This window comes from Marmota monax, unplaced genomic scaffold (assembly GCF_021218885.2).
Source record: "Marmota monax isolate L192 unplaced genomic scaffold, Marmota_monax_Labrador192_F-V1.1 WCK01_AAM20220418_F8-fsc00066, whole genome shotgun sequence".
Taxonomy (NCBI): domain Eukaryota; kingdom Metazoa; phylum Chordata; class Mammalia; order Rodentia; family Sciuridae; genus Marmota; species Marmota monax.
The window spans coordinates 9,825,979-9,970,157 of NW_026692805.1; the positions used below are offsets into that span (position 1 = coordinate 9,825,979).

General features: G+C 38.9%; 6 pseudogenes; 3 read left to right on the forward strand and 3 right to left on the reverse strand.

The window, feature by feature from the left end:
• Positions 1-18,490: 18,490 nt before the first annotated feature.
• LOC124095164 (thymidylate synthase-like) lies at positions 18,491-93,063 on the forward strand (annotated as a pseudogene).
• LOC124095193 (cGMP-inhibited 3',5'-cyclic phosphodiesterase 3B-like) lies at positions 63,864-69,702 on the reverse strand (annotated as a pseudogene).
• LOC124095194 (nuclear factor 1 B-type-like) lies at positions 70,256-71,598 on the reverse strand (annotated as a pseudogene).
• Positions 71,355-88,614, forward strand: LOC131424318 (glucose-induced degradation protein 8 homolog; annotated as a pseudogene).
• Positions 93,064-110,903: 17,840 nt separating the features above from the next.
• Positions 110,904-115,715, reverse strand: LOC124095195 (TRAF3-interacting protein 1-like; annotated as a pseudogene).
• Positions 115,716-124,582: 8,867 nt separating this feature from the next.
• On the forward strand, positions 124,583-126,420 carry LOC124095218 (phospholipid phosphatase 2-like; annotated as a pseudogene).
• Positions 126,421-144,179: the final 17,759 nt, after the last annotated feature.

Sequence of the window (144,179 nt, forward strand, 5' to 3'; positions counted from 1 at the left end):
CCTGTCATTCCTGGAATTGAACCCTCATCTACACACAGTATCATGTTATCAATAAACATGGATAATTTAATTTCTCTTTTTCTATTTGTATCCCTTTAATTTTCTTCTCTTGCCTGGTTGTTCTGGCTAGAGTTTCAAGAGAAGGTTTGTTAAGAGTGGCCATCCTTGTCTTGTTCCTAATTTCAGAGGAATCGCTTTTAGTTTTTCACTGTTCAGTGTGATATTTGTGAAGTTATTTTCATATATATCCTTTATAATGTTAAGGTAAATTCTTTGTATCTCTAATTCTTCATGATTTTTAGCATAAATTGGTGCTGGATTTTGGCAAAGGATTTTTGTACATCTGTTGAGACAATCATGTGATTCTTGTCCTTAATTATGTTTATGTGGTGAATTCAATCTATCAATTTGCACATATTGAACCAAACTTGCTTTCCATATATTTAATTCACTTATTCATGGTGTGCTATATTCTTGGTGTGTTTTTGAATGCAGTTGGCTAATATTTTATTAAGGATTTTTTAATTTACATAAATCCAGGATATTGTTTTCTTTCCTGGATGTATCTTTATCTTGTTTTGGTATCAGGGTGATCCTGGATTCATACAATGAATTTGGTAATGTTTTCTCCCTTGCTATTTCATGGACAATTTGAGGAGTATGGGCATTCGTTCTTCTTTAAAGTTCACGTAGAACTCAGTTGAAAGCCTATCTGGCACTGGGATTTTCTCTGTTGAAAGATTTTTAATAGCTGCTTAATCTCATTGTTGGGTATTGGTCAGATTAGGTATTCTATATTCTCATCATTCAATCTGTGTAAGAAATATGTATCCAAAAGATTTTCATCATGTTCTAGATTTTCCAGTTAAAGTTTTCATTATTAAGTTTCAAAATAGTTTTTAATAATCCTCTGAATATAAAATTACCTGGTGATATCTCCTTTCTATCTCTAATTTTGTTTATTTGGGACGTCTGTCTATTTTGTTGTTGTTGTTAGTTTGCCTAAGAATTTATAAATTTTGTGCTCTCTACTCTCTGCTCTCTGCTCTCTTCCTCTGCTCTCTGATCTCTGCTCTCTCCCTCTCCTTTCTGCATCTCTCTTCCTCTACTTTTCTTCCCCTTTGGGCAGCCCCCGCCCCAATAAAATCTCTGAGTTGGAAAAAAAAATTCTCAATTTTGCTTTTTGTTTATAAAGGACCACTTTTGATGTCTAGATAATTTTCAATGATATTTCATTCTCCATTTCATTAATTTTGGCTCTGATCTTAATTATTTCCTGACTTCTCTTGGTTTGGTAATTAGTTTGTTCTTCCCTTGGTAGGGCATTAAGGTATAACATAAGATTATTTATTTGGGATTTTTCTATTGTTTAATGAAGGCACTCAGTTCTATAAACTTTCCTCTTTAGAACTGCATTAATAATTTCCCAGAGATTTTGATATGTTGTACCTCTGTTCTCATTTGTTCCTAAGCAATTATTTTCTTTTTCCCATGATATTTTCTATGATACATCTCTCATTCAAAGGGTATTATTTGATCTCCATGTGTTAAAAAGTTTTTTTTTTCTTTTTTACATTATTATTGATTCTAATGTCATTCAAATATGATCTAATATGAGTCAATGAATTATTTCTGATTTTAGTATTTGCCAATTCTTGTTTGTGTCCTAAAATATGATCAATATGCCTCTGAAGAGAAAATTAACTCAGTTGTCAATGGATGAAAGATACTATATATGTCTGTTAGGTCCATTTAATTAATGGTACTTTTAGATTTAAAACAACATTTAGTTTGTTTCTGGATAATTTGTGTATTCATGAGAGATGTATTGAATTTACCCAATGTTATTCTATTGGGTCTATTTAATTTATTATATTGAGTAATTTTTTATACACACAGGTACACCAAAATTTGGGGTATAATTATTACATCCTGTTGTTGGGTGATTATCTTAACCAGTAGAAAATGTCTTCTTTGTCTCTACTGACTAATTTTGTTTTAAAATCTACTTCATCAATATGTGAGTACCTACTCCCACTTGTTTGGGGGGGGGTCTTTGTTTTCATGGTATATTGTTTTTCATCCTTGACTTTCAGCCTGTGGATTTATTTGCCTGTATGATGAGCCTCTTGTAAACAAAATATTGGTGAGTCTTGTTTTTTAATCCCTTGTGTCACTCTTTTTTATTTTTATTGAAGACTTTGGACCATTTATTTTCAGTGTTATTATAGATAAACTATTTTTATTTGCTGCTATTTGATTTATTTCTAATGCTTAATTCAGACTTGATTCTCCTTTAATTCACTATTCTTCTAATAAGATTTATCCTTAAACTCGTTCTGATATTTATTTTCATTTTTGTGCATAAAATATTTAATTAATTATGTTTCATAATGCAGGCTTAATGGTTACACATTTCTTTTAGTTTCTGTTTATCATGTAAGGTTTTTATTTCATCATCAATTCTGAAGGATAGTTTTACTGAATATATCAATCTGTGTTGGCACCTCTATCTCACTCCTACTCCCAGGGATTTTATTTCAAGCACCCTAGCTTTTAGGGACTTTGCTGAGAAATGAGTGGGAATTCTAAATTCTACTGTGCCTTCCTCCAAAGATGACCCGCTATTTTTCTCTTGCAGCTTTTAAAATTCTCTCTTTCTGTATATTAAGCAATTTAATTATAATATGACTTAGAGAGGATTTTCTTTTATCTTGATTATTTCAAGTTCTAAATGCATCTTTTATTTGTATAGATTTTCATTTCATTCCTAATGTTTCTAAGTTTTTCTGATGTTATTTCACTAAAAAGTTATTTGTTCTTTAGTTTGTATTTTGGTAACTTCTTTTATACCAATGAATTTTAGATTTGATCACTTAATATTATCCCAGATTTCTTGGATGTTCTGATAATATTCCTCTAACATCTTTTCATTCCCAGAATTTCCATTATGTTTTTTTCCCAGAATAACTATATTTTTCTTGAACTGATCTTTGACTTCCTGTATTTTCTCCCATAGTTTATTACTTATATCTTCTTTTGCTTATTGATATATTTTACCTGTGAACTTTCTAAATTTTAATAACTAATTTCTCAACTTATTCATGAGCATTATAACAAGTTTATACCTGGATGAGAGGAATCTTGGAGAAGCCTTTTAAAATGCTTTTTTATTCTAAAATGTTTTTTATCCTAAAATGTATTAATCCTCCACTAACCAAATTCCAATTTTTGTCCTAAAAATTACTGAAGTGATTTCCGATAATAGGGTTTAGTATCTTCTCTCAAGTGGAACTGACACTGGGCATGGCAACATATTGAGTAGGAGTATCAATACTTGGATATTTTCCCAGCCTAGGCTACTTAAGAGAAAAAAATGAAGTAAATTGTCTCTTGTATCAAACCAGAAGAGATAATCAGTCTAACAGATAGGTAGGCATTAAAAACAATATGAAAAAGCAAGGGAAGAAAACCAACCCAAGTGACCAACAACATTTTCATAATTGATCCAATTGACACCAGAGTGGAGAAAATATCAGATAAAAATATATATTAAAATTATATTAAATATTTTGATATTGAAAAAAGAGAAGATTGGGTAGAGAGAAAAAACAGGAGGAGGAAAGTAAGAATCAAAGTAATACAAGAAAAAGAAGAAGAAAATTGGGGGTGGGGCAAATTTGAGGCAGAGGCAGGTAATGCAAGAGGAAAAAAAAGTGACTGAGAGAAGAAAGTATAAACCTAAGCTAGGATTACAAAGATTGATTCCAGTTAATGTTAAAACATTAGAAGAAATACAGTCAAATGGATTAAGAGCTGTAATATTGAATAAAGAAATATCTATCAGTTTAGCACAAGAAGTAATATTTTTAAGATCAAAATTGACATTAGAGCTGTTTTTGATAATCTTCCAAGGTGGGGTGATTTCTTACTGAGTGTTCCTGATTTGGATTTCATAAGGATTTAGTCTCATTAGAAGATGCCCATTACTCTTTGGCTTTATTTCTATGTTTCCTTGGGCGTGGAGTTACCAGCTCACCAATGATAAAATTCTAAAAGGCCCCTCTGATCTTTGGCATGTCCATATAGCTATTAGATTTTGTTGGTCCAGACGAGATGGTCCCTGTCTGTGACTTATCAGTGATGCTATTTCTTATAGGGGATACAATTTTGGGTGCCCTCCTGAAGAAAAGCTCCATGTATCCAGAATGGTAAAATCCAGTGTGGGCTCAGATGGAAATACAGTGTGTGCTCCTCTGTGTACATTTCAGAGTGCACAGGTGTGGTGGTTTAAGATAGGGGTATTCTAGTCTGTATGATGTGGCACTGGGTGTATGGTTGCTGCCCCTTTGTAGTGTACAAATGAGTGGGCTTATATCTGGGCACACTTGATGGTAGCTGGTGTCTGGAATACTCCTCTGTAAATTCATTTATGGAATATACTGCTATTATGTCTGCATGAGGTTCTCTGCTCTATGCTTGGGAATTGCCTTATGTGGGTCCATATGTCTGAATGAGAATTAACTCACAACTCTGGTAGATCTGAAAGATCTACTGATCTTCCTCAAAGTACCAAAGAATAGGAGCAACTTAATCTAATTGCTATGGTTTCCTTGCCAGCCAGTGCTTTTAGCTGAAAGGCCTGAGTACTGCATGCTTAGAGGATACAGTGTCTGCTAGCTGTTTCTGTTGAGGGTGGGGGTCTAAGGTATAGGAATCAGGGCTGTTGCTGACTGCCGTGGGATGCTAAGCACCCATTCCCTTCTGCAAGGGTTTCCTTATACTGGTATAGAGTTTGGTGGCTGTATGCAACTGTGGGGCCTGTGAACATAGGCAATCTTTGGGCAATCTGTGACACAAAAGCCTTTCCCCTGACTGAAATATATTGTCAGGAGACTGTGTCATGACTGGGGTAGATTGTCAATTTGCCCACCTTTCATCTGAGCTTCTGTGGCTGGCAGCAGGGAATTGCTGATTGCCTGCTCCCCTCTCTGGGGTTTCTTTGTAGAGGTGATATCTAAACACTTAGTGATTGACTGCAATTGGGGGTATAGGTTCTCCATGTGTAGTTTGTGGCATGGAAGCCTCTTTCCTGGGTGTTTCAGATCCCTGAGGTTTTACCCATCACTATTTACAGGGGTAGGATGTCAGCTGTCAGCCTGTCTTACTGTAGTTTAACTTGAGCTCCTGTAGAAGCTGTTTAGAGTGCAGGATTAGTGTTAGAACACCCAGGTGTGACTCTTCAGCTGCACTTTGCTACACTTCCCTTGTTCAGGTGAGGAGAGGGGGCTTTGGCTACTTTTGGCTAGCAGCAATCCCTCTACAGTTTTCTTTCAGATGGAGACAACTCAGTCAAGAAGCCTTCCCTGTGATGTTATTTGTTATTATGTGTGGGTAGGGAGAAGCTGTATTGATTGAATTTTTTTTTCTAAAGAGGCCAGCTTACTAGCGACTCTACAAAATGGCTGTCCTGCCCAGCACGGTCTTCAACCCATTATCTGGGCTACACTGTGTGTTCTACTTCACTGTCTTTGCTATTCCTATTCCACTTTAAATAAGTTGGCTTTTCTTTACAAGTTCTGTTAAGCAGGTAAACTTGCAGGTGTTTCCTTTCCCTTTTTCTCTCTTTGCTACTGTTCGCCCCATCCCGTCCTGATCAGAGTTCAGAATCAAGGAATAATTTTCTTATTTTCTCCTCCACTAACCAAATTCCAAGTCCCTCCAAGTCTCAAGCTGTCCAATATTGAGTTTCAGAGTGTTTATTCTGTCACCTACTTCTCTCATCAGATGTTCTTTCACTACTTTATTTCTGGGCTGTCAAGGAATTAAGTATTTCTGCCTGTAAAATCTGCTCTACCATCTACTTAATAAATACAATAGATAACTTAATATTTCTGAAGACACCATTTATATTTTTAAAAATATATGCAAGAAAACTAGATTGGAGTCAAGAAATTCAGGTTATAGAAGCATGTCTGACACTAAGCTGTTTTATTTGTAGTTTAACATAATCACCTTTCTAAACTTCAGTTTTGATATCAGTAAAATTTTAGCTTACACCTTGAAACCTGAATCTTCTGGGTTTTTATCATACTAATTATAAGCCAAGAAATTAGATTACAAAATTATTTTGAGAAAGTATGGTATTCCTATTGCTATAATAAAGTCTATGGTCTCCTTGCTTTCCACAACTGCCAATTTTTTTAATGACTGAAATTCACATTTAAATTCTCTTTAATAAAGTTTCCATTGTTAGAGTTGGGGGCTGGGATTGGGGTGCTAGGAGTTCATAGGTAGAGCATTTTGAAAATGATGATGCCAATAGAAAATTTCCTTCTCTTCTCTGGGTTTGAAGTTTTCTTTTTTTAATATTTATTTTTTAGTTGTAGTTGGGCATAATAGCTTTATTCCACCTATTTAACTTTATGTGGTGCTGAGGATCAAACCCAGGGCCTCACACGTGCTATGTGAGTGTTCTACCACTGAGCCACAACCAGAGCCCCTGGGTTTGAAGTTTTCTGAGTCATAATTCCATGTACTAGTTTTCTTTCAGAGTTCATTGGAGCCCTTGGCCATGTATCTTGTGAGGAATTGTGATTCAAAGTTTTTATATGTAAACTTCTTTTGAGTATTACAATTTCGATTCTATACATGTATAATATAATGGTGGCTAACTCAGAGGTGCCCCTTAAAATATACACAGGTCTCCATGCCAAGACAATACTCAAATTAGGAATGCTTAAATTATAAATGCATTCTTTGTTTTTTTAGGAGTTAGGGTGTTTTTAAACTTAACCCTGCTATAAAAAAAAATCAACAATATCTGAGATGCACTTGACCTACAATAGTGTCACTTTCTGAGACAAGGATTTTTTTCTAAGATATATGAATCCCTCCCCAGTCTCATCAGGGGAGGTTTAACTTCCAGTAAGTTCTAGCTTGGCAGCCTGATCTCAGGCCAGGAATTTTCTCTTGTAATTACCTGGGAAGTGATTACAACATAAGTGATTCATGGAGCAAATTTTGAAAATTGTCACTTGTCAGTTTAATCAGGCTTAATACTGCCCATTACTGGGAAACTATATGCTAAGATTTATATTGAAAACAGGTATGACCGAAAAGATTTTAATTTGAAAGAAACTGTTCTCTCTTTAAAATAGTTAATTCAAATGCAAAAATTTGTATTGTCACTCATTTCTCAGCAAATGATTACCTATATACCTTCCTTTTCTATTCTTTGGACACTTATTTGCTGACCATATTGGGGTAAAATTTAAAGGATGTATTTCTTTTATTTTGGTTATTTACCTTTCAGTGAATCTTGCATTCATCGGTGAATCATTTCCTTTTAATATAGTGATCATTTCCTTTTAATATAGGTCTACTTCAGAGCTGAGCAATAATGCAAACATTAAAGGTAAACAAGTACCAAAGTAAAGGTGGCAGGAAAGAAGAAGAAAAAATGTTTTATTTTATTGTGTTTACTGGTACAGTTTATCTTAGATTATAACATATAGGTATGCAACCATTAATAAAGGCAATAGAGCAAAAATATGGTTTTAAAAGTGATAAATTACTGCATTAGTTATTCCTTTATGGCACAAGGCAGAGGATATTGATCTAGGTCCTGTGTTCAAATTCTGACCAGAAAATGCATTATTTCTGTGACCTGTTCAAAACAATCATCCTCCAGAGCCTAAGGGTTTTCCTGTGCCTTAAATGCTTTTCTGTGTACAGAATAACAAAATAAAATTGTGAAATTTGCAAAACACAGACACAGTTGTACTTAAAAAAATAAATAAATAAAGCGAACCACTTGATGAAGTTTAAAATCAGAGAGGGAAAGAATGAAGAATGTTCCTTATCCAGGGGTTTTAGACTTATATAATCAGAAAGTTTTACCAGTTGGATGATGTCAATATATTCTATTATGAATAGCATATCTTGGTGCTCATTCTGTCCCTTTTAAACAGATACCACATTTTACCACTTGGCTTCAATGAATTGAAACACATTTGCAATGCTTGCAGTTTTATATAGGTTGTTTGTATTTTTGTTTCTCTATTTCTGAGAATCCAGAAATGACTTCTGGCAGAGGAAATGTGAAAGATTTCTTATAGATCTGTCCAGGTAGGAGAGGTGAGATCAAGAAGGTAAGACACTCACAGGGATCAAGTGGAAACTATTAAATTTTTGTAGTGAAATTTCAAGTTGATTTACCAAAATCCCATAGAAAATAAAAGGTTTCTTTTCTATATCCTTTTTGTAAATATTTTCAGTCTTCCCTTGCATTTCTAATGACCTGGCTCAAACTAAAATACCAAAATAAACAAGAAACATATGTAAAGACTCCATATTTCCCAGGTCAAAAACAACTACTTCAGCAAAGGTCAACAAATGTGGACTGCAAAGCAGGCCAGAACTAAATCTGTGTAGGTGCCATTTTTAGAATCATGATTCTATAGTTACCAGTTTGTCTCTGATGTGCTGCTGGGTTTGGGGTTTGTTTATTCCCATTGTTCTTCAAGAAACAAAACCTGAACTAAAAGATTAACAATACTTAGTTTTGATAAAAGTTTAAGATACAGCCTAAAGAGTGATTTAAATTATTTATCCTATAATCTAACAATACAGTAAGTGAATAAGAAAAAGTGATATATATCTTCTGCTTTCCTGCCACCTTTACTTTGTTACTTGTTTACCTTTAGTGTATGCATTATTGCTCAGTCTCTGAAGTACAGCTATATTAAAAGGAAATGATCACTGTCACTGATGAATGAGAGATTCGATTCACTGAAAGGTAAATGAACAAAATAAAAGAAATACATCCTTTAAATTTTACCCCAATATGGTCAGCAAGTATATATATATATATATATATATATACATATATATATATATATACACATATATGCATATATATGTGTATGTATATATAGATAGAGAGAGAGAGAGAGAGGAGAGTCAAAGGCTTAGAAGTATCAATAATGTTGATGAGCATGGATCAGATAATGATGACAGCAAAATTGATTGAGAATATGTAGGCGCACAGGATGTTTACTTTCATTTACTTTAATGTTTCCAAGGTAGTCGTGTTCTAGTATCCACAAAGTCCAGGGTGAGGTAAGGCAACAAATGATCAATATGGCTTGGAGGTGAAGATCATTGGTGATAACTGGTTAAGAATGTTAAGAAACAAGGGTGTAACATGGAGATCCTGACTACAGCTAGAATAATGGATGGTCATGAAGAAATTATGTTGTTTATTATTCCAAGAAAATTGTTTTTTTTTTTTTCCGGAAAAGGAACCAGAAGATGAGAAAGTATAAAATTTGCAAACATGATTCTGATCTTTTATTTCTCTCTGCATCCATGTATTTGACAGTTATAATTCTTAAAAGTTCCAGAGGGGAAACTGTCCCAGGGCCAGATGTATAGCTTTCCCTCTACTCCTGCTTCACAATGATTGTCCCAGGGATCTCTAATGTTGAGGTTGTCCTACCTCTAGATGGCATATAGGAATTGGGTTTGGGTAGTCTCTCTGAGGTATGCATATTGCAGGAGGTGTGAGGGCATCTTCCATAAATATCTGGTCGGGACTTTCAGTTCCTCTTGGTTTGGTCATAGAGGAAGCAGAGGAGGGGTGCTTAGCCAGAAAGACTGAGGCTGGTTACTAGAATAGAGATAGTTGTTTGGCAAACAACAGGTTGGCTATTGCTGGTCCCTAATGTCCAGGTCTTCCCATCCCAGGTCCCCTGTACATAGAAATGGCAGCAGTAGTAATTAGGTGGCATCCTTTGGGTCATGGGCACCTGTAGGAACAAACTCAAGAGAAAAAGAAGTGGGAGGCCCACAGGTAGGTGATCTTGAGTTTAGTGGGTCCCACCAGTTGGGATGACCAGGACTTAGGATCTGGGGCAGGCTAGAGGCAAGAAACATGATACCAAGAGGGGTGGCCTGATAGTTTTGCTGATGTAGGGAGTGGTGAGAATCACTATATGGGGTCCCATCCAGCACAGTTGGAGTGATCGAAGATGGAGTTCCTTTAAGAGGACAGTGTCTCCTGGTTAAAGTGAACCCTCAGAAGGCACTAGTTCTACTGGGGCAGAAAGGTGGTGATTTGAGTGTTCCCAGAGGAGAATGTTGAGCAAAATGAGATAGGTAAATATGAGGCCAGAAGTGGGAGTTAGATGGGAAGATTATGATTAATCAGGAATGGGTAGCCATAGAGCAGTTTTAAGGGGTTGATTCCTGTGGGAGCTCTAGCGGCAGCTCAGATTTGGGTAAGCACAAGGGGAAGCAGTTCAGGCCAGAATATTTGAAGCTCAGTTGAGAGTTTTGTAAGGTAGTTTTTGAGGATTTTGTGTACCCTTTCAATCTTACCCCAAGACTGTGGACTATAAGGAATGTGAAGCTATCAGGAGATGTTGAGGCTTTCTGAGACCTGTTGAGTTATTTGAGAAGTGAAGGCAGGGCCATTGTCTGACTGAATGGATGTTGGAAGGCTGAACCTGGGGATGATCTGCTCAATGAGGACTGAGGCCACAGTGTCTGCTATCTCTTGAGAGGTCAGGAAAGTCTCAATCAATTCTGAAAATGTATCAATTATGGTGAGTAGGTATTGGAACTTTTTGTGTCTGGGCATGTGAGTAAAATCTACCTGCCAATCTTTGCCTGGTTGGTGTCCTCGCATCTGATAAGTGGGGACCTTGGGTCATAGGCCCCCCTGAAGTGTGACAGAGTAACATATTGAGCATGTGGAATGGACCTGTTGAATTAAGGCACACGTACCGGGTAGGTAAAAGAAAGTTTGGAGGAATTGAAAGAGTGTTTGGAAACCAATGTGAAATGACTTGTTGATGTCAGAGAGGAGATCTTGGGCTTGGAGTTGAGGAAGGGCAATTTTGTCCCCCAGGAAAGTCCAGCCCTTGTCTCTGATATGGCCCTCTCATGCCAGGAGGTCAGTCTGTTCTTGCTGGGTTAGGCCAGTTTGGTGGGCATAGAAAGAAAGATAATGGGAGCCATGGGTGGTTCACTGGTTAAGCTTCTAGCAACCACATCAGCCTTGTTTGTTCTCTCAGTTATGGGGTCAGAAGTAGTTTGATGACCCTGGCAATGTATAATAGCAACTTGGGAAGGGAGGTGGAGTGCCTCAAGGAGTTTAGAGATGAGAGAGGAATTGACTATAGGGGAGTCTTTGGTAGGTAGGTATCCTCTCTCCTTCCAGATGGCTGAGTGAGACTGTGCAATAAGAAAGGCATATTTGGAGTCAGAATAGACGTTAACTGACTTGCATTTTGAAAGGTGGAGAGCTCAGATGAGGGCAAAGAGCTCTGCCCTCTGAGAGGTTGTACCTTCAGAGAGGTGGCTGGCCTCCAGGACCCCCAAAGCAGTAACCACAGCATAGGTTGCTCTGTGGTGATTGTCTGGCCAAACAATTGAGCTGCCATCTACAAAAATTGTCAAGTCTGGTGCCAGCAAGGGGTGGTCTAAGAATTCATCCTGAGATGTGCAGAACACCTCAAGTACTTGAGGACAAGAATAGGTAGTTGGATGGGTAGATCCATACATTGGGAAAAGAGAAGCTGGGTTAAGGGGTGGAGAGGCACAGAGGGAAATGGTGGGGTTTTCCATGAAAAGAAAATGAAACTCCTGAATTTGGAAGGGGCCATGGAGGGAGTGAGATTTATGTGCGAGGAGGTCATGAAGCCTATGTGTGGAAAAGACAGTCAAAGGTTGAAGGAGAGTTAACTTTAGAGATTCTTTGGTAAGTTCAGCTGCCATGGTGAGGTTCTGGAGGCAGGGCAGCCATCCCCACACTGTAGAGTAAAGCTGTTCAGAGAGATATGTTACAGGAGAGTAAGACAGTCCAATGGGCTGGGCAAGAAGACCAGTGACAATTCCTTGTTTTTCATCTGTAAAGAAGTGGAAGGGACAGTTGGAGTTGGGTAGGGAGAGTGAAGGTGAAAAAAATCAAAACATCTTTGAGTTTTAGGAAAGATCCAGAGACCCAAGCCAGTGATGTCAACTGTCCAATGGGAGTGCCTTTAGCTGCCTGGTAAAGGGGTTTGAGAAGAAGGACAAAGTTGGGAAACCAATGTCAGAAGAATCCACTGAGCCACCCAAAATGAGAGGATATGGTCTGCTGACTCCTAAGAGCTTGGATTCTGTCTACAGTGAGGCTTTTGGAGGTATGGGTTAGAAGAATGCCCAGGTAGGTAACTGAGAGGACCAAGAGTCAAGCTTTGGCTGGGTGAAATTGGCATCCTCAGGAACCTAAAAAGTTGAGAAAACAGTGAAATGAGAGGTTGAGAGCGGTATGTGAGAGGAGGGTATAATGGTTAGGGACCACTGGATGAAGGGGAATAACTGCTTTGTTGACTAAATGGAGATCTTGTACCAAGAAGTATGCTTTTGATGGTTTGGGGACAGGTAGGATAGGAGTGTTGCAGGGAGAGTCTATGGGAATAAGAAGGCCTTGATATGGTGATCATTCAATGATGGGTGAGTCCCCTGTGGTGAGGAAGAGAGATGGGAAATTGAGGTCTAGAGGGGAACTTATACTCGGGCTTTAGCTGAATCTGCTCCAGTTGATGGTGTGTTGTTATTACTGGTTTGGAGGTGTTGCAGACTTGGGGGTCTATTAGGCCTGATGGGAGGGGATAATTGGTGGTTGGGGAGGGTGTGTGTATAGTAGATTGAATAAAGGGGAAGAGGAGCTGGTTATACAGGCATGGGGTGAGAGCTAGATGGTAGCCCCTAAGAGCTGGAGAACATCTTATCCTAGGAGGGGAACTGGACAGAAAGGGATAACTAAAAAGGAGTGGTAAAAGGATGTCCCTTTAGGGAGCACATCAGACTGGCCATTTTCTTTGGTAATGACAGTGTTCCATCTATCCCCATGACTGAGATTTGGGACAGATGTAAAGGATCAGAGTGGGCAGGCAAGACAGAATAGGTAGTCCCTGTGTCCCCAAAAGGAAGGTAATAGACTTACCTGCTACCTGGAGCATTACCCTGGGCTTGGCAAGGGTTATGGGGGTCAAGGCTTCTTCAGTTGTCAGCCAGTCCCAGATGCTCAAGAGAAGGGATTGCCTGTCTGGCCATACCCCCACGTTGAGGTGCTAGGAGGGACCAGTCAGGGGACAGTCTCTCTTCCAATGTAGCTGGGGCAAGGCTGAGAGGTAGGCAATTGGTTAGAGCACTAGTGGGCCCAGTGGCCTTCCTGTCTGATTTGAAGCAGGCTCTGGTGGTTCAGACTTCTGAGAACCCCTGGGAGTCTCAGCAGGAGCCAGGGCTGGCTGCAAAGCTGCTACCAAGGATTTGTCTGGAATGCCACCTTTTTCTGAAAGCAGGCCTGCTGGCTGAGTTCAGCTTTTCCTCATGGGCATTGTAAACTTTAAAGGCCATTCTCACCAGATTTTGGATGGGGATTTGGAGACCATCCTCAGCCAGCTTTAGCTTTTTTTTTAATATCAGGGGCTGACTGAATGATGAAATGAGTGTCCAGAATGGTCACCCCAAAGGGCAATTCAGGGTCTAATTTAGAGAATGAGGGCCTTCGTTAAGCAGTTAAGGAACATTGCAGGATTCTCATCAAGCCCCTAAGTGACTTCTATTAGTGTATCAAAATTAACAACCTTATTAGAAACTGCCTGCATGCCTGCCAACAGACATTGTATCATCTGGGCACAGTGGCATTGGCTCTGTCCATTTTGATAGTTCCAATCAGGATTGAGGCATGGTGTCTTCAGTCAAATGAACCTGGTCCCATGCAGCTACCTGGATTCATTAGAGGTAAGGGTGGAGGCAAGGATGACATGAACGTCATGCCAAGTAAGGTCATAGGCTTGGGAAAGGTATTTAAATTCTTTGATATATGTAGTGGGGTCAGCAGAAAAGGAGCCTAAGCATTTTTTTTTATTTGGGAGAGATTTTGTAGAGAAAAAAGGACATGAACTCGAATGATGCCCTCAGATCCTGTCACCTCAAGGACAGGACAGAGTAGTTCAGGATTTTGGGTCATTTGGTGAGACCCGGTATGGGCATTTACTGGGGAAGAGACAGGGGAAGGAGGGTGGTCTAACTCAGGTGGAGCTGGTTCCAGATAACAATGAGGATCAAGATGGGAGGGTCTGGGGGGTTGAGAGGAGAATGTCTTAGGAAGTTCAGTAAGCAGAAAGGGTCAGAGTCAGGAGCAGAGAGGGATGTGGAAGTTTCTTTAGCAAGAAGGACTTGGAAAGTGAAACAGGTGGAGCAGAAAGAGGAATGGGAGCGTAAATCCCCAAAGGCCTGAATATAAGGAACCTAACCACATTTTTTTTCTGTCTGTTGGCAGAAATTGTCCAAATCAGTGAGGATTTAAAAAATTAAAAGTCCCCTCAGGAGGCTATTTAGAGCCATTATTTAAAGTTTATTATGGCCAGGCCACAGAGAAATAGAAAAAGAGCCATTTACAGTGTAAGTCCTGAGTGAGTCTCAATTTGGAAAAATTTATGTTTCGACACCTTTCAAGGGGCTTTTGGGGTCCAGAGTGGAATCTGTGTTTCCCATGATCTTTTGACACGAGGGGGTGAGCAGGAAGGAAAAACACATCCCAATTACCTACTCTCCTCACCAGAGAATGGAGTGGCCTGGCCAGGGATTGAGACTTGAGAGAGAGAAAATATATACCCCCAAATCATGCCCCCAATGACCACATCTTACAGCCACACCCTACCTGCTTTCAGTTATTGCTTAGTTTATCCTATCAAGGGATTGATTTGCTGATTGTATTAAGGCTCTCATAACCCAATTATTTCTGCTCTAGACCTTCTTACACTGTCTCACACATGAGCCTTTGGGGGACACTTAATATCCAAACCATAAAAATCTGCACAGAAATATATTCATTGGGGAAAAAACAAAAAATAGAATAGAAATCAAGGACATCTTACACAGATTGTAGTAGCCTCTGGTTTGCTCAAAAACAACAACCAAGTTTGGAATTTTATTGAGAAAGTAAAAAATTATATAACATATCATTATAAAAACCTCATTGACACTTATAGCATTATGTGAGAGTTGGAAAATTCTGAATGGCAAGTGGCTGCAGTTAACAGGAAAAACTACTCTTAAAATCATAGCAGGTAATCGTGCTGGATTGGGTTTGTAAGGTAGTTCCTGGAAAAGATGTTTGTAACCTTAGTGTTTTCTCATGGCCTCTAGACTCTCTTTAGTTGAGTGTGACAGGAATGACTGAATTATATAATCAATTCTCAGATTTCCTTCTTTTAATAAAGATCTTTTTCTGAAAGCACCATGAAAAAAAATCATCTTTGAAGTTAGGTTTTCTTGTCTTTCAGTGTCTTGATAGACATTCTTCTTGTCTTTGGTTCCATGTTGGAGGGAAAGTCCAGGAGTCAATGTAAATGAACTGGGACCATTTGAGCATCAAAGAGTACAGAAGGAAAAACAAAATCTCTCTCAAAGCAGGGTCATCTGGAGTGTAGCATTGAATTCTCTTTATTAGTTTTATAAGCATGAGTATAATCTTGAAGAATTGAGCCAATATTACCCTATTTGGAAAGATAACTTTATAAAGATTAGATAAGCAAAAAAAGAAAAACATAAATTTCAAAATATAAGAAAAAACAGTCACAATATATGTGATTTGAATAAGTGTTCTAAATTATAATCCTTAGAATTACTAGAAGAATTATTATAATTAGTAAGTTAGAGAAATTTGGTTGCTTATGACATGCAATATTTTAACATTATAACTAGAATTGTGCATGATTTTATATATATATTATATATATATATATATATATATATATATATATATATATTTTATACTATTTATACTATTTTATAGTAGACATCTGAGTCATCATTTGGGAAATTTTTATAAAAATTTGGAACATATTATAAACATACTTATATAATTTTATAAAGTTTAAACATTTTTTAAAAATTTTTAACCAAGTTTTTTAATATATAAAATTTTAAAATATTAAGTAAGTCTAATTAGTTTAATACCATCCTTTTATCAGGGATAAATACATCTTTTAAGGCTCCAAAGTATCAAGTGTAAATTCCCAAGGTTAATTTGACATAAAAAGAAGTAATTTAGAATTTTGATCCTGCTGAAGCCTAGGACAAAAGGTTTAAATACTTGATCAAAATAGAATTATGGGTCACTAAGTAATAATAGTATTTTATTCAGATTAATAATTTAAAAACTATAGGAAACCAAATATATGATAGTTTTTAGTTATATTTCCCTGATTGCTAATAATGTTGAACATTTTTTTCACATACATGTTGGTTATTTCTTTTTCTTTGAGAAATGTATTTTGTTCATTTATTGATTGGGGTTTTTATTTGGGGTGTATTAAGTTTTTGAGTTTTTTATATATTCTAGAATATATAAAAATATATTTTTATATATTCATCTGTGAAAAAATAACCAGCAACTATTTTCTCCCATTCTGTAGACTTTTTTTTTCATTCTCTTACTTGTTTCCTTTGCTGTGGAGAAATTTTTTAAATTGATGCTCTCCTACTTATTCTTTCTTGATTTTATTTCTTAAGTTTTAGTTTATTATTAAGGAAGTCAATGTCTGTATTTTTATGTTGGAGTGTTGTTGCGATGGTTTCTTCTACTAGTTTCAGAGATTCTGGTCTAGTTTATAGGTTTAGATCCATTGTAAGTTGAGTTATTTTTTCCTGTTAAGTGATAGCTAAGGACCTAGTTTTATCTTCCACAAATGGCTATTCAGTGTTTCCAACACCATTTTTTAAGACCTTTGCTTCTACCTTATGATTTTTGGCATGTTTGTCAAAAAAAATGCACTAACCATATCTGTGTGGATTTGTCTCTATGTCTTATATTCTATTCTATTGGTCTTCTTGTCTGCTTTTGTTGTGACATCTCTGTAATATAACTTGAAATTGAGTTTTTGATATCTTCACTTTTATTCTTATTACTCAGGATTGCCTTGGCTGTTCTGGGTCATTTTTTTCCATTTGAATTTTAGGACTTTTTTTTCTAGTTCTATGAAGAAAATTATTGATATTTTGATAGGGATTGCATTCAATCTGTAGATTAATTTTAATAATATGGCCATTTTAATAAGGTTAATTCTGCTGTCCAAGAACATGGGACTTTTTTTCTTTTAAAGTCTTCTCCAGTTTCATTCTTCAGTAGTGTATAATTTTTATTGTTGAGGTCTTTTACTTCCTGGGTTAGATTAATTTGCAGGTATTTTCTTTTTTTCTTTTTTCTTTCTTTCTTTTTTTCTTTCTTTCTTTCTTTCTTTCATACTATTGTAAAAGAAATTTTTTCCTGACTTCTTTTTCATTGGGTTCATTATTGGTGTATAGAAAAGCAGTTGATTTTTGTTCAACATCATTAGCATCTGGAAAATACAAATCGAAACTACACTAAAATTTCATCTTACCCTGTTAATAGTGGCAACCATCAGAATATAAATAATAATAAACACTGGCAAGGATGTGGGAAGAAAAAAAAAGTTATACATTGTCAGTGGGACTGCAAATTAGTAGAACCACTTTGCAAAGTGGTATGGAGATTCCTCGAAAAATTAGAAATGTAACCACTATATACCCCAGCTATTCAGCTCTTCAATATGTATCCAAAAGAATTAAAATCAGTATGTCATGGCAATATATGCATTTCAATATTCACAGCCATGCAATTTATGATAGCCAGGTTATAGAATGATATTAGATGCTTAAAACACAAAAAGGAGGAAAAAATGTGGTATGCATAAACAATAGCATTCTGCTCAGCCATAAAGGAAAATAAAATTATGGCTTTTTTGTAGTAAATGAATAGAACTGGAGAATATCATGAGAAGTAGAATAAATCAGGCTCGAAAGTCCACATTCAAATATTTTCTCACAAGTGGTTGCTAAAGAGAGAAAAAAAAAGAATTTAAAAGGGCCAATATCACAGAAATATAAGGATGAACTACAGAGTAGAGATAAGGGACCAAGGGGGAGTGAGGAAGTAATGGAAAGGGGAAGAACAAGAATAAAATTGACATAATAATGTGATATTTATGAATGAATATAGTATTCTGATTTTCACTCTTCTTATATGATCATAATGTACCAGTGGAAAAATACATATGCAAATAAATTGGCAACTCAGCAAAATATATCATATATTTTGTGAGAGGGAGGATGGGGTAGTACTAGGAATTGAAGAAAATTATTTTGTATGCATGTAGAATCCAACTATGATATAAGGTTATATTGCACTAATAAAAGCATCAAAAACCAAGGTAACACATAACTATGAAAAATAATACAGCAATAGAGAAAGTTTGTATAAACGTAAAACCCTTAACTCATTTCAGGCTTTTTTTCTAAGAAATTTTTAAAAATCACAAAGTGGCTTGCACGGGAAGGGCAGAGACCCAGCCTGGCTGTCCACTTCCCGGGATTCTCCAGGGTTCCCACTGTCACGTGTCCAGAGACACTAGCCACAGCCAGATTCCATGAGCTCCCAACATGAACCAAAAGAAATTGTAGAAGTTGACGGACAACTTAACTAAAATTTGCAAGCATTCCAAGTAATATTCCATTGTAAGAATACATCATATTTGACTTTCTCTGAGTCTAGCTTTGAAACTGCGATCTTCCATCATGGCGGCCGGCGCTGAGGGATCAATTCTATGACCTCTTCAGCTGCGCAGGCAAAGGGAGTCTTAAACTGACTGAATACTGTTTGCTCAGGATCACTTGGCAATGCTGGGCTGAAGTGGACCTAGGGCAAGCAGTTTGTGCCCCTCAGAGCCCACACTGAGCCCAGAGCGGGTGAATTCAGGCTGCCCAAGAGCAGTCTCTGGCTGATTGTCTGCGCCTTCCCGCCAAACCACCGCGACTCAGTGCTGCAGACATTCTGGCGGAATAGAGAAACAACTCCTCGGTTCCTCCATTAACCTTTTGAGGTGATGCCAACCAAGCCTTCATAGGCAGTGGGCCCAGAATTGAGAAGGGACCTGGGAGAGTCAGACTGGACCCACCCAGCAAAGAGAACAAACATCTGCCCTTCGCATTGGACACCACCATGGCAGAGAACTGACGTCACCAGAATTCAGTGGAGGGGATAGCTTCATCGAAACCGGAGACTGCAGGTGTGTGACCCCCGGGCCCATCATCCCCAAACAGCGGGGAAATCTCAAAGGCCTCCCCCCTAAGCTCTCCCGTGAGCGCGATTGTCAGACCAAGGGAGTCAGGAACAGTGCCTGACCCCCCGGCTACTGCTCCCACCAGCGCTGACAAACGAGGTCTCTAGCGCCAGCTCCTGGGGGCGTGGCTACCAAAGGGCAGGCAGAATAAGCTGACGGTTACCAGCCCCATGCTCACTCAGTTACCTTTAGGGCCAGTCTGTGTGTTTTTTTCCCCTGTTGATGTATCCCTAAGTAGAAGCCGTTCTCAGCAAGGACAAGAACATTTTAGCATCTTGCAGAAAAGTACAAATTTGCTGGATTCTCTGCCCAAAATTTTTCTGCAGATTTTGTGATACTGGGCAGGATGGATTTTCAACAGTTGCACCTTGTTCTGAAAGTTTGGCCCTCCTAAATTCAAGTGTTCACTGGCAGGGATGCTTTAAATTTTCAGGTTTCTGTTCACTTTGGCATTTAGGGATGAAGGAAATTGGAACTAGAAATGAAACATGGTTTGTGCCAGCAGCTTAAAACTTCACATAATCAGTTCCTTCTCAGGGCACACTCTCTGTTTCATTCTCTGTTGAAGTAGCCCTAAGCAAAAGCATTTCTTAGCACAAGCAGGAAAACTTTCTTTTGGGAGCATTTCAGCAGCTTGCAGGAAAGTACAAATTACTGGAATCTCTGCCCAAAGTTTTCCTTCAGATTTTGTTGATACTGGGAAGCATAGATCCTCTCACCTTTCCCACTTTGCTTCGCATGTTTGGTACACATTGGTTCAAGAGGTCATTGGCAGGAACACTTTGAATTTTTAGGGTTCACTTCATGCTGCCTTATAGGGATGAATGCAATTGGAACTGGAAATCCAAAACGGTTTGTACCAGCTTCTTGAAGCATCCCAGACTCATTTAATTCTCAGTGAGCACTCCTTACATTGTACCCTGTTGAAATAACCCTAAGTAGAAGCATATCTCATCACGTGCAGGAACATTTTATTTTGAGATTGTTTTAGCAGCTTGCAGGAATATTCGGATTTAATGGGATGTCTGCCTTAATTTTTTCTGAGGATTTCATTCATACTTGGCAGGATAGATCCATTCACCTATCCTATCTGGCTCCTCAAGTTTGGTCCTCCTAAGTTCAAAAGTTGGCTGGAAGGAATGCTTTGAATTTTTAAGTTTTATTGCATTTTGCTTTATAGAGGTGAAGGCAATTTGAACTGGAAATCAACCATGATTTGTGCCAGCTGCATGAATCTTCACACACTCAGTTAGTTCTCAGGGCACCATCCCTGTATTGTTCCCTGTTTAATTAGCCCTAAGCAAAAGTGTTTATCAGCACATGCAAGAACACCTTTTTTGGAATTGTTTTAAGAGCTTGCATGAAAGTATGAATACTGAAATATCTGCCATAATGTTCCCTGTGGATTTCCTTGATACAAGGAAGCATAGATCTTGTCACCTGTCTCAACTTGCTACCAAAGTGTGCTTCTTCTAGGTTCAATGAGTCACTGGCCTGAACCCTTTGAATTTTCAGGTTTAACTTTGTTTTTCCCTCTAGGGATGAATGCAATTGGAACTGGAAACAAAACATCTTTGTGTTAGCTGCTTGAAACTTCACACATTCAGGTGGTTCTCTGGGTGCACTCCTTGATTTATTCCCTGTTGAAATAGCCTTATTTCTCACAACGTGCAGGAAACTTTCTTTTGAAAGTATTTTAGCAGCTTGTAGGAAAGTATGAATTTAATAGAATCTCTGTCCAGATTTTTCCTGCAGATTTTGCTGATACTGGGTAGGATTCATCAGCTCACCAGTCCCACCTGGGTTCCCATGCTTAAATCTCCTAGGTTCAAGGAGTCACTGGCAGGAACACTTTTAATTTTTAGAATTCACTTTTTTTTTTGGCCTGATAGGAATGAATGCAATAGAAACTAAAAATCAAGTGCCAGCTACTTGAAACTTTACTCACTCAGTTAATTCTCAGTATGCACTCCTTATATTGGACCCTGTTGAAATAGCCCTAAGCAGAAGCATTTCACCGCATGTGCAAGAACACGTACTTTTGTGATCATTTTAGCAGCTTGCTGAAAAATACAAAGTTAATGAAATGTCTTTCCAAATTTTTTCCGTGGATTTTTTTGATACTGGGCAAAACATATCCTTTCACCAGTCCCACCAGGCTCCCCAAGTTTGGAACTACTAGGTTCAAATAGTCACTGACAAGAATTATTTGAATTTTTAGGGTTCACTTCATGTTGCCCTATAGGGATGAATGCAATTGGAATTGAGAATCAAACATGGTTTGTATCAGCTGTTTGAAATTTCACACACTCAGTAAATTATCAGTGTGCACTTCTTAGTTTGTACCCTTTTGAAATATACCTAAGCAGAATCTTTTCTCAGCATGTGCAAGAACACCTTCTTTTGAGATTGTTTTAGCAGCTTGCAGGAAAGTACAAAATTTAATAGAATGTCTCCCAAATTTCTCCTGTGGATTTTGTTGATAATAGGCAGGATAGATACTTTCACCAGTCCCACTTGGATCCCCAAGATTTGTCCACCTATTTTCAAGGGGTCGCTGATCTGAATGCAATGAATTTGGGGGTTTCACTTTGTTTTGCAGTATAGGAATGAATGCGGGTGGAACTGGAAACCAAACACGGTTTGTGTTAGCTAGTTGAAATTTGACACTTTCAGTTGGATCTCAGGGCACACTCCCTGATTTTTTACCTGCTGAAATAGCTTTAAGCATAAGCATTTCTCAGCATGTGGAGAAACACCTGTTTTTGTGAGTGCTTTAGCACCTTGCAGAAAAGTATGAATTTCTGCCTAAATTTTACCTGCAAATTTTCTTGTTACTCAGGAGAATTGATGTGTTCACCTGTCAAATCTTCTCACCAATTTTTGTTCTACTAGGACCAAATGATCAGTGGCAGGAATTATTTGAATTTTTAGGCTTTACTTCACTTTGCCCTATAAGGATGAATGCAATTGGAACTGTGCAATCATTCTGGTCTCTGGTGTGGTCAATTAGCCACTTGGCTACCTCAATTGTGGGGGTAAGAGACACGGAGTCAACATACAGATGCTGGGGGCTGGTGAGAAGTTGGCTGGTGAGAATGGCAGGCAATCAATGTCCAGCAGCCCATTTATTTTTTGAATGCATACAACTGTTATAGGGTTCAGATGGGTTGTGCCTGTCAATCATATATAAGCAAGATAATATCCATAAGCCAATCATCTTATGCCTAATGTAACCTCGCTAATGAGGAAGCTCTAAATATTGCTATCATCTTGAAGGGTCTTTGTCCCTAGGAGAGGGGGCCTTCTGAGTCAGGGGTTTCATGTCCTGAAGCTCCTAATTATCAGTTTCCTGGACTAGTAGCTTGGCAATGCTAACCACAAGTGCTGAGGATGTGGTTTCACTAGGCTTGCTAGAGCAAAGCATCCCATCCTGCAGGCATTTCTGTCAGGCCTGAACAAGCATAGATTCTTCAAGCACTCTGAGCTGCTCACAGCTGCTAGCTGCAAACTAAATGTTATTCCAACATTTCCTCCCTTTTTATTAAATTTTTTTCTGAAGGAGAATCATGATGAGAGAAGAAAGGAAAAGGGAAAAGCATAGAAAAAGAGGAAAGAACCAAGAAATAGAAAAGGGGAAACATCCAGACAAGGCTCTTTCCTGTAACCACAGTCACTGTTGACTAGGTCTCTGTCTGTCATTTGGGTCCTGATCTGAGCTGGGCATGGGAAGCAAAGCATCCAAGGGGGCAGGAGACCTTTCTCAGAAGGGGTGAAGACAAGCCTTTGCACAGTTGGGGGGACTGAGGTTCTGTGCCTCACCTCTGTTGCCCCCCAAGTTTTCTCCTGATGGCTTCTCTGTGGCTGTGCCTGTCTTAGGTTGTTCCTTGAGGAATCTTACCCATCTTTGACTAACCAGCCATCCTCTGGGGCCAAACAGGGTGATGCAGAGTGTGTAAGGTCTTGCCCCCGAGAGGGTTCTCTGTCTCCTTGAATAGATAATGCCCTTGTGGTCTCCACACCAGTATTTATCTTAAGATCAGAAAACTCAGGTTTCTTCTCCATGGAGGGCCCAGCTCACAGCACTGGGCTGTTCAGAAAGGAAGGAGAAAGGCCATAGATAAACATTAATATTGTGGCAGAGTTGAGAGACACAGATAGATGAAAAAGAGAGCAGTGCTAAGACTCAGGGCATGATCCCTCATAGAAAACTGGCCCTTAGTTGATACTACTTAGATCTAATCCATAGCCACCATCCATACAGATGTGGGAAAATCATTATTTTCCTTTTGACTTTCCTTACATACATTAATTATTGTAGCTTGTTTTGTTGCTACTTTGTTGAGCCTTTTTTGGAAGTATCTTAAAAGAACATATCCTAAAACAAGAAAAACTATGCCAATACCAGCAAGAATCCAATTAGCAGGGTCAATTAAAGCTGACAATTTATCCCATAGCAGCTGTAATATTGAGGAGTTAAGGATTAGCTCTGCTCTGGTTTCATTTAGGCTGAGAATCTGAACATGAAGCATCATAGTGAAATTTCTAAAAATCATATCCCAAAGTCCCTTAAGTTTATTTGCTAATTCAAGCTGAGCTTCTGTTACATTTTTTTACTGAGACAGGGGTTTGACAACCATGTAGAAACTGAGAATTGCAGGGTACTCTAACATTCAATTGAAGCATATCAATTTTTTTTATCAATAAGGTCAATCTGTTGTTGTAACATTAAGATACCTCCTTGCAAGTAAAAGTTTAGTCACTCCTGGGTGGTCAGGGCTTTAGTGAAGTGATGCACTACCTGATTATTGGTTGCAGCATTTGCTGTGGACTGGGTCAAAACTACACCAGCTGCAGTAGCTGCTGTGACCACAGTGAGGAAGGCAGCTATAATGGCAGCAGTAATCCCCAAATCTCACTTAACTCTGGGAAGGGAAATATCTTTTGTAAAGTGAATCTCTTGAATGGAAGAGTCATCCTCTGTTGGGAACCATAACAGGGGGAGTGTTCTCATTAGCACTACTGTCTTAAGAGAGGAATTCCAGGAAATTGTCTAATTCACATTGGAAATCATCACAATTAAGACGACCATTTTTTGTGATTTTGAGTGGAAGTTATAAAAAAGAAGGGTGGCTTAACATATACATGACCTCTAGTAGCACGAGTAGCTTAGGGTTTTTCAAAAAAGCTATTAAACCAAATGGCATTCATGGTGACAGTAGGACTAGTATCTATACATTTGTAAGCACCACATAACAATTGCTTGCCTAACTGCAAAAAGTCTCCTGACTTTCTTTTGTATTTTGAGCATTTGTTATCCAATCTGTATCATACTTAAATATTAATGTACTTGTTTCTATTTAAAATTCCATTCTCCATCCACCTTTTTTATAGGGTCTGGACCAACTCATAAGCTCATTAGAAATGAAATAGGTTCTGTAAAGGGAGAGACAGTCTCTCAAAGATATAGCTATTACAGGTATACCTTCACTGATATCTTTAAATTTTTTCATGCACATAGCTGCAGAAAGAGTTGGGGCCAATAATGTGAGTCTTTAGCATGAGGGGGCATGGTCATGCCACTAGGCAGATCACTGACAGAGACTAATTTTGCATCTCCTTCTAAGGAGATTGGCCAAAAACCTATAATGCCTCCTATTCCAGGCTCCCAAAGAGTATCATTGTGAAGGCAATTTGTAGACTGACATAACCTCTGTGCCCTAGACACATTCCTTAATATAGTAAAGACCCATGAATAATTAAGTGAGAGTAAAATATTCCAAGGTTGCCTTGCTATTGGGTCAGATATAACAGGGCATCATAAGGAAACATTAATAGCAAACAAGAATGGTAATACAGTATCATCCACACCAACAGGTAAAAGCATCCCAGAAGATGGAGCCCCAACCCCCAAGTATGTACTTGTGGGCTGAATGACAGATTGATGCACAACCGCATAAAGGGGTCCTTTTCTGCATTGATGCAAAATAAGGGGTAAAGTCCAATTAAAGTCCCAGCAATAACATAAGTTGTTTCCGATAGGTTGGGTGTGGTCATTCTGGTCAGGTGCAGGAGAGTGGTGAGAGCAGCAGTTGCAATTGTGGCTGTGAGGACTTCGAGCCTCATGATGATGTTGATCCAGGGGGCTCCTGCTGTCCTCCTGAGTTTTGTCCTTGGGATGCATTTTGCAAGATTTTAGAGAGAAGTATGTCCAACATTCTGATCATGATTAGTTGAGCATGGATTGCTCTCATGTTTTTTTTAATTACAGTGGCATGAGTATTTTTCTCACTGAAGTGTTATTGCTTCTAGGTGGTGCTAGAGGCTTTCCACTAGAGGAAAACTGTCCCACAGACAGAGGCTTATGAGTGATAGCTGCCTGCAAAGCAATTTTTTCTCTCATGGGCCATAATTTAAAGTGTGTCCGTTTTGCTTAGACAGGCCAGCATAGAGCCTTGAGTTATCAGGCTGTTAGGCAGAGACCTTTCTTTCTCCTGTTGTGCATTTACCTGTGAGTTTCAGGTTATAGTTGCACACATAAGCAAGAAGAGAGTACCAGGGCTCTGGTCTCTGGCAGGTGACATGGTCTGGGCTTGATCTGATACGGTTTTGATATCACCCCAGGTTATCTTGTAAGCCCTCAAGTGGGAAGGTCATGATGATTTCTTCTTCTCCTTTTGGCTTGGTTTCTGAAGCCTGGCTGTCAATGGCTGGTCTGACATTTTTTGCTGGTACCCAAGAGATGTGAGAGGCATCCTCTGGAAAAACACAGGTGAAGCTTCTACCTTAGGTAATCAAAGGGTGTGGCCCTTTCCATGCATTGGTGAGTGGATCTTTCCAATGTACTAGAGGGACTGGAGCCAGGGAGGGAAAGGAGCTCCAGTGCTTGTATTCAGGGCTTATCCCATTTGAGTCAAAGTTAAGAAACTTGAGGGCAAAAAGAGCATGCATCAATACAAGATGAGGATCTGGGCATATATGAGCATTCTTTTGTTCCTGTAATGTTTCCTTAAGTGTCTGGTTAGTCCTTTACACTATACCTTGTCCTTGTGGGTTATAAGGAATGCCTGTTGTGTGAGTAATCTTCCAGGACACCAGGAAATTTTGAAACTCCTGTGATGTATATGCTTGTCCATTGTCTGTTTTTAGAGACCAAGTCACTCCAATATTAACATTGCTGCTTTCATTGCCTTTATCGCATTTGAAGCCTTCTCTCCTAACTGTGCCATAGCATGTATACATTTGGAGTAAGTGTCCATAATAACAAGGAATACTTGAGCTTACCAAAAGAGAAGATGTAAATGACATCCATTTGCCAAAGTTTATTAGTGGAGAGGCCTCGAGGGTTTACTCCCTGTGGTTACAGTGGTCCAAGCAGCACCAGAGGGGCACAATTCTTTCAACCCTGAACTAGATGCTTGCATTGTGTTATAGTAAAGTCAGGAAACAAGGCTATCAAATTATTTGCAGACATGTGAAACTTAGTGTGCAGGATACGGGCTTACTCCATCAAGTCCAATGACACAGGAAAGCAGGAAATAAATGTGTCCTTCTCCCCCAGTATGGTGTCATTAGACCCGTTGGAGATGAGTTTGTTCACCAGAGAGTTGCCTGTAGCAATGAATCCAGGCAATCCAGTATGGGGTCTCACATGTGAGATGAACCATGGAGGTTTCCTGTTTTCTGTAAGATCCTTAAGAGTCTGGAGAGCTTGATCATTAGGCTTACCTGTGGGTCTAAAAGTTGCACAGGGAATTGCTTTTGCCACCTAGACAGAGAATTTACTGTCTGAAAAAAATATTGAAGAATGACTGTATTTTTACCCTAAGTTCTCCCAGTTGCACTGAGCCTGAGTGGTGCTCCACATGGGAGATGTCCTGTTTATTGGGAATTTTCGGGATAACAACAAAGGTGTGTTTGTTTGCATTGGTAAATGCACATGGTGCTAAAGGTATGGGCTGAGATGCAGGGAATGTGTGTTTAGGAGTATTTGTAATCTCCAGAGTTTGGAGCAACTCATCAGGGGGGAAGTGATTGTCAATCTGTCCAGGGAAAACAGTAAAGTCTGAAATAGAGTATTATTCTGTAGGAGAGTTGAGACCTTCGTGTGTGTTAAAGGTAACACCAAGGTGTTTGGCTCCATTTGAAAAATCTTGTTACAGTAATATCTCACTTTTAACCCCACAAGAATTATACTTTCTATCCTACTTGTGATTTTATGACATTCACTCCAGGCCAGATATACCCAATTTAGAGGTGCCTGGGCTTGCCATATAATGCCAAGTGGTGCTCCAGAAGTCATTAGTATTACTCCTAACAGGGGTTTTGACTGGTCGTATCTATGGGTCTCTAACCTTGAGAGACTGTCATTGATTATTTGAACAGTTTCTCTGCTTGACAAGTGAGCTTTATCTTGAGGAAATATCCTCCCCTTTTTTAACCAAGTCAAACAGAGGCCTGAATGCATCTGGAAGCAAACAAAGAAAAGGCTTGAGCCAATTAATTTGACCACATAACTATTGCAACTCATTAAGTGAGTATTGGAGTCTAATAGTCAGAGTAGTTCTAAGGGGTTGTATTCTTGCAGCAACTTATATGGGGCAGAATGTTGCACTTTATCAGTGGCTATGTGAAGGTCCAAAGTGTCAAGGTTAGACATCAACTTCCTAAGGCAGACTTTCAATTTATCAGAATCTGCATGAGCAAGTGAAATGTAATTCATATAATGTATGACCAGGCAATGCTGTGTAAGAGACCTGGTCACATGAGAAACAAAGACCTGACATATTGGAGGGCTATTTTTCATCCCTTGTGGGAGGACTGTTCAGTGATATCTCCAGGCAGGTATCATGGTGTTAGATTCACACATCATAAATGAAAAAAACTGTCTGTCCTGATGTGCTATAGGTATAGAAAAGAAGCAATCCTTGAGATCTATCACTAAAATAAAATAGTTGCTTGGGATGCTGGCTGGATGAGGAATACCTGATTAAAATAAACCTATCTTTTTCATATGTTTATTTATTGGCCTTAAATCTTGAAGTAACCCATATTTCCCATTTTTCTTGGGGATTACAAAAATAGGCATGTTGTGAGGGCTGTGGAGGATGGGATCTGGCTTAATAGGCAGTGGAACAGTTACCCTTAGAATTGGGGGAGCAGTGGTCTCTCCGACAGTCCTATTTGTCATGTATCATAATTTCATCATAAAGGGCTTTATCATCAATTGTTATGACAGCATCCATCTCCTCCAAAATGTTTCTTTCCCATAAGGTGTTAGGGACTTCTGCAATCAAAGGATAAAAGGCACCTTTCTCTCCATTGGTGTCCTACCAGATAACAGGGGAAATGACTCTCCTGGTGGTTTGTAACCCACCAACACCCTGAATTGGGGGACCTTGTACTGTCTTCCACTTCATCATCTTGGATGCTGAGTTGGATGTTTCTATTATAGAAACATCAGTCCCTGTGCCCACTATGCCCTTAACAGGGACATCATCAAGCCTAAGAGTTTTTCTGGGCTTGGTGTCCAAAATCGGTAGCATCCAGTGGATTTGAGGACGTTTCTTCCCTCCTTCTGGTGGGGCTGAGGGTTGGCCCAATGGGAGTGTAAAAGCCTGGTTCTGCAATCTTTTGCCCAGTGACAACCCTTTTTACATCTAGAACAAAGAGTCTTGGGATGCAGGGGGTCTGGGGGACTATCATTTTTGGGACAGAATCTTCTGATGTGAACTGGTTGATTGCAGCCAAAGCAAATGAGATCAGACCTTTGCTGTGAAGGCTCATCATTTTTGTTAGCTGCTAGTGTGCAAATTGCAGCTGTCAATGCCTGGATGGGTCCCAAAGAGGGGGCTAATGCCTTTGTAGCAATGATCCATTTAGAGAGGGATTCACTGCATGGTGGGGAAAATTGCAGCCCTAGTTTCAGCATTGGCTCCTTCCCATGCCAATTGCTTCACCATCAAATCTTGGATGGGGCCAGGCTGGATATGCTTCCCAACTGCCTCAGTAATCTGGAACAAAAAGTCAGGAAACCATTCCTGGGGACTTTAGATCAGGTTTCTGAAGAGTTCATCATATTTTGGAGGTGTAATATTTTTAAGATTCTACATGTCAATGTCTCTAACTTGGCCAAAGTAAATGAGATTGCCAATCTTTGTTCCTGCAGGCTCACATAGGCACCATGACCCAGAAACATATCTAAAGTGATGGCAATGCCATAGGAGAGATTATTCCTTGCCATTTTCTCTGCTTCCCCCTCGAAGAAAGCTTTCCATTGGAAAAATTGTGGGTGAGTTAAGCATGCCTTGAGAAGGTTCGTCCATCATAAGAGATTTGTAATTGGCCTGACCATTGTCTTAATATCTCTTCAAAGTAAGGAGAGTCAGGTCTGGACTCCTGAGAAGCCTTCCTCAGTAATGCCATATCTGGTAAGTGAGTAGGTACCCAGGTCTACTTTCTTCACCAGAAGCAAAATTCACCAGAAAGGTGAGAAAAGTGTTTCATGGAGCATATGGGTATTGACAAGGAGCAGAGAGCCTTACAGGTTGTACCTCCCCAGTGAAGGGGTGGTAAGGGGCTGAGGGTCTTACAGGGTGTGCCTCCTGAGCATAAGAGCATAAGTCTGCCAATGAATATTTAGGAGGAGGGTAATCAGACAAGGGAGCAGAGAGAGCTGCAGGACACTGTGAAGCATCATTCTCATCCTCATTCAAATTATTGTCCTCATCTGAATCAGTGACACTTGAGGCAGAGGCCTGCAGAGTCATTCCTTTGTCCTCCAAAGAGTCAAAATGCTTTTCAATGACCTCTTCTGTGGAAGAGCCATAAAGGCTGGCAATGATGGCAAGAAGGATCGGGATGAAAGAGGCAGGGGGAGAGAGTCCCTCATGGACCTCCTTTTTCCTTGCAGAGTATGACTCTCGTTCAAATTTTTGGATCCCATATGTTTTCATGGCCAATCCAGGGTGCTAAAAGGATAGAGTCCTGCTAGAATTTATCAATTTCTTTATGTTTCACTTTGGGTCCACACTGAAAAAGTGGTGCTTTCACTGCAGCTAATTGTGGGATTCATTGAACACGGGGAAGGTTGCCCATGACTGATTGGTGGACCTATCAGAGGCCTACTAAAGTCTCTCAAGGACAAACAAAGACAACCAGCAACAAGGATCAAGAGACCAAAAACAGGGGCCCAACACACATGCAGTGGTGACAGATCAGACATGGAAGTCCCTAGGTAGGACAAAGAAGAGTGTGTTTAGGATCCAGTGTCTTGTGCTAAGTGGGGGACTTCCTTGACTTGTTAAATCAAGGCTGTAAGCCCACATGGTGTCTCCAGAGAAGAGTTCTCTTTAACAGAGAAAACCGAGGTCCCAAATTCTGGGAGAACCTGTCCTTTATGTGAATTCACTGGGTCAACTAGGGAGGAGGAGGAGGGGTCATAAACTGATGCCAAGTCTTATGACGATGTGTGCCTCAACTCGGGGTACCAATGGTATGACAGGGACAAGGAAAGAAGGTAAATAAGAGGGTTTCTTGCTCACCTTCAAGGAATAGTCAGCACAGAGAACACAGATGGGGTCTACTACCTGAAATCAATGGGATGGCCAGTTTCGAGGTATGAGGGTGTGGGCAAACAGGCTGGGGTGCAAATTTGCAGTTGTTCTGGTCACTGATGTGGTCAATTAGTCCCTTGGCTACCTCAGTCATAGGGGGTAGAGATGCAGAGTCAACACACAGACACTGGGGGCTGGTGAGAAGCTGGCTGGTGACAATGGCAGGCAGTTGACGTTCAGCAGCCCATTTAATTTTGGAATGCATACAACTGTTATAGGGTTCAGGTGGGGAATGCCTGTCAATCATACATAAACAAGATAATATCCATAAGCCAATCATCTTATGCCTAATAACCTCACTATGAGGAAGCTCTAAATATTGCTTTCATCTGGAAGGGTCTTTGTCCCTAGGGGAGGGGCCCTTCTGAGTCAGGAGTTTTCATGCCTTGAAGCTCCTGACTATCGGTTTACTGGCCTGGTAGCTTGGCAATGTTAACCACAAGTGCTGATGATGTGGTTTCACTAACAGGTCCCTAGAGCAGAGCACCTCATCCTGCAGCATTCCTGTCAGGCCTGAATGAGTGTAGATTCATCAAGCATTCTGAGCTGCTCACAGCTACTAGTTGAAAACTGAAAGTTATTCCAACAGAACTGAAAATCAAAACCGGTTGATGAAAGCTGTTCTAAATTTTACACACTCCATTCTCAAGGCACACTCATTGTTTTGTATCTTGTTGAAACAGCCCTAAGCAGAAGCATTTCTCAGCATGTGCAAGAAAACCTTCTTTAGGGAGCATTTCAGCAGCTTGCAGAAAAATACAAATGTACTGAGATGTATGCCAAAATTATTCATACAGATTTTGTTGATACCATGAAGCATTGAAAGATTGATTCTTTCTCTGCTTTCCCCTTGCTCCCCATTTTTGGTCCATCTTACATTCAAGGGGTTGTTTGCAAGAATGCTTTGAATTTTTAGGTTTCACTTCAATTTGCCCTATAGGGATGAATGCAATTAGAACTGGAAATCAAACATGGTTTGTGCTTGAAACTTAACACACTCAGTTAATTCCCAGTGGGCACTCTTTATGTTGTACCCTGTTGAAATAGCCAGAAGCAGAAGCATTTCCCATCATTTACAGGAACACCTTATTTTGAGAGTGTTTTAGTAGCTTGTAGGAAAGTGCAAATTTAATGGAAGGTATGCTCAAATCTTTCTTGCAGATTTTATTGATACTGGGCAGTATAAACCCTTTCAAAAGTACCATCTGGCTTCCCAAGTTTATTATCCCAAGGTTCAAAAATTTGCTGGAAAGCATGCCTTGAATTTTTAGGTGTTACTTCATTTTGCTCTATAGGGATTAATGGAATTTAAACTGGAAATCAAACATGATTCGTGTCAGCTGCATGAACTTCACACAGTCAGTTAGTTCTCACGTCACACTCCCTGTTTTGTTCCTTGTTTAAGTAGCCCTAAGCAGAACTGTTTATCAGCATGTGCAAGAACACCTTCTTTTGGGATTGTTTTAGCAGCTTGTAAGAAAGTACAAATTTATTGGAATCTCTGTACAAAATTTTTCTTGCAGATTTCATCAATATTGGGCAGGAAAGATGCTTTCACCAGTCCCACCTGGCTCCCCAAGTTTGTTCCTACTTTGCTCAAAAGGTAGATGACAGGAATGCTTTGAATTTTTAGGTTTCAATTCCTTTTTCCATATAGGGATGAATGCAAGTGGAACTGGACACAGTTTGTGTTAGCTGCTTGAAATTTCACACATTCAGTCAGTTCTCAGGGTGCACTCCCCTTTTTATTACGTGTTGAATACCCTTAAGCATAAGCATTTCTCGGTACATGAGGGAACACCTGCTTTGGGGCGTGTTTTGGAGATTGCATGAAAGTGTGAATTTACAGAAATCTCTGCCAAATTTTTTTTCTGTGGATTTTGTTATTACTGGGAAGTATTAATGTGTTCACCAGTGGAATCTGGTTCTCCAAGTTTGGTTATCCTAGGTTCAAGTGTTCACATGCAGGGATGCTTTGAATTTTTGTTTCTGTTTGCTTTGCCCTATAGAAATGAATTTAATTGCAACTGGAAATCAAGCATGGTTTCTGCTGGCTGCTTGAAACATCACACAGTGAGTTAGTTCACAGGGCACATTTTCTGTTTTGTTCCTGTTGAAGTTAACCTAAACAGAAGCATTTCTCAGCATGTGCAAAAACACCTTTTGGGGGAAGCATTTCAGCAGCTTGAAGAAATATACAAATTTTCTGAAATCTCTGCTCATATTTTTCCTTCGGATTCTGTTAATACTGGGAAGCATTGATCAATTATTAACTCCCACTTGCTCCTGATGTATGGTCCACCTAGGTTTAAGGGTTCATTGGCAGGAACACTTTGAATTATTAGGGTTCACTTCATGTTGCTCTAGAGGGATGAATGGAATTAGAACTGAAAATAAAACACAATTTTTGCCACCTGCTTGAAACTTCACACACTCTGTTAATACTCAGTGTGCACTCCTTAAATTGTACCCTATTGAAATAACCCTAAGCAGAAGCATTTCTCAGCACATGCAGGAAAACTTCTCTTAAGATCATTTTAGCAGCTTGCAGGAAAGTACAAATTTAATTTAATGTTTGCCCAAATTTTTCTGCATATTTTGTTGATTCTGGGAAAGATAGATCCTTTCATCAGTCCCAATTGGCTTCCCAAATTTGTTACTCCCAGGTTCAAAAGATTGTGGAAGGTACATTTTGAATTTTTAGGTTGTACTTTGTTTTACCCTATAAAAATAAATGTCATTGGAATTGGAAATCAAACATGGTTTGTGCTACCTACTTAAACTTCACACACTCAGTTATTTCAAGGACACACTTCCTGTTTTGTTTCCTGTTGAAGTAGCCCTAAGCAGAAGCATTTCTCAGAAAGTGAAGGAAGTGCTTCTTTTGGGATTGTTTCAGCTCTTTGCATTAAAGTACAAATTTACTGGAATATCTGCTGAAATTTTTTGTGCAGATTTCCTTCACACAGGGCAGCATGGATTCTGTCACCTGTCCCACCTTGCTCCCCAAGTTTGGTCCACTTAAGTTCAAGGGGTCACTGGCTTGAACAATTTGGATTTTTAGGTTTCACTTTTTTGCCCTCTATTGATGAATGCAATTGGAACTGAAAACCAAACACTTTTTGAAACATCACCCATTCCATTGGTTATCAGATCACACTCCCTGTTTCTTTGGTCCCTGTTGAAATTGTCTTAAGCATAAGCATTTTTCAGCTCATGCAGAAACACCTTCTTTTGGAAGTGTTTTTTAAGATTGCAGAAAAATACAAAATAATGTAATATCTTCCCAATTTTTTTTTTCTGCAGACTGCATTGATACTGGGCAAAATGCTTCAAATCACTAGTCCCACCTGACTCCCCAAGTTTGGATCTCTTAGATTCAAGGGGTTGCTGGAAGGAACACTTTTAATTTTTAGTATTCACATCATTTTGCCATATACGAATAAATGCAAATAGAATGAAAACCAAATACAGTTTTTGTTACCTCTTTGAATCTTCACAAATTCAGTTAGTTGTCAAGGCATACTCCATGTTTTGTTCCCTGTTGTTGTTGCCCTAAGCAAAATCATTTTTCATCACATACAGAAACACCTTCTTTAGAGAGCATTTACCAACTTGCATGAAAGTTTCAATTTACTGGAATCTCTGCCTAAATTTTCTTGCAGAATTTGTTGATACTGTGCAGGACACATTTTTCACCAGTTTCACTTGGCTCCCAAAGTTTGGTTCTACTAGTTTCAAATGGTTGCTTGCAGAAACACTTTGAATTTTTCAGTTTCACTTCGTTATTCCCTATAGGAATGAATGCAATTGGAACTGGAAACACAACACGGTTTATGCTAGCTGCTTGAAACTTCACACAGTCACTTACTTCTCAGTGTGAATTCCCTGATTTGTTCCCTGTTGAAGTAGCCCTAAGCTGATGCATTTTTCAGCACCTACAGCAATACCTATTCTGTGCATTTTGACACCTAGCAGGAAACTCTGAATTAACTGAAATCTATGCCAAAAGTTATTTTGAAGATTACATTGATTCTAGTCAGGATTGATCAGTTCCCCATTCCCAACCTGCTCCCCAAATTTTGTCCTCCTAAGTTCAAGGTTTCGCTTGCAAGAACACTTTCAATTTTTAGATTTCACTTCGTTTTGCCCTTTAGGGATGAATGCAGTTAGAACTGGAAATGTAACACGTTTTGTGCTAGCTAAATGACACTTCATGCAGTCAGCTAGTTCTCAGTATGCACTCTCTCTTTTGTTCCCTGTTGAAGTAGCTTGAAGCAGAAGCATTTCTCAGCACATGAAGAAAAATCTTCTATTGGAAAGTTTTGGCACCTTGCAGAAAAGTCGAATTTACTGGAATCTCTGCCCAAATTCCTCTTGCAGATGTCGTTGCTACTGGGAAGGATTGATCTGTTCACCAGTCCCACGTTGCTCCCCAAATTTGGTATTCCTATGTTCAAGGGTTTGCAGAAAGGAAGGCTTTAAATTTTCATGTTTCATTTTGTTGTGTCCTACAAGGATGAATGCATTTGCAACTTGAAATCCAACATGGTTTGTGGTAGCAGCTTGAAATTTCATGTACTCAGTTAGTTCTCAGTGTGCTCTCTTTGCTTTATTCCCTTTTGAGGTAGCCCTGAGCAGAAGCATTTCTCAGCACATTCAGGAAACCTTCTTTGGGGAGCTGTTCCACAATTTGCAAAAATGTCATGATTTACTGGAATCTTTACCCAAATTTTTTTCTGAACATTTTGTTGATAATGGGGAGTATTTAACCATACACTAGGCTAACCTTAACCCCCAAATTTGATCTTCCTGGGTTCAATGGTTTGCTGAGAGGAACACTTTGAATTTTCAAGTTTCACTTCATTTTTCCCTATAGGGATGAAGGCAATTGGAACTTGAAATCCAACACGGTTTGTGCTAGCTGCTTGAAACTCAACACACTGTTAAGTGTGCACTTCCAGCTTTATTCTCTGTTGAAGTGTACATAAGAAGAAGCATTTCTCAGTGCATGCAAGAACACCTTATTTTGGGAGCATTTTTCAGCTTACAGGAAATTCTGAATTGACTGGAAACTCTGCCCAAATTTCTCCTGTGGTATTTGTCGATACTGGGCAGATTTGATCTTTTACCAGTCTCACCTTGCTTCACATGTTTGCTCCTTTTAGATTCAAGGGGTCCTGGAAGGAACACTGTCAATTTCCATGTTTCACTTCATTTATCTTATCAGTTGAATGCAACTGGAAGAGTAAATCTAAAATGGTGTAGGCTAGCTACTTGAAACATCAAATTCTCAGTTTTTTCCACAGTGTGCACTCCCTGCATTGTTACCTGTTGCAGAAACACTAAGTAGAAGCATTTATCAGCAGATGCATACCTTCATTGTTAAATGTTTTAGCAGCTTGCAGGAGCACCCAAATTTACTGGAATTTCTGCCCATTACTTTCTGCATATTTCATTGATTCTATGCATATTTTATTATCTCACCAGCCCCATATTGTTGCAAAAATTTTGTTTCCTAATTTCAAGTGTTCACTGGTAGGAATGTTTTGAATTTTCAGGTTTCATTTAGTTTTGTCCTATAGGGATGAATGCAATTGGAATTGGATATTCGAAATGCTTTGTGCTCCCTGCTTGCTACTTCACACACTCAATTAGTTCTCAGTGTGCATTCCCTACTTTGAAATCTGCTGAAGTAATTCTAAGCTGAAGCATTTCTTAGCATGTGCAGGAATACCTCCTATTCAGTTTGTTTTGGCACATAGCAGTAAACTTTGTATTTACTGAAATATATGTTAAATTTTAATCTGTGGATTTCGTTAGTTTTTGGAAGTATTTATCCTGTCACTTGTCCCATCGTGCTCCCAAAATTACATGACCTTAGGTTCAAGGATTGCTGCCACAAATGGATTGTATTTTAGGTTACACTTTATTCAGACCTATAAGGATGAATATAGTTAAAACTAGAAGCACAACACAATTTGTGACACCTGCTGGACACTTCACAAAGTCAGTTAATTCTCAGTGTACACTCCCTACTTTGTTCCCTGTTGAAGTAGCCCTAAGAAGAAGCATTTCTCAGCAAGTGCAAGAACACCTTCTTTTGGGATCATTTTGGAAACTTGCAGGAGAGTTAAAAATTACAAGAATTTCTGTGCAAATTTTTCCTGAAAATTTTATTGATATTGTGTCAGATTGATACTTTTAGCAGTCCTACCTTGGTCCCCAAATATGGTACTCCTAGGTTTAAGAGATTCCTGGAAAGAAGGCTTTGAATTTTCAGATTTCACTTTGTTTTGCACTATAGATATGGATGTAATTAGAAATGGATCTCAAAAATTGTTTGTTCTAGGTTCTTGAAACTTTACAAACTTGGTTACTTCTTAATGTGCACTCCCTGCTTCAATCCCTGTTGATGTATCCCTAGGCAGAAGCATTTCTTAACATGAGATAGAACACCTTCTATTGGGTGTAATTTGTCACCAAGCAGGAAGGTGTGAATTTACTTGAATTTCTGCATAAAATTTTCCTGTAGATTTTGTTGATGTTGGGGAAGATGATCATTCACCAGTCTTACATTGCCAAACAATATGTGGTCTTCCAAGGTTCAAGGATTCTCTGGCAGGAATGCTTTGAATTTTCTGGATTCATTTTTTACCCTACAAGGATGAATGCATTTTCAATCAGGAATCCAAAAAAAATGGTTTTTGTTAGCTGTTTGAAACATCACAGACACAGTTAGTTCCTAGTGTGCACTCCCAGCTTTGTCCCCTATCGACGTATGCAATGTGAGTAGTAATACTTTCTTTTGAGAGTGTTTTGGCAGCTTGTATTAATGTTTGAACTGACTGGAAGTCTGACCAATTATTCAGCAGATTTTTTTTAAACTGGGCTAAGATTGATCCTTGCACCAGTCCCACCTTTTCCCTCAAATTTTGTTCTCCCTGGTTCAATGGTTTGCCTGAAACAAGGCATTGAATATTCAGGTTTTACTTCGTTTTTTCCTGTAGAGACGAATGCATTTAGAACTGGAATATAAACAGTTTGGGCTAGGTGCTTGAAACTTCACACACTCAGTTAATTTTCAGTGTGCACTCACTGCTCTGTTCCTGTTGGCTTAGCATTAAGCAGAAGCATTTCCAACAGGTAAAAGAACACCTCCTTTTGGAAGAGATTAAGCAGCATGAAGAAAAGTCTGAATTTACTGAAAACAGTAAACAAATTAAACAAAATTTTTCTACAGATTTCATTGACATTAGATGGGATGAATCCATTTACCAATCTCATTTAGCTCCCTGCCCAAATTTAGTTTTCCTAGGTTCAGGGTTCCTTGCGAGGAACACTTTAAATTTTCAGGTTTCACTGTGTTTAGACCTATATGGATGAATGTAACTGGAATTAGAATCCAACAAAATTTGTGTGTGCTGCTGGAAACTACATAAACTCACTTAGTTTTCAGTGTGCACTCTGACTTTGTCCCTTGTTGCAGCATTCATCACATGCTATAACAACTTCTTTTGTGAGGATTTTGGTAGCTTGCATTAATGTTTGATTTGACTGGAATTATGACCAAGTTTTTCAATGGAGGTTTTGGATACTGGGCAAGATTCATCCTTGCACCAGTTCCACCTTGCCTTCCAAACTTGATTCTTTTATGTGCAAGAATGTGCTGAGGGGAAGACTTTGAATTTTCAGATTACACTTAGTTTTGCACTATAGGGATGAAAGCAATTGTAAATGAAAATCAAACATGATTTGTGCTACTTGCTTGAGGCTGCACACAGTTATTTTTCAGTGTACATTCTGTGCTCTTTTCTGTGTTGAAAAAGCTCTAAGCAGTTGCATTTCTCAGCTAGTGCAAGAACACCTCCTTTTGCAGGAATATCTGAACTTACTGGAATTTCTGCCCCAATTTTGACTAAGGAGTTCATTGATAATGGGCAAGATGGACCCATTCAAGAGATTCATTAGCCCCCACAATTTTGTCACTCTAGGTTCAGGGGTTCACTGGCAGGAATGCTTTCAATTTGCAAGTTTCACTTCATTTTGAACTATAGTGATGAATGCAATTGAAACTGGAAATCCAACATGTTTTGTGATAGTTTCTTCAAAGATGACACACTCAGTTAGTTCATAGTGTGCATTCTGTGCTCTGTTTCCTGTTGAAGTAGCCCTAACTAGAAGCATTTCTCAACACATGCAGAAACACCTTTTGGGGGGAGCGTTCCAGAACCTTGCAAGAAAGTCCCAATTTACTGAAATCTCTAGCCAAAGTTTTCTTAAGGATTTCATTGGTACTGGGAAGGATGGATTTTTTCACCATTCCTATCTTGCAGCCCACATTTGGTCTTCCTTGGTTCAAGGGTTTGCTGCCAAGTAGGCTTCAAATTTGAAGGTTTCACTTCAATTTTCCTTGTAGGAATCAATGCAATTGGAATTCGAAATCCAAAATGGTTGGTGCTAGTGATATGAAAGTTCACACAATCAGTTAGTCTTCAGTTTTCACTTCATGCTCTGTTCCCTGTTTAAGTAGCCCTAAGCACAAGCATTTCTCAGCAAGTGCAGGAACACCTTCTATTGGGAGCATTTTGGAAACTTGCAGGAGAGTTCACATTTACTAGAATATCTGCTCAAATTTTTCTTGCGAATGTTGTTGATACTGGGCCACATTGATACTTCCTGCAATCTCACATTGGCCCCCAAATATGGTCCTCCTAGGTTCAAGAATTTCCTGGAAAGAAGGCTTTGAATTTTCAGGTTTCACTTTGTTTAACACTATATTGATTAATGTAATTGGAAATATAAATGGAGCTGAGTTTGAGCAAGGTTCTCTCAACTTCACAGACTCAGTTAGTTCTTAATTTCCACACACTGTTTTGATCCCTATTGAAGTATTGCTAGGCAGAAGCATTTCTCAGCACATCTAAGAACACCTTCTGTTGGGTGGTATTTGGCCCTGGCAGGAAAGTGTGAATTTACTGGAATTTCTGCATGAACATTTCCCATAGATTTTGTTGATACTGGGCAAGTTGGTCATTCACCAGTCTTATCTTGCCCTTCAATATTTGATCTTCCTATGTTCATGTATCCTCTGGCAGGAATGCTTTTAATTTTAAGTTTCACTTCTTTTTGCCCTACAATGATGAATGTATTTTGAACTGAAAATCCAAAACAGTTTAGGCTAACTGCTTAAAACTTTGAAGAATCAGTTCTCAGGGTGCACTCTGGCTTTGATTCTTATTGCAGTATTCAGCACATGCAGTAATACATGTTATGGGGAGCATTTTAGCAGCTAACATTAATGTTAAAACTTACTGGAATTCTGATTAAGGTTTTCAGTGGATGTTTTGGATACTGGGCAAGATTGAATATTGCACCAGTCTTACCTTGCCCTCCAAATTTGTGTCTTTTACGATCAAGGATTCGGTGAGAGAAATGCTTTGAATTTTCAGATTACACATAGTTTTGCCCAATATGGATGAAAGCAATTGCAAACAAAAATCAAACATGGATTGTGCTACTTGATTGAGACTTCACAAACTCAGTTATCTTCTTATATCTGTTGAAGTAACTCTAAGCAGTTGTATTTCTCAGTGAGAGCAGGAACTCCTTCTTTGGGGAGCCTTTGAGCAGCTTCCAAATTTACTGGAATCTCTGACCAAATTTTTCCTGAGAAGTTCATTGATAATGAGCATCATGAATCCATTCATAAGTTTAATTAGCCCTGCAAATTTGGTCATTCTAATTTCATGGGTTTGCTGGCAGGGATGCTTTTAATTTGCAGGTTTCACTTCATTTTGACCTATAGTGATGAATGCAATTCAAAGTGGAAATCCAACACGTTTTGTGCTACTTTCTCCAAATGTGACACCCACAGTTTATTCTCAGTGTCCACTCTATGCTATGTTCCCTGTTGAAGTAGCCCTAATCAGAAGCATTTCTCAACATGTGCAGGAACACTCTTTTGGGGGAGTGTTTCAGAACCTTGAAAGAAAGTCCCAATTTACTAGATCTCTACACAAAATTTTCTTATGCATTACATTGGTACTGGGAAGGATGGACCTTTTTACCATTCCCATCTTGCATGCCAAATTTGGTATTCCTTGGTTCAAGGAGGCTTCAAATTTTAAGGTTTCACTGGGATTTTTCCTGTAGGAATCAATGCAATTGGAATTCGAAATCCAAAATGATTGGTGCTAGTGACTTGAAACTTCACACACTCTATTAGTCTTCAGGGTTCACTTCCTGCTCTGTTCGCTATTTATGTAGGCCTAAGAAGAAGCATTCCTCAGCAAGTGTAGGAACACTTTCAATTGGGAACATTTTGAAACCTTGAAAGAGAGTTCTTATTCACTGGAATATCTGCTCAAATTTTTCCTGCGAATGTTGTGGAACTGGGCCACATTGATACTTTCTGCAGTCTCACCTTGGCCCCTAAATATGGTTCCCCTAGGTTCAAGAGTTTCCTGGAAAGAAGGCATTGAATTTTCAGGTTTCACTTTGTTTTACACTATACCAATTAATGCAATTGGAAATGGAAATAGAACAGAGTTTGTGCAAGGTTTTCTCAACTTCACAGACTAAGTTACTTCTAAGTGTGCACTCCCTGCTTTCATCCCTGTTGAAGTATCCCCAAGCAAAAGCTTTTCTCAGCACATAAAAGAACACCTTTGATTGAGTGGGATTTGGCCCTGGCAGGAAAGTGTGAATTTACTGGAATTTCTGCATGAATTTTTCCCCAGATTTTGTTGATACTGGGCAAGTTGTTCATTCACCAGTCTTACCTTGCCCTTCAATATTAGGTCTTCCCAGGTTCCAGGATTCTCTGGCAGGAATGCTTTGAATGTTCAGTTTCACTTCTTTTTGCCCTACAAGGATGAATGCATTTTGAACTGGAAATCCAGAGTGGTTTAGGCTAACTGCTTGAAACTTCAAAGACTTAGTTCTCGGTGTGCACTCTGGCTATGTTTCTTGTTGCAGTATTCATCACATGAAGTAATACCTTTTATCGGAGCATTTTAGCAGCTAGCATTAAGGTTCAAATTTACTGGAATTCTGACCATGTTTTTCAGTGAATGCTCTGGATACTGGGCAAGATTGATTCTTGCACCAGTCCCACCTTGCCCTCTTAATTGTTTCTTGTACGTTCAAGGATTTGCTGAGAGGAACGCTTTGTATTTTCAGATTGTCTTTAGTTTGGCTCTATAGGAATGAAAGCAATTGCAAATGAAAATCAAACACAGTTTGTGCTTCTTGCTTGAGACTTCATACACTGTTATTTTTCAATGTGCACTCCATGCTCTTTTCTCTGTTGTAGTAGCTCTAAGCAGTTGCATTTCTCAGCGAGTGCAAGAACACCTTTTGTAGGGAGCCTTTGAGCAGCTTGCAGGAACTTGGGAATTTACTAAAATCTCTGCCCCAATTTTTCCTGAGAAGTTCATTGATCATGGGCAGGATGGAACCATTCACTAATTTTATTAGCCAACAAATTTGTTCACTGTAGGTTCAAAGTTTTTCTGGCAGTACCCCTTTCAAATTGCAGGTTTCACTTCATTTTGAACTATAGTGATGAATGCAATTGAAAGTGGCAATCCAACACACTTTGTGCTAAGTTCTCCAATTGTGACACCCTAAGTTTGCTCTCAGTGTTCACTGTATGTTCTGTTTCCTGTTAAAATAGCCCTAATCAGAAGCATTTTGAAATATGTGCAGGAGCACCTTTTAGGGGGAGCACTTAAGAAACTTGCAAGAAAATCCCAATTTTCTGTAATCTCTAGACAAAGTTTTCTTATGTATTTCATTGATCCTGAAAAGGATGGATCTTTTCACATTTCCATCTTGCACCCCCACATTTGGTCTTCCTCAGTTAAAGGGTTCGCTGGCAACAAGGCTTCAAATTTTCATATTTCTCTTCCATTTTCCCTTTGGGATCAATTCAATTGGAATTCAAAATGTGAAATGGTTGGTGCTAGTGACTTGAAGCTTCACACCCTCAGTTAGTATTCAGGGTTCATTCCCTGCTCTGTTCCCTATTTATGTAGCCCCAAGCAGAAGCATTTCTCAGCAAGTGCAGGAACACCTTCTATTGGTAGTATTTTGGAACCTTGCAAGAGAGTTCTAATTCACTAGAATATCTGCTCAAATTTTTCCTGCGAATGTTGTGGATACTGAGCCACATTGATACTTTCTGCAGTCTCACCTTAGTCCCCAAATATGGTCCTCCTAGGTTCAAGAGTTTCCTGGAAAGAAGCCTTTGAATTTCAGGTTTCACTTCGTTTTACACTATACCAATGAATGCAATTGGAAATGGAAATCGAAGAGAGTTTGTGCAAGGTTCTCTCAACTTCACAGACTCAGTTAGTTCTTAATGTGCACTCCCTACTTTGATCCCTGTTGAAGTATCCCTAGGCAGAAGAACTTCTCAGCACATACAAGAACCCAATATTGGGTGGGATTTCACCCTAGAAGAAAGTGTGAATTTACTGGAATTTCTGCATAAATTTTTCCCTAGATTTTGTGGATACTGGGCAAATTGGTCATTCACCAGTCTTACCTTTCCCTTCAATTATTGGTCTTCCTAGATTCAAGGATTCTACTGCAGGAATGCTTTGAATTTTCAGTTTCACTTCTTTTTGCCCTACAAGAATGAATGCATTTTGAACTGGAAATCCAGAATGGTTTAGGCTAACTGCTTGAAACTTCAAAGACTCAGTTCTCAGTGTGTACTCTGGATTTGTCCCTTGTTGCAGTACTCAGCCCATGCAGTAACACCAGGTTGGGGGAGCATTTTGGCAGCTTGCATTAATGTTCAATGTGATGGAATTCTGACCAAGTTTTTCAGCGGATGTTTTGGATACTGGACAAGATTCATGCTTGCACCAGTCCCACATTGCCTTGCAAAATTGTTTCTTGTATGTTTAAGGATTTTCTGAGAGAAACGATTTGAATTTTCAAATTGTGTTTAGTTTGGTTCTATAGGGATGAAAGCTATTGCAAACAAAAATCAAACATGTTTTGTGCTACTTGCTTGAGACTTCACACACTCAGTTATTTTTCAGTGTGCACTGTGTGCTCTTTTCTCTGTTGAAGTAGCTGTAGGCAGTTGCATTTCTCAGCGAGTGAAGGAACACCTTTTGTAGGGAGCCTTTGATCAGCTTGTAGAAACTTTCGATATTACTGCAATCTCTGCCTTAATTTTTCCTGAGGAGTTCATTGATCACAACAAAGATGGATCCATTCACAAGTTTCATTAGCCCAGCAAATTTGGTCATTCCAGTTTCAAAGATTCACTGGCAGGGACGCTTTCAATTTGCAGGTTTCACTTCATTTTGAACTGTAGTGAAGAATACAATTGAAACTGGAAATCCAACATGTTTCGTGCTAGTTTCTTCAAAGGTGACACACTCAGTTAGTTCACAGTGTGCACTCTGTGCTCTGTTTCCTATTGAAGTAGCCCAAATCAGAAACATTTCTCAGAAGTGCAGGAACAGCTTTTTTGAGGAGCATTCCAGAACCTTGCAAGAAAGACCCTATTTAATGGAATCTCTAGGCAAAGTTTTCTTATGGATTTCATCAGTACAGTGAAGGATGGATCTTTCACCATTCCCATCTTGCACCCCACATTTGGTATTCCTAGGTTCAAGGATTCACTGGCAAGTAGGCTTCAAATTTTCAGGATTCACTTCGATTTTCCCTGTATGGATCAATGTTTTTGGAATTAGAAATCCAAAGCGGTTGGTGCTACTGACTTGAAACTCCACACACACAGTAGTCTTCTGTTCCCTATTTATGTAGCCCTAAGCAGAAGCATTTCTCAGCAAGTGCAGGAGCACCTTCTATTGGGAGCATTTTGGAATCTTGTAGGAGAGTTCAAATTTACTGGAATATCTGCTCAATTTTTTCCTGCAAATGTTGTTGATGCTGGGCCAGAGATACTTTCTCCAGTCTCATCTAGGTCCCCAAATATGGTCCTTCTAGGTTCAAGATTTTCCTACAAAGAAGGCTTTGAATTTTCTGGTTTCACTTTGTTTTACACTATACCAATGAATGCAATTGGAAATGGAAATCGAAGAGAGTTTGTGCAAGGTCTTCTAAACTTCCCAGACTCGGGTAGTTTTTAGTGTGCACTCCATGCTTTGATCCCTGTTGAAGTATCCCTACGCAGAATCATTTCTCAGCACATGCAAGAACACCTTCTATTGGGTAGGATTTGGCCCTAGCAGGAAATTGTGAATTTACTGCAATTTCTGCATAAATTTTTCCCATAGATTTTGTTGATATTCGGAAAGTTTGTCATTCACCAGTCTTACCTTGCCCTTCAATATTTGGTCTTCCTAAGTTCAAGGGTTCTCTGGCAGAAATGCTTTGAATTTTCAGTTTCACTTCTTTTTGCCCTGCAAGGACGAATACATTTTGAACTGGAGATCCAAAATGATTTAGGCTAACTGCTTGAAACTTCAAAGACTCAGTTCTCAGTGTGCACTCTGGCTTTGTTTCTTGTTACAGTATTCAGCACATGCAGTAATATCTGTTATGGAGAGCATTTTAGCAGCTAGCATTTATCTTCAAATTTACTGGATTTTTGAACAAGTTTTTCAGCAGATGTTTTGGATACTGGGCAAGATGGATTCTTGCACCAGTCTCACTTTGCCTTCCAAATTTGTCTCTTTTATGTTCAATGATTTGCTGAGAGGAATGCTTTAAATTTTCAGATTACAATTAGTTTTGCCCTATAGGAATGAAAGCTATTGCAAATGAAAATCAAACACAGTTTGTGCTACTTCTTGAGACTCCACACACTCAGTTATTTTTCAGGGTGCACTCTATCCTCTATTCTCTGTTGAAGTAGCTCTAAGCAGTTGCATTTCTCAGCGAGTGAAGAAACACCTACTTTAGGGAGCCTATGAGCAACTTGCAGTAACTTTCAAATTTATTGGTATTTCTGCCCATTTTTTCCTGAGTAAGTTCATTAAAAATGTGCAGAATAGATCAATTCACAAGATTTCTTAGCCCTGCAAATTTGGTAATTCTATGTTCAGTGTTTCTTGGCAGGGATGCTTTCAATTTGCAGGTTTCACTTAATTTTGAACTTTAGTGATGAATGCAATTGAAACTGGAAATCCAACACTTTTTATGCTAGCTACTTCCAAAGTGACACACTCAATTAGTTCACAGTGTGCACTCTGTGCTCTGCTTACTCTTGAATTAGCCCAAATCAGAAGCACTTCTCAACACGTACAGGAGCACCTTATGGGGGGAGTGTTCCAGAAGCTTGCAAGAAAGTCCCAATTTACTGGAATGTCCAGACAAAGTTTTCTTATGGATTTCATTGGTACTGGGAGGATGTATATTTTTAACATTCCCATCTTGCACCCCACATTTGGTCTTCCTTGGTTCAAGGGTTCACTGGCAAGTAGGCTTCAAATTTTGAGGTTTCACTTCAATTTTCCCTTAAGGGACAAATGCAATTGGAATTCAAAATCCAAAATGCTTGGTGCTAGGGAATTGAAACTTCACACACTCAGTCTTCAGGTTTCACTTCCTGCTCTGTCCCCTATTTATGTAGCCCTAAGCAGAACCATTTCTCAGCAAGTGCAGGAATACCTTCAATTGGGAGCATTTTGGAAACTTGCAAGAGAGTTCTAATTCACTGGAATATCTGCTCAAATTTTCCCTCGAATTTTGTTGATACTTGGCCAAGGTGATACTTTCTGCAGTCTCAACTTGGTCCCAAAATATGGTCCTCCTGGGTTCAAGAGTTTCCTGGAAAGAAGGCTTTGAATTTTCAGGTTTTGCTTTGTTTTACACTATACCAATGAATGCTATTGGAAATGGAAATAGAACAGAGTTTGTGCAAGGTTCTCTCAACTTCACAGACTCAGTTAGTTCTTAGTGTGTACTCCCTGCTTTCATCCCTGTTGAAGTATCCCCAGGCAGAAACTTTTCTCAGCACATGAAAGAACACCTTTGATTGGGTGGGATTTGGCCCTGGCAGAAAAGTGTGAATTTACTGGAATTTCTGCATGAATTTTTCCCCAGATTTTGTTGGTACTGGGCAAGTTGTTCATTCACCAGTCTTACCATGCCCTTCAACATTTGGTCTTCTAGGTTCAATGATTCTCTGGTAGGCACGCTTTGAATGTTCAGTTTCACTTATTTTTGCCCTACAAGGATGAATGCATTTCGAACTGGAAATCCAGAATGGTTTAGGCTAACTGCTTGAAACTTCAAAGACTCAGTTTTCAATGTGCACTCTGGCTTTGGCCCTTCTTGCAGTATTCAGGATATGCAGTAACACCTGTTTTGGCGAGCATTTTGGCAGCTTGCATTAATGTTCAAATTTACTGGAATTCTGACCATGTTTTTCAGTGGATGTTTTGGATCCTGGGAAAGATTGATTCTTGCACCAGTCCCACCTTGCCCTTTTAATTGTTTATTGTATGTTCAAGGATTTGCTGAAAGGAATGCTTTGAATTTTTAGATTGTCTTTAGTTTGTCTCTATAGTGATGAAAGCAATTTTTTTAAAAAAATCAAACACTATTTGTGCTACTTGCTTGAGACTCCACACACTCAGTTATTTTTCACTGTGCACTCTGTGCTCTTTTCTCTGTTGAAGCAGCTCTAAGCAGTTGTATTTCTCAGAAAGTGCAGGAACACCTTTTGTAGGGAGCCTTTGAGCAGCTTGCAGGAACTTTTAAATTTCCTAAAATCTCCGCCCCAATTTTTCCTGAGGAGTTCATTGATCATGGGCAGGATGGAACGATCCACGAGTTTTATTATCCTGCAAGTTTGGTCACTGTAGGTTCAAAGTTTCACTGGCAGGAACCCTTTCAATTTGCAGGTTTCACTTCATTTTGAACTATGGTGATGAATGCAATTGAAAGTGGCAATCCAACACATTTTGTGCTACTTTCTCCAATTGTGACACCATAAGTTAGTTCTCAGTGTGCACTGTATGCTCTATTTCCTGTTGAAGTAGTCCTAATCAGAAGCATTTTGAAATACGTGCAGGAGCACCTTTTGGGGGGAACACTTAAGAACCTTGCAAGAAAATCCCAATTTACTGAAATCTCTAGACAAAAATTTCTTATGTATTTCATTAATCCTGAAAAGGATGGATCTTTTCACCTTTCCCATCTTGCACCCCACATTTGGTTTTCCTTGGTTCAAGGGTTTGCTGGCAAGTAGGCTTCAAATTTTCATGTTTCACTTCCATTTTCCTTTTCGGGATCAATGCAATTGGAATTCGAAATCTGAAATGGTTGCTGCTAGTGACTTGAAACTTCACACACTCAGTTAATCAGGTTTCACTTCCTGCTCTGTACCCTGTTTAACTAGCCCTAAGAAGAAGCATTTCTCAGCAAGCGCAAGAACACCTTATATTGGGAGCATTTTGGAACCTTGCAAGAGAGTTCAAATTTACTGGAATATCTGCTCAATTTTTTCCTGCAAATGTTGTGGATCCTGGGCCAGGTTGATGTTTTCTGCAGTCTCACCTTGGTCCCCAAATATGGTCCTCCTAGGTTCAGAGTTTCATGAAATGAAGGCTTTGAAGTTTCAGGTTTCACTTTGTTTTATACTATATCAATGAATGTAATTGGAAATGGGAAACAAACAGAGTCTGTGCAAGGTTCTCCCCACTTCACAGACTCAGTTAGTCCTTTGTGTGCACTCCGTGCATTGATCCCTGTAGAAGTATCCCAAGGCAGAAGCATTTCTCAGCACATGCAAGAACACCTTCAATTGACTGGGTTTTGGACCGAAGAGGATAGTGTGAATTTACTGGAATTTCTGCATGAATTTTTCCTGTAGATTTTGTTGATATGGGGCAAGCTGGTCATTCACCAGTCTTACCTTGCCCTTTAATATTTGATCTTCCAAGGTTCAAGGATTCTCCAGCAGGGACGCTTTGAATTTCCAGTTTGCCCTACAAGGATGAATGCATTTTGAACTGGAAATCCAGAACAGTTTAGGCTAACTGCTTGAAACTTCAAAGACTCAGTTCTCAGTGTGCACTCTGGTTTTGTCCCTCATTGCAGTATTCAGCACATGGAGTAACACCTGTTTGGGGGAGTACTTTTGCAGCCTGCATTAATGTTTGAATTGACTGGAATTCTGACCAAGTTTTTAAGTGGATGTTTTGAATACTGGGCAAGATGGATTCTTGCACCAGTCCCACCTTGCCCTCCAAATTGTTTCTTTACATTCAAGGATTTGCTGAGAGGAATACTTTGAATATTCAGATTGCCTGTTGTTTTGCTCTGTAGGAATGAAAGCAATTGCAAAACAAAATCAAACATGGTTTGTCCTACTTGCTTGAGACTTCACAAACTCAAATTATTTTACAGTGTGCAATCTGTACTCTTTTCTTTGTTGAAGTAGCTCTAAACAGTTGCATTTCTCAGTGAGTGCAAGAACACCTTCTGTAGGAAGCTTTTGAGCAGCTTGCAGGAACTTCCAAATTTACTGGAATCTGTGGCCCAATTTTTCTTGAAGAGTTCATTGATCATGGGCAGGAAGGATCCATTCACAAGTTTCTTCATACCCACAAATTTAATTTTTTAGGTACAGGGTTTCAGTGGCAGGAACTCTTTCCATTTGCAGATTTCACTTAATTTTGACCTATAGTGATGGATGCATTTAAAAGTGGCAATCCAATTCATTTTGTGCTATTTTCTTTAAATGTGACACCCTCAGTTAGTTCTCAGTGTGCACTCTGTGCTCTGTTTTTTGTTGAAGTAGCCATATCAGAAGTGTTTCTCAACATGCAGGAACATCTTTTGGGGGAAGCATTTCAGAACCTTGCAAGAAAATCCCAATTTACTGAAATCTCTAGACAAAGTTTTCTTATGGATTTCATTGATCCTAAGAAAAATGGGTCTTTTCATCATTCCCACTTTCACCCCACATTTGATATTCCTCGTTTCAAGGGTTTGATGGCAAGTAGGCTTCAAATTTTAAGGTTTCACTTTGATTTTCCCTGTAGGGATCAATGCAATTATAATTCAAAATCAAAAATTGTTGGTGCTAGAGACTTTAAAGTTCACACACTCAGTTAGTCTTCAGGATTCACTTTCTGCTCTGTTCCTTGTTTAAGTACCCTAAGCAGAAGCATTTCTCAGCAAGTGCAGGAACACCTTCTATTGGAAGCATTTTGGAACCTTGAAGGAGAGTTCAAATTTGCTGGAATATCTGCTCAATTTTTTCTCAAATGTTGTTGACACTGGGCCAGATTTATACTTTCTGAAATCTCAACTTGGTCCCCAAATATGGTTCTCCTAGGTTCGAGAGATTACTGGAATGTAGGCTTTAAAGTTTCAGGTTTCACTTTGTTTTACACTACACTGATGAATGTAATTGGAAATGGAAATAAAACAGAGTTTGTGCAAGGTTCTCTCAACTTCTCAGGTTCTGTTCGTTCTTAGTGTCCACTCCCTGCATTGATCCCTATTGAAGTATCCCTAGGTAGAAGCATTTCTCAGCACATGAAAGAACACCCTCTATTGGGTGGGTTTCCTCCCTAACAGGAAAGTATTAATTTACTGGAATTTCTGTATAAATTTTTCGGTAGACTTTGTTGATACTGGGCAAGTTGGTCATTCACCAGTCTTACCTTGCTCTTCAATATTTGGTCTTCCTAGCTTCAAGGATCCTCTGACAGAAACATTATGAATTTTCAGTTTGAAAATTTGAATACATTTTGCACTGGAAATCCTGAATGGTTATGCTAACTGCTTGAAACTTCAAAGACTCAGTTCTCAGTGGGCACTCTGGCTTTGTCCCTTGTTGCAATATTCAGCACATGCAGTAACACCTGTTTGGGGGAGCATTTTGGCAGCTTGCATTAATGTTCAAATTTACTGGAATTCTGACCATGTTTTTCAGTGGATGCTTTGGATACTGGGCAAGATTGATGGTTGCACCAGTCCCATCTTGCCCTCTAAATTGTTTATTGTGCATTCAAGGATGTGCTGAGAGGAACGCTTTGTGAATTTTCTGATTGTCTTTAGTTTGGCTCTATAGGGATGAAAGCAATTGCAAAAAAAATCAAACATAGTTTATGCTACTTGCTTGAGACTTCACACACTCAGTTATTTTTCAGTGTGCACTCTGTGCTCTTTTCTTTGCTGAAGTAGCTCTAAGCAGTTGCTTTTCTCAGCAAGTGCAGGAACACCTTCTTTAGGGAGCCTGTGAGCAGCTTGAAGGAGCTTCCCAATTCACTGGAATCTGCCCCAATTTTTCCTGAGGAGTTCTTTGAAGTAGCTCTTAGCAGTTGCATTTCTCAATGAGTGCAGGAACACCTTTTTTGGGGAGACTTTGAGCAGCTTGCAGGAGCTTGGGAATTTACAGGAATCTGTGCCCCAGTTTTTTCCTGAGGAGTTCATTGATCATGGGCAGGATGGATGCATTCATGAATTTCATTAGCCCTCAAATTTGGTCACTGTAGGTTCAAAGGTTCGCTGGCAGGAACACTTTCAATTTGCAGGTTTCACTTCAATTTTGAACTATAGTGATGAATGCAATTGAAAGTGGCAATCCAACACGTTTTTGTGCTAGTTTCTCCAAATATGACACACTCAGTTAGTTCTCAGTGTGCATTCTGTGCTCTGATCCCTGTTTAATTAGCCCTAATCAGAAGCATTTCTCAACACATGCAGAAACATCTTTTGGGGGGAGCATTTCAGAACCTTGAAGAAAATATCAATTTACTGAACTCTCTAGACAAAGTTTTCTTATGGATTTCATTGATGCTAAGAAGGATGGATCTTTTCACCATTCTCACTGGCAACCCACATTTTGTCTTCCTGGGTTCAAGGGTTCGCTGACAAGTAGACTTCAAATTTTCAGGTTCCACTTCAATTTTCCCTGTAGGGATTAATGCAATTGGAATTCGAAATCCAAATTGTTGGTGCTAGTAACTTGAAAATTCCCATGCTCATTTAGTCTTCAGGGTTCACTTCTTGCTCTGTTCCCTGTTTAAGTAGCCCTAAGTAGAAGCATTTCTCGGCAAGTGCAGGAACACCTTCTATTGGGAGTATTTTGGAGCCTTGCAGGAGAGTTCAAATTTACTGGAATATCTGCTTAAATTTTTCCCAAAAATGTTGTTGATCCTGGGCCAGGTTGATACTTTCTGCAGTCTCGTCTTTGTCCCCAAATGTGGTCCTCCTAGGTTCAAGAGTTTCCTGGAAAGAAGTATTTGAATTTTCAGGTTTCACTTTGTTTTACACTATACCAATGAATGTCATTGGAAATAGAAATTGAACAGAGTTTTTGCAAGGTTCTCTCAACTTCAAAGACTCAGATAGTTCTTAGTGCGCACTTGCTGCTTTGATCTCTGTTGAAGTATCCCTCGGCAGAAGCCTTTCTTAGCACATGCAAGAACACATTCTATTGTGTGGGTTTGGCCTTAGGAGGAAAGTGTGAATTTACTGGAATTTCTGCATAAATTTTTCTCATAGATTTTGTTGATACTGGGCAAGTTGGTCATTCACCAGTTCAATATTTGTTCTTCCTAGATTCAAGTATTCTTTGGCAGGAATGCTTTGAATTTTCATTTTCACTTCTTTTTGTCCTATAAGGATGAATGCATTTTGTCCTGGAAATCCAAAATGGTTTAGGCTAACTGCTTGAAACTTCAAAGACTCAGTTCTCAGTGTGCACTCTGGCTTTGGCCCTTGTTGCAGTATTCAGCACATGCAGTAACACCTGTTTGGAGGAGCATTTTGGTAGCTTGCATTAATGTTCGCATTGACTGAAATTCTGACCAAGTTTTTCAGTGGATGTTTTGGATACTGGGCAAGATTGATTCTTGCACCAGTTCCACCTTGCCCTCCAAATTTGTTTCTTTTACCTTCAAGGGTTTGCTAGGAGAAATGCTTTGAATTTTCAGATTACATTTAGTTTTGCCCTATAGGGATTAAAGCAATTGCAAAGAAAAACCAAACACAGTTTCTGCTACTTGCTTGAGACTTCACACACTCAGTTATTATTCATTGTGCACTCTATGCTCTTTTCTCTGTTGTAGTAGCTCTAAGCAGTTGCATTTCTCAGCGAGTGCAGGAACACCTTCTGTAGGGAGCCTTTGAGCAGCTTGCAGGAACTTTCGAATTTACTGGGTCTGTGCCCCAATTTTTCCTGAGGAGTTCATCTTAATATCTGTAAGTATCTTAAGTATCTGTAAGATATTACTTTTCATATTTAATTGACAGATATGCTCCTATTATTCAACACTGCAGCCCTCAATGAATATATTGCTTCTGATGTCTTAAAGTGTTAACTGGAATTATTATTATTATTATTATTATTATTATTATTATTATTATTATTATTAATCTCAGGTTTATACTTGTTCTTCATAGTCTCTCTTTCCCATCTTACATTACCTGCTTCTGCCTAAAACCCCACTCCATTTGTTCTTTTTTAAAATCTTTGTATTTTTCTATTTTTTTACCCCCTTGTCCATTGTTCTCTTCTCCCCTTTTTAACCCCTACATAGTGTAATAGTAACTTTGCTATCTTTACTAGATAATTTCTCAACCACTTCAAGAACATCACTATACTTTTTACACTTATTAGAGGAACTTGGAAGAACATTTTCACTATGTTTTATTTTTCCCCTAAGATTTATGAGTACATAGCTTTGCTGTAAAGTGATTGCAGCTAATCAGGCTTAGTAGTTTCTCTCATTGCTACTGATTCTGGGAACAGTAGAGGATACTTGTTGAATGGAAGTATCAATACCTGAATATTAACCCAGACTGAACCACTTAATAGAAAGAAGTTCACTAAATACTCCCTTGCTTAAAAGTAGAAAAGTAAGCATCCCAGCCAGAAACAAGCTCCCCAAAGCATACAACACTCCAACTGATTCCATTGACATAACAATGAGAAAATGTCAGAGAAATAATTTAGGAAGTTCAAGTTAAAATGTTCAATGAAATAAAGAAGATGTAAGGAATAAATTAAGAGAAAAATATAGTAAGTGAAAGATAATTTCAATATAAAGAGATTATAAGAAAGAATGAAACAGAAATTCTAGAAATAAAAGACTCAATAAATCAAGTTAAAAACTCAGTTGAAAGCATCACCAATAGATTACATGACAAAGAAGACATATTCCTAGGCCTCAGAGACAAATTACATAATCTTGAAAATGAAATCAACAGTAAAGAAAAGATGGTAAGGCACAATGATGAGATTGTTCAGCAAATATGGAATAAAATTAAGAGAGCAAATCTAAGAATCACTGAAGTAGAAGAAAGTACCAAAATACAATCTAAAGGAATGAACAAACTTTTCAATGAAATAATATCGGAAAATTTTCCACACATTAGGAATGAGATGGAAATTCTAATATGAGAGGCATTAAGACCCCCAACAGGCAAGATAAAAAGAATGATTCTCTTGAAGAAACATAAAAAATGTGAAACATACAGCATAAGGATAGAATTTTAAAATCCACAAAAGGAAAAAGAAAGTCACATTTAAAGATAAACTAATTAGAATTTCTACTGATTTCTCTATCTATACCCTAAAATCCAGAAGGGCTTGGAGTAATATTTACTAAACCTTGAAAGATAATAGGACCCAATCAAGATTGCTTTATTTAGCAAAACTATACTTCAGAATTGAAGATGAAATAAAAAACCTTCCATAATAAGCAGAAGTTAAAAGAATTCATAACCACTAAGCCAGCACTACAAAACAAACTCAAGAAAATATTACATGCAGAAGAAATTAAAAATAAATATCAGAGCCAGCATATGGAAGGAATCTTCTAGAAAAATAGTTAATTAAAGAGAATCAAGTCTGAATTACCATTAGAAATAAATCAAAATGGCAGGAAACAAAAGCCACCTCCCTATAACAACAATGAATGAAAAGGGTCTAAACCCTCCAATTAAATGACATAGATTGGCAAAATAGATTGAAAACCAAGACCCAATCATATGTTGATTGCAAGAGACTCATCTTACAGGTAAAGACATCTACAGGCTGAAGGTGAAAGGATGGAAAAAGATATGCCATGCAAATAAAGAATAAAAGCAAGTATGAGTAGTTACTTTTTATCTGACAAAGTAGACTTCAATTCAAAATTAACTGGTAGAGACAAAAAAGTCACTACATGCAGCTTATGGGAATCATCCAACAACAAGATAGAATGATTACAAATATTTATGCTTCAGATTTTGGTGCAGCTAGGAACATAATACAAACTCCACTCAATATGAAGATTCAAATGACTCAAATGCAATATTTCTGGATGACTTCAGTGGTATACTTCTCTCACCAATAAATAGGACATCCATACATAAACTAAGACCCTTCAAAAAATAATATTAATCCAATGGACCTAACAGATATCTATAGAATATTTTATCAATCAACAAGTTTATTCACTTTCTTCTCAGCAGCACATGAAAACTTTTCTAAAATAAAACAGATATTTTATATAATATATACATAATTCCTTTCATTCTATCAGATGATAATAGAATCAAATTGTTGTGGTGTGAACTGATAAATACAATCAATAAGAGTTAAGTTATAGGTTGTAGATTAGTAAAACATATAGATTATAGATATAATCTTTTGATAAGTGAGGTAAGATAATTATAAAGCAAGAACTATCATAGACAGGCCTAAGACTCCATTTTGCTGCCTTCTATTAAAAAAAAAAAAAAAAACTGTTACAAGAGCTGTTTCTGAGAAACTAAAACAGAAGCTGTTTTCCTATAATATATTGTTTTCTGTACTTTGTACCCCACAAAATGTACTCAACCCAGGATATGGTGGTCTTGGTGGCCCAAGACTTTAAAGTAGATTCTTGCTCCCAATCATCTCCTTGAATTCAGGATACGATTGTCTAACACCTGCTCAGACCCAAGATGTGAGTTGCAAAGCTGACCGCTTTTTTCTAGCTTCTGTGATTGGCTTACTTGCATGATGCTAAGGAAAGCCCCTGAGTTGTGGTTTTCATCTTTAAGTTCCCAGGATACAGGCCAGGAAGCTGCTGTCCTCTCACAGAACTTGAGTCTCTATGGTGGGTGACAGTCCCTGGCCAGGTAAGTAAAGCTCTCATTGATTTGAATTCAGACTTAGATGTTTTTCTAAGCAGCTCCCTCTAAGAAAATTAGAAACTATCAACAAGATAAAAAACAGAAACCACTTACACACCTGGAGATTAAATAATACATTTTTGAGTGAGAAATGTATCATAGAAGAAATCAGGGGAGAAATAACAAACTATTAGAAACAAAGGAAAACAGAGATATAACATATCAAAAACAGAGGTATAACAATCAAAATATGAAAGCAGTTCTAAGGGAAAAATTTATAGCATTGAATTCTTATACTTTAAAAATCCTGGTTAAACAATCTAATGTTATATGCCAAGGCCTAGAAAGGAAGATCAAATTCCAAAGTCAGAAGACAGGAAAAAATTAAGAGATGAAATTAGATCAGAGATGAAATTAATGAAACTGAGAATTAAAAAATAATAATACAAAGAATCAATGCAACAGTTTATCCTTTGAAAATATCAACAAGATTCATTGATTCTTTAGAAAAACTAATGAAAAGAAAGAGAAGACCCAAATCAACAAAATTAGGGATGAAAAAAATTATCACCACAGACAATTCTGAAATTCAGAGGATCATTACAGTTTTGAAATTTTATACTCCAATAAACTGGAAAATCTAGAAGACACTGACACATTTCTAGACATATATGTCCTACCCAAATTAGACCACAACTGTAAATAGACTAATATCAAATGATGAAACTGAAATAACAATTAAAAGCTTCTCAACAAAGAAAAACCCAAGACCAGCCAGATTCTCAACTGAGTTCTACCAGACTTTTAAAAACACCAGTTCTCCTCAAATTTTTCCATGAAACAAAAATGGAGAGAACACTCCCAAATTCATCTTGAACCTGATATCACCTTGATACCAAAACCAAAGATACATCAAGGAAAAAAATTAAGACCAACATCCATAATGAGCACAGATGCAAAACTCCTTAATAAAATATTGGGAAATGACACTCAAAAACACATCGAGAAGGTAGTACAGCATGATCGAGTGAGTTTCATTCCACTTTATGCAGGGTTGTTTCAACACATACAAATCAATAAATGTACTTCAGCACTTACACAGAATTAAGGACAAGAATCACATGATCATCTCAATAGATGCAGAGAAAGCCTTTGATAAAATCCAGCATCCATTCATGTTAAAAATGCTGGAGAAACTAGGGGTAAAAGGAACTTGTCTCAATGTTACAAGGCCCATACTTGACAAGTCCAGGGCCAGCATCATAGGAAATGGAGGAAAATGGAAAACATTTCCTCTAAAATTAGGAATTAGACAAGTATCTCCATTCTCACCACTTCTGTTTAATATTGTTATTTGAAATCTGGTCAGAGCAATCAGATAAGAGAAGAAAATTTAAAGGGATACAAAAGGATACAAACAGAAACACAAGAAGTCAAACAGTCTCAGTTTAATGATGACATGATCCTATATCTAAAAGACCCAAAGATCTCCCACCAGAAGATGTCTAGGGTTGATAAATGAATTCAGAAATGTAACAGGATACAAGATCAACATTCATAAATCAATAGTTTTCCTATACACCAACAGTGATTCTTCTGAGAAAGAAATCAGGAAGACCACCCCATTCACAATAAACTCAAAAAATAATAATTAAAAAAAACATAGGGAATTAATCTAACCAAGGAGATGAAAGTTTTCTACAATAAAAAGTATAGAACACTGAAAATAAACTAACAGATAACTCAGAAGATGGGAAGAGACCTCCCGTGTCATTGGACAGGCAGAATTAATATTGCCAAAATAGTCATAGTACCAAAAGCATTATGCAGATTAAATACAAGCCCATCAAAATACCAGTTATATTATTCACAGAATTAGAAAAATCAGTCCTAAAATTCATATGGAAGAACAAAATACCCAGAATAACCAAAGAAATTCTGAGAAAGAAGAGCAATGCTGGAGGTCTCACTATACATAATATCAAAATTATACTACAGGGGTTGGGGTTGTGGCTCAGTAGTACAGCACTTGTGTACATGTGTGAGGCACTGGGTTTGATCCTCAGCACCTCATTAAAATACATAAGTAAAGGTATTATGTCAGTCTACAAAACATATTATACTACAGATCTATTGTAAAAGAATCAGCATGGTATTGGCATCAAAATAAACATGAAGATGAATGGAATAGAATAGAAAACATAGAGATAAACCCACACACAGACAGTCATCTGAGCTCAACAAAGATACCAAAAACTTTATTTTATATTGGAGAAAATATAGCCTTTTTAATAAATGGTGCTGAGAAAACTGGTTATCCATTTGTAGAAGAATAAAACCATCTTTTATCCTGCACAAAAATCTACTCAAAGTGGGTAAAAACCTAGAAATTGGGCCAGAAACTTTGCAACTGCTAGAAGAAAACACAGTCTTAACACTTCAACCTGTGGGCAGAGGCACTGACTTCCTTTACCAGACTCCTAAATCTCAAGAAATAAAACCAAGAATCAATAAATGAGATGGCACAGCAAAGGAAACAATTAAGAGCATGAATAGCGAGCCTGCTACTCATCCAACAGGGGACTAATATACAGAATATAGAAAGAACTTTAAAAACTTAACACCAAAAAAATTTATCAATAAATAGGTAAAAGTACCAAACAGAGATTTTGCAAAGGAAGAATTACAAATGGCCAACAAATATATAAAAAAATAAAGACCAACATCCTTAGCAATCAGGGACATACAAATCAAAACTACATTGAAGACTGAGGTTGTAGCTCAGTGGTAGAGTGCTTGCCTCACACATGTGAGGCACTGGGTTCGATCCTCAGTACCACATAAAAATGAATAAACAAAATAAAGATATTGTGTCCGTGTATAACTAAAAAAGTATTAAAAATATAGTGATGAAAAACAAAATTATCAGAAATAATGTATTTTTTTAAAAAAACTACATTAAGATTTCATCTCACTCCAGTTAGAATGACAATCATCAAGATTAATAATAAATGCTGGTGTGGATGTGGAGAAAAAGATACACTCATATATTGTTGGTGGGACTACAAATTAATACAAGTTTGGAAGGCAGTATACAGATTCCTCAAATGAGAAGAAATAGGACCACCATCCCAGCTATACAACTTCTTGATATTTACCCAAAATAACTAAAATTAGTATACTAATAGCAATACAGGAACATCAATATTTATCGCTGTGTGATTCACAATCACCAAGTTATGAAAATAGTCCAGATGCTCATCAACAGAGGAATGTATAAAGAAAATGTGGTATACAAACACAATGGAGTTTTACTCAGTCATAAAAAAAAGAATGAAATTAGGGGCTGGGATTGTGGCTCAGCAGTAGAGCGCTCGCTAGCATGTGCAAGGCCCTGGGTTCAATCCTCCGTGCCACATAAAAATAAATAAACAAAAAAAGGTATTGTGTCCAACTACAACTAAAACAAAATAAATATTTTTATATTTATTTTCTGATATACAGTAGAACTAAATAACTTCATGCTAAGTGAAATAAGCCAGACTCCGAAAGTCAATGGTCAAATGTTTTCACTCTTTTGTGGAAGCTAGATCAAAATAAGGCAAAAATTGATAATAATAAGGTGGGAGAGTGTCCCATCAAAATAGAAGGGAGATCAGTGGAATAGAAGAAGGAGTTAGGGGAGGAATGATTAATGGAAATCAATCAAATTTTGTATGTACATATATGATGTACCACAGTGAATTTCACCTTTCTATATATCTATAAATCACAAATAACATAACATATTTATTCATAAACAATAAATAAATAGAAGGAAAACTAGAATATTAGAGGAAGGGAAAAGGGGACGGAGGAGAGAATGAAAAGGGGAAGTATAGGGGACTGAATTGGAACCAACTATATTCCATGTATGTATGATTATGTCAAATGGGCTCCATTTCTATCTATAACTATAGTGCACTGATAAAACATAAAATCTCTTCTGGTTAAACCCCGTATCTTCTTCACACCTGTGCCTGTAGATGAAAATAATCCATACAAGCCTGTTGACTAACAAACCTCCTTAGAGCCCCTCAACACTGCCTAGCAATCCTACTCACTGCCCTGGCTTGTATATTCCCTTTTTGCTGAAGTTATTACTTCACAATATCCATCTTCAATTTTTTTCTCTCCTCAAATTGTTTCCTTTTACTGTCTGCCTCCTCCCAAAAACTTCACAAGCAGTGTCCTCAATTCACTATTGATTGAAAAAAAAAATGGAAACAGTAATAAATTCCTAAATTGTTCCACCTAAAAAAAATGTCCTACATTTTTTTGTTTCCACCTACAAACAAATATCCATGAAACATATTGAGTTTATTCCCATCCTCAATAATGATTTGTCCTCAATTAGTCTTTTTCTTTGGTTCTATTCATCCTTTTATTTTCAGCTCAAATATGACTTTCTTAGGAAGGCCTTTTTTTACCCAAAACTTTTTATTTTATTTATTTATTTTAAATTTTTTATTGTTGGTTGTTCAAAACATTACATAGTTCTTGACATATCATATTTCACACTTTGATTCAAGTGGGTTATGAACTCCCATTTTTACCCCATATACAGATTGCAGAATCACATCAGTTACACATCCATTGATTTACATATTGCCATACTAGTGTCTGTTGTGTTCTGCTGCCTTTCCTATCCTCTACTATCCCCCCTCCCCTCCCCTCCCCTCTTCTCTCTCTACCCCCTCTACTGTCATTCATTTCTCCCCCTTGTATTATTTTTCCCTTTCCCCTCACTTCCTCTTGTATGTACTTTTGTATAACCCTGAGGGTCTCCTTCCATTTCCATGCAAATTCCCTTCTCTCTCCCTTTCCCTCCCACTCTCATCCCTGTTTAATGTTAATCTTCTTCTCCTGCTCTTTGTCCTTACTCTGTTCTTAGTTACTCTCCTTATATCAAAGAAGACATTTGGCATTTGTTTTTTAGGGATTGGCTAGCTTCACTTAGCATAATCTGCTCTAATGCCATCCATTTCCCTGCAAATTCTATGATTTTGTCATTTTTTAATGCAGAGTAATACTCCATTGTGTATAAATGCCACATTTTTTTATCCATTCATCTATTGAAGGGCATCTAGGTTGGTTCCACAGTCTTGCTATTGTGAATTGAGCTGCTATGAACATCGATGTAGCAGTGTCCCTGTAGCATGCTCTTTTTAGGTCTTTAGGGAATAGACCGAGAAGGGGAATAGCTGGGTCAAATGGTGGCTCCATTCCCAGCTTTCCAAGAAATCTCCATACTGCTTTCCAAATTGGCTGCGCCAATTTGCAGTCCCACCAGCAATGTACAAGTGTACCCTTTTCCCCACATCCTCGCCAGCACTTGTTGTTGTTTGACTTCATAATGGCTGCCAATCTTACTGGAGTGAGATGGTATCTTAGGGTGGTTTTGATTTGCATTTCTCTGACTGCTAGAGATGGTGAGCATTTTTTCATGTACTTGTTGACTGACTGTATGTCCTCCTCTGAGAAGTGTCTGTTCAGGTCCTTGGCCCATTTGTTGATTGGGTTGTTTGTTCTCTTATTATCTAATTTTTTGAGTTCTTTGTATACTCTGGATATTAGGGCTCTATCTGAAGTGTGAGGAGTAAAGATTTGTTCCCAGGATGTAGGCTCCCTATTTACCTCTCTTATTGTTTCTTTTGCTGAGAAAAAACTTTTTAGTTTGAGTAAGTCCCATTTGTTGATTCTAGTTATTAACTTTTGTGCTATGGGTGTCCTATTGAGGAATTTGGAGCCCGACCCCACCGAATGTAGATCATAGCCAACTTTTTCTTCTATCAGATGGCGTGTCTCTGATTTGATATCAAGCTCCTTGATCCATTTTGAATTAACTTTTGTGCATGGCGAGAGAAAGGGATTCAGTTTCATTTTGATGCATATGGATTTCCAGTTTTCCCAGCACCATTTGTTGAAGATGCTATCCTTCCTCCATTGCATGCTTTTAGCCCCTTTATCAAATATAAGATAGTTGTAGTTTTGTGGATTGGTTTCTGTGTCCTCTATTCTGTACCATTGGTCCACCTGCCTGTTTTGGTACCAGTACCATGCTGTTTTTGTTACTATTGCTCTGTAGTATAGTTTGAAGTCTGGTATCGCTATACCGCCTGATTCACACTTCCTGCTTAACATTGTTTTTGCTATTCTGGGTCGTTTATTTTTCCATATGAATTTCATGATTGCTTTCTCTATTTCTACAAGAAATGCCATTGGGATTTTGATTGGCATTGCATTAAACCTATAGAGAACTTTTGGTAATATCGCCATTTTTGATGATGTTAGTTCTGCCTATCCATGAACAGGGTATATTTTTCCATCTTCTAAGATCTTCTTCTATTTCTCTCTTTAGGGTTCTGTAGTTTTCATTGTATAAGTCTTTCACCTCTTTTGTTAGGTTGATTCCCAAGTATTTTATTTTTTTTGAAGATATTGTGAATGGAGTGGTTGTCCTCATTTCCATTTCAGAGGATTTGTCACTGATATACAGGAATGCCTTTGATTTATGCGTGTTGATTTTATATCCTGAGGAAGGCCTTTTTTGACTGACCTTCATAGTTAAATCTTACCTCCTTACTCTGGTATTCTTCCATTAGAATGTAACCTACATGGGGACATAGACTTTGTTATTTTTACTAATTTATCCACAAATTCCACAATAATGGCTACCACATAATAGGCAACCAGTAAATATTAGCTAAATAAGTAATGTTTATCTATTAATTCTAAAAATAGAGTTTTTATGTATCATGTTCACTTTCAAGTCTGAAAATGGCTACCTCTGTGCCTGATAGAGAGTTGATATTAAATTTATAGTGCTGAATAAATGAATAAATATGGTTCTTCAAAAAAGCATTTTTTAAAATAAGGGAGAAAAAATAAGGATTAGGGAGAACTGAAAAGAATATAAAAATTCAAAATAAAATAAAGATCATATTGTATGCAGGCCAGGCTGCTGTGAGGGTGACAAATTGACTTGCCCCAGCTCACCTTGACACTGGCCCAAGGCACCTCAGTCCTGCCACATCTGAATGGTAGGATCCACCTGCTTGCCACCAGTGCTGGAACCTACCAGGTCTGCCACTTGGCCACTCCACTGCTCCACTGCTGCTTCTCTGGAGGTACCAAGAGACCTGGCTGTGAGGCTGCAGGAGCCATGTCAGTATTTCAGCACCTTGTAGGGATACAAAGATAGGCAACTTATAGACAGGCTAGAAATTATGTAGCTAAAGCATATAATGAAAGGTGATCATGGAAATATGCATAAAGTGCCATGGTAGACCAGATGAAGAAGCAATCAGTTCTTGGACTGTGTCTGTAGCTCAATGGCAGAACGCTTGCCTTACACATGTGAGAAGATGGATATGATACTCAGCACCATATAAAAAATAAATAAATAAAATAAAAGTGTTTAAAAAAAGAAATAATTAACTCTAAAGTGATCAGAAAAAAATATACAAATCTGGACACTTATAATTATAAAGTGTGTCTAAAATGTGATTTTCTCTACAATGTTCAATCACACAAATACTCAAAGCAGTGTGTCTCTATATTATAAAACAATGGTCATACAGTGACAAAAAACACAGGCATTTTGGGAACAGAATACACCTAGTCAAATACCATTTAAAACAACTCACAACAAGTAGGTTAAATGAAGCCATTTGAAATGATTTCTTCCAAATTATATGTTAAAAAAATTCTAACTACTGAATTTCTTCAATTTAGAAGTCTTCAATTTAGAAATTACACACTTCTAAATATCAGTTAGTGAACAACTAGTTGCTTAAATACTATAGTAAATTGCATTCTACATAACAATTGAATGTTCATATATTTTGTCTAGTCATTTAGCATTCATGGAATAAAAAACAATTATCTGGCCCATAAAATTAAAAACATAATTAAGTTACTAATTATATGATCATGTAGGCCAAAGGATTATTTTAACATATATTTAATATACTTTGATGTATGTATTTGCCATATTTTTGAAAAGCTACTTACAAAGCTACATTTTAAAAATGAAGACTCATCTTTTTAAATTTATTACATGTGAAGCTGTTGGGCTTTTTCCCAAGATAGAAAAAAAGACCATAAAACAACAAATAAAAGTATCTTATTACAGAATTCTAACATTCATCTTGACAACTATTATACTTGCATTCATAAACCTGCACTTAAATCTTTGGAAGAACCAAAGTGCCTTCCTACTTGTTCTAAAATGAAGCCAAGCTGATCCCCCATTGGGTTGTTTGTTTCCTCTGCTTGGAATGCTCTTTCTCCAGATATCCACAGTTTGCTCTTTCAACTCCTTCAAGTCTAATACCAGTTATCACCTTCTCAGTAAGTCTTACCCTGGCCATCCTATCTACAATCTCAACCTGCCCTTCTCCTCTACCCTGTCCTGCCTCCCATCTCCTGGTCATCCTTATGCTGCTTTATTTTTTTATTTATTCTTAACACACAACATAACTTCCTGTTATTATGTTTTATTTACTATTTTTCTTCACTACTGGAATGTAGGCACCATGAATGGAGGAACTTTTGTCCAGTTTGTTCACTAAAATACCAAAGACTTTAAAACTATGCCTAATACAAAGTACATGCTCCAAAAAAATATTTGTTGGATAGTGAATAGATCAATATAAAAAAGTAAATATGAAAATTTCAAATAGTTTTGACAATAAATTCCATAAAATATTTAAGAAAGAAATAATATAATCTTTTTCCCACTTTTTAAAACTTTAATTCCAGCCTTAATTTTCACAACACAGTTACAATGCATTTATAGTCAATCCAACACATATATACAGCCTGCCTTAAAAAATGTTACCTCCTAGACAGCTGTCAATCAAATTAAGTGTCATGTGTTAATGAGATTTTATTTTGATGAAAATATATTTTCCCCAAACCATCATTATTAAGACTTTAGTTCTTAAATGCATGGAAATTGTAAATGCAATACTGTATTTTTAAAGAAAACATAATATTTCCAAATGAGTGATATCCAATACTATTATTTAAAATCAGACTAAATGACATCTAAATATCTAAACATATTTCCTAAAATTATATCAAGAAAATATCAGGGCAAAAAGAACTTAGTAAACACCTAGATTTTTGAGTCAAAAGAGTAATTTTATATTTTACTTTTTTAAATGATAATAATGGACCCAGCAATATATTAAAACCTGCATTTATGTAACACCATCATATAACTGTCTGCCACCTGGCTATCTGCAGGCCATTTTCCCTCCCACCAGGCCAAATTCGGAAATGACCCACCATCTGTGGCAGCTCAAATTTCAGGCCACTTTTGGTATGCTGCTTTTTTAAATGACATTTTACTATGAACTATTGTTAATGCAAAGGCATCTATATTTTAACACACTGTTTTGAAGAAAATAAATTCTCACCTACTTAAGGAAAATGTCTTTAAAAATAAAAATAATAAGGAAACATATTTCATTAACCTCCAAAATACACAGAAACAATATCACCTCTTTGGAATTGTGCAGGCAACATTTATAACTCTTAATCGAGATTTTAAAAACATAGGTGTGGTACGCGGTTTCTACATTCTTTTGGGGATTTATTTTTTATTTTAAACTACTATAGCCAGTCCACTTTCTTTTTTTTTTTCTTGCATTTATACATCCTGCTTAATTATTGTGTTTAAAATGTTTCCAGTATACCAATAAATTTTTCTACATAGAAAACATAGTAACAAACATAATACTGCTATAATATGATTTTTTTTTACTTTAAATGTTCGTACCCTCTATTTATTTATTTGTTTGTTGTAGATTGACACAATCCCTTTATTTATGTATATATTTATTTATTTATTTATGATGCTGAGGATCAAACCCTGTGCCTCATACATTCTAGGCAGACACTCTACCACTGAGTCACAACCCCAGCCTTATAATATGATTTTTATGATTAAGGTTTTTAAAGAATTACTTTTAAAAGTACTATCAGGAGCAACAAATTTCAATAGAAAATGCAAAGAAAGAGCAACACAATAATGCAAAGACTAACTCAAGAATACATTAATGAATTATTTTATTGATTGCTATCCATTTTAGATGTTGTGATTAACCTTTTTCTTATGAGGTAGAATGCTAAATAAATAAATAAAGTCACATAATTGTCACTATTAAGAGTTAGAGTCTGTAAACAAGTCTGGATGGCGCCTGGCAAAATGCCAGAGGGAGTGGTTTGTGAAGTAAGGCCAGGGAGCCATTAAGTGTGGAGATTTCTTATTGATTGACTGATGTATCTAGTTTATGTTAATTAAGATAAGCTGTGTGGAATGTATAAATACCTCTGTTGTCCTACAATAAACGGCTCCCACTCCTGCTGTATCAATGTACACAAGTTGTTCGTCACCCACCCCCCCCCCACGTTAGTTTGCTGCAGCCGGACTGCGGCAATTAAGAGAGTTTTGACTAATGCAAGCACAACTATATGAACTTAAGAAATAAAAGAATCAGCTGGGAACAGTGGTGCACGCCTACAATTCTAGCAGCTTCAGAGGCTGAGTAAAGAGGATTGCAAGTTCAAAGCCAGCCTCAGTAACTCTGTGAGGCCCTAAAGAATTTATCCCTAAGCAACTTAGGGAGACCCTATCTCAAAATTAAAAACTTTCAAGAAGGGCTGTTGGGGCTGGTGTTGGGGCTCAGCGGTAAGGAGGCCTTGTGTTCAATCCTCAGCACCACATAAATTTATAAACAAACAAAATAAAGGTATTGTGTACAAATAAAAAATAAATATTAAAAAAAAGGGCAGGGGATGTGGCACAGTGGTTAACAGCTCCTGGATTCAATCTCTGGTACCTAAATAAATAAATAAAAGAATCACATAATTACTCATGATCCAGAGAGTGATCAATAATTTTCAAATCCTTTTGCTCTAATTCTGCTCACTAAACCTTTCAACATTTCTAACCCTAATGCTGAGATACGGACAAAGTGAAATTATCTTACCAAAATTGTTCCAAAAGCTATGTTTACGTTTTTCTAAGTTCTATTCCAATATTCCAATATTAGAATTGACAAAATTAACCAATTTTAAGTTTATCCTCTCTGAATTTTCTTACCTATAGGGTAAATTAGCTGAAGTAAGATAATCCCTAAATGTTTTGTGGTTTTAGATAATGGTGAAGATACCAATAATAATCAAATAAAACAAATAAAAGCACAATGAAAAAGCATGACATATACCTATTTAGAATAGTAATATTATTTCCTAAAGGAAAAAAATCCTATTTTGTAGTACTGATAGAGAGAAATTAATTCCAAATCTAATACTGAAAAAATCAGTGCCTCTTGGTTTATCACAATCTCCAGTGGGTTAAATGGGTGAGGGACAAACAGGGTTCATAAAAATTATTTTTAAGTAACACTGTATAATTCATAAAATGAATATTGGAATTATGTATGGTTTGGGGTTCAATAAGAACAATTTCTGGATTCTAAAGAGTACAACAAAGTAATGCTAGTTTGTTATACAAGCCTAGAACTAAATGTTTTTATTGTTCATACTTCTTAACAATAGCAATAATAATATAAAGTTGTTACCATACAAGCTCTAACTCCTAATTAAAGCAATATTATTTTTTTAAAGACCTAAATATTCATCTAGAATTTATTTGAGTTTATAAAACCTCATATAAGGTCCCATGCAGGTCAATAAAAGGTAAAAGATTTCAAAAAGAAATTGTATGTAATATAACTTTAAAAGAAGGAGTTTTAGCCAGGTGCAATGACATGCACCTATAATCCCAATGGGTCAGGAGGCTGAGTGAGACTGGAGGATCAGGAGTTCAAAGCTACTCTCAGCAATAGAGAGTCACTAAGCACCTCTTTGAGACCCTATCTCTAAATAAAGCACAAAATAAGGCTGGGGATATGGCTCAGTGGTTGAGTGCCCCTGAGTTCAATCCCCCCCCCCCCGCGCAAAAAATGAAGGAATTTTAATCTGAAAATATCATTAAATGTTATCAATAGGGATAAAATTGTATTTTAACCTTGTGAAGTTTTCGATCTCCTTTCTCGGTTGGATTCTCTATTTCAGAGTAGGGATAAAATCCAGGAAATGGTGTGAGAGGATTAATCTTCGGCCTACAAGACCCAGAGAATGCACCCATCAAGCTACTCATACTTCGTAGGGAAGAAATGACTTGCAGAGGAAGGCTTGGGTCACTCAGAAGATCTGACACCATATTGCAAGCCTCATTTAGCAATGAAAGATCAACTCCATTTCCACCTCCGGAATTCTGGTAATGAGGCTTACACCACTGCTTCAAGTCCCAATACCAGCGAATCATCTGTTCTCCTGAAATACAACGCAACGAAGGTCTCCTGAACATTTTGCCACTGCCATAGTGACCGGCTGCCATTTCTCCTAGCGACGCGCATCTGGACCTCCTCCCTGGTCTGATCACGGGCACTTTTTCTTCCGTGGTACTGGACAACCAGGGATGATGAGCGGCTTCCCCGAGGTGAAATAAGTGATCCAACCCAGGGCCAGCAGGCACCCGACGGCCCGGACCAGGCAGGAGAGCAGCGGCCTGAAGGCAGAGGGCAGCGCCCAGAGGCTGGCAAAGGAGACCCACCAGACCAAGCTGGCGAAGAGCAGCACCAGGATGCTGTGCCCAAGCCGCACCGGGTGAGCAAGCGTCAGCAGCCACATGCAGCTCAGCACCAACAACCTGCCTCCGCCGGGGGCGTGTGCGGGGCAGCAGCCGCTTCCCCCTGAGGCCAAGACCACCACTGCCACACCAAGAAGTCCCCAGGCAGCAGCAGGCGGGCAGCGCCAGTTGCCACCAGGAGCAGCCGCTCCGGCCAGGGCCAGGCCCCGCTAGGTCCGCGTCACAAAGCAGATGAGGAAGAAGAAGACACAGGCGACGCTGAAGAGAGGGCTAAGGCTGTGCGAGCACACACTCAGCAGCGTCCGCAGCCTGGCGGACCCTGCAGCCCAACTCCCGGGCTCCACGCCAAGCAGCAGGGCGAAGACAAAGGCGGCCAGGGCGCCCCGCGAGAGGCGCGCCTGGGAGAAGGGGGAGCCGCGCCGCGGCTGCGGGAGGTAAGCCAGCGGTGGCTCCACGTTGCAGAGGTGAAAGAAGAAGCCTCGCGGAGTGTCCTGCCGCAACGGGCCCACGCAGCTCTTCTCATAGTCGTTCCTCAGACTCTCAAGTGGCGAGCCGGCTCCGACTGGCGACTGTGGGTACCTCATGGCCTTGGCGTCTCCCTTGTCCCTCCTTATGGCCAAGACTGCAGGGAGCCTGGGCTCAGCGCACTCCGCTCGGACTGCAGCGGCCACTCGCGCTCCAGGACCCCTGTTTCCTGGTTCGGGGCGGGTCAGGGCAGCGCCCGCTGCTGCCACTCTGGGTCTCCGCCGCGCGGGCTGTTGTCGCTCAGCCAGGACACTCTGGCTGAGCAGAGGTGCATCAGGAGCTTCTCCCCAGACCCCTACAGCCGCTGCCTCCTTTTCCTTCGGGCACCTCTCGGGACTGGAGACTGGGTGTCACCTCCCAGCTCCTGCTGGCTGCAACAGTTACCTCACAGCCCTAACCTGGTCCACTGGGCGTGGAGCCCACTTTCTGTTTTTGTCTATAATGTTCCGTAAGGAAAGCTTCAACTCTCTCCTTGGTAAGTTTTATGAATTTAAATTCAAGTAAACTAACACTATAAAGGGTTCTAAAGTCACTCTGGGAAAATATTATACACGTACACAAAAAATATTATTCCATTACATCCATAGCGCATATTGCACAATTAAAAGTAGGTGTTGATAGAAATATTAAAATCAAATAAATCTAGTTCTACCTAAGATTATGCTTTGATAGTGGCTATCTTATACATTTTACAATAGTAAATGTTAATTCTATTTTTGGTTCCAATAGCACTAGATTCCTGAAAAAAGTTCACTAAGCTTGTTAGTTATGAGGTTAACACAAAGATTACTAAATAGAAGTTTCACTATTCATAAATAAAGTTATATTCCAAATTGGGAAAAGATGACTAGATACAAGAGACATAGCCTAGCACAGAAAGTAAAGTGTGATGAACTAGATGTTGTAGACTACTCTGTGTGTATTCATGAGGGGAAAAAAAAAAGCAGTCTTTGTGGTCTTTCTTTAAATACCCAAGTCTAGCCAGGTGTGAAAGCTCCGTGTCTATTTACATGACTGACATATGACAGTGGACATGTGAATGGAAGAGGGCACAACACTGTACCCAGAGAGGGCAAAGGACATCTAAGGGCCTCGAGGACCATCTAACTCAAGCCAGATATTCCCTAAGCCAGGTTTGTGGACTGTCATGCTAGAAGAAAGAATGATCTGCTTCTACTTTGCTCCTGCACGTAGTATGCCAAAAATAAATCAAGCTTCTTAACTGATACTGTGATATGATGTGGCTGGACACAAAGTGCTGGGTTTGTGCAATGTGGGGATTTCATGAGCCGCTCTCCATTAGTACTTTCCAAAGGGATGACTTTGAACAGGATCACCATGTCTGGAGCCAGATGCCAGACTTTGTCTGCCTGTCCCAGGATGTGGATTCTTCTAATCTTACCCTTTCTAGTCAGGGATTGGATAAAACACAGCATGGTGCTTCTTGCCAATCAAGGTGAGTACAGAGTCCTCCTGGTACTCCTGGCAGATATCTTTGAGTAGTTTGGCTGGGAGCCTGGATGCCCACTTCTGCTGATTTCAGGCGTTTCACTGAGAAGCTCATCTTTGTCTGCTCTTTCTTCATCCTTTGACATTTGCTTCTCATGCTTTCTAAAGCACTTGGGTTTTCCAACCTTCAGGTTGAACCAAGTATAGGCGATTGCGTGGATATGTGGAAGAAGTGCCTCGATGAATGAGTGAAATTCATCCTGAGACGGATTGGAGAATTCATCATGACTTCGCCTTCACTCTTTCCCAGCGATGACCAAGAAAATCTTCGAGAAGGTAGAATTTCATCTATTCATTTTACAGTCATCTGAGCCCCGAGATGCGATTGATCAGGACCATACTCTGCGCTGGATTACCACGACTTCACAACAAACCCAGTCCTCCTTAAATAGGGAAAGATTCAAATTCGCGTGTGGGTTGGATTGGGGTGGTGGTTGATGATGAAATACTTAAAAAAATAAAAAAAGGAGGGGAGGGGGACGCAGGAGGGCGAGCGGCAGGGAAAAAGAGAATGTGTCACCGCATTGGGAAAGTTCAAGGTTACAGTCCTCGGAACACTGCCGCAGGAGTGGCGATCGCAGGATAAATTTTGCAGGGAGATGACCGTGTGTGCGCAAGGGGGACCGTGACTGAGTGAGGGGGGGGGGGGCGTGAGCGTGTAAGCGGGGTGGCGGGGCGCGCCACGGGAGAGGGCCGGATGGGGGCGGGGTGGGTAGGGGAGAAAGGAGAGCCTGGGTTGAGGGAGAAGGCAAGAGAGCAGATCTCCTGGGCGGAAGAGTTAAGTGCCCCGTGGTTCCAGGCTGCAGCCGCCGTGGGCCCGCGCAGGGCCTTAAGTGCCTGCCTGCCCGCCCTGCCCCAAGCTTGACCCGGCGGAGCGAAGAGGCGGCGGCGGCAGCTGCTGCAGCTGTTGCCGCTGCTGGCACCGCAGTTGCCCACAGCCCAGGGGAATCAAAAGGATCTCCAGAAAAATCCCAAACATAAATCCTGCTCTCCCGCTTGGCTTCAAACTCCTCTCTTTTCTGCTCTGGGCTCTCTTTTTTCCCCCTCCCTCTCTTGCTTCTATTGTTGCAAAACTTGAAAAATTCAAAAGTTGAAAAATTCACCGGTTCCACCCTCTGGACCCCGCTACAGCTAAAGAAATATTATAATCTTAATGCACTTTTTCAGGATGAGAGTAATAAAATATCCAAACTGAAATTTTCATTGGGTTTGACAGCAAATTTGAGCAGGCAGAAAAATCAATGAACTTAAAGACAAGTCATTTGATATTATATTCTTAGAAGCAAAAAGAAAAAGGAATGAAAAAAAAAAACGAACAGAGAGCATAAAGGACTTATGAAACACCATCAAGCAGGTCACTAGATGCAGTATAAGCATTCAAGAAGAAGGAGGGACAGAGAAAGGAAGAAATATTGGCTAAAACCTTCACAAATTTAAGAAAAGGCATGGCCCTGTAAATCCAAGGGCTCAGTGAAGTGCATGTTAAACCCTAAGAAACTCATATACCAAGACACATTATTATCAAAGCGTCAAAAGACAAAGAGGAAATCCAAAAGTAGCAAAAGAAAAGCAACTCATTACATACAAAGGACTCCTAATAAGTTTATCAGTGGATTTCTCCAATAGTCAGAAGAAATCTTGCAAGCCAGAGACAATGGGACAATGTATTTGATGTGCTGGAAGAAAAACTGTCAACTGAGAATTCTGTACCTGGCAAAACTGTCTTTCAAAAATGAGGAAGAAATTAAAACATTGTCAGATATACAAAAGTGGAGGGAGTTCATGACCATTTTATCTTTCCTATAAGAAATTATAAAGGAAACCTGTTAGGTAGAAATATGACAGGGTGCTAGGCAGTAACATGAAATAAAAATGTAAAGTTGTCCAGTAAAAGTAATAATTATATGGACAAATATAAAAATCAGCCTTTTTGTTATTTTAGTTTGTGACTTTTTAAAATTTTATTTTAGTTTGTGACTTTTTAAAATTTTGTATAGGATTTGAAACATAAAATGCATACATATACTTATAAATCTATGTTAATAAATACACAATATATAAAGATGTAATTTGTGACACCCATAACTTGAAGTTTGGGGGAAAAGCTAGAAAATGGAAGTGTTATGTGTAATTAAGTTAGTACCAGTTTAAAATGATTTTCTGCAATTTTAGGATGTTATATTTAACCTCCATGATAATAGCAAAGAAAATATCTATAAAACACACACACACACACACACACACACACACACATACACACACAAATGAAACCCAAACATGTCACTGCAAAAACACTAAACATAAAAGATGATGGAACTGGAAGAAAAGAGTGATAAAAAAGCTATAATAGATACAGAAAACATTTTTTAAAGGCAATAGTAAGTCCTTTCCTATCAATATTTCAATTGTAAATGGATTAAATTCTCCAAATAAAGTCAGAGATTGGCAGAATGGGAAAAATCTTGATCCAACTATATGCTGTCTACAAGAGACATATTTTAGATTGAAGGACAAGAATAGGTTGAAAGAGAAAAGACAGAAAAAGATATTCCATATAAATAGCAACAAAAATGGAATAGGGATAGCTATACTAATATCGGACAAAATAGACTGTAATCCAAAAACTATTAATAAGATACAAAGGACATCATATGATTAAATTGTGAATTTGCCAAAAGATATAACAATTGTAAACATATATGCATCAAACATTAGTGCTCCAACATATATAAACATTAACTAAACTAAAAGGAGAAATTGACTGTTCTGCAATAACATCCAAACAAACAAACAAACAGAATATACATTTTTCTCAATTGCATAAGGAACATTCTTTAGGACAAACCATATGTGAGGCTGCAAAACATGCCCTAAAACTTTTTTTTTAAGACTGAAAATATGGAAAGTATCTTTTCTGATCAAAATGGAGTGCAACTAGGAGTTGACATTAGAAATACTGGAAATCTACAAAAATGTTGAAATTAAATAGTACATGATAAAACAAACAATAAGTCATAGGGAAAAAATCAGAGAAGTTAGAAAATGTATTGAGGCAATGAAAATACAACATAGAAAAACTTACAGGATGAGGAGAAAACAGTTTTGAGAGAAACTTGTAACTATCAACAGTAAATTTTTGAAAGGAGGAAAAATAGCAAATCAGTAACATAGCTTTACAACTTAAGGAATTGTAAGAAGAGAAACATAAGCCCAAAGGCAGCAAAAGGAAAAAAATAAAGATGAACGTGGAAATAAATAAAATATAGAACAAGAAAGAAAGGAGAAATCAATAACCAAGAGTAAATTCTTGAAAAAGATAAATTAAAAAAATTATTAACAAGTCTTTAGGTAAATTTACTGAGAGAAATATAGAAGACATAAATAACTAAACCTGGAAATACAAAGAAGAAATTATTACTGATTTCAGAGAAATAAGAAAGATCACAAGAGAGTATTATAAACAATCATACACCAAAAATTGGATAAACTAGATGAAATGGACAAATACATAGAAATGTAAAAACTAACAAGACTGAAACATGAAGAAGCAGAAAGGTCTGAGTAGACCTAAAACAGTAAGGACATGAATCAGAAAATCTCTCAAAAACAACAACAACAACAAAAACCTTCTAGACTAGATCACTTCACTGGTGAATTACTACCAGGTGTTTAAATAATTAACACCGATCTTTCACAAATACTTTCAAAATTTTTAACAATAGAGAACATTTACTAACTCATTTGTGAAGCCTGCATTACCATTACCATGACACCAAAGCCAAATACATACACATAAAAAAAAAAAAGAAAAAGAAAGAAGAAAGAAAAGGAAGAAAACTGCAAATCAATATCTCAATGGACACTGATGCAAAAATCCTCAATGAAACAGTAGGAACCTGATTTTTAAGAGCATAGTGAAATTACCATATGCCATAGGTGATATGCTCCTGATATACAAGGATAGTTCAACATATGAAAATCAACCAATGAAAAACATCATATTAACAGAATGAAGAAAAAATCACATGGTCATTTAAATTGATACAATAAAAAAAAGAATTAAATTGAATCATTTGCTGGTAGATGGATGGAACAGAGAATATCACGCTAAGTGAAATAAGCCAGACTCAGAAAGCCAAGGGTCAAATGTATTTTCTCCTATATGCAGAAGCTAAAGAGATATAAGGAACTAAAAAAAGGGGAGAGGGGAGATCTCATGAAAACAAAAGGAAGAACGCTAGAATAAAGGTAGGGAATCCAGGCGGAGGAAGGACGGATGGGAAAGGGGAGGAACTGTAGAATAAAATTGATCAAACTATGCTATAGGCATGTGTGAATGTATCAAAATAAATTCCATTTTATGTATGTCTATACTGCAACAATTGAAAATAATAAATTAATGGAAGAAATATCAATAGAAGAGAGGAAGGGGTTGGTGGAGGGAGGAGGGAAAGGAAAGGGAAATGCAAGGAATTGAAATGGAGTAAATTATGTTGTATACATGTACGGATGTCAAAATGAACCCATTATTACATACAACTAATATTTTAAAAATTGATACAGAAAAAGCATTTGGCAAAGTTCAGTGCTGTCTCAAAATAAAAAAATAAAACACTCTACAGACTACACACAGATGAAACTTACCTCAACATAATAAAGGCATATGTGAAAAGCCCATAACTTTCATCATACTCGGTGGAAATACTGAAGACGTCTCCCCTGATAGGAGGAGGACGACAACGATGCCCACTTTCACTTCTGCTTAATATATTACTGGACACAGCAATCAGGCAAAATAAATAAATAAAAGAAATAAAAGGCTGGAAAGAAGTAAAATTACCATGGTTTGTGCACAACTTTTTTTATATGTAGAAAACCCTGAGGCGCGCATACACACACCACACACACACACACACACACACACACACCACGCGCGCATGCATGTCCGAGCTATTCCATCCCCAGCAGCAAAATGTGGGAGGAAAAAAAAAAAAATTGTCAGAATGAGTAGAGCAAAGTTTCAGGAAATAAAACCAGCATGCAAAAATCAGTCGCATTTGTTCCCTGCCTGGCCTCCGCCTCCGCCCCCGCCTTGGCCTCCACTTCCCTCTGCTGGGCGATGGCCGCAATTGCCCCTCCCTGGTTGGGTTAGCCGCTGCAGAGGCGCTGTGGCCACCGCCCAGCGCGGGAGACGGGATCCGAAAGAAATAAACCAGAATGAGTTATGTAGAAGAGCCTGATGAAATCAGGAAAGATGAGTGGATGGAAAAGCTCAACAACTGACACATCCAGCGGGCCGACATGAATCGCCTCATCATTAACTACTTGGTCACAGATGGCTTTAAGGAAGCAGCAGAGAACTGTCGCCTAGAATCTGGGATTGAACCCAGTGTGGATCCGGATACTCTTGATGAGAGAATCAGTATTCAGGAGTTGATTCCGGAGGCCACCGCATTGATTAACAGTCCCTGTCCGGAGCTCTTGGACACAAACCGTTAACAGCAACAGCGTGTAATTGAGCTGTTCCGCTAGCGACAGATCTAGGCGAGCTAGAGGAGAGAGCAGGGGGCAAGGAGAGCAGTGTGCCTTAGGAAGATGGAGCGCATGCTGACCCTGCTGGCCTTCTATAGCCCTGAGGAGGAGTCAAGCTTCGGAGAACTCCTTCAAAAGCAAAAGGTTTGGAGTGAGGTTAAACAAGCTTTTCTAGATTATGAAAATCGCAGGTCAACACCCAAGATGGCAAAATTACAGAAACTGTTATTTTGGGCTCAGAATGTGCTGGGCCAGAAGAAAATAAAATATCCCAAAATTATAGACCTTAGCAAAGGTGTGATCCAGGAGCCCAAGGAGAGCCTTGCAAGCCAACCCCGCACTGTCCCACGCACCGAACCCACCTTCCTTCCACGGAAACCAAAGACTTCCACTGCAGCAGGAACATTTTTCCCCTCTTGTAGATTTCTTTGTTTGTTTGTTTGTTTGACTCAGCATCTTTCTTAAAAGGAAAATGGCCCTTTTAAATGCTGGAAGCTCCACGGTGAAGGGAGCCTTCTGGGAAGGCTGTCTGTCCCTGCACTTGGTGTGTCCTGAGGACCTCCACACCTTGGGTCACAGTCTGGGAGCTCCTGTGTCTGGCTGCCATAGGGGCTGGGTTCCTAGGGCTGCTGTTATAACCAGGCCTCCCTGGAGGGACAAAAAAAGCACCCATCACTTACTTTCTGCTGGCTTGTAGGCAGACAATCCCTTTGTTAATTTTCCTAAGTCTTCCTTCAACTTCCAGTTTTTCCTCACACCATGTTTTTCATTTGTTTTCGTTTTGTTTTTTTCTTCTCTAGGAAAAAAAAAAAAACATATAAATTTATAAATCCTAAAAAAAAAAAAAACAGTTGCATTTCATACACTAACAATGAACAATCTAAAAAGAAACAAGAAATTAAGAAAATGATTCTATTTATAGTAACAACAAAGAGAATAAAATACTTGGGTATAAACTAAATTGAGGATGTGAGAGACTTATACACTGAAAACTATAAAAGATTATTGAAATTAAAGAACACACAAATAAATGGAAAAACATCACATGTTCATAAATTGAAGGATTTAATACTGGTAAGATTTCAATATTGCCCAAAGTGATCTACAAATTCAATGCAATTGCTATCAAAACCTCAAACATTTTTTTATTAGTTATAGTTATACATAATATGGGGATCCATATTGTTATAATTATATGAGACTGGAATATAATTTGCTCCAATTCCATGCCCCATACTTCCCCTTGCCCTCCCCTCCTACCATCCCCATTCATTACCCTTTATTGGCCTTTAACTTATTTACAGTTCTGTTTAAATTAATGATTTATAGATTACACATAAGGGTGAAATTCACTGTGGTGTATTCACATATACACATAGCACAGTTTGGTCAATTCCATTCCACCATTCCTCCCTATTCCCATCCCTCCTCCCTCCACTCCAGTGCCTTCCTGTACTCCCTCCCTGCACTCTACTGATCTCTTTTCTATTTTCATGGGATTCCCCTTCCCTCTTTTTTTTTTCCTTATTTTGGTCTAGCTTCTGCATATGAGAGAAAATATTTAACCCTTGATTTACTGAATTGGAATTATTTTAAGTTCCATCCATTTTCCAGCAAATGCCATAATTTCTTTTTTCTTAATGGCTGAGTAAAATTCCATTGTGTATATGCTACATTTTCTGTATCCATTGCTCTGTCAATGGGCACCTGGGCTATTTCCATAACTCGGCTACTATGAGTTGTGTTGCTGTAAACATTGATGTGGCTGTATCAATATAGTATGCTGATTTAATTCTTATCATAAATACTCAGGATTGGGATAGCTGGGTTACATGTGGAAAATAGTATGGTTTTCCTTAAACAATTGAACAGAACTATCTATCATATGACCCAGCAATTCTGTTTCTCCAAAATACCTCTAAAGAATTAAAAACATGAGCTCAAACAGATGCTTGTACCTCCATGTTTACAGCAGTGAAATGATATACATGTCCACTGATGGATAAAGAGATAAACAAAATGTGTTATATCTGTATAGTGAAATATTCTTCAACCTTAAAAAGGAAAGAAATTTCAATGCATACTACAACATGGATGAGCCTATGAAAAATGCTAAGTGAAATAATCCAGTAACAAAAGAGAAATGAGGTGTCTAGAATAGTCAAATGCAAAGATAGAAAGTAGAATTGTAGGGGGAAGGGGAATGGGATTATTGTTGTATGGGTTCAATGAACTTAATTATCAGTGAATTGCACACAAAAATGGCTAGAAGGATATGTTTTATTCAGTATTTGTTTTACCAAAACAAAAAATTACCCAGAATACAATACAGGGGGACAAGACAATAGAAAATATAAAAAGCCAAGTTAAAAGATATGGAGAGAATTAAATGACTAGCTTGCTCACAGAATAATTCATGATTATTTGTGACCTGAATCTTTGAGGATGACATCTCGAAACTATATTCTCCATACTTGTTGCCCTACTGGCTTCAGAAACTAGAGGATAGGAGAAAGGGAGATGCCAGGATATTTCTCCTCTCTCTTCTCTGAGTTTTGTGGCAGTGTCTCCATCAATGACTGTGTGTCCTCTATCATACCTCTTCTTATAGAACAGAAACATAGTGTTTTTAGATACCCTACACTTCTAAGTTCTGGTAAAGGTATTTTCTCCTTGTATCCCTATAGTCTTAGGAAAGCCAATAGTTTTTTGCTATTTAGAAATAGCAAAAAAAACTTTAGAAAGTTTAACTTGTCTCATTATCTCCTATTTGGCTTTTAGATGCACCAAAACATTTGTAACTAGTTCCCTGTATTGAATTCCTTTTGTCAAATTGTCTGGCTTTAACTCTCTTTTCCTGACTGCTTAAGTCAAGCACACATCTCATCTAAGTTTGAGAGGAGAGAGAATAGAGAATGGAAAAAAAAAAGCTATCAGTGATGGCTGAGTTTTCCCAAATAAGTTCAAGGTGTAAAAACTCAAATTTAGGAAACTCAAATAGTATTATTAAAAGGAAATCCGGGGGGGGGGACCATCAGAATGAAACACGAGGAAGAGGAGCTCTTAACACCAACTCACCAATGGAAAACAAAAAGAAATTAGTAGCCATAGGTGATTTATGAGAGATCCACATAAAACCTACAGACAAAGAAATATTGGAAATAAAATAATGGCACCATAGAAATACTAGTGAAAGAAAGTGGTGTGTCTCGATTAATATTGGACAAGATATGTTTTAAGACAGAAATATTTATTAGCAGTAAAAAGGGTCACTATATGTAATGAAGACTTAATCCACCAAAAAATGTAAAAGTCCAAAACTGTTGCAAAATACATAAGATATATAAAATTAAAAATGAAAGAAAAGGTAAAATGGAGAAATTCAGTTTTATTGGAAATGTTTAGTGTACTTCCTCTGTGGTGTCATTCAGGTGGTGGCATGGATACTGCAGGCCAAGTTTGTTGTGATAATCAGGAGCAGAAAGTAGGCAGAAAGATCTGAAAAACCTGCAGTATGGCCAGAAAATTGGGAGAAAAACTGGGACTAAGAAGGTGTGGTTGTTAAAAGGAATATAGTTGTTAAAGTGAATATACACTAAAAAATTGCTAATTACTTCACCCAGAAACAATTGGAAAGATGGCTTGAGGGCATCTCATGCTTAAGGAGTAAAAGTAAAAATTTCATTGAGAAGACACCATAGGGGAACCTGGCTTACACAGGGGGGACCTAGGAAGTTGTTATGCCTTGCTTAGCCATCCATGCACTCAAAGACTGTTGCAGCCATGGTCCCAGGAGGCTTGACTACTGCTTCAGATGGTGGCAGACCTTGGTGTCAATCATGTGGTACTGGTTCTGCAGTAATGTAGGATGCTGGAATTAGGGGGTCATGGAGGCTTTCACTGAGATTTCAAAGACCTTAGAGGCCAAGCAAAGTACAGCAAGGACAGAGTTTTATGGGCCACCCCTGCAAGGGCAATGTGTGAAGATGTGAGAAGGAAAACAAAGCTGCAGTAGAGACTCCCAAGATTAAGAGATGCCAGTAACATGGAACATCTGCCTAGGAAAGTTGAGAAAATCCAGCAGACACAAGCCAAGTGAGAGGCCATGTGGGCTGCAACCAGCAAAGCCATAAGGGAAGAGCTACGTAAGCCATTTGGAGAGAACATGTGCTCCAGATGCAGGACTGGAGCTACAGGACTTGAACTAGTGATCCTCCGATCTCAGGAGTTTATCATTTCAGAGAAATTTTCTCCATCTTTAAAAAGTAGCATTATAGAAAATTTGAAAATTGAAAGAAACCTTTTAAATCATTAGATCAATATTTTAAGTGCTAGTATAAAAGTAGGAGTAAATGTTATAGCTGTAAAATGGAATAATAATGCATGACCAGGGTTGGAGTTGTGGCTCAGCAGTAGAGCACTCGCCTAGCATGTGCAAGGGCCTGAGTTTGTTCCCCAGCACCACATAAAAATAAACAAATAAAATAAAGTTATTGTGCTCAATTACAACTAAGAAATAAATATTTTTAAAAAATAATGCATGACCAAGCAAATTTTTAGAGTTGATATAAGTATCACCTAAGTTTTATGAGGAAATGTTTTGTAAATTGTAATACAGGATCATTTACCTCCACATTTTAAAGGATGAAAGTTGGCTTATAGTTTGGACCACCTAATTAACTGTTTAATTTAGTAAGGGATATTTCCAGAGTTAAACAAAAAATACAAATGCAGATGTCTGAAGGAACAAGGGAGGTTCACACATGAATGAAACAGGTCTTGATGAAATAATTCAGGGAGTGGCAGCCTTGTGGCAAAGTGGAGGGTGTATGCCCCATTAAAAGTGGGCAACCCATTCTAGGTTTTTCAAGAAAAGCTTGGACTCTGGGAATTTATGCAAATTTCACTGATTTGAAAATGTTGATAAGTAAACCGATGCCCACGTAAACATGTTTTAAGTTCAAATTCAGCTTTTAAACTAAAAACCTATAATTTTTACATGAGGCTTTGTATCCTTATCAAATAATGTCCAAAAAACAAACTTATCTATGTTTAATTACCCTCAGATATAGGAACAATGGATAAAGACAATAGCCAGCATTGTTCTATTGACTTACTGTATTCCAGGAACCCAGTGTGCTTACAGTTCTATATTCATTTTGTCAGTTGATTCTTATAAGAAAATTTTAAGAAAAATTATTATTGTAACCCCCAATTTCAGAAAGAAGACAGAGGATTGGAAAGTACTTAAGATTGTAATACTGTAAATGAATCAAGACACAAACGAGGTCAAAGTCCACAGTAAATATTAGGTGTTCAGTAACAGATGATTGCAGTTTAGTTTAAAAGAGCAATGCTTCCCATTCTGAGGTTCCTGATTCCCTGTCTGTCCCCTAGTTTAAAAGACTAATAGAAAACTATTTCCTATTAGCAGGGAAAGGGAGTTTGCTAGAATCATCTTTCAAATTATCAAATCATATAAACTAATTAGGGATAATTGTAAGAAGAAAAGTTGTAAAATACAATGCAGAAATTATTTTTTATATTTATTTTTAGTTGTGGTTGGACACAATATCTTTATTTTATTTATTTATTTTTATGTGGTGCTGAGGATTGAACCCAGAGCCTCGCATGTGCTAGGTAAGCTACTGCTGAGTCACAATCCCAGCTCCAATGCAGAAATTATTAAAGTGACAAATATTTTACATCAAACCTTTATATGTTACATAAAGAACTACATATCCGAAAGTATATTTAAGCTTTAAAATATTTGTTTGACAAAACTATTAGTAGCAATTTATGGACCTTCAAATATTTTAGATTTAATAGATAAAACATATTTTTCAAAGAATGTAAGCACCAAAATATTATGCTGAAAAGACTGTTGAAAAAAGGAAGTGCAGGATGATATTACATTTTGCAATGTGACCAAAATCTCTTCCAATAGATACATGTACTAAGGACATATTAAAGGTCATCAAATTGAATCTCTTACTTTGCATTTTTGTTCCCAAGAATAATAATAAAAAGGAACCAAGAAAGATGATAGTAATTTTTCACAAGCTAGACATCACATCAATATATTCATAAAGAATATACATTGAAAGCTTATACATTACTAAATCTTCTCATTTTAAAACAACTATCTTTAATAATGTATTAAAAATCGATATAGCATGAACAACATACACCCTCATACATCTGTCAAAACTTAGCACCTAAGCTCTGCCAAATCCAGAAAACACGTCAACTTTATCAACCTACCTTTAGCAAAGCTTGAAAATATAATGTTCAGATACCAAGACACAGAATACACATCTAAGGCTGCAGCTGGGGTCCTGGGCCTCTAACACACAAAAACCACAAAAAAAATACGCCATTATAAGGATAAATATTCAGAATCTGAACTTAAACACTTGAGGCAAGAACAGCAAGACTGTAACTCATTCCTCAGGCTTAGCACTTTTACACAAGAAACACAAAGCTCCTAATTCGCCTAAAATAACTCTAAAGCCACTAGACTAATATGAGTTACAAAAATTCTTGAGAGTTTGGACTCCTGGACAATCACCAAACTACAGAAACCACAAGAAAAACCCATGAAGATACATTGGATTTTCACACACACACCCTTTTTTAAAGTTAGTCTCATTACATCAGCTATGTCAAGGTTTACAGGCCCATTTCCATCCTAACAATTAACAACTGCTTTAAAAAAATTCTCAAAGGGGGATTTTAGCAAGGTGCTAATACAAAGCACTGGAGAAGAGAATAGGGAGCTGGTGAGCAAGCTGAGATGGGATCCTTTTCAGGCAAGATTTCTCTGTTTCTTTATAAGGATCGCACTTCTCTGCTTTCTCAGGAAAACTCCTTTATAGATGCTTTGGTGGGACAGGGACCTCAGCTCCTAGAGAAATCACCCTTCAATACAATTTGGGGACTCTGGATGAGCTGTAGGGGGCTGCGCATGCCACAGGACCTCACCAAGTGGACCAGGCCAGGGGAGCATTAGCTCTCCAGTTCACCCTCCAGTCCCGCTCAATTGCTCCCTCTTATTCTCTCCTTAAAGTCAGCTCTCATAGCCCTCTGTATCCTAAAATCATTCTTGGCGTCTATGTTAGCGGCTAGGCGGCCTCGTGCTCTCCCAGCCAGGATGCATGCCACACATCCCCAGAGGTTCAGCGCCACTTCCCTGCCACTGTCCCTCGCCAGTCACAGACACTGCCCCAACCCTTACCTGGGCATGAAGCTGGGCGCTCCTTAGTCCCTACTGCCTGCTGGCGGCAGGAGCTTCTTGGAGGTAGGCGGTGGGGTGGCCCTAAGGGCGGTTGCCTAAAGTAAGAAATTATACCCCATTTGATTCAAATGTATGAATTGTCAAGATCATTGTACTGTCATGTGTAACTAATAAAAAAATTATTAAAAAAAAAAGAAAGAAAGAAAGAAAGAAAGAAAGAAAGAAAGAAAGAGGACCTGGCCGCCTGCCAGGGGCGGGACAGAGGTGGGCAGGAAGAGCAGATAGGAGTCACCTATACGAAAGGCACCTGGTAGGTCCCTGGACCACCGCCCTATCCCGTGGGGGTTCTGCTCTTCCCCGCGCAGCGCGTGCCACCACCTCTGGTTAACAGCCTCCAGCAGCGGCTACTCGCAGGACCTGGGCTGGATAACTAGGGCTTCGCCGCCCCTCTGACTTGGCGTTGGAAGCGAAGGGAACCCTGCATCAACTCTGGAGAGCCCTGGTTTGCAGGATCGCCCTTAGACAAGGCAGATGCCTCAAGGAAAGTCTCTTCCCTGCTCTGAATAATGTCCACACCCCAAAGAACTTCTCCCAAATACGTGAGTGCTGGGACCACGAGGATGCAGTCTTCTGGCAGTTAAGCTCCTACCCTGGTAAAGAACCTTGACTTCATTCCTGAGAGAGCAAGTGGCAAATAAGATCGCCCTAGGCATCAGTTCACTTTGACAGCCTGCTAAGGTAGTTAGGGCTGTTAATCACCAACCCTCTCTGGCCTGCTGAAGTCCAGTGGGCTGGACAAACTGGGATACCTGGTGGGAGAGGGATGCAGGGATGAGGTCCAAGGGGCCAAATCCCTTGAAAAGCCTCAAGGAACATTTTGGGGTATGCATTTTTCCCTTCAAAAGGCAAAGATAACAATCAAAATGTTCTTTGATTTTGTTAATAATCTAAATGGGTCTGTGGATTATATCAAAGGAGAATTATAAAGGAGACCAAAAGAGATCATCTAGCCAGAGTCTGCATCTGTCTTAAATGGGGCAGGGGAATATATATAGTTTCTTAGTGTTCATATAATTTATCAATATATAACATATATATACATTTTATATACATATAAAATTTCTCAATAATCCTGCATTTTCTTATTTTTCTCACATTTCTGCTACATTTTTCATTTTTAAAATCATTCCTGGCTATTTTATATTCTTTCTTACAATTGAGAATGAGATCAATTTTTTTCTATTGTATTTTGAGTATTGTTTGCCTATATTTAAACTGTTGCTTTACTGTGTATGTGCATATGGATGTGTGTATTATATAAATGGAATTATTTGCCTGGGTGTCAAAAAGACTTTTGGCATACTCACAACCCTTTCTTGTAAAATAACTTAAAATTTAGATACTAAACAGTGGATTTTTAATACAGAGTATATTAAATCAATGGCCTAATGTATAAACAGCTTCAAAATTGCAAATTGTTTTTTTTAAAGATCACCACAAATATATTTTTAAACTTTTCTGTTTGAGATGTATCTGAGAAAAAATAAGAATTAACTAGAAAACAGCCATACACACAATAGTGTCCATACACACAATAAAGCAGCAGTCTTAACAGGCAAACAATATTCAAAATACAATTAGAAAAAATTGATTCAATTCACAATGAAATAACCAAGAAAGATAAAAAAAAAATTAAAATGTAGGAGAAACATAGGGAAAATAAGAACAATGCAAGACTGTTGAGAAATTATTTATAAGATTTTACTAATTGGAAAGATATAAGCTGCCTAAGTAAGAACACAAGATTTTAAATGTGCAAACTTCAAGCATACTATTCCTCTCTAATGAAAATATCTATAATGTAGATATCTCTACTAATAAGGAAACTGAAGCAAAGTAAAATGAATTCTCAAAGGTCATAATCTTTATAATGTATTTAAGATAATAAACCCCAATAAAGCTCTGTAAATGCTGATTACAGTTTGATCGTCAAAGAAGTACCAGAATGAAATTGTGCTGCTTCAAATAATCTAGACATCATTTACTAGTTTCCCAAGCACAGGAAGAATAGGATTAGGCTTTGCTGTGCTGGGGAAAAGCTTTTCTGGGACCTTTTTCTCCCTTCTTCTTCTATACTGAATACACATCTCTTCTCTACTTAACCAAACTGTTATAATCTCTGTTATGATACACTTGTTAGTTCCTTTCCTAGGGAAAAGCATTTGCTAGAATGAGGATGGTTGAATATATTAGTCACTTTTAGTGAAATCCCATCTCTTCATTTCTTATTCATCATGTAATAAATATTTACAGAGTATTTTAGTGTTCCCTGCATTGAATTTGAGGTCCATCTTTGCCATACATGGCTGGAAAATGCATATTTGCCTTCTTGATATGAGCTGGTACTCCAAGGTGAAAATTATCAATATAAATGATACTCAAATAGTTGGGACCAACCACTAATCCTTTCTAAATCATCTAATTATTGTCTGGATTTTCAACTCCTTAGAACAGGTGGCCCAAGTGTTTTCTTGATCATTATTTTGGGCAATTTGCTCTGTTGCTTTCTTATTGTCAGTTTTCCAGGCCTACAAACCTGTAAACATTTATATCAAGGTTCAAGTACACCAAAACTATTTTTTAAATTATACTTATTGAGACTGAAGGAGTCCAAGAGTTGACTTACATAGTTATTTGTAAAATAATCTACATTTAAAACCTCACTGGTGTTATCCACTTGATGTTTCTCTATGAATTTTGAACTTCTGTTATCCTTTGCCTTTATATTGTATAGGAAAGAGGAGCTGTCCAAATTTGTTCTGTAGTTTTGCATACACTTTCTGTAAAGTGTATATAAACAGTCTTATATAGCACTTGCAATATAGGCTTTTATAGGCCTTTTGTTCTTTGTGTTTAAGGAAGTAATAGAATGAGTAGAAAGGAAAATTATGTTTCATTTGTTGCATGGTGATTTTTATCAACTACTTATTTCTTACCTGAATCTAAAATTCACTTAATATCAGATACTTCCACTAAGTCTCATAACTGGAAAATAATATTTCAAATAATCACTATCAGGATAAGAATGTTTGGTTTGGAATATTTTTTGAAGTAAAACTATAACACAAAGTTTCAGTTTTTTAAAAGAGAGAGTGTGTGTGAGAGAGAGAGAGAGAGAGAGAGAATTTTTTAATATTTATTTTTTAGTTTTCGGCAGACACCACATCTTTGTATGTGGTACTAAGGATCGAACCCGGGCCGCCCGCATGCCAGGCTAGCGCGCTACCGCTTGAGCCACATTCCCAGCCCCAAAAGTTTCATTTTAATTGCTATGTTTTCTAAGAAATTTATTAGAGCCAATCAATAATGATAAGTTTAACCAACAATAAAAAATTTAAAAAATAAATAAATAAAATAATGATAAGTTTAAATATACATGATTTAGGAACAGAGAGAAGGGATGAGAACTGAAAATATGCAGTAGTTTGTAAAACCTCTTCAGAAAGTAGGGGAAGGGATTTGATACCTTTCCTTCAAAATATTTACAGCTAACATGGCTCTTTTAAAATTTGAAATGTATTGTGAGGTTTTCTTATTCTCATTTGCTTTAAAGCCTTCCCTGTATTGTATCACAGTCTACATTTATAATTGTACATTTTCCTTAGTGGGACACATTGGATTGGAGGATGAAAGGTGTGATAGGAGCAAAGGGTATTTAAACATCATTGATTCCAATCCATGTTCCTTGGAGTAGGACATCTGGAGTTAATTCACTTGCCTGGGGCCATATATCAAGTCTGTAGCAGCCAGGGGTAGAACACTGTCTTTCTTTGTGTCTATGTTCTTGCCAGGATATTCTACTCACTGCATGTTTGATTTTAGGGTAAGTTTTAGGCTGCTGGGAACTCAGTTAGAAAGTTACCCATGGCACTATATAGATGGATACAGATTGTTCTAGTCTTTCTTTTTAAGCTTATATCCATGGACTCCCAACTCAATTTCCTTAGAAAACAAGGTCCAGACTGTTAAATATTCTTATGCTGATGGTATGAAATCCGATTGGTAAAATATCAGTTTGTAGAAAATTAATTAATAAAATAACTCATTTCTTATTTCACATGGATCAGAACCTTCGTGTGTGCCAGGAGATGTTATAAGTGTAGTGGATAGCAACAACCCAAGAAATGGCCCCAAATCCCTGCCCTTATGGAGACAGGGTTCTAGTTGTGAAGATGAAGTTAGGGTCTATGAGGAATAGAAAAGAAGTATATGAGATTACTACATTCAAGAGCTTAATGTCTGTCAAATTCAACAGCACAATGGAAAAATGTAATAGCTGCTGTTATTGTGACTTATAGATAACTGGTTTTTAAAACATTTTCTTATCTTTTCTCTTCTAATAATCCTGTGGAGAATTCCTGGTGGAACCAGGGCTCAAATGCAGTTGATTAGATTCTAAATCCTTTAATCTTTTGGTATAGCATTTGGTTTTTTTTAATAAATGACAGAAGAATGCATTATAATTTTTATAACAAATATACAGCACGATTTTTCATATCTCTGGTTGTATATAAAGTATGTTGACACCAATTTGTATCTTCAAACATGTACTTTGGATAATGATGTCTCTTGATACAATTTCAAGACCCAGCTTCTCCTCTGAATTTAACACTGACTGGCTTGAACATAACACAACAATCTAGTTTCTTTATCTATAAAACAAAAACAGTAAGCCTAGCCCTAACTTGTTTTGTTTTGCAGGAGATTTTTGAAAATTCAATAAATGGCTTTTATGAAACTAGTCTCTAAACCACTATATAAATGTGAAACATTGTTATACACCATAATTTTCTTGTTTTTTGTCCAGGGAAAACTGAAGATTTTTTTTTAGAACCAAGAAATAAAATAAAAACTTAAAGAATCTTCCCCCGCCCCGCCGCCATTTTTTATAGCCTGTGAGTTGGAAATAGTTTTAGTGTTGTCAATAATCTGATCTTTTATGGGCTATTCTTTGTAAATCCTAAGAATACCTGTAAACCACAGTTAAAAAATATTCTCCTACATGTTCTAAAGATTTTCTAATTTTATAATCAACATTTAGTATTGTTTATTATGTATGACTTGGGGAGGGTTTTTTCAATTTCTGTGTTGCCCAGGTCAACTTTTGTAAATAGTCCATCCTTTTGTCACTGGTATAAAATGTCATAAATAAAGTTTGCAAATGTATAGGTTTGTTTCTGGGCTTGCTATTGTGTTCCATTAGTTTATTCTTTGTCCGTGTGCCAATGTGATATCTACATGGGCATAAATCCTGGCTGCTCTCTTTACCATTTGTCTGGCCTTGACTACTCAGCCTCAGTCATTGCTTAATAATGGTGTGCACTTCACCATACAGCTGTTGCCGAGCTATCCCTCAATACTGACCTTAAAGTTTTAGGACTTTCTTATCTTCTAAGTAATTCCCATGCCTCACTTGAGTTCACAGTGCTGCCTCTCTTGACCCTGGGGCATGGAAGATTTCTAAGCAGTTGTCAAATAGTCCTTGTTCTTCCTAGATGCCATCTATCCAGGACAGAAGGGTAAAAGTTTGTCTGAGTTCCCAAACCTATGTGGGATTTCTGTTATCCATGCTTGGCTGACCAGGTTCCTCATTTTCTCTATGAGAAAGAGTACTGAACACTTTAGCTAATGCCTTAGTTGAGGAAATATCACCAGGTAAAAGAAATTAGAGAAGTAAATCATTTTTAAATATAATTACAAGTATATTATAATGCTATAAAATTAATAACACATGTTCAGAGACCTTTAAAATTTTTAAACTATCATTCTACTACATCAGTCTACATTTACATAAAAATAGCCAATGTGATTAATTTTCCATCTATTCTCAAGAAATAGGAGTTTTTATATGTCTTACTTATGCTATTTATTAAGAACCAAGTTTTCAAGATATTTTATAAGGACCCCATCCCACTATTAGCTTACCAAATGGTAACTTGAACTCTTAAATGAGAGGTACATTTTTAACTATCAGCAAAAATGTTTTCATCTGAAAATACAAGTCCTCATTAATTATTCTATAAAATTTTCATTGATATAAATAGTTTATAATTAGGTTATGCTTATAGAGCACTTAGATTTTCTTTCAGGCGGAGAGTGTAACGATTTGACCTACAATAATTGCTGAGAATATCTTTATCAATTAAGACTTACTAAGAGTCTTTATCAGATGACACACATATGTTAGAGCACTAATCTCCAGGATACATAAAGAACTCAAAAAACTTAACACCAAAAAACCACTAACAACCCAATCAATAAATGGGCTAAGAAGCTGAACAGACACTTCTCAGAAGAAGATATACATTAAATCAACAAATATAGAAAAAAAATGTTCAACATCTCTAGTAATTAGAGAAATGCAACAAAACTATGCTAAGATTTCTTCTCACACCAGTAATAATGGCAGTTATCAAGAATACAGGCAACAATAAATATTGGTGAGGATGTGGGGAAAAGGTACACTTACACATTGCTGGTGGGACTGCAAATTGGTGCAACCAATCTGGAAAGCAGTATGGAGATTGCTTAGAAAACTTGGAATGGAACCACCATTTGACCCAACTATCCTACTTCTTGATCTATACCCAAGAGACTTAAAATAAGCTATAGTAATGCAGCCACATCAGCGTTCATAGCGGCTCAATTCACAGTAACTAAACTGTGGAAGCAACCTAGATGCCCTTCAATGGATGAATGGATAAAGAAACTGTGGTATATATACACAGAGTGGAATATTATTCAGCATTGAAAGAGAATAAAATTATGGCTTTTGCAGGTAAATGGATGGAGTTGGAGATATTATACTAAGCAAAGTAAGCCAATCCCAGAAAACGAAAGGCCAAATGTTCTCCCTGGTAAGTGGATGCTGATCCATAATGGGGAGAGGAGAGGCATGGGAAAAATGGAGAAACGTTTAACTGGGCAAAGGGGAAGGAAGGTAGGGAGGGTATATGGGGGCAGGGAGGATGGTGTAATGAGATGGACATCATTACCCTAGGTACATGTATGACTGCACATATGGTGTGATGCTACATCGTGTACAACCATAGAAATGTACATTTGTGCTGCAGTTGTGTATAATGAATAAAAATGCATTCTGCTCTTATATATACCTAATTATAATGAATCAATTAGTTTAAAAAAAAAGACTACCGAGAGAGAGAGAGAGAGAGAGAGAGAGAGAGAGAGAGAGAGAGAGAGAGACTTCATTGTACCTGCCACCAGCTCTGAGTTGCAGTGCATCCTGTTACCAGCCTTGCAGGAACCGGTTACAGAACAGCGGCTGCAGCCCAGGGAGCTGCAGTACCAGTGGCAGATCAAGCCCATCCTATATTGTGGCTTCAGAAAGGAAGGCTGAATAGACACTGACACCCTGTCTTTCTTTTCTTTTCATGAAAGCATGCTATAGCCTGAGAGATGAATTCCTCTGCTGATAACCAAATGTGTATTCTGGAATGGTGTTTTGGAGGAATTGGTGTGATTTATCAAGGGATCCACAAAGCTAAGAACTATCTTCCAGGCAAGAAACATCTGGAATACCAATGCATCTCAAGCCTTTTGGGATGGCCTGGGATTCTCCACCAGAAAAGAAAGGGTCCTGGGCCCAGTTGGAGACATTTTTGGGCAGAACACAAAGATATGGATTCAGATTATTCTGATCAAGGAGTAGGCCAACTTCAAAAAGTGATCAACACCATCAAAACCAACCCTGAAGACAGAAGAATCATCATGTGTGTTTGGAAACCAAAAGATTTTCCTCTGATGGTGCTGCCTCCATGCCATGCCTTCTGCCAGTTCTACAGTGAATGGGGAGCTGTCCTGTTGGCTGTACCAAAGGTCAGGAGTCATGGGCTTGGGCGTGCCTTTCAACATCGAGTGCTATGCCCTGCTTACCTTACATGATTACACACATCACGGACCTGCAGTCAGGTAACTTTATGCATTCTTTGGGAATGCACATTTTTACCTGAATCACATTGAGCCACTGAAAATTCAGCTTCTACAAGAACCAAGAGCTTTCCCAAAGCTCAAAATCCTTCAAAATGTTGAGAAAATTGACAACTTCAAACTTGAAGACTTTCAGATTGAAGAGTACAATCTACATCCAACTATTAAAGTGGAGATGGTTGTTTAGAGTGCTTTTAAAGGAGTTGGAAAGGTCTTGTCCCTGTAGGGGTTGGGCCTGATACCCAGGTGAAAGTTTTTTCCTAAAGAAAAAGGAACTAGGTCAAAAATCTGTTCATGACTTACCAATTATTCTTCATTAGCTTTTAAATATGTTACCATTGGCAGACATAACTGCTATTGTTTTAGTAATCATGTTTTGTTAACTGAGGGAGCATGAAAGTCCTGAGAGAAGAAAGTGGAAATTTATATACTTTTAGCAAAAATATATAGTATTTCAGTCTCTTGGCTTCATGAAGACTGGTGAATTTCATTAGTTGTATAAGCTATTCCCTTCAATTTTGAAGTAACCCATCATTAATAATATAAGAGCTTATGAATGCTTATTTTATATGTTGATGTAGTAAAGATCTATCTGAAAAAAAAGACTTATTAAATTGTATATAATAAAAATATGCCCTATAGGAAAGAAAGTAGAACAAATCAGACATAACTTTCCCGTGTTCATATATGAATACACCACCAGGTTAACTCCACACCATGTTCAACCCCAAGAATGGGATCCTAACTAGATCCCATTAAGTTATAATCCATGTATGTATAATACATCAAAAATACATTTACTGTTCCATATATCTAAAAAAATCAATTAAAAAAGAAGGATTGCCTTACCAAAATTATATGCCCTGAGAAGGAGATATGTCCATGCCTTTTCCACATTGTTAACTAAAAACTATCCTCTGTTTCTCCCCAAAGACTTTGCAATATTTCTATTCTAAGGTATTATACATTTTTATTTATGCCCTCCTATAGAGAATTCTGTGAAATTATTTGCCGCAGTCTGTCTGGCTGCAGCAAAATAATCAGGGGGGTGACGAATAACTTGTGTACGTTGATACAGCAGGAGTGGGAGCCGTTTATTGCAGGACAGGAGCAGTATTTATATATTCCACACAGCTTATCTTATTAGCATAAACTAGATACATCAGTCAACCAATAAGGAATCTCCACACTTAATAGCTCGCTTTTGTTACTTCTCAAACCACTCCCTCTGGCATTTTGCCAGGCACCATCCAGACTTGTTTACGAACTCTAACATTCCCCTGGCAAAATGCCAGGTGTTATTTTTGACTTGTTTACAGACTCTAACATTTCCCCCTTTTGTTTAATTTAAATAACGACCATAGTGGTTTTTACAGAAACACCATAAATAACCTGCTACAAACAGAAAGGGAGGATACAATGTGGTGAGCCGCTTCTGCCGTTTCTGCAGATTATGGTCGCCATTACAAGATGGCGCTGGCTCCGCTGTGGTCTGTGACAAACAATTTCTTATCTGGGAAAGTTGGCACATGATTTTTCACCACCCTGTGAGAAAGTTCCACGCGGCAGCTTTGCATTGGGGCTTGGGATGCTTTATTAAGGCTGGGAGGGGCACCCGAGAAAGAAGAAGAAATATCCAGGGACCTGAATAAACTGTTGAGAGAAGATTCTCGAGAGTTGCGTCTTCCTTGCGGGCAAGGGGGTCGCGACAAGTGGCGCCGAAACCCGGGAACCAGAACTTTCAACAGTCAGGGGTGGTGCACCGGTTAGTCCCAGGTAAGTGGGATCCGCGACCAAAGCGGGGTTAGTCCCAATAAGTGGGATCCGCGATCAAAGCGGGGTTAGTCCCTAGTAAGTGGGATCCGCGACCAAAGCGGGACAGCTCCTCTGTAATGAAAGAGAGAGCCTTATATTTTATTGCAGCTGCACTGTGTACTTTCGCTCCTACTTTCGCTTTCTTTTTTTTGTGCTTTCTTTGTTGTTGCGTCATGGGTGCCGCATCTTCAAGTCCGCTTCTCCTGGCCCTAGATGGCCTGTTACGTTCCAAGGGACTGGAAGTGAAACATAGTACTTTACAGAGATTTTTACAGAAGATAGATATCGCTGCACCGTGGTTCGCATTTTCGGGCAGCCTTACTGTGCCTAGTTGGGATAAATTAGGCAAAGATCTTGACTTTGCTTCTGAGCAGGGCATATTAGAGGGTGGGGTGATCCCCCTTTGGAAAATGGTCCGTAGTTGCCTTACAGATGATAGATGTCAGGAAGCACTTACTAAAGGACAGGAGGTTTTAGAGCGATTGCATGAGGAAAAATCGGAGATGGCAGAAAGTGAAGCGACTCGGGAGGATGGGAGTGTGCAGAGCATGAGACGGGGGAGGAAACGGTTGTATCCAGATCTCAGTACGCTGCGTACACCCCCATGCGAAAGTGGGTCAGAGGAGGAGGAGGATGAGGAGGAAGAGCTCGAGAGGCTGTCTCGTCAGCTAGGGAGTTTAGCTGTAGGAGAAGGGAACACAGATAAGCAAGGGCTCAAGAAAAGCGATCCCCCGGATCCACCGCCGGATGGCGGGGGCGTTTCGGGAAGAGCTTTCCATGCCCAAACATGGAGGGCTGTTCACGCTGAGATGGGTCTTGCTTATCCAGTTTTTCAGGATGACAACAGGGGAAGAGTCCATGAACCCTTAGATTTTAAAATTGTGAAGACCCTGGCGGAGTCTGTACGCACTTATGGGGTGGATGCCGCCTTCACGCTGACTCAGGTGGAAAATCTGTCTAGATACTGTATGACTCCCTCTGATTGGGCTAGCCTTGTTCGGGCTTGCGTTTCCCCGGGTAAATATTTGGACTGGAGAGCATTCGTGCTAGAGGGCGCAATAGAGCAGGCCGCCCAAAACCATGCAGCGGGACGCCCCCATTGGGACAAGGATATGCTCTTGGGACAGGGTAGATTTGCAAATCAACAGACAGGATTTCCTCTTGAGGCATATGATCAAATTAACAATATTTGTATTCGGGCATGGAAGTCGCTTCCAAATAGAGGAGAGGTGTCTGGCAATTTGACCAAGATTCTACAAGGCCCTACAGAACCTTTTTCAGATTTTGTAGCAAGGATGGTGGATGCTGCTGGAAAGATTTTTGGGGATCCTGATAGAGCCATGCCCCTTATCAAGCAATTGGTCTTTGAACAATGCACCAAGGAATGTAAAGCGGCAATCACTCCTTATAAAAATAAGGGCATAGAAGCATGGATGAAAGTGTGTAGAGAGATTGGAGGACCTCTAACTAATGCAGGTCTTGCAGCTGCTGTCCTTCGGGTGGCAAAAGGGGGCAATCCTGGTGCCGGAACATGCTTCCATTGTGGTCAGCCCGGTCATTTCAGACGTGAATGTCCTAAAAAAGATAATTTTACTGGACCCCCTCACGGTGGCCCTTCCAATGGCTTTCGTCAACCAGGGCTGTGTCCAAAATGTAAAAAAGGGAAGCATTGGGCAAAAGAGTGTAGATCAATGAGGGACATCCATGGACAGCCTATTTCAGCTGGGCCAAAAAACGGCCGAAGGGGCCCCCGACCCCAGGGCCCACAAATATATGGGGCAATGGAGAATGTCACACCCAAACCCGAGACATGGCCATCTCTACGCCATCCCATGAGACGCGGAGAGCCACTACAGGTGCCGCGGGATTGGACCTCTGTTCCACCTCCAGACTCGTATTAACACCTAAGATGGGAGTCCAATTGGTGGAAACTGAGTTCAAAGGGCCTTTACCGCCTGGCACTGTAGGTTTGCTAATTGGACGTGCATCTTCTACTTTGCAAGGTCTTCATGTCTTTCCTGGAGTTATTAGCCCTGATACTGTAGGGACAATAAAAGTTATGGTGGAAGCTCCAAGGGGCATTGTATCTATTTCCCCAGGAGATCGGATTGCCCAATTGTTACTTCTACCCAGCCTGCATACCCGCTTTTCTGCTGATTCCTTTTCAAGGACAAGTGATGAGATTGGAGTTACTGGAGGGAATTCTGTTTATTTGTCCTTAGATATGAATGACCGTCCTACTTTAAACTTAACCATAGAAGGCAAATCAATTTTGGGATTGCTCGATACTGGAGCAGATCGTAGTATAATTGCACAAAAGGACTGGTCAAAGGGGTGGCCGGTGCAGCTCTCAGATCAATCACTGAGAGGTTTGGGATATGCCCAAGCCCCTCAAATCAGCTGTAGACATCTATCTTGGAAGGACCCAGAAGGACACAATGGCACTTTTCAGCCTTATGTACTTGATTTACCTATCTCTTTATGGGGTCGTGATCTGATGAAAGACATGGGGTTCACTCTTAGTAATGACTATTCCCCGGCGTCTCAACAGATTATGCAAAATATGGGGTATAGGCCAGGTCTAGGACTAGGAAAACATCTACAGGGGCGTAGGCATCCTGTGCAAGGTCATCAAAAGCTTAACAGATTTGGTCTGGGTTTTTCCTAGGGGCCACTGGGGCTCAAATACCCATAACATGGCTCACCGAGGAGCCTGTTTGGGTGCCTCAGTGGCCTCTTCCCTCGGTTAAATTGGCAGCAGCCCATAATTTAATCAAAGAACAACTGGACTTGGGTCACATCCAACCTTCCACTTCTCCATGGAATACTCCCATATTTGTTATTAGGAAAAAATCAGGAAAGTGGCGCCTACTGCATGATTTACGAGCAGTTAATGCTCAAATGCAACTTATGGGGCCCATTCAAAGAGGGCTGCCTCTGCTCTCCTCTATTCCTCAGGGCTGGCATATTATTGCTATTGACATTAAAGACTGTTTCTTTTCTATTCCTTTGCATCCTAAAGACTCACAACGTTTTGCTTTCACCCTTCCCTCGTGTAACCACGAGGAGCCAGATCTTAGGTTTGAGTGGGTAGTGTTGCCGCAGGGAATGGCTAATAGTCCCACGATGTGCCAGATGTATGTGGGGAAGGCACTCGCACCTCTCAGACATAAGTATTCCTCCATCAAGATCATTCATTATATGGATGATGTGTTATTGGCCGCTAAGTTAGAGCAGATAGTTAATGAGGCCTATAGAGACTTAGTAAAGCTGTTAGCTCAATATGGGCTACATATCGCACCTGAAAAGGTTCAAACGGGGAATTCTATTGAGTATTTGGGAGCAATCATTGGGCATGACAAATTGAAACCACAAAAAATCACCATAAGAACTCAGGATCTCCAAACTCTGAATGATTTTCAAAAACTGCTGGGAGATATTAATTGGATAAGGGGATATTTACATATTCCTAATGGTGTGCTCCAGCCTTTGTATGCTACCCTTAAGGGTGATCCAGATCTTGCTTCTCCTCGTAGCCTCACCAAAGAGGCCAGGGCAGCCCTTATAACAGTAGAAGAAGCTATACAACATGCTACTCTATGCAGGCTCCGCAGTGATAAACCTTTCCAGTTATGTGTGCTTGCCACTATGCGGCAGCCTACTGGAGTACTGTGGCAAGATGGGCCTTTACTATGGATCCACCCACATATATCCCCAGGAAAATCTTTAGAATACTATCCTGATGCTGTTGCAGCGTTAGCACTTAAAGGGATCCACCAAAGCATTCAATTTTTCGGACAATCACCTTCTTCTCTTATTATACCCTATACTAAGGCTCAGCTTAATGTTTTGTGTGCTACTCTAGACAACTGGGCTATTCTATGTTGCTCGTTTCAAGGGGATATTGATAATCATTACCCTTCCCATCCATTACTCCATTTTGTTAAAGAACATCCCATCATTTTCCCTAAGGTAACTTCACCCAACCCAATTCCGGGGGCTGTTAATATTTTCACTGATGGTTCCAAGTCTGGAATGGGAGCTTATGTAATTAATGATTCTCCCCCTGTTCAGCATCAATTTGCTCCTGGTAATCCACAATGGGTTGAACTGCAAATTGTTATTGAGGTTTTTAAACAATGTTCTTTTCCTTTTAATCTTATCTCGGACTCCATTTATGTGGTACAAGCACTCAAAGTCCTGGAGGCCGTGGGAGCTATTAGTAATGCCCATAATGTATCTGCTTACTTTAATCAGCTTCAACAACTTATCTGTAGCCGCACTGCTCCTTTTTATCCAATGCACATACGGGCTCACACCTCTCTTCCTGGTCCGTTATCACAGGGTAATGCCTGTGCAGACTCAGCCACTAGAGACCAGTTGATATGCTTGGCTTCCTCCTTAGAGGGGGCTAAATTATTTCACCAGAATTTCCATGTTAATGCTTTAACGCTGCGCAGGCGTTTTTCCATTTCAAGAGCGGATGCTCGTCAGATAGTATTACAATGTCCCCATTGTGTCACATTTCTTCATCCCCCTACTTATGGAGTGAACCCACGGGGATTGAAGCCATTGGTTGTCTGGCAAATGGATGTGACGCACATACCTGACTTTGGTAACCTCAAGTATGTACATGTTTCTGTTGATACGTGCTCTGGAGTTATTCATGCCTCTGCTTTGTCGGGAGAGAAGGCACGTAATGTTATTACTCATTGCCTAGAAGCATGGGCAGCATGGGGTGCTCCTGCATCCCTTAAGACTGATAATGGACCTGCTTATACTGGCAAACAATTTACATCCTTTTGTTCTACCATGGGAGTGCAGCTTACTCATGGTCTGCCTTACAATCCTCAAGGACAAGGCATTGTTGAGCGTGCTCATCGCACCTTAAAGGAAACTTTACAAAAACAAAAAGGGGGAATAGGAGCTGAACACACTCCTAAAGAACGCCTGTCCTTAGCTCTCTTTACCATTAATTTTTTAAATTTGGATATTCATGGTCACTCTGTGGCCGATAGACATGTGTCCCCTCAGCCCTCTGTGTTTGGCTATGTTAAGTGGAAGGATGTTCTTACGGGCCAATGGAACGGCCCCGACCCCGTGCTGACATGGGCACGAGGATCTGTATGTGTTTTTCCCCAGGATCGCACGGAGCCGTTGTGGGTCCCTGAACGTCTGACAAGAAGAGTCTTGACATCAACCGACCAACAACAAGAGATACCACAGCAACCCTGTGATGAGGATCTTCACTCTGCTACGTGCTCTGGTTCTGGTGCTGGTGCCGATGGCACAGACGACACCAATGCAGTGGTGGGCAGTGGCACGGGCTTGGCCAATGCCGATGCCGGTTCATGGTAGTTCTAGTGTCCTCCCCACTCTTTTCTCTACCTCATGTGAGATGTCTGCTCCCTGTGCCTCTCCTAGAGGGGACGTGGAGAGCATTTTTAATCAATCTCAGGTTAATCTCACAGGAGTTTTTTGTTTCAGCCTTGGAAACGCTAATTGCATCAGCCTTAAGACCAAAAATTTGACTAACTGGGAGGATCCATTGCGGTCCAATCAGGTCTCAGGGAGTATTATTAATGCCGTACTGAGCCAAGTAGTTTCAGGGAAGCAATTAGGTTCAGGGACCCCTGTAAATAGCTCTGCTTTTAACATAACTACCTTGGCTATGATCTCCAAGGTACTAATCCCAGTGCCTCCTTCTTCTAATAGTACTTACAATGCCACTCATTTTAAGGCCTCTCCTTACTGTACCCCTAATCTTGGTTTCCCCCCAACATTTACGCCTTGTCAGGATCATTCTTGGGAGAGACTTCAAGTTGCTAAGGGTTTCTCTTTTTCCCCCTCTCTTAAGAGGTATGTTTATAACTTTAACCATAGTGCCAACTCCTCTACAGGAGTAGGTTGGTCCTGGTTTCAATGGCTGATTTTCAATGAGAAGGGGGCTTCAGCTGATATTTCTGCATTGGCTCAATTGCTGGGAGTCAGAAGCTGGCTGGCTAATGTTTCTGGTACTGTTCGCGAGAGTGAACGGGGTAATAGACTTACATCTGTTTCGTTCAACTCTTTGCTATATAATGCCACATTGCCCCCTGCGATGGTCTGCGTCCAATCCCCATTCTTGCTCCTTTTGACTAATGACACCTCGTCAGGGATGCTGGATTGTTCTAGTGTTACCTGTCTCTTATCTGAGTGTTGGAATGGTTCTTGGACTGTAGCAGTGGTTATGAAAATTCCAACCTTTGTCCCAATCCCAGTCACTGCGGACCCAGATAAATTCCCCATTGTTGAGCTACTTAGAGTCCGCAGGGATTTTGGAATTACGGCAGCTATAGTGACAGCTGTGGCAGTGTCTGCTGCTGCAGCGGTTACGGCCGGAGTGGCCATGGCCAGTCAAGTACAAACTGCTGCCACCATTAATCAAGTTGTTCAACAAACTTCTACTATACTTGAGTCCCAAAATTCAATTAATCAACATATTTTGTCAGGGATTTTAGCTGCCAACCAAAGAATAGATTTACTCCAAGCTCAGGTAGAAGAATTGGCCGACTTGGTGCTTTTGGGTTGTGTTGATGAACGTGCACATTTATGTATAACCTCTGTCAGATTTAATGATTCCAGAAATGCCTCCCGCATCATCGGAGAGTATCTATCCGGAACCTGGTCCATGGAAGCAGAAAACTTGATCCAGTCTCAACTGACTCAGATTGCTGTTTTGAATAGTACCCGTGTCGAACCAGTGACTTTGGGTCAATTCACCGATTGGATATCTTCTGCTTTTTCCTTCTTCAAAGAGTGGGTGGGGGTAGGCATTTTTGGTGCAATGTGTTGCTTCAGTGTTGTACTTTGTTTGTGGCTTCTCTGTCGCCTTAAAACTCGCCATGCACAAGAAAAGGCTATGATCATACAAGCTCTTGCAGCTTTAGAAAATGGCAACTCGCCTCAAGTCTGGCTTGCGCATCTTAAGCAGTAAACCTTTGTCATGGTCGTTACACCCCAAGTTATTATAACATTGCACTGGGATCGACATGACTTTCCTTGTTATTCTCTTAGTGTTGGAAAGCCCTTGCACTCTGCCGGTCTTACTGCCATTGCACGCAGATGGGTTTCCACACTAGTGCTTTTCTATCGCCTTGAAGTTCGTGCCTTTCTTTCAGGGTGCTGTCAACTTGTTTGTCATTATAAATAGCCACAGTTCAGCCTCAGCTACCCCCCTTCGTCCACCATCGTCACGATACAGGATGCGAGGCAAGGCACTGCACTTGAGTGATCCTTGAAGAGGACCTCAAGGAGAGCATGTCCTATTGCATGCGGGTTAGACGCGTTCACGCCCCGCCCCACGAAAAAAGGCGTCGGCTGATATGGCCTCAGATCTGGGGAAGGGCCCTCCTTGGGACTGAGCCATACTATGCAGCCACTTCTGCACAGTGGGATAGGACCTCTACTCTCGCCTGTATTGTTTTAATAAAATAGAAAAGGGGGAACTGTGGTGAGCCGCTTCTGCCGTTTCTGCAGATTATGGTCGCCATTACAAGATGGCGCTGGCTCCGCTGTGGTCTGTGACAAACAATTTCTTATCTGGGAAAGTTGGCACATGATTTTTCACCACCCTGTGAGAAAGTTCCACGCGGCAGCTTTGCATTGGGGCTTGGGATGCTTTATTAAGGCTGGGAGGGGCACCCGAGAAAGAAGAAGAAATATCCAGGGACCTGAATAAACTGTTGAGAGAAGATTCTCGAGAGTTGCGTCTTCCTTGCGGGCAAGGGGGTCGCGACAATACAAAATGCCACAATACCAAGCCAATTGATGGCTCCATGCAAGAAGTCCTCGGAAAAATTATACCAGCAATGACACTGTTAGCAAAGATACTGAGTTACAATTTGTTATAGATTACAGTTTGTTGTCTCAGTCCAGGTAGAGCAGTGTCTCAATAGATTAACTCACAGTCCAGGTAAATCACAGTCCAGGTAAGTTCTGCAGGCAGCTAGCTTAAATCACAGTCCAGGTAAGTTCTGCAGGCAACTAGCTTGATCCGAAGTCTCGTCCATTTCTCAGCTGAAGTCTCGTCCGGTTTTCAGCAACACTGAAAATTCTTCCACCTTGGTCTTTACCGGCACTGGGACGAAGTCAGGAACTCCGGATGGCTAAAGAAAATCCTGTAGCATTCAACTAAGAAAGCAACCTTCTGAACAATTTAGTACATCATCTCAAGGTTTTTTACATTTGAAATAAGCCTTAATAGTGCTCATTACTCATTAGCTTCCAGGTGTGGGAGAACCATTGTAGCTTAGTTATTGGCATTGAAAATGACCAAACATCAGGGACACCAGTAGTGTCTTCTGCGGCTGTAGCGTCCCGGGTAGCCCCAGATGGCCCTGGGGAGAGTCCCGGACTCAAAATGCTACTGGGCACAGGGAGCAAGAGCCTGCGAGACTGTGCCTCCAGGTCAGGTCTAGACTTGGGCTTGCGGCAGTGGAAGAGCCAGCTCCCTGGCCGGGAGGCGGGGAAGGGCCAGTTGCCGCCGCCTCTTGGAAACTCCTTGCTGCGCTGTGACCGGCTTGCACACTCGGCAGCCGCCTCTCCGCTTCACGCACCCTCCGGTAACGAAAAGTATTTAGTAATAGCCTTTTGCTGCAACTTTTTTCCTGATAATCCTTCTTCTTCTGAACTTTCTTTTTCTTTCTGACTAGAGTTCCTGGGCTTCTATCAACACATGCCCTAACTATTCTTGGTTCCACTGGGGTGCCTTCTTCCCTTAGTAATTTACTTCTCACCCCTTCCATATTTTCATCACAAAGACAATACAATACACTGAGACAAAACAAGACACAAACATACTGTATCAATCTTCTCCATTTTCTCGAAATGGCCATTTTTCCTCTCGCCCTATCTGCCTAGGGACGAGCAGATTGCTCCCGTCCTATCTATGGACAGGCAGCTTTTTTTTTTCCGTCACTTACCCCCGAGTGTCCCGGGGCTCCCGGTACGGGCCACCATCTGCCGCAGTCCAGCTGCAGCAGAATAATCAGGGGGGTGACGAATAACTTGTGTACGTTGATACAGCAGGAGTGGGAGCCGTTTATTGCAGGACAGGAGCAGTATTTATATATTCCACACAGCTTATCTTATTAGCATAAACTAGATACATCAGTCAACCAATCAGGAATCTCCACACTTAATAGCTCGCTTTTGTTACTTCTCAAACCACTCCCTCTGGCATTTTGCCAGGCACCATCCAGACTTGTTTACGAACTCTAACATTCCCCTGGCAAAATGCCAGGTGTTATTTTTGACTTGTTTACAGACTCTAACAATTATTGATGTAATTGATCTCAAGTTGATTTTATACAACAGACCCTTTATTTGCCAACTATAATTATACAATAATTTTTAATGCCTAAAACTTGGAAAATTATTTCTTTCTGTGGATCTCAAATATTTACAAAGTACCCATTTACCCATTGCACAGTCTTAACCATGGTCAGAAGAAATCCCCCATGGGCAATAGATGTTTCTCTCAGTAGCATGTTTGAATCCTTATGATAATGATGTAGTTGGCAGGCCATAATAATAATTTAAGTGTACATATTCATGAGCACTTGTGTAGGTAAGTTCAGACCTTAAGTTGTCTCTCCTTTTCAGAGCAGTGGTTCTGGTATCAGTTCTGTTTTTACCTTTGCTGTGCTGTTTGAGTCTGCCTGATATGCCTCCAGTTCCCGAGGCCTTTTACCCCCTACTTCTCTGGCCAGAGACTTAGTTTTTCTCTTCCTTTCTCTGGGTTTTAAATATCACAATTGCTGCCACAGTAAAGCTGTTCCCCAATGGGAGTTGGACTAAGGCAGGGATGGGAGAGAGAAGAGGAGAAGCGAAACAACTCAAAGATTCCTTCCATGCCTACTAGTATGCAGGGACCCCTCTACCAGACATGTGGTGAGAATAAAGGGGTCTCTCCTTGAGTTTTTATGGCATGTTTCTGTCATTTAATGCCATCTCAGATCAAAGCTGGAATACAAAGGACAGGAAAACAAAGACGAAAAAACCCATTACAAATCGTTATTCAAGTTTAATTTTCAGTTCCCCAATAATTTCTTCCACTCCATCTTGGCTGACACCCGAAGTTTGGGATCTTTAAGAACACAAATGAAGGCTAAACAAAGAATGAAGGTTTAACCAAGGCTCAGCTGAGTATGACTTGGAAAATCTGGGTTGCTCAGTTCTGCCGGGCTCCTGCACTCACTCTACGTACCTTGAGGTTGGAGGAGTTTGAGAGTTTTTATGGTGACACCAGTCTCTTCCTGCTCAGAGCATGAATAAAAGGTGAACACTCCTGAATGTTTTTATGTCTTATTTCTGGTGGAAATTGATTACATACAAATACATGGGCAATGACATTTTTATTGCAGGAATTTTCCAAGCATGCATGAAGCCCCGGGTTTGACCCCCCCCCAGAATCTTTAAAAATAACAATTAAATAAATAATTTTTTTAAAAAAATCTTGTATGAACAGAGATGTACCCCTATTAAGAATATCCTTCAATTCTGAAATTTCATGATAAAATAATGTTGCCAATATGCAAAAATCAAAAATTTAAAGTCATTAGAGTCAACTTTACACAAAAGAAAAGTCAATCAACATGAATTTTAAAAATTTTGAATATGGGAAAGCAGGCAAATAAAAACTCCTCCCTAAATTCTTTTACAATGTCCCCTCTCATTGCGCCCACACTGGCCAAAAATGTTTTTATTACTGTAAGCTAAACTTCTGGCACCCTTGAGTGCAGCCTTCTGGAAACACAGCTACTAGTGCTCTGCTTAGGTAAGCTTTCCTTCTGTAAGAATTTTTAGAGCAGCTGTGTTTAAAATCTGTGTATCCTCCACAGCCAACTCATACTGATATGTTCCCCCAGGGTTCATGCAAATATACTATTTTATCAGATTTTTTTCTCATCTGTGCTCAACCAGGCTTATAAGGATACATAAAATACACAATTGGAAAATTAGACTATATTGAATAATAAAAGAAAAACAAGGTGAGGCAAAGTGATCAAGAAATTAGATAAAGATACATAAAATAATGACTAACCATCCTTCCATCAAAAGACTGTATAGTTAACTGTACACATTTATATTAATTGTGATAGCCCAGGTTATGCCATAGTAAGAGCAATTACCAAAATCTCAGAAGCTTTTGACAATAATTTCTCTTTTAGGTTATAGATTTTTTTTTCTGATTTCTGTGCTAATGGAGTACCTATTGGCATTCATGCCTGTCACTTTGACGGAGGAAAGAAGCTTTGAAGTGCATTGCCCTTAAAGGCTTTGATAATGTTAAATCTACTGACTATCATTAGCCAGAACAAGCCTCATGACTTCACTCACAAGCAAGTTGGTAAGTCCAGGCTTCCCCCATTGAAAGAGCAGGGGTAGATATTGGTGGGCAGCCAGTTCCCACTGTAGCAATCTCAGGGCAGGAAAGGAAACCAGAACAGTTCTGATTCATATTTTCCTGAGATAAAAACAAATACAACAGCTCAAGAAAATTACAACTATTTTTATTCTACTTTCAGATAGGAATTTCTCCAGGATTCCTCATTAAGAGGACTGCATTTGTAATGCAGTCACAGAATTTTCTCAAAAGGTACTTGTATGAGTTTATGATATCACAACATCTTCAATTTGTTTAAACAGGCTCTGGAGGGCTTAAATATTTGTGGTTTATGTATCTATCTCTTTGCCAAATGCTCCACTCTGAGATGTATTTTAGCATTTTATGTTGAGTTATTGTGCTTAATTATTTGAAGGGCAGCAAGTGCTAGATCGGGTACTTTATGAGGGTTCTAGAAAGAAACTATTCTTTGCTTCGAGGTGAGAACTAATTTACCTTCCTAATACCTACCAACTTTGGGCCAGTTAAGATCCAAATATGGAAACGAAGGAACCAACAAGAGTCTTATCAGAAATCTATGCTATACTTCTGAGGTGAGCTGGGGGAGAACCCAGTGTTTGGATAAAGATCCTTTTCAGACAGTTCTGAATTGTTCTTCTTGTGCAGATAACTCATCCATTAATGGATCTCTCATAGTTGAGCAATTTTGTTTTTAGAAAAGTATTTCAAGATAAAGAGAGCAAGATTCCCTTCAATGCAGAAATTTTATAGCGAAATAAGGTACAGACAGGAATACTTCATTTTAAAAATAATTTTGCCAGCAATTTTATGAATAACCAATTTAAAAGCTAAGAATTTTCTTCTAAAATAAATTAATAATAATAATAAAAACTTTCATTGAACACTTGCTATGGCCAAACAATATTACAAGTAAGCTCTTAAATGCATTTTCATTTAATTTTCACAGCAGTGTTAGGTAAAAAAGAATTATTAATCCTAATCTTCTAGTGGGGTAAAATGAGGTCATATAATTAGTCTAAGGATAAACAAGGTACTAAGCTTGTGGAGCTGGGGGTTTAGAAAAGGCTGGCTAAATGTAGAACACTTAGCAACTCTATTTACAATATATATTTTAGTAAAATAACTCCAGTTTTTATGTATAGAGAGAATTTACTAGCAAGATCAGTTTGGGATAATGAAAGCATCAACTGTGTATAGAGAGGCGACTTGTCTTTCTGTCTTGGGTTCATTAAGCACATTCAAAAGAAAAAAGAAAAGCAGGAAGATTCAGCAGAAGCATATTTTCAATTTCAGGGAATTTAACTTCTGCCAAAGGCCATTCTCATCTGTCTCTTTGCAAATGAATATTAATATGTTTTATGTCTCCATAAAAGCATCAAAACATGGGGATTTATACTGTGCTCTACAATTTAGTTACGCTTTTTGTCGTGGAGTTAAAAGTTAAAGAAAAGCCCATGTAGTGCTGCAGACTTTGACCTGGATCTGATGGCTTAAACAGCTATATGCTCTGCACTTTTTTGAGGCAACTAGCTTAAGGTAGCTCAATTCCAACCCATTTTTATCCTAAGTAAAGAGGAAAATGCCAGACAAACTCAGGGTTGCTGGGTTTCCATCTTCAATGTTGTCTTAAGCAGTCAAAATTCCCTTTATCTGTAATGCTCAGGTTCTCCTACAAGAGATGTTGTAGAAGATCAGCCTCCTCTTGAAGGAGAAACATTTCTGATAATCTTTCCTGCTAGTATCTAGGTTTAGGTTTTTCAGGCTTTTGCAGATCTGCTATGTTAATTTATCACTCTTTTGTTTACTTTGTGATTTTAAAGTTTTTTTGGTTAGTGCGTTACTGCTCTCGTTTTCTTTGTCCTCTTGCATTCATATCATTGAAAATAATTTTATTGTCATTTAGGTGCAGTTTTTAGGAAGCACGGGGGAAAAATGAACTGAGCATGTCATATGAAGTGCAAATCCTTCTTTAGTTTTCTCACCTGTGAAACTGGGGAGTTGGAATTGACAATGTTTAAGGCAGTTCAATATTTATCCTTTTCTGCTGAGTTGGATCAAATCAAGATAACATATTCTCTCCTTCAAGCAGTTCAGCTAAATCCCATAGCAGGAGCAAACATGAGAGAATAAACATCCAGAGACCTCAAGTAAACCCAAAGCTCCTGAAGGCAGTCAAAGTCCTTAAGAAGGAAATATATTTTTCTATGTATAGCTTTAGGCAAGATATAGAGGGAAATTCCTGAGAAGGTCACACAGCAACTTAAATTTCCAATGTGGTATAGCTGGTCAAGAGCAAATTTTTTAATAGACTTGAAGGCCCTATGGAGTTGCCAAATGGAACAGAGAGAAGGGTTAAAGCAAAAGATTCAGTGACCCAAGCATTGATAGGAACAAAAACTGCCAATTATTGCTTCCAGCCCAAACCCCCAATTGGCCTCCTCGGAGGAGTAAGTATATCATTTTACACAATATGAATAAAGGAACTGTGAGAGGCGATGACCCCACGGCACAGAAAGAGACCTGATTATCCTGAGTTGAACTAATTTATCTGTGTTCTGTTTTCCCTAATTTATCCTGCCCATTCCTGCCTACTCTGATCAAGCTGATACCTGCTAAAACAAACACATTTCATGATTTACAAGTTCCTGCAGATTCAAGTACCTAATGTGTAGGCTTTATATGAATAGAATTATGCAGTACATTGTGTGTGACAGAGTATTTTTCACTCAACATTACCTTCTTGTGGTTTTCATCCTGTTTCCTTATATTCAAAATGTCCTTTATAACCACATATAATTGCTTTATATCCAGTTTGACAAACTTAGTCTTATTTTGAATGTTAAATCCATATAGTTAATGGAATTATTGCTATCTCTAGGTTTACATTATCATCTTATTCATGTTTTATGTGGTCCATCAGTTTATGCTTTCTTTTTATTTTTTTTCTGTTTTTAGATTCTAAGAACTTTTTTGATGGATTGAGAAGTGTTTTATTGAGTGATGGAGTAGGTATATTTTTTTCTGCAGTTAAGCTATAGCAGTTCTTTCCCTCCCTCCTTTGATATAGGTGTGTAAAGATGATTTTTTTGTGTGTGCACTTCCTTTGTCTCTCTAGGGACAGAATTGGTGACTTCCCTGGGGCCAAGATAACCCTATACCAATCTCCCCACTGGTCATCTATAATTGCCCCAGGCCACAGTGTCTTGGGCCTTACCCTGTTCAGGCTTTCAGAGAAACTTCTTTCCAGTCATCCCCTTGAGCAAGGGCATCAGGTTTGGGCAGGGCACTTGCCTTTGAACTTGGCAGATGTACTCCGGCAGGCAGTACTGTAGGCAGTCAAAGCTGACTGGATGAGAGACCTAGCTTTTCTCCTGCTCCTCTTTCTGCAACATTTCTCCCTTCTTCCTCAAGATTTTTATGAAATGCTCCTTGACTTTATGGGTCTTAATCTGTACATCTACTAAGATCTACTCTCTGGAGAGAACTATGGGAAGGGTGAAGGCATCATGATCTGCACCCAAGGGTTGTTTTTGTACTGGATCTGAGGTATGCTGAAAAATGTAAGTTTTTTGGTGTCCTTATCCAGCTCTACATGCATGTTGTAATTCACCATCATGACCTGCATTACATTCTTGAAATCAAGTTAAGGTACTGCAGAGTGGGGGCAGATGGGGAACAGACTTTCATGGGCATGGTGGTGATGGCTGAGCAGTGAGGAGATCATGCTGAACCGGTCTGTTCACGATGTGGAAGACCCTTCCCCTCACTCCTTCCACCACCCCGTGAATGTTTCCACTCCCACTCCCAAAATATTATATATTCATTTATTTTCCTTTCTTTTCTCACATTAAGTACACATGTTTACTATTCTTCTAGTGTTTATCCTAGCAGGTACAGTGTACATCCTGATTTGTTTCAGTGTAAAAAGAATTAATTTTACCCCTTTTGAAATACTTTTAGAATCCCAGACCTCTTTTTTTCAACTTAACACCTTCATCCTTTCTGTGTATCATTGTTATCATGCATTTTAATTTCACATGCATTTTAAAACTCTACACACATTACAAGTAATGATTTGTATAGTTGGTATTCATTATACTTATCTTTTCCAACATCCATTTTTCCAGCTTTATTAAAAAATAACTGACAAATAAAATAATATATATTGAAAGATTGCAGCGTGGGGTTTTGATACACATTTATATTTTGAAATCATTATCAAAATCAAGACCACCATATCTATAACTCATGTAGTTACAGATATGGTTGATTGTGAGTTATATGAGTCTTTTACATACTTTGGATGCTAACTTTTTATTAAGTATATGTTTAGCGAATATTTTCTCCTATTTCAAAGGTTGTATTCATTTTATTGATTCCTTTGTTATGAAGAATCATTTTATTTTGATATGTTTCCATTTGTCTTTTTTTTGTTGTTCTTGTTGCCACTGCTTTTGGTATCAAATGCAAAAACTCATTATTAAGACCAATGTCAAGAATATTTTTCCTATATTTTCTCCCAGCAGTTGTATGGTTTCTAGTCTTATATATAAATATTTAATCCACTTTAGTTTTTGTTGATGATGTAATATCAGATACCACTTTCTTTTCTTTTGCCCATGGATATGTAGTTTCCCCAGCATCATTGATTGAAGAGATTATTCTTTTCTCATTATGAATTTTTGGCTTCTTTGTCAAAAATTAGTTGTCTGTCTGCAAGTGGGTTTATCTTTTCTTTCTGTTTTGTTCTATTGGTTTCCAAATCTATTTTCCATACTGTCTTATTATTTTTACAGCTTTGCCATATTATATGAAATAAGGTAGTATTTGCTTTAGCCATCCAGCATCTTTTGTGGTTCCATATGAAAGTTAGCATTATTTTTTTTATTTCCATGAAAAATATCATTGTAATTTTCATTGGGATAGCATTGACTCTATAGATTACTGAGAAGTATAGATATTTTAACATTAATTCTTCTGCTATATGAACATGGAATGTCTTCCCATTTTATTGTGTCATCAATTTCTTTCATCAATATTTTATATTTTTCAGCAAATATTTCTTTTTTCACATTTGCAATATTGTATTTTAGTGGAAAATTAAATACAAACTGTTTAAAAAATTAATAACTTTGCCTTAAAAAATAATTTCAAAAAAAATTGGATGACATCAACACATTTTAGGTATTGATGTTTCTTTCTAAGTCTTCTTCATGTAGATTCTCCTGTGGCATCTGTTTCTCCCATACAAGGTGCACAGGCCTATGCAAAGGAGAAGGAAGATATTAGTGCCTCATACAGGGGTTCTGTTCAGACTAACCAGGGGAAGCCCAGGGCCAAGTCAGGATGAAAGCAAAGGTGACCCTGTGGCAATTTCATATCAGATGAAGACCTGAACAGCCACATTGAAATATCTCATCCATTTGTGAACTTCAAGGGCCAGAAACACAAGCAAAAATTAATAGGGCTAACCTCATAAATATTCTATGCAATCATGAAGAGGAAGAAAACTAACCCCAATAGTTGATACATACCTAAGGATAAGGCTCTGAGCCACACTTTTCATCTTGAAATTTAAAATGTAATTTGATCATTTTCAGGCCTCATTCTATGTATAAAGTATCCATCAGAAAGTTCACAGTGATCCTTCGTCTGGGGCTGAATCAGTAAATACTGACTTAAAAACTGAAATAAAAGACAGTTCCGTAGGGTGCTGATGTCACTTACCTGCATGAGAATTCTGGTACAGGACTAAATAGGCTACAGAGAAACAGAGAACAATCTTTCAAAAAAAAAAAAAACCTCTCACAAAAGTGTTCTGAAGAGGGGCTGGGATTGTGGCTCAGCGGTAGAGCACTCGCCTAGCATGTGCAACGCCCTGGGTTCTATCCTCAGCATTACATAAAAATAAAATAATAAAATAAAGATATTGTGTCCAACTACAACTAAAAAATAAATATTAAAAAAATGTGCTCTGAAGAGTATTTATAACCAACAAAGGATCCAACCAGAAGGAGAGGTAATACATGGCCTCTTGATACACTCAATGTGCTGACATTTTAGAGCTCAGAAGCTTAGCCTATGATAATTCTGCAAATAGTCTGTCTTCTCAGTCATATGGAACATGGGGGAGGGGTAAGGATTTCCTAGTTTTCATTCCATTTTCACACCAAAGTTGACTTTTCATCACTGAGATCCTCAGCATTCACCTTGGCAACGTAAACTTGATACTGTACATTGTCTTCTGGATTTTTTTCTTTGTTTTTTAGGATGCTGGCCTTCATAGCACAGATTTGTTTTGCTGGTCCTTAATCATCTGCTCCAGCTCAGCCATCTCGAATTTCAGGAACTCTGTGGCATAGTCTGTGATACTCTGCTCCTTCTGCAGGGCCTCTATGTGCTGTTTGTTCTCCCCGTGCCACAGCTGGAACTCATTCTGCATGGCATCCACATTTTCATGGATCCAGTCCATGATCTTCCTCTGAGGAAGCACACTCTTACAGGGTCTGAATGAACATTCAATCTTCTTGATCTCCTTGGAAACAGTATACTTCTCCTTCTTCCATGCCAACTCAAAGACAAAGGATTTCTCCTTCTCTCCAGATTTGGATGACTGCTGCACTTCCTCATAGTCTTTCTTAGTCTCCAATTTTTTTTCACAAGTCCACCATGCTTCTCACTGTCCTCTAGCTCCATTGCTAGAATGTTTTCAATTTCTGACATTTCAGAGATCTGAGGAGCAGCCGCCACCACAAAATGATCATCATCTTCATTGTCTGAATTATGTTAATCTATAATCACATTTGAGATTACTTTATCATTCCCTGTCCTATCCCTCATTAAGGTCTCCATGCTCTCTCCTGCAATTTGACGGGGGAGGCGCTGGCCTTGCACTACTGATCCAAGGTACTCTGACACTGGAGGATAGCTCCCTGAGGGCTTCTGGATTCTTGAACAACTCGGATTTATCTTGGCCAGTAGGTCCAGCCTCTCCTTCTGCATCGCTTACGGACACCTTCCACGGAATATTTGGATTATCGTTTTGATGTTTTTGATATCAATGACATGGACACTGTCATAGAAATCTCAGCCTCTGGAGTCTTTAAAGGATCCATCTGACAACTTTTCAGACATCTCCTGAGCTTGCTTTCTCTCCAGCTTTTTTGGTTCTCTGTTCTCCCTGTTTAGGTCCCTGGAGTGCTCCCCATTTCTCACTCTCCACTGCTCCCAGTCTCTCAGACCCTCCTCTCCCTCTCCTCCAGGTCTGCATCTAAGTCCAGGTCCTTGTTGCGTCTGTCTGTCCCTCTCTTGCTCCTGCTTGGCCCTATTTCTGCTTTTTCTCCTTCTCCCCTTCCTTGTACTTGTCCCTCTCAGCACCTTTATGTCAGTCTCCATCATTCTCCTTCACCTTTTCTTTCTCCCTTTCTTTCCCTCTTGACTTGCTTTCTTCTTTCAACTCTTCTTTCTGTTTTCCATCTCTGCTTGTACTTCTTTTACTTCAGAATTTCCTGTATCCTCTCTATCCTTGTGAGCCCTGGAATCTTCTTCCCTCGCATTCTAACTGTTCAACTGGTGAGACTTCGAGGTCCGAAGAGAAGGCCCTTTCTCTCACGTCCGGTCTCTCTCCACTGCGTCCTCTCTGGAGAGCTTGTTGATGCTGCACTCTGTACTTACCTGATGCAGCTGATTTGTTCTTTCAGGCTGGTGCCCAATAACAATTCAGTCCCGAAACCATCATGACCACATGTATGGTCTTCTGTAGGAAGTTAATTTTTGCATCTTTATCCTTGACATTGTCTGACTTCATCTCGATGTCTGTGTAGAGGCCCTTCAAGACCCCAGTGGTCCTAATAACCTCTGTGACCATGTCCTGCAGGTCATGGAACAGGGGCTTGTTCTGCAGCTTCTCTGACACTGGCGGTCTGCAGATCACCTTGCCCGGCAACTTCTGCTACATCACCACCGCAAGGCTGCCCGCCCATGGCCTCAGCCAGCCTAGTCAGGTGGAGGTGATGAACCAGGGTCCCATCCTACAGCCACGAAAGGGCTACGCAGCCTTAGCAACTGACCCGCATGACGCCCTCCCCACCTGAAGCCCTGCCCCCTAAGTCAGATATTTCTTCAGTGGTGAAATTCTTTTAAAAAAAATAAATATTTTTTAGTTGTTGATAGGCCTTTACTTTATTTATTTGTATGTGGTGCTTAGAATCGAACCCAGTGTCTTACGGATGCTAGGCGAGCGTGCTACCACTGAGCCTTTAAAATTCTTTCCCAAACTAATACACTGTAGAAAGTATTTGCAATTTATATATGATGACAAGAAATTAACAGAAAAGCTCATAATAGCCTTGTAGAAACATTAACAAATAGAATACAACAACAAAAATAAAGAAATATCATCAGTAAACATAAATATGTCCATTCCCAAAATTTCCAAAAGCAAATTTTTTAAAAAGGATATATGTGCCAATTTATAAAAAATGTATAATTTTTAAACATCTTCATCATATTGAATTACCTGTATACATAAAATTTGCATATTTCAAAAATATTTTCCTCTCATGAAATTTGCAAATTTCAAGAGACAGATGATATCCATCCTATACAGATGACATAGTATACTGATATAATGGTATCAGAAAACACGTTGGCCACATGATTGATCTAGTGTGGATATGCAACTGTTTCAATCATTAGGTAGAAAAGTCAGTTATTACAAGGACCACTTTTTATTGTAGTTCAAACCTCATCAAGCATCTAAGTCTTCATTATTTCTTTCTGTAAAAGGGAATTAAGTCAGTCTAGCACAAAAACAACTTGAAGAGTAATCCCAACCTGTAGCTCTTGATTACAAATTATATGCACAACTTCTAAAAGCACATTTCTTTATCCTTCATTTAAAAAAATACAATTATCTAAGCAGCATTTTGTATTGTGTTCTACTGACCTCCCTCAATGTATATACATTTTGGAATTGTGTACTTGTAAACCCAGAAAGGAAATGAAAATGAAATATCAAACTACCAGAACAACAAAAGCAAAAGTACCTTATAAATCTACTGAAGAGGAAAACATTGCTCCAGATGACTAGAGCTGTGCATGATTCTTTGTGCTGAGATCTAGACAAGTTTAAGCCATCATTCATGTGGCTTTCATGGTGCATAATAGCCTGTAAGAAAGCAGAAGTGATACCTTCATTCCCTGTGTTCCCTTCCCAAGCCAGTGTCAACATCATGTGCTCTGAAATCACTGAGAGTAACAGCAAACAGAATCAAAAGGCAGGTAGAGACATCCCAATGCTATTGTGTTCAGATTAAATAACACACACACAGCTCCCTGTACAAACTAGCTTTCAATATATTCAGTTATTGTTTTACAAAATGATTCAATAAATATTGAATGAAATAAAACAAATAGCAGGGAATTTCCACATATTTATATTCAACAAATGATCTCTGGCCTCAGCAAACTGTGAACAAGCATCAAACATTGCCTCCCACTACTGTATCATCATAGGCTTCACAGCAGTTCCCGAGAGGCTGACCAATCACCAAGCACTGAGCAATGCTTCCAAAGCCTTGAAGTTCAAAACCAAATATTTTTATTAGCTCTTCGAATAGGTTCTATGTTTTAAACTTTGTACAAAATGGTAACATTAGGAGAGGTTAGTGCATGAATCTGAAGTGCATAGTTCAATGAATGTTACAGAGGGAACATACATCTAACCAACACTCAATCAGGAAGAAAAACATCAGGGAAATTTAAAGTCCTGCTCCATGCCCTGAGCTCCCTCCTGCCCCATCTTCAAAGCACTCTCCACTTTCCAGACTCCACACCATGACTCAGTCACGCACTGTGAGTAGAATCACACAGCATGTGAGCCTGAGAGTTTGCCCTCCTGCAGGGACACTTCCAACAACGTAGCACAGTACACTTAATCAAGCACAAGAACTGAAAACTGAAATTAGTGATTACAACTAAAATTACATACTACCTAGAAAGCAAGTAAAGAGAAACTCCCAACACCAAACTGAATGAGATAAAGATAATTTGCAGTCAAAAGCAAGATTATAGCCAGGCATGATGGTGCACACCTGTAATCCCAGCTACTTGGGAGGTTGAGGCAGAAAGATGGCAAGGTGGAGGCCAACCTCAGCAACTTAGTGAGACCTGGTCTCAAAATGAAAAGAAAAAAAGAACTAGGTATGGAGCTTTTTGGTAGGGCACTTGCCTACGATGTGCAAGGTTTTGCATTTGATCACCAGCACCACACACACACACACACACACACACACACAGACAAGATTATACCATTACATACCTGTTAGAGTCTGTAAACAAGTCAAAATAACACCTGGCATTTTGCCAGAGAAATGTTAGTCTGTAAACAAGTCTGGATGGCGCCTAGGCAAAATGCCAGAGAGAGTGGTTTGTGAAGTAATGCCATCGAGCCATTAAGTGTGGAGATTCCTTATTGGTTGACTGATGTATCTAGTTTATGTTAATTAGATAAGCTGTGTGGAATGTATAAAATACCGCTCCTGTCCTACAATAAACGGCTCCTACTACTCCTGCTGTATCAACGTACACAAGTTATTCGTCACCCCCCCCCCCCCCGGTTATTTTGCTGCAGCCGGACTGCGGCAGATGGTGGCCCGTTACGGGGAGCCCCGGGACACTGGGGGGTAAGTGACAAAAAATGCTGCCCGTCCATAGATAGGACGGGAGCAAATCTGCTCTTCCCTAGGCAGATAGGGCGAGAGGAAAAATGACAATTTCGAGAAAATGGAGAAGATTGATACAGTATGTTTGTGTCTTGTTTTGTCTCAGTGTATTGTATTGTCTTTGTGATGAAAATATGGAAGGGGTGAGAAGTAAATTACTAAGGGAAGAAGGCACCCCAGTGGAACCAAGAATAGTTAGGGCATGTGTTGATAAGAGCCCAGGAACTCTAGTCAGAAAGAAAAAGAAAGTTCAGAAGAAGAAGGATTATCAGGAAAAAAGTTGCAGCAAAAGGCTATTACTAAATACTTTTCATTACCGGAGGGTGCGTGAATCGGCGCCGCAGCTGCCACATGCGGGAGCTGGTCATGGCGCAGCAAGGGCTTTCCAAACGGCGGCAGCTGGCTCTTCCACTGCTGAGAGCCCAAATCTAGACCTGACCTGGAGGCACAGTCTCGCAGGCTCTTTCTCCCTGTGCCCAGTAGCAGTTTGAGACCGGGACACTCCCCAGGGCCATCTGGGGCTGCCCAGGCACTACAGCCAGCAGAAGACGCTACTGGTGTCCCTGATGTTTGGTCATTTCCAAGGCCAGTAACTACAATGGTTCTCCCACACCTGGAAGCTAATGAGTAATGAGCACTATTAAGGCCTATTTCAAATGTAAAAAAACCTTGAGATAATGTACTAAATTGTTCAGAAGGTTGTTTTCTTAGTAGAATGCTACAGGATTTTCTTTAGCCATCCAGAGTTCCTGCCTTCGTCCCAGTGCCGGTGAAGAGCAAGGTGGAAGAATTTCCAGTGTTGCTGAAAACCTGACGAGACTTCCGCTGAGAAACGGACGAGACTTCGGATCAAGCTAGTTGCCTGCAGAACTTACCTGGACTGTGATTTAAGCTAGCTGCCTGCAGAACTTACCTGGACTGTGATTTACCTGGACTGTGAGTTAATCTATTGAGAGACTGCTTTACCTGGACTGAGACAAGAAACTGTAATCTATAACAAATTGTAACTCGGTATCTTTGCTAACAGTGTCATTGCTGGTATAATTTTTCCAAGGGCTTCTTGCATGGAGCCATCAATTGGCTTGGTATTGTGGCATTTTGTATCCTCTCTTTCTGTTTGTAGCAGGTTATTTATGGTGTTTCTGTAAAAACCACTATGGTCGTTATTTAAATTAAACAAAAGGGGGAAATGTTAGAGTCTGTAAACAAGTCAAAATAACACCTGGCATTTTGCCAGAGAAATGTTAGTCTGTAAACAAGTCTGGATGGCGCCTAGGCAAAATGCCAGAGGGAATGGTTTGTGAAGTAACGCCATCGAGCCATTAAGTGTGGAGATTCCTTATTGGTTGACTGATGTATCTAGTTTATGTTAATTAGATAAGCTGTGTGGAATGTATAAATACCGCTCCTGTCCTACAATAAACGGCTCCTACTCCTGCTGTATCAACGTACGCAAGTTATTCGTCACCCCGCCCCCCCCCACCCCGGTTATTTTGCTGCAGCCGGACTGCGGCACATACCTTCATTAAGAAGGAATGACTAAAATTATAGAGCTCATTACTCATTTTAATACTTCAATATAAAGAAGACTAGATAAAGTTAAAAAAATTGAAGTTAATGAATCTAAAAGGAGAACTAATGATCTAGAACTAAAGCACTAGAAAAGATGAATAAACACAAAATTTGATTCTCTGACAAGGTAATTTAACCTCTCTCTAACCAAGCTAAAAATAAAATAGAAAGCAAAATCAAAGATGAGAAATTTTTTAATAGATGAAAAAAGACCAAAGAAAAATGACATTTATAGGGCATGAAAATGGTATGAAACACAAATGTAATTACCAATGAATAAAAATAATTTAATTTTCCTTATGAATTCATATTCAATAACTGAATAAAATGAATACATACAAATCTAGTAGCATTTCAATATAACAACACATTATGGTCAACTAGAGCTCATTTTATGAATGTAGGGATTTTTCAACAATTGAATATCTCTTAACTTATTATCAATGAAACAAGGACCTTAAAACATGATTTTACCTCCTTTAATTTATCAAATTCAGCAATTATTGCTAACTATTTAAAAGCTAAGTAAAATCAGAATAGCAAAAGACTACTTATATATAAAAATAACATCCATTGTCCTAAGGATGCAAAACTTGTGACTTCTATGAATCAGGAGTGAAAAGATCTCGCTGGCCAAAAAGGCAGGGGCTAATTTGGGAGGGAATGCTGGGCAACTATCCTGGACAACCTTAAGGAAAATGGATATGTCTCCCATGGAGGTATGTGTCTGGCACCAGTGCAACCATCTGTCAAAACTCTACAGCTAAGTAAGCTTTGATGTTGAAATTACAGAAAGTTTATCCCTACTAAATGCAAATAAGGAACAGCCAGAAGCTACTATGAAGACACAGGAATATGGAAGTGCCACAGAAACAAAATGAGCATTGTTGATGGTGAACAATGGATTGTGCATCATGCTACTTCTCTGTTATCTTGGTTGCCTTTGATGTATTTAAATTTATTCAAATTCATTATCTTACTGCCTCTTCTCAAACACCTTGGCTCTACATTCTGTTATGACTTGTTCAGTTAGTTAGTTAGATGCAGAATTGACATTAGATGCATTGGCCTCTGTGAGGTTCTGAATTTTGTACTCCTTTGATGAACAATACCCTGTGTCAAATAAACTGTGCTATGTAGTGAAAAATATAGGTTGTAAAACAACAACAAAAAAAACACAGACTAATCATCAAAGTTAAAATATGATACACGTAGAATTTGTATATGGAAAGACCCACGAATTAGTTCCACTTCAACTGGTTTCCGAAGACAACTCCGACTCAACTGTCCACCTCCTGAGCAAATGCCTGGGTCCTACTCACCGCCAGCCGTTGCCTGCAGGAGCTCAGGCTCTGCCCAGGATTGCCTCCATCCACCGGCAGACATCTGCAGGAGCTCAGAATCCGCACGGATTTGCCTCACTGACCTGCACGGGAGCCCAGACACAGGGAAACCCAAGGTCCATCCCGCCACCGGCTGACCCCCGCCAGAGGTCAGGCTCCTCCCAGGACCACATTTGCCCACCAGTAGACACACGCCAGAACTGAAGCCTGGCCCCCAGGTCCGCTCTGAGGACCTGCGAGGGAGCCAGGGCCCATGGTAGTCCTGGGTCTGTCCCACCACCAATAGACTCCCACCGGAGCTCAGATTCCACCCCATTCAGCCTTGCTGCTCAGGGGGTGGGGGTTGGGGGCAAGGAACAGGGTAGGCTCGGGACTCTTCCACCAGTTACACCCGACAGAGCTCAGGCCCAGCACAGATCCACCCCCCTGAACTGCTCAGGAGCCCTGGCATAGGTTACCCCCAGGCCCATGCCACCACCTGCAAATCTAGATGTCCATCAGAAGATGCATAGGTTTACAGATTGTGGCTGATCACACAATGGAGCCTTAAGGAAAGAAAGAAGGCCTGCAGTTCATGACAACACAAGGGAGTCATAGGGGGCCAAGAGAAGTGGGCCAGTTCCACAACAAACACTGCGGGACTCCACTCACATGAGGTCCATAAGATGGTCCAACTCATAGACACAGAGAGTAGAAGGGGGGTTGCCAGGAGTGGAGGATGGGGACCTGTCAATCACCAGGTCTAAAATTTCAGGGATATGGATGAAGCAGTTCTAGAGAGTTGTGCTTGTGGATATCCAGGCCGCACTGCTGGGACCTGGAACTTAGTGAAGGAGGCTGCTCCCCTCTTCAATATTCTTACCAAATTCTAACAAAAAATAAATAAATTGAAGTACAGTCACTTCCACAGAAGCCTTGGAATATTTTCTAAACAGAACCCAATATCTTCTTCAGAAATTAAATTAATAAGTGTATCCATGGGTGTTTAATATTTTCCCCAAATTTAACAAAGATGTTTGGTCATAAAAGTTTTTTTTTGGACAAAAGTCATACTGTACATGATTTTAACTGGGACTTGCATCATCCTGGGCAAAGCTTTCAACAAAGAGAGGCCACCCATGCCTGATCATTCAGAGTGTGGGGACTACAGGGAGGGCAATGATTTGTTTGTGACCTTCCTGCCACACATACCATCAAGGTCATTGAGTTCCCAGCCTGGGGACCAAGGCATGTAACACACAGGAGCGTGATTTGCCCTGATTTGCTCAAGTGTCCATAAGCAGAGGTTTCTAGAATTTTCTGAAATGTTTTCTTGTTGCTCTGGAAGTTCAGTCTAGACCCACGTGGAGCTGGGATTGGTTACACACTGATCCACCCCATCCAGCAAAACATGCTGTGCCATCACTGTTGGCAGCCCAGGATACAGCAGGTCCTCAAGTGTGAATCTCCCCTGTGCAGTCACCATAAGCAATGGCAGTAGTTGTGCACGGCCTGACCACTTTGCATGTTTTTTTCTCCATGTTTGCAGTTTTGTGAAAGCAAGGATTGAGTTCAACTGATCTCAAATTCTAAGGGCCTAGAAAATTACCAGCCTGCAAGTATGGCTCAATAGCATTTTTGTTGATTTCTTCCTGAGCAGGACTTCACGTCACTCTGAACAGAAGATACTGTAACATTGGGATGTGCTTGGCTGCAGTTATAGAACTCCTAACAAATGCTTTTAGGATTTAAAAGATATCTTCTTGTCCCATATGAACAAGACTCCTGAAGCCCTGAGGTCCTAGGGCTGGGGTGGCATCAGTGTGATATCCTGTGGATACAGGGTCTTTCTGCAACTTTCTCAGCACATCAGGTCTTCATCTCTTGCCTGCATCCTCACAGTCACAACATGAATGCCAAGCTCCCACTCTTCAGTTCCTAGAAGGGACAGTGAGGCTTCTTAACTCTGCTCAACATGTAGGCTTGTCTCAATAACTTCACCAATGGAGATCAATCACCTTCCCTACCTAAAAGTACCCCTCAGTCACCTGCCACCCTTTTACTGTCTAGCACAACTCCTGATTATGTCCTCCACAGCATGAATGTATCACAATGCAAAGTTACTCTTTTCAAAGTAAAAGAGATTACTAACCCAAAGGGATGCTCTGAAGATGAGTCTTCAGCCTGTGACCTTTTCATGGAGAGGTGGGGGATCAGAGAAGCCCTTGTGCTATGCCCTCACATGCAGAAAAGGAAGGCTGGTGGAAACAAGGCCAAACCCGGTCCACAAAGTGAAACTGTCCAGATGAACAAATTTAAAGACAGATCCGTGTTCCAGTTTTAGAAACCCTGGAGTTTGACCATGTTCAGTCCATATACCTATATATGGTGGTAATCAGCTAAAGCTGAGTAACAGATTCCTGCATCCTTGGCTCTCCAGTTTGCCACAGTCCCCACCCTGATCTATTACCCTGTGTGCTAGCTCACCCCTCTGCTCATTCATGTTCCTGGCCTGGCCCTGGAGGTGGCTGGGCTTATGTTCCTGCTTTGGTGTATAAAGAATGTTCTTAAAATTAATTTCCCTTCACTCTTGTGACCTGAACATAGTGAATAGATATGGTTTTCTGATGGGAGCTATGAGATTAGAGAGGTAGAGATGTGTCAAAGGTCAAGCAGGTCACTCCCCATCTGCAGGGGTCCTAAGCATGCACTTGAGGTTCCTGCAATTGCAGGCTATTCCCACCATGTGGAAAGAGCCAGGAATCAGAGCCCAGGTGGGAGACAATCTGGCTGTGCAAAAGGGGCCCAGTGGAAAGAAGCAAGGGGCTACAGGGCAAGACCAGGGTCAAAGCCAACTTGTAACAACTCCAACAGTTCCCAACAGCTTCTGCTCCAGCTCCCAACACACTGATCCCTGTTTGTGGTGGTATGTGGGGCCCACAAAGGGACAGAAATAAGACACTTTAAAAGAGAGAGATAGAGACAGAGAGAAGTGTAAGAGGAAGACAGACTTAAAGGGAATAAAAAGAGGCTGAGGGAGGGAGGGAACAGAACTCCAGAGAGCAAGGGGGAAAGAAGGGAAGGATGGAGTGGGACAGAATTCAAGAGCTTCAGAGAGCTGGGTCACATTAGGCTCCAGGGACCAGGACTCCAAGACAAGAAGCTACTTCCATGTCCCAGAAACTCAGCAGCTTTTTCTTGGGTTCCTGACACTTGACTCACAGGACTGCGAGTGTTGTGAACATTGGACACCACAGGCCTATGTCTTCAGTGGGTCCTGTCTGCCCAGCCCATCTTTGGCTTTGTTTCCCAGGCTGCCAAGGGTACCCCTCCTGGAGAGAACAGACAGCCCTTCCTTCCCCTCTCCCATGGGTAGAGGGAATCCCGTGAGGTTCTGGTGGGAGGTGCCCCCCCAATCCCTGCACAGGCTCTGGGTCCTGCAGTGTGGATTCAGAGCAGATGCCCTGCCCAGGAAGTGCAAGGGAACATATGTGCATCTTTTGTCTCCATGGAGACCTGCAAGCAGGGCAACTCCTTGGTAGCTGGGTGGTAAAGTTTTTATTTTTATTTTTATTTTTTGGTAGTGGGGATTGAAATTTGGGGCATTCAACCACAAAACCACATCCCCAGACCTACTTTGAATTTTATTTAGATACAATGTCTCATTGAGTTGCTCAGCACCTTGCCTTTGCTCAGGCTGGCCTTGCACTTGCAATCCTCCTGCCTCAGCCTCTTGAGCTGCTGGGATTACAGGTGTGTACAACTATAACTAGCTAAGATTTTGTCTTTGCCAAGTCTTTTGTGCAAACACTATGAGTAAATCTTCCAGGCATTCTGAGGGACAGAAGTTTTCCTCCTGGCCACATGGAGCCTGGTGAGCCAGGAAACCCATTTGGAACCCTTCTACAGAGAAGTTTCAGAAAATATGCAAAAATTTAAAGTGCACCCTTACTTTTAGCCCAAGAATGCCAACTCAAATAATTTATGTATTGTTACTGTGGAAAATTTTTAAATTTTATCTTGAAATTGATCGTTGTAATCAAGGCCCCCACTGGCTGGGGCAGATCTCAGGTCCCTGGGGGAAAGTCACTGGGCACCATTTCTCTGCTCACACCCTGGGGGCTGCTTAGGCTCATAAAAAGCCAGATCTCCTTGCAGAAATGTCTCTTCCAGTCCTTAGCCCATGATTTCAATGGATTATTAACTTTTTTGCTATTAAACTCTAGGATTTATATATATTTTGGAAGTTAAGAGTTTGCAAATGTTTTTTCCCGTGTTAAGGTTTGTTTCCGCCCTGACATTTGTTCCCTTCTGCAATTTGGGTTAATGTTGTCCACTATCTGTTCTTACTTTTGTTGCCTGTGCTATTGACGTTGTATCAAAAGAAAATCATTACCAAGACTAATGTGAATGACTATTGTGAATGACTGGACAATGGAGGTTTCGACAATTTTGCATTGCAATTATCAGAGCATGACAATTCCATTTTCCAACACTGTCAATATTAGGTTTTCTCATTCTATTTATTCTTTGTAATTGATAGGCAAACACACACATGTACTTTATATTTCCTTTGGATTACTATACTGTTGACATGGAATGTCATCTCAAGTGTTTGGTATGTCATTTTAATAAACAGCCTATATTTGGCATTTCCCATTTTTAATGGGCTGTTTGTTTAGTTTTATTGACTTGCATGAACTCCGTATGAGATTAAGCTCTGGGGAGCTGTGCAGACACCACAGGATCAGAATCAAAATACTGTTTTCGAGCAATTGGCAAGAGTTTTGCCTCATGCAGAGAGCCCTTTGCCAGCTAGGGAATTCTGGTCAGAATTCTGTGGTCAGAGATACTTAGATTTCTGGTGGCTCCACAACCACACAGAAGCACCTCAGAAAGAAGCTTGCAGCAGTGCTCCTTAGAGGATTCTGGCTCCTATTCAATGACTCCAAGATGTGAGTCAGGACAGGGTCAAGGAAGTGAGGCAGCTTGGTGATTGGGCATCTTAACTACTTTTATCTCAGGGGTGGGAAGATTATTGGAGAGTCACAGTCTATGTTGGTAAAGAGGCAGCCTTCACTCATGTTAGAAAAGGGATGGACACAGTGATTTCTGTGGCTTCAGAGTCAGTCTCCACCTAATTTTTGATATGACCACCATGTAGTCCTGTCTGAGGTTTTCATTCTATTAGCATTGCTTGTGTTGACTTGAGGACATCATGGACAAGCCATCTATTGGCAGGAAGGTCATTTTTCCCTTTCTCAGTTCCTCTCAGGGTCTAGATGTAAACAGCACTAATTTATTTTATCAATGGTTGTATTGCAGAAGGCCTTGACTTTTGGTGTGAGAAGGTTTATACCTAGTATGGTAGATGACATTTAGATAGGAGGTATTCCCCAAAAGCTCATGTGTGAGACAATGCAGAATTGTTCAGAGGTGAAATGATTATATCATGAGAGCTGTTACCTAATCAGCAGATTAATCCACTTGGTGGATTAATAATTTGAAGGGGTTAATGGGTGATAATTATAGGTGAATAGGATATAAGCAGGTCACTGGGGGTGAACCTTTGGGTTTGTATTTTGTCCCTGGCCAATGAAGCTCCCTCTCTCCCTCTCTCTCCCAGGGGCCATAATTTGAGAAACATTCCTCCATCTTCCACCATGTGTTCTGCCTCACCTCAGGCTCAGAGTGAAAGAGTCAGCCTAGAATGGACTGATCTACTGAAACCATGAGCTGAAACAAGGTTTTCCTCCTCTAGGTTGTTCATTGGGTATTTTGGTGACAGTGATGGAAAGCCAACTCACAGGGTGGATAAGAGAGCCACCAGGACATTTGGGTGCTGGAGTGCTCAGCTGAACCTCATGCTTGAGGTATCAGCAGTCAGTCAGTCTTTGGAAAGATAGATGATCTGAGTCAGGTCTAGGAAGAGGCAGTTCCAGAGGTACTATTGGACTGAACTCGATTGTCAAACCATAATAAGATGTATACAGATAAAAATAATCATTTCCTCAGTTTCCCTACGAAATTTTCCTTCACCTACAAAGATATATATTTACATTTATATTAATATATTCGAGTGGTGTTTGGATTATGAAATTGTATTATGTGGCACATTTTCCTGCAGCTTGCTTTATCACTTAACAGTTTCTCCTGGATGAGCCAAATGGCCCATACACAGATATATAACTCACTTTTGTATTTAGAACACCATAAACTGAGGTTCTAATTTAATTTGCATTGAAATGTGTTAAAACAGAAAAGGCTTTTATTTTTCATCTATTTATTTTTTTTAATCAAACTACGTTTCTATCCAGTAACATGGCATACATGTTCACTTACTGAGGTATTATTATGTCAAGAAAGTTTACAATATGCATATTCTAATTGTTTATTAAATGTCTCTTTTTATAGTTTTGTTTTTGTTTTTCCTATCACTAAAAGCATTCTGTGACCCTGTGGCCCTGGGATGTGCTGTGGGTTTCGGGGAAGGCCCGGCAGTGACATGGAGCAGAGCGACTCTATCCTGAGCCATTCTGACCCTGGTGAATGCCCCATACAAGCGAGGATTCTACTGCGAAGATGACTCCATCTGATGCCTCCACCACCAGGACACCATGAACCATGGGCTCATGGCCAGGGTCACCATCACAGCCACCATCATCCTGGTCTCCGCAGGGAAAGCCTAACTGGTGTGCACCGACCGCCTTTACTCCTGCTCTCTCTTCAATAAGACATGGCTGTCCTCTACAAGGTGCTGGACACCTTCCTGTTTGGGGCAGCCATGAGCCCATCCTTGATGGACCTGGCCAAGTACATGATCAGTTGTCTGGGCCCCAAATTCCTGGCCATCTGCAACCCAAACTGGAGCTGGGTCAACTGTTCGGTCTACGAGCAGCTGGAGAGGGTGTGCAGAGGGAGCCCTGCTAATGTCATCGAGGCCAGGCTCTCCTTCTACTGTGGACACTCCTCCTCCGGGATGTAGTGCATGCTGTTCTTGGTGCTGTCCTTGCAGACGTGGCTCTGCGGGAAGTGGGCACGGCTGCTGTGGCCCACTGTGCAGTTCTTCCTGGTGGCCTTCGCCCTGTACGTAGGCTACACCCACTTGTCGGACCACAAGTACCACTGCCGCGATGTCCTCGTCTGCCTCCTGCCAAGGTCACTGGAAGCTGGCATCACTTTTCAGTATGTCTCAGACTTCTTCAAAGCCCGACCCCCTCATCCCTTCCTGGAGGAGGCAGCAGAGCGCAAGCCCAGCCTGTGATTGAAGTTGACTGTGGGCAAGGCTGCACACAATCACTGTGGCTGCCAGGTCTTCTGAACCAGGACCACCAGGTGGTCATCTATGGGACCTGGTCAGCAGGAAGGCTTAGACAGGGCCCAGGTTACCAGCTAGCGACAGTGGCAAGCAGTGCCCCCAATGTCCAGGTGTCCTGTGAGCTGACCTCCTTGGTTCTTGAACCAAGAACCTCCTGGTTCTTGCCCAGGAGCCAGGCACCCCACTGCACGGTAGGTGTGCACATGGGTTTCTAGTAAAGCAAACGTTTGTTGAGGGCATGCTGCCAGGACGGCCCCCTGCTTCTCTCTGGCGTGCACATGGAGTTATCTCATGCCCAAAGTACCTGAGCAGTGGGCCTGCAGGTTATGGAACCCAGGGCTGTGGCAGGAAGGAGGTCTGATGGTGGAGGCAGTGGGCTGAGTGCACTGAGGGAAGGCAACCCCTTGGTGCACAGCCAGGCACCTGAGCCTGCAGTGGCCTCAAAGACCAGCCAGATTCACTCCACTTCCTGAGTTCTGCCCTCTCCCCTCCTCAACCCTCTGTATGCCCCCAAGGCCTCAGAGCCTCTCTCTGTGTGATGAAGATCCTTCCCTCTGAACTGCTTGTCCAGCAACCCCCCTCCCCTCTGCACAGACCAGGGTTCCAGGCCCTGTAGGAAGCACTGCCCTATATTCCCTGTACCTCCATGGGACTCTGGTCTGAGCCCTGCGGTCCTGACCCTCTGCCAACACAGCTGGTTCTGAAGCTGTATGCTGGATTGGTGCCTCTCAGCCATTTCACAACTTTCTGGGCTTGCCTTTCAGTGGGAGACTGAATCAAAAATTTTGATTTTTACCAAAAAATTAAAATTTGTTTTCCATTTATATCTAACTGGTTATCATTTGAATGTTTGACTTTATTATTGGCCATTATCTCTTCCCTCCTTAGTAAGAAGATTATATATCCATGCTTGTTCTATATAACTTGAGTGATTAGTCAACATTTTGTCACTCTAATGAAATACTGGAGGCAGGCTACTTATGAAGAAAAGAGGTTTATTTAGCTCACAGTTTTGGAGGTTCAAGAACATGGTTGAGCACCAGCTCAGTTCTGTACAGAAAAAGCAGCAGTCAAGATATCAGCACGTTTGGATCAGTTCCCTAAATCTCCATTCCTGCAGTGGTGATGTGAATGGGTCCAGATGTATGCCTGGACAAACAGTGGCCTGCATTACAGGAAAAGCACACTAGGCTCGAAATCCCATTATTTTGTCACATACAGCTAGCAATTCTGTTTGTTGCCTCAGAAGTAGAAATTAACTCATCTCTCAAGGTTGCTCACTGTAAAAACAACCCTGATAAAATGATGGGTAGGAAAAGATCAGTTTCTTGCATATTTAGCATATCTAGCAAGATGTGAGAATGTGAGAAACCCTTGTAGGAGTGACCTTCAACACTAAGTCTCAGCTTTCGTGTGATGTTAATAAGAAAGTCTGGCTATCGTAAGTCGCTGTGACATTTATAGTCCTTTGGTAATTCAACAAAGTTGCAGTAGTACAGAGGAAGTCCATTGATATTTGTATATTTATATTACATTTTGCCACTCTACCTAATTCTCTTATTTTAAAAAAGTGTTTTAATTTTTTTTGTTTCTTGGGCTTCCTAGGTATTATAGCATCTGCAAATAATGCAAATTGCCTATGGATTTTCAGTACTGAAAGTAACTCATTTACTGGAAAAGGAAACATTCCTTATTTTCATTGATTTTTTTTTTCCTTCTGTATTAACACAAGTTTCCAAAAACAATTTTGAATAATAATGATGATAGTAAATATGCCATTTATGAGGTTATTATATCTTACCTCCAAACCTACCATTTGATACTAAGCTTGTGATACTTACTTTGGAAATTTGTAATTCAAATCACATTTTTGCTTTAGATTTTGGTTCCCCATTAAAGTCTGCAGTTAGAGGCATTGCAAGGAGATCCCAGGCTGGGGGGATGACTTAAACATAAGGAAACAAAAATAAGTTTGTAGGGTATGTGACAGACCCAAGGGGTCTATTTCAGGGAGTCAAAATGGGAAATTGAGGGGATTTGTTTTTCTTTCAAAGTGAGTTTATTAAGACATATAAATTTTCACATTCACATTAATTATGTAATAAGTTTAAAATTCTATACAATTGACTTAAAGAAGAAGTTTTTTCACCAGCCTTCTGGAATGATAATCAAAGGATGAAAATATAAACTACACATCTATTGTTGACATATGTTAGGCAGCCTCCTCCTTGTGTAGTCTGTATAGTTTTTTTTTTTTTTTTGCATTTACTTTGAAAAATCTGATTTTCTCTTCTGAATCCAAAAACAAGTGTATTTGTGTTAAATTTAGAATGTTTAGCTTTTCCATTTGTCTTTCAAACTACTTTCCAGACTGTGCTCAGAACTGTGTAAAAGTTACCATCCAATACTATGTTTTCTAAGAAAACTTTTCTTCAAGGCACTAGCAATTTTAAAATAAAATAATTTAACTACTATTGGAAATCTCTGTGACAATGGGTCTCAAGAGCTTAATCAGATTTCTTTTAAGACAGAATTTAAAAAAGAATTCTGAGGGACTCATACCTGACAACTCCAATTAAACATAAAACCTCCCAACATCCAAACTATTAGATGCATCATTTCAATAGGATAGGAAAATTATAAAATGGAATTTTATTTCATTTCATTTTATTTCACACATACATATAAATACACCATTTTAGCCATCATGTTTGCTAGCAGAATCATGAAATAAAAACAAATTCTACATTCAAGGGAAAGAGTCCATCTTATTCTTTGTTGTTTTCTACCTCTGTATTTTAAAATAATGACCAAAGTCCAAGAGTCGATCCATTTATCTGAATTGAACAATCAGTAGGTTCTGCTATTTCTACATATAGCACATGTATCCTTTAACAAGCCTAGGACTCAAAATGTTGGAGCATTTCTAAAAAAAACATATTTAGGAATACTTGAGAATTCCAAAGTGACTCAGAAAGCCGCATCCTAAAATCTAGTAGACATTCATTCATGGGTACTGAAGTATGTCCAGCATGTACACAAAATTACTTGTTCAAACTGACATAAAACAAAGAACAATACTTAATATTAACATAAGCTGCATAATTAAGAATAACCTCCTTTTGTTGCTTATTTCACAAACTTTTAAATTTTCTCACCAAAAAAAGAGACACTCAAGCCAATTTTTCTGATTTCAGTCATTGAAAAATTAAGCCATTTCTTTCAAATCCATTATTAGTGAAGAATGTTTTGAAGGAAAAGGTTTCCCACAGAACATAATACAATTTCTCATTGTTTTTCGAATTTAGAAAGAACTCATGCCTGGATTTGATATTTTTTTCAGATAGCAAACAAACTGACAGAATTCATAAATAGGATTTTCTGACACACGCAGGAAAGTCAGCTAACACTCACAACATTCCAACCACTCTTCTTTCAATCACAAAAGATGGCTGAGCATTAGTAGTTATTAGTTGTCAGTAGAAACACACATTTAAATCTATATTTTTTGGCCAACATTTTAAATAGACAAATTTTATTCCACTTCTAGGGCTCAAATCAAACAAACAAACAAATGAAAATTACAACAGGCAACAAGGCCCATAGGCCAAAGTTATTTTTAACCAGTAACTGTAACCTACTGCCAGTAATTATTTACAGATATCTGCTTGTCTTATTAAAAAAACACTGGTCAGTTATGTAAGAGAAAATTTGCAAGAATGGTACTTGGCAATGTATTATCTTAAAGCTTCTGGAATAATAAGCATTTAGAAAACACCAGCTCTTAAGCATTTTTTTATCTGTAATTTGAGTTAACAAATACATTTTTAAATATTACTTTTCCATTAATAGATTCTGGGGAGTCTAGACACAGATAACAAGGGTAACTAAAAAAAATCCCTAAGCCACATGGTAATGGAATACTGTACTTTTAATGTGATATGGAAACAGTTCCAGGCAGACAAAAAGAAAATCTGTGAAATCAAAGTACTGTAAATAAAGTTATTTTATGTACCCCCAGCAGAAAACTGCAAAAACATCACAATCAAAAGACTACCCACTCCCCCCACCAGGCAAAGAAATCACCCCAATTGTTTTATTTCTGAGCTTAACATTTCCCTCGGATGTTAATAGAAGTTGTAAAGCACTTAAAGCTGCAGCAGTAACTGTTGAAAATGCCAAACTTCAGAGAAAAAGTCCTAAAGGGTTCAGGCTGCCCATCCATCCCTCACCACCCGTCACCCCAGTAACATGTAAAAGCTCATGTTAATTTTTTTTTCTGTTTAAGTTTTTTTCCTTTAAAAAATTATTTGCTTGTCATGTATGACTAAAATAAATAAATAAATAAAAATAAATAAATAAAAAATAAAAATAAATCATATGGTTAAAAAAAGATATAAAGAAAAAAATTATTTGCTGATTTTATTTTTGTTGGTTGTTTAAAAATATTAATGCTAGTTTCAATAATAAATAAATTAAATATTTTAAAAGTGTAGACTGAAGGAAGAAATTATGTCAAGCAAATATAAAGGAAAATTACTTAGGACAGTTTCCTGGTTTTAAAAGAGAATGTGACACTTTGGAGTCTTGAAGTGCTGTGTTATTGCTGTTTGTTTGTTTGTTTTATCAAAATCTCAAAGTTTGAGAATCACTGAAATCTAGAGATGGTCTGAATGGAAAAATATAAAAAATGCAAAAACAGAATAGTGAAGGAACTTTAGCAAATATTTAGTTCCACAGCAACATCTTTTCCATTTTGAAAATAAGTCTTTGCAGGAGCGTTTCCTATCTTGATTTCTGCTCAACAATGTTTATCAGGTTCTGAATTCACCAGTAATTGGTGTGTGCTGAAGGCTCATTTATTTCTTACAAAATGTCATTAATTTGTTCCTGTCCTCTTCAATTTGAAAGAGCTGCTACCCATGGGAGCTGCTAAAATCTTCATAGAATTCTGGACTCTGTGTTTAATGTCTGATTAACAAGGGAACAATGTGCTTTAATGCACGTTTTCTCTGTCCATATATAAGAAGCTAAAACTTTCATTTTGTTAATAAAACTTATGATAGAATAAAAATAAACACTGATTTTTAGTGACATTTGAAGCACTGTATTTAGTTTTGCTTGAATTATCATAGCTCCTAATGCTGCTTCCTTTCTATGGAGCTATATTTTTAAATATTTGTGAATTAGAAGAACTCATTTACTGAAGGGGTAGCAGAAGAGTCCAAATGAAATGTTAAAAAGCAAAGCAAAATTGGAAAAGGAAACATTCCTTAATTTTAAAATGGTTTATAATTCATTTGCTGATTATATTTTCACAATTTATAATCTTTTAAACATTTATTTGAAAGGAAAGCAACAATTCCAACTTTCTCACTGAATGCTTCACTAACATATATGAAAATATGAACCTTGAAATCATCACTACATTCTTGAATTTTCAAAAACAATGTTTTTGTCACTTTACCTTGTATTTGTATTGTTATATTATTGAGACTTGATCTTGTTTTTCTTTCTTTAAACTTTCTTGCAGAACAACAGTTGAATTTCTATAAAGGTAGATTCTTTTTTTAAAGAGAGAGAAAGAATTTTTTAATATTTATTTATTTATTTTTTGTTTTTGGTGGACACAACATCCTTTTTTTTTTTTTAAATTTTTATGTGGTGTTGAGGATCGAACCCAGCGCCCCACGCATGCCAGGCCAGCGTGTTACCACTTGAGCCACATCCTCAGCCCAAAGGTAGATTCTTATGTTTTGAAAAATGTTAAAAATTATTTTCATGTGGAAAATATTGAAATCCTGATGCTCTGCTCTAACCCCAGGGGTGACACCTTGTTTGCTGTGTTTCTGGCAGTCTCTTTCCCTATCTGTTGAATTTCCCAAGCCCAGGCACAGAATTTGAGCAAAACTCCTGTCAGAGTTGTGCTGACAGGAGTGTCCACGCCATGAAAGCCCATGGGCATGAGGCAGCACCTGCCACCTGCGCCTGTGCCCAAGGACCAGGAGCGGTGCTGAGGACCCACCTCTCTCCTGCTGTAGTGCTGGGGGCGGAGCCGGAGAAGAGCGCCTGCGCCAGCCTTCCTGACCTCCTGACCTCCTGACCTCCTGACCTCCTGACCTCCTGACCTCCTGACCTCCTGACCTCCTGACCTCCTGACCTCCTGACCTCCTGACCTCCGGGATCGCCGCTCTTCCCTCCGCCATGATTCGTCTGCTGTAGGAAAACTAAGTTTTCGCGTATTCTTGCTGCTTCCTAGTTTTCCTGTGCAAGCCGGCAGTCCTGTGGCCGGGTTGGCTGTGAGCGTTTGAATCTTGGAAGATCAGGAGAGCCGCTGGACATGGTCAAGGGACAGGTGCCTGTTCAGAACGGGAGTGTGGCCTTCTGGGAGGGAGGCACCAAGATGCGGGAAGGCCAGGCCTCACCGGGTGGGGCAGGGTCCGCACCTTCTCCCCTAGAGGCTTAGAGAGCCTGGACTCAGGGGGACATCCAAATGGACAGGCCTTTTAAAAATTCCTGGTGAAGGGATTTAGATGTCTGTTTCTCTCCCCTCAGTACCTCAAGTGGACATGTGAAGTCTGGCATGTAGAGCGCCTTCAGAGACTGGGAATCCTTAAGTCTGGGCTTCCTGTGACATCCCGCCAGGGCCCAAATCACTAAGGACAAGTTATCAGATAACCACCTGCCCTCAGTTTCCTGTTCAAGCTAATTTTAAAGCTCCTTCATTGCAAGAGTGCGAATATAAATATATGGACTTTTTTTTTCTTGTTATGTTTCAAAGCTGCTAGTATCAAGCTCCATTCTGAACCACCAATCTGTAGAGAGATAAATATTGGAATTTGGTACTATTAATTTAGACCAGTAAAAAGATAATTTTGTCTTCTTCAACCCACTCTGGCGATATTTTGCAATATTTAGAGACATCTTTGGTTGTCACAACTGTGTGTGAGATATCTAGTGGGTTGATGCCAGAAGCATCCAACAATTCATCCGACCACCTCCTAACAAAAAAAAAATTAACCAGTTGTAAAAGGTCAGTGCTGCTGATGTTGAGAAATTGTATAAATCTCTCTTATCACTTCATTTATTTCTTCCCTCCTTTCCTCTCTTCTCCTGTCCACTCTGCTCACATCACTCTTTCTTTTTGTGTTATGTTTCTATCACTGGGACAGAATATCTGGGATTAAAATTAGGAAAGATTTATTTTGGCCTAGGATTTTGGTGTGGGTCAATCCATGACTACTTGGCCCATTGCTTTGGGTCTGTGGTGGCACAGTACATCATGATGGGGAGTGCATAGTTGCTGGGGAGCAGAGAGGGAGAGAGAGAAGGAGTGGAAGAAGTAGGATGGGATACCAATAAAGCTTTAAAGGGCATGCTGCAATGACCAGACTTTCTTTCACTAGGCTATATCACCTGAAGTTTCCAGCACCTACCAATAAGGCCACAGGCTGGCATCCAAACCTTTAGTACATGAACCTTTGGTGGACGTTCAAGATCAAAACCATTATTCTTTTCTGCTCTGCTCTGCTCTCCTCCTCTCCTTTCTTCCCCAAAATTTTCTCTTCTATGTTCTCTTTCTCTTTTTAATCTGTCTTTCTCTTGGCTGTCTCCCCCCTTCCCTCTTTATTCTTTCTGCTTTCCCCAGTGGAGATGGTAGTTTTAAGTGGCAAATGCCTGAGCTGCTTTTAGTTTGTTGGATAGCTGGGCTAATTTGGTTCATTAATTACACAGAAAATAATTCTTGAAACTAGTGACAATAACTTTAAATATTTTTAGTTGGCATTGATCTAGAGTTTTTGTTGTTTTTTAACTATAAATTTTTTTTCTTATAAAATTAATGTAAGTTGGACATTATACAGTCCTGCATTGTAACAGGTTTGCTAGTATAAATTTTCTTTAATTTTTTTGTACATGCTCTCTTACAGTTATTTGATTATAGTTCAAAGATCCTTTTTACATTAGTTTTCATATGTCATTGTCATGAAAACCCTGTAAAATATGTAGTACTATATTATCTTCATTATTTGATGGATAAGGAAACAGACATAGGTCAGAGGACTTTCCATATTGTTGAAGCAATTTAGTGATAAGGAAGTCTAAGATTTGGAGGTAGGTCTTGATGCCTGTGACCCTTTTAAAGACACCAATTATTTGTTAGCCCATTTAATCTTCCTGAAAACCCTTGAATTGAGTAATTGTTCCCACTTTATAGATAAGAAAGTTGGTTTAGGGAGATTACATTGTGTATTCAAGATCACCAAATTCATAATGTCATTTTAAAAAATATTTTGTTTTAGTTGTAGGACACAATAACTTTATTTTATTTTTATGTGGCACTGAGGATTGAACCCAGCACCCCCTGCATGTGCTAGGTGGGTGCTTTAACCCTGAGCCACAACCCCAGCCCCTTATAATGTAATTTTTACTGTTTGCATTGAGCTGTGTTGCCTCTTCAAAAAATAAAATTGTAATTTTTTGTATAAATTCACCTAATCTTTGGTTACATGACTAAATAGGCCTCTTGACACATAGTGTAAATTGTCACTTGACTTGGTTGGTAAATTGAGTGTTTGTAATACTGCTCAAAGTTGAAACTCTAAAAGTTCACTGAGTTTTGTTTTATCATAAGGTAGCACTGTTTGCTATTTAGAATATATTTTTTGAGGCCCCTGAATCCAGAAGTAGTGCAAGAGATAGCTCTCAGCTGTTTTTTGAGCATAGTTAAGGCAGGTGGTTAGCATGGTAGGATTAATGTTGCCATTCTGATACAGATGGATTTATGCAAGGGTTAAGCCTCCCATTTATCTCATTTTATAATTTGATCCTATAGATATAGGATATATCTATCTATATATAGGATATAGTTTTTCCCAGAAAATATCCCCCAATTTCAACAATTTTCTTTGGAAATAATGTCGTATTTCTATTTCTTCACAGTACTGCAAATTTTCCCTAAATTTCAATTCCCTTTTTAAATAAAGGTTCTGTGTTACTTAAACAGGTCTATTTATTCATATTATTATAAGGTGTATATGCTTATTTCTATAACTGTATAATATACAACAATTATCTGTTGTTCAGTGATTAACTTCAATTTAAATATAATATGTAGCCTAAGAATTTGGCAATACAAAAATCTAGATGTTGGTATTCACTATGGCATTTCAAAAAATAAAATAAAATAAGATATAATAAAAAAGTTTAGAGTGCATTTTTTGCATATATACCCATCATTAAAAGAGGCATATTTTGTACAGGTGTGTATATATATATATATATATATATATATATATATATATATATATATATATATATATATACATATATATATACCTGAACACACACACACACACACACACACACACACATATATATATATATATATGATATAAATTGGGTAGCCATTGTTTATATTATGTTTGAGGCTGTTTCTTTCCACTGTAACCTAAACCTCAAACTGACTTGACAATAACAATAAAGTAAATGATAATAATATAGTTTTTATTTTCTTTCTGGAACATTCAGAGTTTATTCTACTCCAAATGAGCATGTCATTTTTGTGAGGTGATAGGAACTGGTGATAGTTATTTTATTTTCTAACTGGGGAATTTAAGACTTTGTTACTTTGCCCAAATAAATCCAAGATAGGATTTTGAATTTGGAGTTTCAGGTTTTACAGAACAAAGCTAGATAATCATTTTTATTAGGTTAAAAAGAATATATACTTAAATAGTTAAGCTGTATTTAAAAGATTATTTGATGTTATTCAATTCTTTGTATAAGTTTTAGTGGTTGGATATTATAATATTTCATATAGTACATTCATTGACTGGATTTGGACCATTGATAATATGAAATTGTGGGTTTTGGAGGAGGGGAGAGAAGGAGTCTGACCTTTGCTAGTGTGCATGTATATTGGGCAAGAAGAATTGTACTTTTTTATAAAAGATGAAGATTCCAAACTTGCCATTATATTGGATTATTGTATATTTTTCTTACTTCAGTGAGGAAAAATACTAATGTCTACATACTCATTTATTCTAATAATGAGTGAGGAGATCACCATCAAATATTGCTGAAATAAAGCTGAATTGCATACTCTGCTTGGAGATCACTGTTCTCCCAGCAGGCAAAAAAATGTTCTTAAGTGGAATTTGAAAAAAGCTTGGAGTTTTAAGATTGGGTGATTTTCAAAAGTTAGACAATTTAAGGATTGATTATCTTTAAGCTTGGAATTTTAGAGACTGACTGACTTTGAGGAGGTTACTAAATCCAGGAAGTTGCTAATTAGCTGATTTTCTAAAGTTGAGTTGACCTTAAAGATTGATTGGTCATGGCAAATTTAAAACTAGATTTGGAGTTAAGTTGTTTCTAGCTTGGGGCAAGAGCAGAAAAATAATCTTTTTCTTTCTTGAAGTTGAAGAATAGGTATTCTTTATTCTCTACATTTATATTAAACATATTCATGTTAACTATTGTGATAATATAGTTCTGATTTTGCTCTTGAACCTTTAAAAAAAGGGGGATATAACAAATATTACTTTTTTTCAATCTACCAATTTCAGAATTATTTCATATTTGAGACTCAGGCTGCTTCAAGAATTATTAAATGTATTTTTTGGTAGAAGTACTGTAAAAATAATGGTGAAGATTGAGTTACTTTTATGTTTGTTATTCTCTGGTTGATCATGTGTTTGCCAAGATTAACCTTCATAGATGATGAATTATGGATCTGAAAGTTTGTTGCTTTTTTGCTTTTTATTATATATATATTTATATATTTTAATATATATATATATATATATATATATATATATATATATATAGTATTACTTTTGGAAGGAAAGTTAACTAGCAATTATTCCTGTTAACATTTTAGAAGGTTTGATGATTATATCATGTCTTTTATATGATAAGGTATGTTGAATCATTTTAGTATCTTTAAATCATTTTACCACAATTATTATATCATAGTAGTATTCATATAAATTAATTCAGTTATTTAATATTTATAATATATTCTTCAGAATGAAATAAAATACTACCATTGAAATACCAATGAAATAAAATGACTACTGGAATTGTAGAAAAGCATTTTTAAAAATTGATTTATAGTAATTTTATTTAAATTTATTTTTCTTGTATACATGTTAAGATAAAGTGGGGGCATTGATTATCTTGGAAGAAAGAGAAGCCAAAATGAGTTTTTCATATAATTTCTTTGTTAACTTCAAATTTTATTTTTAAGTACTATATTTACATATGTAATAAGTTCAGAATAATTTTTAAAATACTGGGTATTTTTTTTTAATGAAGACTGTACTTTTTTTCTTAACCTCGGATTTTATGTCATACCTTGTACCTTCCAGATAGGTATTATCTAGTAGTGAGGCTATAATTGTGATTCTGATAAAACAATTTTATATGAAATCTCTTGGAAAAAAATGTAAATCCTTACTCTTATTTTTCTTTAGAGGCCAAATTTCTTAACCTGTGAGGATCATCAATTACATTAAACTTAACCCAGCATTAAGATTGGTATTATAGTATTATTTATGAAAGAGCTATTGTTTATCTACCACATGATATTCAGTAATTTTATTCTTAACATTTAAACTTTAAAAATTTATAGATTTTTGTGAACATGGTGGCGGGCACTGAGAGATCAATTCTGTGACCTCTTCAGCTGCTCGGACAAAGGGAGTCTTAAACCGACTGAATGCTGTTTGCTCAGGATCACTTGGCAATGCTGGGCTGAAGTGGACCTAAGGCGAGCAGTTTGCTCCCCTCAGAGCCCACATCGAGCTCAGAGCAGGTGAATTCAGGCTGCCCACGCGCAGTCTCTGGTTGATTGTCTGCGTCTCGCCACCAAACCACTGTGACTCAGTGCTACAGACGCTGCAGCGGAATAGAGAAACAACTCTTCGATTCTTCTGTGAACCTTTTGAGGTGATGCCAAAGAAAACGAACGGATGCCCTTCGCATTGGACGTCATCATGGCAGAGAACTGACTGACGTCACCAGAATTCGGCGGAGGGGATAGCTTCATCGAAACCGGTGACTGCAGGTGTGTGACCCCCAGGACCATCATCTCCACACAGCGGGGAAATCTCAAGGACCCTCCCCAGCTCTCCTGAGAGCGCGATTGTCAGACCAAGGGAATCAGGAGTGGCGCCTGGCTGCCAGCTACCACTCCCACCAGCTACCACTCCCACCAGCGCTGACAACCGAGGTCTCTTGCGCCACCTCCCGGGGGCGTGGCTATCGGAGGGAAGCAGGCAAAATAAGCTAACGGTCCCCAGCCCCGCGCTCCACAACCTTGGATCTGGGGGAATGGCAAACAGAGTGTGCCCAGTCGTTCAAGAAAATAGGGCTCCTGGGAGCGGCAGACCCGGCGTGTAGCCAGTTTGTGGTGAACGCCACCAGTAAGTGGGGCCTGGCTGGAGGAAAAGTGGGGAAGTGGCTAGGGACCAGGAAAGGCCCTGGGCGCCCAGGATAGGAGAGCCGCAGAGTGGGGGAGGAGGAGCCTCCTCTCAGGGATTGGTTCCTGCATATCGAGAGGAGAAGCTTGGCCCGGTGGGCATAGCTCCACCTACTGGAAGAGAAGTTAATCAAATTTTAAGACTGCATTATTTTTTGTTTTTGTTTTTGTTTTTTTGTTTTTTGTCTTTTCATTTATTTTCAATTTCCTTATTCCCCTTTTCTTGAATTCTACCTATTTACTCTCATTCTCTTTAGCAACTTCTTCCCTCCCCTTATAATACCTTTCCTCCCAAGCATTACGATGCTGTTTATGTGTAATTTATTAAATGTGTATAGGTAAATGTTCTGAGGCGTTATATAGTGCTACCAATTCGCTAGCTACCCCCAAATACTCCGGACCATTCTCCTGTTAATATCCCTTGTCACTAGAGCAATCTTCCAAGGTTGCCAAGATATACCAACCTCTATACCATCACATCAATCGACCTAAACATAAGTCCCAAGACCAAACTGCAGATCGCTATATGCCATCAGAATCCATACACATTTTATGAAATAAATGAATCTGCTTTAAAGTGCAATAAAATTAATCATCTCTAGTCATAGTCTCCCATCACAAAGGAGAGACCCCGGAGATACACAAAACCAAAATAAATTTATAGGAGTAAACAGTAACTTAGCAGTCAAACAGAGCCAGAAGTAACATGAGCATCATGAAAAAGCAAAGAAGAAAAGGAGTACAAACAATGCAGGACAGCCTAAATCTACAGGAGAACCTTAGAGGCATCAGAAAAATGGTCAAATAAAGAACTCAAGGAATACCTTATACAGATGGAATGGAATCTTAAAGAGGACATGAGACAGCAAATTCAAACAATGAAAGAACACATTGAAAATGAATCACATAAACAGATTCAAGAAGCAAATAAGCAACTTTGCCAGGATGATAGAGATTATAAAAAAAATCAAACAATAATCCTAGAAATGAAGAAAACTATAAACCAAATTAAAAACTAAAATGAGAGTATCACTAGCAGACTGGAGCAAATAGAAGTCAGAACGTCAGACAATGAAGACAAAATATATCATCTTGAAAAGAGTATAGCCAACTCAGAAAGGCTGGTAAGAAACCACGAGAAAAACATCCATGAGATATGGGATAACATAAAAAAAAAAACAAACTTAAAGAGTCATCGGGATAGGGGAAGTTATAGAGGTCCAATCCAAGGGAATGAGCAATCTGTTGAATTAAATAATTTTAGAAAACTTTCCAGATATAAAAAAGGAATGGATGTACAAATTCTAGATGCATACAGGACACGGAGCATACAAAATCACAGTAGACCAACTCCAAGACACATTGTTATGAAGATATCCAATACACAGAACAAAGAGAGAATATTAAAAGCTACAAGAGAAAGGAGGCAGATTACATTCAGGGGTAAACCAATTAGGTTAATGGCTGATTTTTCATCACAGATGCTGAAAGTGAGAAGACCCTGGAACAACGTAATCAAACACTGTAAGACAATGGATGCCAACCAAGAATCTTGTATCCAGCAAAATTAAGCTTCTGGTACGACAACAAAATACAAATCTTTCATGATAAACAAAAGTTAAAAGAATTCGCAGCCAGAAAACCAGCAATGCAAAGCATCTTGAGCAAAACACTACACAAGGAAGAAATGAAAAACAACAACCAAAACCAACAGTGGGAAGTACCTCAGTAAAGCGAGAGTGGGGGAAAAAAGCTAATCATGGAGAAACAAACCAAATTAAAAAAAAAAAAGATAAATAATCAAACATGACTGGAAGTACAAACCATATATCAATAGTAATCCTAAATGTTAATGGCTTAAACTCACCAATAAAGTGACACAGGCTGGTAACCTGGATTAAAAAAACAGATCCAACAATATGCTGCCTTCAGGAGACACATTTGATTGGAAAAGACATACATAGGCTGAAGGTGAAAGGTTGGGAAAAATCATACCACACACGGTCCTCAGAAGCAAGCAGGGGTGGCCATCCTCATATCAAATAAAATCGACGTCAAGACTAAGTTAATCAAAAGGGATAAGGGAAGGACATTATATAATGTTAAAAGGAACCATTCACCAACAAGACATAACAGTTATCAATATTTATGCACCAAATAATGTTGCTGCAATGTTCATAAAACAAACTCTCTTCAAGTTCAAGAATCAAATAGACCACAACACAATAATTATGGGTGACTTCAACACACCTCTATCACTATTGGACAGATCCTCCAAACAAAAGTTGAAAAAAGAAACTATAGAACTATAGAAACTATAGAACTCAATATCACAATCAACAACCTAGCACAAAAGTTGATAACAAAAATCAACAAATGGGACTTACTTAAACTGAAAAGTTTTCTCTCAGCAAGAGAAACAATAAAAGAGGTAAATAGGGAGCCTACATCATGGGAACAAATTTTTACTCCTCACACTTCAGATAGAGCCCTAATATCCAGAGTATACAAAGAACTCAAAAAATTAAACAATAAGAAAACAAATAACCCAATCAACAAATGGGCCAAGGACCTGAACAGACACTTCTCAGAGGAGGACATATAATCAATCAACAAGTACATGAAAAAATGCTCACCATCTCTAGCAGTCAGAGAAATGCAAATCAAAACCACCCTAAGATACCATCTCACTCCAGTAAGATTGGCAGCCATTATGAAGTCAAACAACAACAAGTGCTGGAGAGGATGTGGGGAAAAGGGTACTCTTGTACATTGCTGGTGGGACTGCAAACTGGTGCGGCCAATCTGGAAAACAGTATGGAGACTCCTGGGAAAGCTGGGAATGGAACCACCATTTGACCCAGCTATTGCCCTTCTTGGACTTTTCCCTGAAGACCTTAAAAGAGCGTACTACAGGGATACTGCTACATCGATGTTCATAGCAGCACAATTCACAATTGCTAGACTGTGGAACCAACCCAGATGCCCTTCAATAGATGAATGGATAAAAAAAATGTAGCATTTATACACCATGGAGTATTACGCAGCACTAAAAAATGACAAAATCATAGAATTTGCAGGGAAATGGATGGCACTAGAGCAGATTATGCTTAGTGAAGCTAGCCAATCCCTAAAAAACAAATACCAAATGTCTTCTTTGATATAATGAGAGCAACTAAGAACAGAGCAGGGAGGAAGAGCAGGAAGAAAAGATTAACATTAAACAGATACATGAGGTGGGATGGAAAGGGAGAGAAAAGGGAAATTGCATGGTAATGGAGGGAGACCCTCATTGTTATACAAAATTACATATAAGAGGTTGTGAGGTGAATGGGAAAATAAACAAGGAGAGATATGAATTACAGTGGATGGGGTAGAGAGAGAAGATGGGAGGGGAGGGAGGGGGGATGGTAGAGGATAGGAAAGGTAGCAGAATACAACAGTTACTAATAGGGCATTATGTAAAAATGTGGATGTGTAACCGATGTGATTCTTTCAATCTGTATTTGGGGTAAAATTGGGAGTTCATAACCAACTTGAATCTAATGTATGAAATATGATATGTCAAGAGCTTTATAATGTTTTGAACAACCAATAAAAAAAATTAAAAAAAAAACTCAATAATACAATCAATAACCTAGACTTAACCAACATATATAGAATATATCAACCATCATCAAGTGGTTATACTTTTTTCTCAGCAGCACATGGATCCTTCTCAAAAATAGATGATATATTAGGCCATAGGGCAACCCTTAGTAAATATAAAGGTGTGGAGATAATACCATGCATCTTATCCGATCCTAATGGAATGAAACTGGAAATCAATGGTAAAAGAAGGAAGGAAAAATCCTACATCACTTGGAAAATGAACAATATGTTACTGAATGATCAATGGGTTACAGAAGACATAAAGGAGGAAATCAAAAATTCTTAGAGATAAATGAAAATATAGACACAACATATTGGAATCTTTGGGACACAATGAAAGCAGTTTTAAGAGGGAAATTCATTGCCTGGAGTTCATTCCTCAAAAAAAGAAAAAGCCAACAAATAAATGAGCTCACACTTCATCTTAAAACCCTAGAAAAGGAAGAGCAACACAACAGCAAATGTAGCAGAAGGCAAGAAATAATTAAACTCAGAGTGGAAATCAACGAAATTGAAACAAAAGAGACTACTGAAAAAATTGACAAAACTAAAAGTTGGTTCTTCAAAAAAATAAATAAGATTGACAGACCCTTAGCCATGCTAACAAAGAGAAGAAGAGAGAGAACTCAAATTACTAACATACGGGATGAAAAAGGCAATATCACAACAGATGCTACAGAAATACAGAAGATAATTAGAAATTATTTTGAAACCCCATATTCCAATAAAATAGATGATAGTGAAGATATTGATAAATTTTCTTAAGTCATATGATTTGCCCAGATTGAGTCAGGAGGATACACACAATTTCAACAGACCAATATCAATGGAGGAAATAGAAGAAGCCATCAAAAGACTGCCAACCAAGAAAAGTCCAGGACCGGATGGGTATACAGTGGAGTTTTACAAAACCTTTAAAGAAGAATTAATACCAATACTTTTCATATTATTTCAGGAAATAGAAAAAGAGGGAGGTCTTCCAAATTCATTCTATGAGACCAACATCACCCTGATTCCGAAACCAGACAGACACTTTAAAGAAAGAAAACTACAGACCAATATCTCTAATGAAGCTAGATGCAAAAATCCTCAATAAAATCCTGGTGAATCAGATACAAAAACATATCAAAAAAATTGTGCACCATGAACAAGTAGGATTCATCCCTGGGATGCAAGACTGGTTCAATATATGGAAATCAATAAATGTTATTCACCACATTAGTAGACTTAAAGATAAGAACCATATGATCATCTTGATAGATGCAGAAAAAGCATTCGACAAAATACAGCATCCCTTTATGTTCAAAACACTAGAAAAACTAGGGATAACAGGAACTTAACTAAACATTGTAAAAGCTACCTATGCTAAGCTTCAGGCTAGCATCATTCTAAATGGAGAAAAATTGAAAACATTCCCTCTAAAATCTGGAACACGACAGGGATGCCCTCTCTCACCACTTCTATTCAATATAGTTCTCGAAATACTGGCCAGAGCAATTAGTCAGACAAAAGAAATTAAAGGCATAAAGATAGGAAAAGAAGAACTTAAATTATCACTATTTGCAGATGACATGGTCCTATACTTAGCAGACCCAAAAGGTTCTACAAAGAAACTTCTAGAGCTAGTAAATGAATTCAGCAAAGTGGCAGGATATAAAATCAACATGCATAAATCAAAGGCATTCCTGTATATCAGCGACAAATCTTCTGAAATGGAAATGAGGACAACCACCCCATTCACAATATCCTCAAAAAAAATAAAATACTTGAGAATCAATCTAACAAAAGAAGTGAAAGATTTATACAATGAAAACTACAGAACCCTAAAGAGAGAAATAGAAGAAGATCTTAGAACATGGAAAAATATACCCTGTTCATGGATAGGCAGAACTAACATCATCAAAATGGCGATATTACCAAAAGTTCTCTATAGGTTTAATGCAATGCCAATCAAAATCCCAACGGCATTTCTTGTAGAAGTAGATAAAGCAATCATGAAATTCATCTGGAAAAATAGAAGACTCAGAATAGCAAAGAAATTCTAAGCAGGAAGAGTGAAAAAGGTGGTACAGCGATACCAGACTTCAAACTATACTACAGAGCAATAGTAACAAAAACAGCATGGTACTGGTACCAAAACAGGCGGGTGGACCAATGGTACAGAATAGAGGACACAGAGACCAAGCCACAAAATTACAATTGTCTTATATTTGACAAAGGTGCTAAAAACATGCAATGGAGAAAGGATAGCATCTTCAACAAATGGTGCTGGGAAAACTGGAAATACATATGCAACAAAATGAATCTGAATCCCTTTCTCTGGGCATGCACTAAAGTTAACTCAAAATGGATCAAGGAGCTTGATATCAAAACAGAGACTCTGCGTCTGATAGAAGAAAAAGTTGGCTCTAATCTACATATGGTGGGGTCAGGCTCCAAATTCCTTAATAGGACACCTATAGCACAAGAGTTAAAAACAAGAATC